The 144179-nt window shown below is 35.8% G+C and overlaps 1 protein-coding gene across 1 annotated transcript; it reads right to left on the reverse strand.

Annotated features, from left to right (window-relative positions):
- Positions 1–5222: 5222 nt before the first annotated feature.
- Positions 5223–63083, reverse strand: MAP3K21 (mitogen-activated protein kinase kinase kinase 21). The gene is made up of 12 exons (XM_044677184.1): positions 62244–63083; positions 62024–62174; positions 42136–42316; positions 33192–33340; positions 32420–32595; positions 25809–26049; positions 17944–18066; positions 11198–11348; positions 10751–10866; positions 9501–10266; positions 9135–9145; positions 5223–8062 (listed from the first exon to the last, which is right to left on the reverse strand). Exons 1-12 carry the CDS (start codon positions 62997–62999, stop codon positions 7644–7646), a joined length of 3240 nt encoding a protein of 1079 aa, XP_044533119.1. The 5' UTR covers positions 63000–63083; the 3' UTR covers positions 5223–7643.
- Positions 63084–144179: the final 81096 nt, after the last annotated feature.

Consider the following 144179-nt stretch of genomic DNA (forward strand, 5'->3'; position numbering starts at 1 on the left):
TTTAAGAAACTTGAAACAGGAACTCTGATTCTGCAAAAGATTCTTGCAGCTTCCCTAAATAATGCCTGGAAAAAAGGACCCAAAATGAAGTTAGGGAAGTAGAGTGATGTAACCAAGAGCTTAACAATATGGAAGTCTCTTGAGTATAAACGACCTTTCGCTTGGAAAAGGTCCAATTAGCTTCAGTTTATGCTTGCCTCCTGTTGGGTTCTTCTGAGACTAAAGTGTTTAGGAAGGATAAGAAGGAGATCTGAATATCTCTTCATCACTTTTCTGTAAAAAGTGACTATAGGCAGACTTGCATTCTTAAAGGTATGAATTGCTCTTAGCAATATATCCCTTTCTGATGACTAGAGTTAGAGGGAGGGATTCAAGAATGAAGTGACCCTGGTGATTTTGGATACAGGACTAAGATCGCTCAATAATACTCCCATAAATTTCACCTGTGTTTGTTATTTTCCTTGGAGGGCTAACAAATAAAACCTTTTAAAAATCTAAAGTTTGATGGGCTCTTTCCAAGATAGCTGAAATGTAGTAGAAAACACAGCAGATTGAAGAGTATGAAGAATGTTGTCCTATCTCTACCAGTTATTAGCTATATGACCTCAGATAAATCACTTAATCCCTTTTGGTCTGCTTCCTTATCTGTAACATGGAGATCCATCCTTTGATTTATAGACTAGCTAACCTGCCCTCTTAATCATCCCCACTATTTCCTAATCTTCAAACTCTACCTATATACTAGTTTCTTTTTTTACTGCCTTCAAACATGACCATCTCCTCCTTAAAAAAAAAAAAAGGCGTTCCTTTCTAGGACTAGAAAAAATAACAATGGAATTTCTATAAAAAAACAAATTCGCAAAAATATGAGATACTTTGTGGTGTCAAAAGCTGTTAGATAAAGTGGAAACTTGCTTTTCTAGACCTTGAAACATGAAAAAAATCATTTTCATTTGGAATATAGATATACCTGACTTTAGGCAATAAATAAATATGCTCCTGGAAAGGAGTACAAATCAAATTTGGTGAACAATATTTCATTTGCTCATGAATTTTCAAGATAATTTCAGAATCATTTTTCCTTATGATGTACTTAAAAGTGACTCTGAACACTTCAGCTTTACCTTTTTCTTTTCTGGCTTCTTTCCTGCCTCTCTTCCCTAAGCTTTCTTTTCATAGAGCATTACCTACTGGGCAAACACACAATTTTATTTTGCAAGTTGCTATGGATCCAGGAGTGTACTCATTCAATAGCCCAATTGTTTTTCTCCAATAAGCCCAAAGACTTGGCTTGGTGAGGTCTGATTCCCTCCTTGTCAAATGTTCCATTTCCTTCTAGCTTTTGGCTGCTGCCATCTCTTTTTTGGCCATGATCTCTCTAGACTACATTCATTTGGGAGAGAACAGAAGCACATGGGAAAGGGGCTGGAGGAGAGAACCCATTCCTTCTGGATCACCTGGTGGTCTTCAGTCCAGTTCAACAAAAGATGTATGGTTTACAAGGCACTATGCTGAATGGTTTATTAAATGCTCTAGATAAAAAGAAAAAAGAAATGCACTTAAGGCACAAGTTGCTACTGGAGGGCTATGATATGATCTGAGCCTTGAAAGAAACTGATGATTCAGAGAGGGGGAGGTGAAGAGGGAGTGAATTCCAGGCATGGGGAGAACCTGTGCAGACAGAAGTGGAAGAGAGAATGCAGAGTTCAATAATAGTAAGAGGGGTCAATTTTGGCTGGAGCATAGTATGTGATATGAAACAAGCCTACAACAACATCTTGTGCTTATCGGGCATTTAAATGCTTATTGAGTGAATAAAGATTTAATCTTTGCCTCTTGAGTTCTACCTGAAGAGCAGGGCTACAAAGACATCAGACTTTAGTAGTGGAGAATACTTGCTCAGAGTATACTGGTTTGTCTTTCTAATCCATTCTCAGTAGATTGAGACTGAGAAAAGACCAACCTTTTTGGCAATTAAAGAGACATTTATTTACTTTTTTAGAAAACAATTTCAGTTGAGCGATGAGGTCAAAAGCCGGATTGCAAAAGATTGAGGACTAAGTGAAAGGAAAAGTGAAGGCAGAGTACAGATAGCTTTACTGGAAAGATTGGTGGTGAAAGGAACGTGAGATCGGGAACAAACATTTGAAAGACTAGTGAAGGTTTTTTTCCAGTTATCATGAGGCTGATCATATTCTTTATCAGTTCTCTGGAATCATGATTGACTTATCAAGTTCATTAGAGTTCTTAAGTCTTTCAAAATTATCAACTTATATTATGGCATTATCCTTTGAATCATTCTTTATGTTTCCTTTTCCAACATAATCTAGGCATCTGGGGTAGTTGTGTTTAAACATAATGATAAAGTGAAACCTCTGGGGATCTCTTTCACAACTGTTATGGAGTCATGGGGGCTCTGCCTTATACCTTAATGGGAGAGAATGGTACAGAAAAGGAACCATCTGCCTTGCTCATTCCTGCCAGCTGGCAGATGCAGTGACCTCTCTGGATTATGCTGTAAGGCTGGTATTCTTCTTTAGGCAGGATGTATAGACTTGGTGACTTAATAGCACTCCTCCTCCCCAACCCCCCCCCCCCCCCATACACTGAAACTTAAGGCGGAAGGAAGACGAATACTGCCAACTGACACTGGAAAAGCCTGTATGAGCTTGTCTATGCCAAGATTTTTGTTTAGGCAGAGGCTAAGGAGTTTTTCATCCAACTCAGAAGTCACTAAGTAGGATACTTTCTTCTTTCCAAAAGACTGTGAATGGAAGGCAATGAAACACTGTGAAACAACTCTAGTAAAAAAAAAAAATCTTGAAATTCAGCTCTGGATTAGTGATAATTTGGTTCATGCTTGGCACCTGAAAGGATTGGCTGTTTTGTTTCTTAAGAGACAAAGATGCCATAGTGTAACTAGTAATAAGAGCTTGCTTTGCTTCTGACTTTTCATCATTATTAGTTTTTTTAAACTTATTTGGTATCTTTCTAGATATTTTAAGATGATGAGGGGGTTATTGGACTTACATACAACTTTTCACTGAGCCATTCCAAGGTCTCTAGAACTATATGAGTAGAAAGCACAAATATATTAGGATCTACAACACTGGATAGGCTTCTGAAAAACAGATCTAGCAAGAGGCTATGCTGAGGACCAACCTACCTGAGTAGAGAAAGAACTTGGGCAAAAATTTCTATTTTCTTTTGTAAAACCACAGTTGATGATAACGTTCCCTATTAACCACACAAAAAGATCCTGATTTTCCTTCAAGTAAAATCCTGACTGCAGAAATATATGTTCCTTTTTCTTTTCTACAAATAAAAACTACCTAATGTTTCCCTGTCAGCTGTCAGAATCCTGCTGATTTGGGAACTCCTCTGTAGCATCTTGGTCAGTGATGGCTCCTGGATTCCTTGGAGCTTCCAGGTCAAGGCACTGAAGCCTTCAGGCACCATTGTAACGGCTCTGGTCGCTTCTCTGGTGGAATCCTTGTTTTTTTGTTTTTTTTTTTAAATCATTATTCAATCTGGTGCCATTTAGATCTTCATTGGAGTGCACATAAGAGAACTTGGTTTCTCTAATCTTTTATAAGACTATCTTAACTGGAAGTCCTTGAGATATCCTTTCTATTTCAGATATAATTAACTCCAATCAGGGTTCCTATCTCTGTTCATTGGAACTATTATGATAACCTTCCAGGTGATCATTTTTTGATTCCAGTCTTATCTTACCAAGAGTTCTAATGCTCTACTCCCCATGTCACTGTTATACTTAAACATCCAATGTCTTTGCCATGACTTACCAAAAAAGGCATAAATTCACAATCCTGATATCTAAAACCAAAGCTAAATTTACTACTTCCCTTTCATATGATGTTATTTGTCTGAACATGGAAAGATCGCACTCTCAAGACCTGTTTCCTCATCTGTAAAGAGGGTAGGATTTGATTATCCTTAAAGTTCTTTAAAATTCTAAAGCTATGATCGTATGTATACCAGCTTTCAGCCAGTTGAAATGACTGTCCATCTCATCCTTGCCTTGATCCTTAGGGCAGGGCATTCTAACATTTTATGAATTTAAAGTAGGATATGAGGCAATATACTAATTATACAGAATATATCTGTAAAATCATTTCTTAAGATATGTATTTCCTTCTAGTTTCTATGACTTTAATTATTAATCAAGCTGCCAGGCAGGTAGTGCAGGCTTGGTTTTTCCATCTATCCCAAGATTTTCCTTATGAATGGTTAAAGGTATTTAGTATAATTTTCTATTCTATAACTAAAATTACCAAAAAAAACCTTTCAAATAAGCATAAATATTTAATAATGAAGCGTGTGGTCTAAAGACAAGGTGAACTAAGTTTAAGTACAATTTGGTACCAGTAATCTAAATAGCTATACCCAAATAGCAGTAAAATGAACTTTCTGAACTTCTTAATTTACAAATTACTCAGTCCTTTCATACAGGTAGCCCTAGATCTTAAGTGGGGAATGCTCCCTCCTCTCCGCAAACAAATGAACTGTCTTTTTTAGCCACTTTATGCTTTACCCTTTTAACAAAGATTAAACAGCTGCTGGGTATTATTTAAATGTTTAGGTGCACTCATTAAGTAGGCACTTTATCAGCTTCAATTTGGCCTTGAGAGAAAAATTGTTATTTTTTGCTGTAAGTCACCTTCCAGAAGAACTCAAAAGATGCAACAATTTTGGCCCATATCAAAATATGAAGCTATTTAAAGCATATTTAAGCAAAATCTAACAAGATTTCAAGAGTCCAGAGTCAAGAACAGCTTAAATGAGTTGTAGCCAAAAGCAAAAAATACAAACAAAAATACCATCTAACCCACTCCTCTCTACACTTGGTTCAGCTGGTCCTCAGGTCCAGGAAGTGCCTGGCTAAGAATTTTAGTTTGAAAGGACTTGCCAGAGCTTGTGTTCTGGTTGCAAAGCCCTCTCAGGACTGGCATTAAAGCTGTTTGGTCAGTCAGTCAACAAGCATTTATTAAGCACCAACTATATGCCAGGCAGAGAGTGAAAATATTTATTCTACTTCTATATGCACTTTGAGGCATGTTGCTTATCAAACATTAGTGATCTTTATCCTTTCAAAATTCTTTTTATCACTGACTACAAAATAAAACATCACAGAACTCTTGGTCTAAGCATTAAGGTAGAAAGCCAAAGTCATTGAGCAGAAGACAGGCTATTTTAAAAAGTTTATTTTTTAAAAAAATACAACATATGTAAACATCTTTCAGTCACAAGGCTTTGTAAAACAGCATATCAAATAGATATCTTAAATTTCTGCAGTGTAAGCACCTTAAATTGTTTACTAACCGTGATTGCCTTAATTTCTCTTTTACTCTAGTAAGACTATTCAATCTACATGAAAATAAATACAATCATTATGCTACAGATAGCAACACATGAAATCACACATTTACAACAGATCCTAATCATCTCCCTCGCCTCCCCACTCCAATATCTGTAGTGGCATGTAAGATTGAATCCATATTTTGAGAAGTAATTGTCTTTATTTGTATTTTCATATTTCAGTTCATCAGAATGCCAACTGGCCTAGAATTACGCTACTAAGGGATCTAACAGATATATGGTTAGAAAAGAAGCATTATAAGGGTGTAAAATGCAAACATATGTTGTTTCTTTAGAAATAAAATTATAGTTAGGTAACAGTTTTTTTTTTTTGCACAAATTCTTTATGTTAGGATAATTACACTCCTGCAATTTAGTCTGTAGGTTATATATGTCAATGGTTGAAAACTAAGTGGCCAACAAAGTGTTGGTATGTATGATGTATTCATGAAGATTAAAATCTAGCTATCATAATTTAATGAATTACCAAAAAGTGAAACTAAAGTAGAGTGGACAATAATTTAATAAAATAATAATGAATACCTGAGATTTTACTGCAACCTAGAGATTGTTTCTCTCAGAATAAAATGTATGTCTCAATATAAGAACCCTTTCATATTCTATTCATAGTACAAAAAGCAATTAGAAAAATGTACTCAAAAGATTTTGCTTTATAATTTAAGCCATCATGATTTTTTGGAATTTTTTTCTAGGTACTTCAAATCTGAAATTTTAATTTTCAACCACTAAAATTTCAGCTTAGTAAAATGTGACTATTTAAAAAACTATGCAACATTACTTAAAAAAATTTATAGCAATTAAAAAAATAAGTGTGCTTCTGAACTGATAAGAGTAAACAGAGGTGACAGTCCACAAAACAGATTTTCTAGAAAGAAACCCACAATTTAACAAGAGCACCATTATCCAAATAGAATTACAATTTTAAACAACTCTGTAATCTATGAAATTCTTAGCTTCACTCAGGGATATATTTTATATTGCCATTCCCGAATAATATCTTTTTGTCTTTGTCTTTTAACAATTGTTCAAGGTTACCTGAAATGTCAAATTACCTGGTAAAATGGTGATTTAAATTTTAATTAGTTAATTAAATAAATTAATAAATTAAATTTAAATAATAAATTCTATTTGGTTTATGGTGCTAGGAAATTTTGTCATCATTAAAATTGTATTATCTTTTAAATAACAAACCTTCATTTAAATTCAGCTTATCTATTACCAAAAATATTTCTAGAGAACAAGAGTTGTGCATTTTCAGGTAACAAAGAGATGGTTACTTATAGTTTAGGAGAAAATTTTAGTGTTCTCTCACCAAGAGAAGAGCCAACTGAAAAAAGGTTTCTTCAATGTGCATGAGATAATCATTCAGATATCATTAAGAAAAATTAGGTTTCTCATAAATTCTAATGGAATCAGCATTTATAAAGCATATGCAGTGAGATTTACTCAAACAGGCTTAAGTCACTGCATAACCTGTCTGACAATCCTAATGCTGAGGTTAGGTAGTTTAATAGAATATCACATTAATTTCAGTTATCAGTTTTCAAAATTATGCAACATTAATTAGCAAGGCAGTGTGGAGATATGGATAGGAAGTCCACTTTAGAGCCTAGAAGACTTGGTTTCAAATCCCACTCCTATGTGATCCCCTCTCAGTGCTCTAAGCAACTCTCTAAGCCTAGAAACTGCTGGGGCAAGCTTAGAGGGAACTTTCTCATCTGAGAGCTCTGAATCCCTTTCCTTATCCTAGTGTTTTTGGTATCATATCATTCACAATGAACAAATTTATAGCATTTTCTTGATTTCTTTTTTTTTTTTTTAAGAAATGGGAAAAATAGTTCAAAGCATCACTGATTGATTTTTAGAAAGCTTGTCTTTCTTTTTTATGACTGCAGGTGAAGAGGAAAAGGGAGAGAGGGAGGGAAAAGAAAACAAACCTAAAAGTTAAGACTGCTCAAGAAAGACTCTATCCAACATATAGCTTTACATTATTGTGCATTTCTAGATTTACACCTTTGTGCATTTCAAGTTACTAGGTGTGGTTCCAGTGAAAAGACAATATAGGCAAGCCAACAACGATGGTTATATTTTTCCAAAAGTTTAACACATCTACTACTGTTTTGGTAACATGGCCACAGCTTTTGAAAATACAGCAGCATGAAATATTAGAAGGTAGACACATGATTTTAAGATGTTCTCATTAAAAACGGTAATGCTTTTTTAAAAGCATAAGGCACTTAAAATTAAGACAGAAATTCTTTCTCCAGTTCATAGATAGAAGGCCGGCTAGTTTTGCTCTTCATTCTGCATAAAGGCACAGTGTAGTCCCTGTTCTGACCTTCTACATCGATGTCCAGCAGTGAGGGTATATGGAATTTAGTTCTTTCCTTGGTACTAAGTACACAGTTAGTATTTGGTTCTGGGTTACCCTCCAAACAGTCTGTGTGAGCAGGACTATGATTTGCACTTTCCGGAAGACCGTGCTGAGGATTTAATCGACTTCTCAGAGAAGAAGGGCGAGGTCTGGGTATGATACTGACAGCACTTTGTTTTTCTAAGAGGGCCTCATTTGGCAGATTTCTCCGATGAATAGATGGGAAGTGCAGCATCCCAGAAACTTGAAAAATTGGCAGTTCAGAGACTCCATTGTTAGAGCAAGTAACTCCATTAGCTGAAAGAGAATGCAAAGACAAGATGTAATTAGAGGAATTTTAGTTTCTATAAGAAAATCACTATAATGACTAAATCAATTAAGTAATCATCTGGAAGTGAGAATCGAATGAAAAAAATGACAAAGCCTGGAGAGCTACCGTATCGTATCATGAACACTGGGACACAATGAATATTTGCTTTTTGCACATTAAGACCATATTGGTGATAGCTGCTCCATGCACAGGATTGGAAAATGGAGTGATACTTAACCAAAAGTTTTTTTCAAAATATTGGTCTGACTGTAAATTAGAACTTTTTAAAGTAAATTTAAAAAATTCAGTTTGGAATGAAGGTTGGATAGTTTTTTAGAAATAATTACCAAAAAAAAGTAAATTTGTTTAAAATTACTCTGAAATAAAACAAAATTTAAAAACAGTTACGATTATACAAACTGAAAATGAACAACTTTTTTTTTCTCTGATTGATTCTGAACTAGTCATAGCTTTCAAACACTGACATCACTTGAACTTATTGCTATTTTTCATTGCTTTATACTCAGCTGGCAAATGTTGATTAGTTTACCAACAAAAGAAAAGTAGTCTGGTTCCCTATGATTGAGGGCTCCATATAACTTGCACATAATATGTACTCTGTTGAAATGAATTTTTTCATGAATGGTCATTCTTCTACTCAAATCTATAAAATGTTTTAAACTATTCTATTAATGCTAAGAGAATTTTACTAACTTTTCAAAAGAACCTGATATGAACCCATTTAGTGCTCTGAAAAAAAGTCAATTTGGAGATCGGAGTACTCCCTATTAGCAGAAGGAGGAGAGTCTTGGTTTTGAACAGTACTGAGCCACCACACTTCTCTAATTTTCAGAGTATCACTTTGCCAATCAATAACACAGAAGGATACCATCACCTCGCTATTATAGTCCAATTATTAGTTATTAATGAAATTAATCTGATAAAATTGCTATTTGGTCCACATAATCTATTGAACTGCTAGCTCTCAAGTATGTTGACACAAATGGTATAGGGAATTCTTGATGAGGGATTCCCTCTACCAATGAAGACTGACAATTGTTCTGCAACTTTTAGTCTTTTGGAATTGTTTGTGCTCGAGAGGTAATGCTGTTACCAGGGTCACAGAACCAAGACATAGGAGAGGTGAGAATTGAACCCAGGAATTCCTATCTTTACAGACAATTCTCCAATTGCTGTTTCCACAGCTTTCATCATCATATGTTATTTCTGGGTAAATTAGCTCTCACTTGAAACATAACAATAGCAATATATTTTAGGGAGAAAAAGGCCTGGATCAGCTGTAAGAAACTTGAGCTCTAAGTCTTAGCTAGATAAGGCAGTAGAATGTCACTGAACAATACATATTTTGCCATCTAATGTAGGTTCAGTTTTGTATCTTTGTATACTTTAAACAACCTACCTGTCTGAAAAGCATTTCCATCAGATACAGTTCGTCTGTGACATGATACCCTCGTTTTTGATGGTGCGTTATTTGGCACATTTCCAGATACCTGCTTTGTGAAAGGAGAGGAAGGCACATTCTTCAACAAGCTGTGATCAGTCACAAGTCCTGAAATCGCAGCAGGCTCACAGTTATTTCCCTGATTTACAGGGGAAACTCTTAAAATAGGAATGTCTGTATCACAGGTACCCACAAATGTGTCTTCATTGTCTGAGTGTAGCAAACATTTTGTGGAGATGGAAGGCATGGACAGGAGGTTCACAGTGTTTGATGATGGACTTATTGATGGAATATTAACATCTTCTCTTTTAGACTGTAATCTGGTTGGAGGACTGGAACTTCTTCGTAATTTAGAAGCACGATGAAATATTCCCTCACGTTTCTTCTTATCCTCTTTGGGCAACAATTCATCAGGAGACTGTACCTTATTTAGTTCTCTAATATCCAATCCCAAAGCCACAGAAGCCAATAATGCAGCACACCCATATAATGCAGATTCAGTTTTCTTTTTGGGGGGTGTTCTACTAAGACTATTTGTGGGAGTCATTTGGGGAGTGCTAGCTGCAGAACTAGCAGAAGTTCCCTCTTCAAAGCTTTCAGGTTCTACAGTATTATCTCCCTGATCATCTTTCCAAAGAGGTAGATCAACATAGGCCTGATTTGGCAATTTTATTTGCTTTGGTCTTTTGTTGTCCAGTCCATCAGGGAAAAGTTTCAGCTCTGGAGAGATAATTAAATCAGAGGCATAGATACAAATGTAGTAGTATCTTTTAATAAAAAATAAAGTATTATGATTCTTTTTTTTTTTACATCACCTACATTTCCCAAAATAGTCTCCTCTATTACCTTTTAAAAATTGGTTCTGAGTTACCTTGGAAAATTCGAAGTTACACCCTCAATAAAATAAATGGACCCCCAACAAAATAATGTAAGGATACAGATACTCTTAATTGTATTACTGAATCCTAACCTAGCCAAACAATAAATCATAAGAAATATATAGCATGAGGTCAGTTTCTTCCCAGGAAGACTAACAGTGGGGGAAAACAATGGGAAGCAGACTGCTTTTATTTACTCTCTAGAGATAGAAGAGATTACATAGTACTGCCTATTAGGTATGTTCTCCTCAACACAAAAATTAAAAAATTTAAGAGTTTGGATTTCAAATCTAATGCAAACAAATCCCAAATTCTGAGTCTATAACTATCAAAAGCACACTTACCTTGTTGGTCCACAAATAATGAAGCTAAAGGCACTGTTTTCTGGTTTTTCATTAAGATAGTTGACCAAGGATTACTACCATCTGAAAGAGGTCTTACTCTGAAAAAGAAATGTTTTTTCTGACATGACAGAATCATAAAAATTATAGCTTAGTGGCAGAGTAAAATCCAATTAGGTCATGGGGAAAGTGACTAAATGACAATGATAATAAATGACAATGATAAGTTTTAATTTTGACGATTAAAATAATAAACTCTTATCAGGCTATCATTTTTTAAATGGCTAATAAAGAATGATCAGTGCAATAATGCATATAAAACACTTGGGGAAAAACAAGACTGGTTAGCTGAGATAATGGATATGATACATGCTAAAAGCAATGACAATGGTGATTTTGCAAGAAGTAAAAATCAGTAGTAAACTGCTATACCTTTCTTTGCAGTCAGTACGATCTTTTGTTTGAACTGAACTTGGTCCCCATGTACAACCTTTCTTTTTGAAGTTTCTCTTCACATCTTCAAATTCTTCTTGACGATAGGCTGTGCTTTTGCCCCAGGTTCTATTACTTTCTTCTGAGGTGACTATATACAGAGACAAATCAGTCAGAGATCCTTTCACAGCTTTGTTATAGATAATCAAATTAATTTGAGTAATTAAATCACCAGTAGCATTCCTTTTACTTAGATACCTATCCAAAGGACTTAAATACCTGAGGAAGAAATGATTTATTTCACCCAAAGCTACCACAAATTGCTCTTTTCAATCAATAAAAGCAGAGAGAGTGGACAAAATAATTAGGAAAGATAAAAATTAAGAAGATAGCAGAAATGATCTGGTCTTATCTTCACATGCTGTGACATTCATGATTTTCCATTTTTGTTTGAAAAAAGAAAACCCAACTGAGCATTTAATTTTTATTTTATTTAGCAGAATAATTTCAAAGAAATAATTGAGTAGAATAATTTCAATGAAAAAACTTGTGGCATTAAAGTTTAAGAGTTGAATAAGAGAACTTCACATTGATATTTTATACTTAAATGCTCAGTCTTCACCCAATAGTTTAATTATGATAAAAAAAATTAAATCACAAAAGTCCCAATACCCTTTACAATTTAATTATGTCTTGCCTTTTTTCATTCCCTGACAGGGAGGTACATATTCACTTGTGATATCTACATCTTGCTGGTATACATATATACTGTTTCTCCGGTCATGAGAAGTACTTACATCTGATTTTGAAATCACTAGAGAAAAATTGTTTCTATTATTATATAGTTAGTGAAAACTATCAATAAGATAAATGATATAAAAAACAAACAAACAAAAGTTACAGGGCTTAGTCATGATCACTGTTTAACATAGATGTGTCAAAATCAGGCCAGCACTAAGGCCAGAACCAGATTAAAATGTAATTCAAAAATGTTTAAAAATAAACACATAAAATAGGATAAAACAGAAATAATGTTAATTTGTGGTTTTCTAAATTAACATGCAGGGATCCATTTTGATATGACACCACACTGGTTTAGCATACCATATTATATAAGATGAAATAAAGGACAAGATTATTTCACTTAAAAAAATTACATTTAAGAAAATAAGGAGATTTTAAACAAACATATATGAATTTTGTTCAAGTTCAACCACATTTTTGGTAAGTGACCATGAACTTGTATAACACAAATTTGTCCTTAAATGTTTAATCACCTTTATCATTCTTTAACATCTTTCTTAATCATATATGTATATATAAAATCTAACTTTCATGTATCTTTATTTGACAAACTTTAATCCCAATCATCTGATTTTAGCTCAAACAGTAAATGCATAAGATTCATTTTGGAATTCTTACTAAATAGATCTCCATATGCACCTTGTATGTGGCTATGTTGTCTCCCTATTAGACTGTAATGCCCTTGAGGGAAAGGATTACTTTTTTCCTCCTTCTTTTGTATCTCAAGTGCTTGGCATAGTGCCTTGCAGATAATAAACTGCTTGATACTTTCAGATATATATACATACATATGTAAGTATACATATATATATACACACTTACTATATATTTGTGTGTATATGTATATATATGCTTACTATATATTTGTGTATATATATATGCTTACCATGTATGCACGAAATAGTACATATGTGTATATGTATTTATAAATAGATATAGATATAGATATAGATGATATAGATATATATCATGTACACGTGAAACCCCTGGTCTTCCAGAAAACTTTGAGGCAAGTAAAAAAATTACAGAGACAAAATTCAAACTTGTCTAACTACCTCATTTAACTTTCATTCTACTACTTTTTTCCATAAATAGATATAGCACTTCTGGCTTCCAACAATCTATCCTCCATGAGTAAAGAATGGACAACAGACAAGAATGGCCTGAGTTCTTACTATGTTCAGACTTCTAGGGAAGTGACTACCGGCCCCATGAAACATAGAGCCTCATAAAAAAAAATCACCATATGATATTACCATCAAACATTGAATGTCAGAATTAGAAGAAGGGAAACTAGAAATATGAAGTCCATATCTGATACTTAATGTGTAAATGAAGGCAAGTCATTTAACTTTTAAGAGCCATAGTTTTCTCATAAATGGGGATAATAATCCTAGTAGCATCATAGGATGGTGATGAGAATCCAATGAGAGGATACATAGAAAATTACATTAAAGATATGTGTGTGCCTTTGTGCATGTGTGTATGCATGTGCATGCATGTGTATGTGAATATTTCATGAAGTCCATAGGAAAAGATATAATTGGAGTTTGGGACCTAGAAAGAGAAATCAAGAAATCATCATGTTAAGAACGTGACAAATGGGTTAGGTATGAAGGGTACCTAGTAAATTTAGTAGGGGAAACATGGAAAAAAGACTACGTTAGGTATAGGTATCAGCATAAGTAAAAGCACTACAGGAAGGCTCAGAGCATGCTTGGGGGTAAGCACTATAGTCTGACTTAAGTACAACATGTAAAGATGAGGCTGGAAATGTAGAGTGATGTCATATTGTGGAGGGTCTTGAATGCCAAACAAAGGAAGACGAACTTTATTTAGAACCACTGGAGATTACTGAGCATGCAACTATAGGTGTTCCAATCCAAAGGCTAGATGAATGAAACCAGCAAAGTCCAGTAAGCTGCACATTATCTTATCCTTACTTTTTCATTCTTTAACAAATAATTAGCAACCTATCATTAAAAAAAACTCTTAATGAATTTTAGGTGACTAAAGTGTTCTCACAAACTCAAATTCATAATATATGACAATATGTGATGCTAAAGTCAGTAAGGCAGCCTCTGCTGCTCCCAACCCTTAGTACTTCCCCAGATCATTTTGTATTTATACAATTATGAATCTACAAAGGTTGCCCCAAAAGTCTAGTTCAGTTTAAGTTTATGAAAGCCACATAAATACACACATCTTGAATGTATATATCTGTATACCTACTGTATCTTCTCCTACTCTCCCTCCCTGTCGCCCCAGGAGAACACAAAGTCTGTCAGGGCATAGACTGTCTCTTGTCTTTATATTCTCATGCAGGAGATGCTTAATAAATGTTTGTTTTTGATGACGGTTATTCCAAATGGTAATAGTTGTTTGATGTATAATTATGAGGAATTAATAAGGTTGATTCAGTATTGCCAGTTTTAAAGGCAAACCTGCATAGACTAAGAGTTAACATGCAAGTTCAACAGGCAATGCCAAATTGTAGTAGTCACTAAATTGTCAATATTCAAGAAAGTCTAGACACAACTCTTCAGTGTCAGAAGCAAATTAGAGAAAGATAACAAGAGTCAAATTACAACAAGGAGAACCCTGCCCTTGATAACTTGTCCTCTAGAGTTGATGAAGACTTCCAAGCATGAGAAGCAAAATACAGAAAGTAAGACTATATAAGGCCAATATATACTGAAATGAGATAACCAACCATAAAAAAGATTATTCTGGCAGCAGTATGAAGGGTTAATTGCAAAGCCAAGACACTAGAGTAGAAGTAGGAAGAAAGTTTAAGTGGATATTGCATTAGTCCAAAAAGGTATAAATGAGGGCCTCTAGTATACTAGGGTGGTGGCAAAGGAAACAGAGGGGTGGCAACAGATGTAAGAGATTTGTTACATCATAAGTAGTAAGAAGGGCAGAGCCAGAATCTGAAGTCAGGTATTTAAAATCCAATTTCAGTGCACTTTTCTACTATGCCACATGGTCTAATTTATTATAATAATAACCTTAAGGAAGAATTCAATTTCAGTTACAGCAGAGAGGTGGAAGAAATATTAGTTGTAAAGCCAAAGGAGGCAGAAACATTTATTTAAGAAAAGGCATTGTGGAAACATTGGGAAACTGGCAGACCAATATGAAATGGGTCTAAGGATCATCCTTAAAGTATTTGTGAGTATTGTGAGAGGGAGGAGTCAAAGATGACATTGAGGATGTGGGACCTGGTGACTGGAATTAGGACAGTGGCCTTGACAGTGACAAGGAAATATGGAAGAAGTGAAAGTTAGGGGGTTAAAGTTAATGAATTCAGTTTTGGACAAGCTAATATTGAGATGCTTATGAGACATCCACTTTGAGATGTCCAAGCTCGTGATGTAGGACTGAGCTCAGGACAGAGACTAGTGCTGGATAGGTAGAGCTGGGAATACTTTTCACACAGATGATAACTGAAGCCATGGGAACTGATAAGGTCACCAAGGGAGATAGTAGAGAGGGATGACAGAAGACGTGAGGGTCACAAGTAATGGGTATCAGATGAATAAAGATCAAACAATGAAGGATGAAAAGGAGCATTTAGAAGAATCAAATGGGAAGTATGCATTAACCTTTTAAGTAGAGAGCAACTGAAAAACAGAATCTCTGTTAGCAGAGCAAGAAGGCCTGTGAAGAGGAGCTTCTGGGACCTAAGGACATTGTAAGTCAACACAAGAGAGTGAAGCAGAAATGGGAGAGATGTTTCTCTTGGATACTGCCCGAGAATATGTGCCAAAAAGAGAAGTCAAGGAAGTTACTGGTATTAGGCATTCAAGGAGTTAGGAGTGACCCAGTGTGAAGGAATAAAGTTTGGATTTTCAAACAGGAAAGATTGTTTCTGAAAAACCTCAAATTTCAGAGGACTAATGACAAAGAATTAGACTATTTCCTGCCTGAAAGGTGATGAATTACATATGCAATATGAGAAACATGTTTTGGGGTATATTGTTTTGCTCAACTATAAATAATTATTATAAAGGTTTTGCTCTTTATTTTTCCCCCAAATATGGGATGAAGGGAGAGAAAACACATACTTATTAATCAAAAAGGAAAACAAGCCTATCAGGTTTATTTTCTTAATGTCTAAAGAGGTCAGCAGAAAGGCTTTATCTTAAACTGGAGTGGTTAGTAGTATAAAGAAAAAAAAAAAAGGAAAGATAGCAGAAGGTTTGTATTAATGACCAAGATCGAATTATGCTCTTTGCAGGTGAAGCTGACACTTGCCAAGCTTATGGTGGACATTATTTGAGGTGAAGTATGGAGAGCTTTCTGATTAGGGGTACCTCAAAAAGGTTTTTATCATATATCCCCCTTGAATGGTTGAATCATGTTGTTAATACAGCTATAAATGTCCCTTAGCTAAACTTCCTTAATAAGCACATAGTACATTCAACGTGTATCAATTAAAGGACTGACAATCTAGAGCAGGCTTAAAAGTTAAGACCATTAAGGTTGATTCATTCTTCTTTTCCCTACTTTAGCAACTGCTAGTAAAATAGCATTTATTGTTATTTTAGCTTACTCAAGCAAAAACAAAGTAAAAGTGTTTTGTTGAATGTAAACACAAACACACACACACACACACTAATAAAAGTATAGTTATGGAGAAGCAAAAAGGACTGAAATCTTTTTTACATATATGTATATATAAGTATATACTTAAGTGATTTTTCTATAGTTACAAAACTATTAGGCATCAGAAATGGGACTAGAACTCAAGACCTGATTCAGAGTTTACTGCTCTCTATTATACAGAGCTGCTTTCTGTGAAAATTACTCAATTGTTCAAATTTTCCAAGTTTCTGATGTCAGGCCTTGCTTCCTGTTTCAATCTAAGCCAATACCTTCCTCAAAGCCCACAAAAAAAGCAAATATTTGGCAATTATTTAGAGAAAATACTTTTCCTGTCAATGAGGATGCAGGAACATAAATCACTGCCCAAAATGTCTTATTAAATGATAACTACTAGATGCATCTATAGGCAGACACATGAAACAGATTTTACCAAGATTTAAATTATTTTTCTGCCTTGAAGTCAATCACCTTTGGAAGGAACATTAGCTTTAAAAAAATTCCAGTGGGCTTTTACTTAGCACCTAATTTGAAACTCATATTAGCACAGGCAATAGAAAAATTGGATGAATGTTAATTTCTTTTTAGATAAATAGTTCTTTCTATAAGAATCATAAAGATTTCTAAGGAGAGAGAAAAGAAAGGGGAGAAAAGATAAAGAGGGAGAAGGGGAGAGGAAAGAGGTAACTACAGGAAAACAGCAAAAGAAAGATTCTAAATACTACCTAAATCCATTTGTTAATCTTGAGGTAAAAGAAAGTTAAAGATCTTAAGAGATAATGACAAAATTATAAAATAGTTTTTCAAATTCTTAACTCTACTTTAAAATCTTCCTCTTCCCAGTAAGACAATCTTAATTTTGTAGCATTCTAAATATCTAAAGCTGTCTTTGTTTTATTATTTTTTTTCCTCTTGGTATTTAAGAACCTAGATTGAATCTGAATATATTAACTTTGAATCTAAGAAATGTGACAGCTATCCCCAAAAAGGACAGCTTGCCTGAAGTAGTAGGAAATTCCCCTATGCTAGAGGTCTTCAAATAAAGGTCAGATGGACACTTGTTAAGAGTGTTATAAAGAGGATTCTTTTTCAGATGCAAGTTGGAGACTAGATGGCCTCTATGTTCCCTGCCAGCTCCTCGATTCTGTGGTTCTTAAGAATCTAAGACCAAATTTTATTTTCCAAAAGAGCTTAAGAACACTAAAGAATATTTGCTTCCAATTTGCTATTTAAACATCTTTTCATTGTTATTGATTCAAAATAATTATTAGATTAGATTTATGTCATGGTGAGAAGAGGAGTAGGACTGAGGGGAGAAGAAATCTACAACTTACGTTGTATAGCTCGAAGCCGAGGAATTATTGTTGGACTACTTGGAGGGCTAGAACTGTTACTGTTTAAACTTCTTCGTTTATCCAAATTTGGAGAAGCTTGCACTGTTATTTTGTGCTGGAAATCTGTTGGATAAAAAAGTAATATTGAATTTCTACTGCAGATAAATAAACTAAGTCTTGTACACCTATTTCTTTGGCACATAAATAAAGAAAAAAAAAATACCAAGACAGTATAGAATAGTGTGTCTAACATCCCATGGCTTTTTCATCAAAAGAATACATCTTTTTAACTTAATTTATATCACTGGAATCTTGACTATAAATTTGTTGTAAGTAAAATGAAGGAATTCATAAAACTAATATGCAAGATGACTGACCCAGTAATATGTTGGTGTAAATATGTAAATTATACAGGGTAAAATGAGAAGAAAAAATCGTAAGTTCTTTCTTCAACAGAAGAGGGAAAGAATGTTGTTATATGCTATTGCACAAGCAGGAGAATTTGTTTCTTTGGGAGTATGAAATGTAAATCAGGTAAAACAGAAGGACATAATTAATGAGAGGATGTCTAATTTCTAGTAGAAGTAGAGTACCTTTCTTCCAAAGAGTTCCAAGTGCTTTTGTTGAAAAACTAAATGAGTAATATTACTATTACATGTGTGTGCATACATATATGTATATATATATATATATTACTATTATAACTTCTCTCAAGTGGTTTATTCTTTAGAATCAAAACGTTTAAGTCTATGGATTGAAATTCTTCCCTTCAGATGGCATATAGATTGACCTTTTCTAATAAAGAGCATTGGTGCTCTAGAGTTCTAGTATCTGGTTCAGATCATGGCTTTTACTAAATACCTGTGTAATCTTGGGCAATTTACTTAATCTCTATGCCTCAATTTCTCCATCTGCATTATGAGTAGACTCAAAGACCTCTAACATCCCTTCCAGTTCCAGATCTATGACTTAAACTAAGAGAATATATATGCTTAACATTTCAGAAGCAGAGTAATAAAGAATGTATTTTCTTCTTAAAAAACATTTCTTCATTTGTGCCTTATAAAAAGCTATGCATCACAATAATCCCACACACAGGCAAATCCTACACAAAGATGCAAAAGCTTCCAGTGAAAGTTGAGAGATGGTCTCTGCCTCTTAGAGTCCCTAGATTTATTCAAGTTCCAGTTCAAATGCCACCTCCTATATAAGAAGCCTTTCCTGATCTCCCATCCTCCACCCCCCCCCATTTGCTAGTTCTGTCCCCCTGGAGTTAACCTCTATTTTATATAAAGGATAACATTGGCTCATAAATTTTAGAGCTTAAAAGGAATTCAGAGGTATTGTTTAATTGATGTCCTTCCAACTGATGATAAGGAACTGAAGCCTAGAGAGGTTAAATAACTTTCCATAGTTCACACAAATACAAAGTACAGAGCCAAGATTCAAACTTAGATCATCTGACTATAAATCCAGGATACTTAGCAATGTGCCATGTTGGTGTTTCCTTGGAGAGACTGGAAACACCTTGAAGGTAAGAATTGTTTCACTTTTGTCTTTGCATCCTCAGTACCTAACACTGGCACAGAATAGGAACTTAACGTGTGTTTACTGACTCTTAAATTTTCTGACCAAGGACTAGCCTAAGTTCAGGAAGGCTCATTACCATCAGCTTGCCATTAAGTGAGGATAATCTTTGATAGCAAACTCTTGAAGAATGTTTACTGAAGTGTAGAGGTGTTGTGACCTGCATCAGAGGGAAACTGTACCCTAAATAACAAAATCATGGATGTTTTGAAGTGTATTATCTTGCTATTTGTCCTTAAGAGTACTGAAATAAGAATCTCATCTATAAATAATCTATCTTAAAAATGTGCATGCTTGAGATCTGCCTCCCCCTTTTAGCATTAAACCTTCAAAAGAGAAAATTCACCTTAGTATTTGCCAATTATAACTTTTTCAGGCATTCTACACAAATGGCTATCATCTATTATATTTGTAGGGAAATAGGAGGGAAGAGAGTAGCCAAAGACAAATGAGGATGATGGTTTATATAATAACCCAGCACCATCTTGTGGACCGACAAGTAAATAGCAATGTTGGACTTTATATAAAACACTGAAAAACTTACTCTTTACTTCAGAGGAAAAAGGAAGCATTGAGAACGAGAAGGAACCATGGAAATCATCCAGTCCATCCCTCTTCATTTACAAATACAGAACAAAAGCCCAGAGAGGGAAAGTCACTTGCTCATGATCAAAAAAGGAGTCAGGGACAGAGGCAAGATTTGAATCTAGGCTCCCTGCCTCCAAATTCATTCTTTACTGAATATTATTTTTTGACTAAAAATGTCCTCTTCTTTCCTCATTTAAAAAAGGAAAAAAAAAGAAAGTGGAGGTAAGATGGTGGAGTAGAGGCAGGGAAGCTCAAAACCACCATGAGAATTTTCTCCAACCAATCTCAAAATAACACCAGAAAAATAATATAGGAGTGAAAGAACAAACAAGGAGACAGAGTGAATCAACTTTCATGCAGAGAGTGGCTGGGTCCCTGTGGTAAGAAGGAAACACAGCAAGCAAGAAACTACAACAAGGAGTAAAGAGCAAGCCAACAGCAAGAACCCTCACCCCATGTCTACTGGTCTAGGTTCCGAACTTGGTCCCAGGCCAACATCTGGACCCTGAGATCCTGCCTAAGCCAACAGTAGTCCAACCCAATGCAGACCCTGTAAAGTTCCAAGCAAACCTGCAGGTCCAGAATTCCAGTGTGAGGCAAGCTGTGCTATGCACCTGGATCTGTGTAAACCCAGAGTGAAGCCAGGAGCCCCAGCCCAAGCTTAAAGTGAGCACCTGAATCCTAGTTTGAAGGAGTCTGTGTGGTACTCCTGATCAGTGGTAAACCCAGAGCTAGGCCCCTGAGTCCCCAACTGTGGGAGCCCAGACCTAGCTAGTCGAGGGCAAGGTAGTACAAAGTGTGCTTGACCTGATTAAGCCCAGAGTGAGACCAAAAGTCCCTGCTCAAGCCTGATGCTAGACTTTGGGTCGTGAACAGGCTCAGAGGCTGATTGAATCAGCAGTGGGAGGTGGCTTACAGAGCTCCCAACCCAGAGACCATCATACCACGTTAAAAGAACTGAAACCTGTGAAACCCATTAATAAGGCTAAGGGGAACATCAAGGAAGAACTTAAGTTTAAGAGAGTGTCCTATCCTCCTTGAGAACAGAGCCTCTCTTTAAAAGGAAAGTGAAAATCAAGAAAAAGGCTGGGAAAATGAGCAAACATTGGGCAAAAAATCCTAACATAGAAAAATTTTATGGAGACAAAGAGCAAGGCACAGACTCAGAAGGGGAAGGTGAAAACAAAGCAAACACATGCAAAGCTTCAAAGAAAAATATGAATCCATCTCAGATACTGGAAGAAGTCAAAAAGCATTTCAAAAATCAATTAGGAGAGGCTGAGAAAAAAATGAGGAAGAGAAATGAAAGCAATGCAAGAAGAAATGAGTCAAATGAAAAGAGATTCAAAAGCTTGAAGAAAATCATTCCTTAAAAACTGGAATTGGGCTGATGTCTTCCTGAGACATCAAGAAACAATAAAACAAAATCAAAAGAATGAAAAAACAGAAGAAAACATGAAATATCTCACTGAAAATACAATTGACCTGGAAAATAGATCCAGGAGAGACAATTTAAGAATTATTGGACTACCTCAAAGTCATGACTTTAAAAAAAAAAGAAAAAAAAGGCCTGGACATCTAATACAAAAAATTATCAAACAAAACTAAAAAAGAAAAGACCCAAGAAGTATGATTCCAGAATGAAATAAATATTGTATGCACTTGTCTATTTTTATCTTCTATGGATGTAAGCTGAGGAGCACTTTAAGAAGAAAACAAGTATACTGAGTTATATTTCATTACTCTACGAAATGATTACAGATTTCTGTTGATACATTTTCACCTTTTTAAAAAAATACCTTTTTCATAATATTTCTCAAACATTCCACAAAGGGAAACACTAGGATAACAGAATTATAGATTTAGCATTGAAAGGGACCTCAGAGGCCATCTAATTCAATCCCCTAATTTTCCAAGAGAGTTTAGGTGACTTGTTCAGGGTTACTGGGATAGTAAGTGAAAGATAGAGGATTTGAACCAAGGCCTTTGGACTTCAAATCCACTACACCAATCTGCATTTGTGATAAAGTAAACATGTTTGCTTGGTGAAGGTATCCCTGCTGAATGCTTTTAGACACATTACAGACAGCTCCCAGGATCAGAAGATAAAAGACCAGTCAATCAGCCAACAAATATTTAGTATGTACTTATTAGCCAAGCACTATTCAAACCACTGAGGATACAAAGAAAGGTAAAAATAGTTTATATTCTAATGGGGGAGACAACATATAACTATGTACATATAAAACACATAAGTAAATGGCAGATAATTTGAATTGTGAAGTCACTTAAAACTAAGAGGAGGTCAGCGAAAGCCTCCTGCAGAAGGTGGGATTTGAGCCATGTCTTATAGGAAGCCAGAGAAACTAAGAAGCAGAAGTAAGGCAGAGCATTCTATGCTTAGGGGAACAGTCAAGTACAGAGTTATAAATGAACTGTCAGGTCTGAAAAACAGCAAAGTAGGCGAGGTACATTGGACCACTGAGTACATGGAAGAGAGTAAAGTCTGAGAAGACTGGGGAGGCAGAAAAGGGTCAGACTAGGAAGAACTTTAATTACTAAGCAAAGGGTTTTATATTTTATACTAGAGGTAAAGAGGTAACTGGAAACTTATTAAGCAAAGGGATGACATGATAAGACCTATGCTTTAGAAAAATCATCTAGACAGCTCAGTAAAAGATGAATTAGAGTAAGGAGAGATTTGAAGCAGGGGAACTGGAAGGATTTTTTTCTACATTCCAGGTGAAAGATGATGAGTGCCTAAACCAGGGTGGCCACACTGTAAATGGAAAGAACTGGACATATACGAAAGCAGTTGTGAAGGCAATGGACTAGACAGATGTAGCAGAGGTGAGTTAACAGTCAATGATGATGCCAAGGTTATAAGTCTGAGTGATTAGATGATTGCTTTGACAGTAATAGAAAGCTTGGGAGGAGGGGAGGGTTTGGGGGAAATGTCTTTTGGTTTAGATATGTTGTGATTGCCATGTCTAGGATAGACAATTAAATTGAATGGACATTTATTTCAAGATATCAAAAAGACAAGTTAACAATGTGTGACTGAGCACAAGAAAGAGACTAAAGCTGGATATATAGATCTGGGAACTAACACAGATGATAAATGAACCCATAGGAGTTGATGGGATCACCAAGTAAGTCAGAAGAGAGGGAAAAGAGAAGAAGGTCTAGAGCACAGCCTCAAGGAACACCAATAGCTAGAAAGGGTTACAGTGATAAAGAATAGACAAGAAAAAAAACTGAGGAGCAGTCAGACAGATAGAAAGAGAACTAAGAAAAAGTTACAAATAACCAAGAAAAGAAAGAAATATCCAGAGGAGAAAGTGATCAATAGCGTCATATACTATGGAGAAATCAAGAATGATAATTGAGAAAAGACTACTAGATTTGGCAACTATAAAATAATTAATGACTTAGAAGAGGTCATATAGTTAGGTAATAAGGTCAAAAGCCAGATTAGAAGTTTTACAAGAGAGTGAAAGAAAATACCATGGGAAACTTGAGGAGACAAGGTTTGGAATAGGTATTGTGGAGAATGGAATAGTAATTAGGGAGGAATAGAAGGTCTGCTTGAAGTAATGAAGGCCTCATTAGATATTATACATTTATAGAGGATCCAAGCAGTACAGTTTATAGATTCTCTCTAGCTCCATTCAAGAGCAAGTTTTTAAGAGTGAAATAGAAAAGGGCAGCCAAGTGGCTCAGTGGATTGAGAGTCAAGTCTAGAGATAGGAAGCCCAGGATTCAAATCTAGCCTCAGACAGTTTCTAGCTGTGTGACCTTGGGCAAATCACTTAATTTCCCCTGCCTAGTCCTTTCTACTCTTTTGCCTTGGAACAAATACACAGTACTGATTTTAAGTTAAGGGTTATTTAAAAAAAAGAGTAAAGAAGAGAGATGACTAGAGTGATTCAGGGTTAGGATTTGGCATGGCATGATTGACTGGACAAGGGGAAAAGAAATCTGAGAGCACAGAGTTGCAGAGATTAACTGGTTCAACAAGGGATACAAAGGACAAGAGTATAAAAATGCAACAGTGATAACCAAGAAAAGATTAGAGTGGAATGAATGGAGACCACAGTGAGGATAAAGATGTAGGAGTATAAAACATAAGGAAAGATGAAGTAATAAAAGACAAGGGACAAAAAAGTGGAATATTTATGGAGATGACAAGATTAGGGAGCATGACCTTCTTTGTGTATAGTTAAGGAACTATACACAAAGTGGAAAAGTCAAGAGAACTGAAGAAACTGGGAAGTTAGGGTATGTGAGGGAGCATCAATATATGTTGGTGACCCTTAGAATAACTGATGGAGATGAGAAGAAAAAGACTATGAAGCAAGCACTGAACTCACTGAGGAAGGAAGGTGTTGATAAATAATTGCTATCCAGCCACAGGAATATAAAATCTACATTTGGATAGCATGCACCTTAAAAGAAGGGAAGTTCCTTACTGATTGAAGGAGATGGAGAATCTGGAAGTAGAAATGGAGAGCAAACAATATTCTTACTCTCCCACCATGAACAGAGAGTCAGGAGTATGAGAGAAAGTCTAGTCACTACTAGAAAAGAGTGGTGAGGGAAGATGGGTCTTTGAAAGGGAGTCATGTCCCAATGAGGGCTAAAAGCTGAAGGTATGAGAAAGAAAGATGTTTAAGAAGAAAGAAATTTTAGCTACGTAGTAGGAGCTCCAGAGGGTACAGTGGAAAGGGCAGGCAATGGAAGGTTAGGGTTGATAGACTTGAAACAGCAGCAAAACAATCATGAGACTAGAGTTTGCACATCAGTCACCAGGGATTCAGGATAACTATAATGGGGAGACTATTCTAAACAAAGAGCAGTGAGATCTGAGAGAATATCAGTAGACAAACAGAAGTTTATTGAGTGAGACAAAAGAATGGAAATGTTCAAAATTTTCCCTTGGGGTTCAGCTTCCTAGCAAATGGAAATATGCTCTGTGAGACCCAAGAGTCTCAAAAGAAGGCAGGAGCAGGAAAAGTGCTTATAAAGGTCATCTTGAGGCAGTCATTTGCATGTTTTCCCCACCCTTCTTAACGGAACAAGAGAAAGTTTAGGAATCTGGTGTGCTATGGCTGAGGAATGGCAAGAGTGAGGGATCCAATATTCAAACCTAAGTCCTCTCTCCAAAGTCATCAATCTACTGTACCATATAGTGCATCCTGCCAAAAGAATTCACCTTAAAATACTACAGTCTTTCTGTAGTATTTTAATAATTCGAGAGGCAGCAAACAATCAATAAGCAACTGCTGAATAATTACTGGCTAGGATGCTGAACATGTCTAAACTGGATGAGATGGTCTGTGTGATCTTTTCCAAGTCTGGGGTACCAGTCAACTACACAAAAAGAAAGAAAACATAATTCCACATTTATGCTGTCTCTTATGTGACTATAATTAGTTCATTAAAATCAGAAGAAAGACAATATATCCAACTTTAATAAGATTCAAAGTTATCTTTTCCCCTTTTCCCTCTTGTGTAATAATTTTTTAAAGAAATTGATTCACAAAGGTTGTTTGAAATGGCTTAAATTTGTTAAAACTGGGCCAAAGGGTGTATGGGCCAACACAGGAAAAATTTCATATAGACTTGTTTTTTAAAAACCCTTTATATATATACTTAAAAATCTACAAAAAATCAAATCAAAATCACACCTGAGGGTAAACTAATCCGATGTCCATCTTTCAGTTTTAAACGGCTTCTCTTAAATTTCCCTTTCCTCTTTTTAACATTAGGCTTCTCTTGATTTAATTGAAATATCAAAATATTAAGTTCTCGCTCCAAAACATCAATCTCTCGTTCTGCTAGTTGTTGCTCACGCCTCTTCAACAATTCTTCCTGAGACTTTTGCTGAAGAGCTGCTCTAGTTAACTCCTCCTCACGGGATCGAAGCTCCTAAAGCAAGAGAAAAACATGTCTATATGTATATGCATATGTATATATATATATAAACATACATAGTAACTTGAATTAATGAAGGTATGAAAAAAATCCCATTTCTGGTCTTTTAGTTATCCAAATGGGGTACTATTTCTCCCCAAGAAGCCTTATCCCCTGCAAAACTGTGATGTTGAAATAGCCCTTCCCTCCCCCCTTAACTACAAAGTAATTCAAGTCTTCAAAGGGCAGATCTCTTTGTAGGTAAGAAAATCAGTGCTAAGACTTTTTCAGTACATAATTATTAACTTAGCCTAAACCCAAATGCCTCTTCACAGGCTCAGTCTTGCTCTCTGCATTTCTCTAATATGTAGAAACTCTCTTGACCTGGCCCTTTTCGTGCAAGTGATAAATACCAATATCGTTTACTGAGTTCTATTTTAAATAAACCCAATAAGCAAAAATCCAAATTTATAAAATAGATAAATTTGGGAAATTATTCACATTACAAAAGGATACTTTACAGATAGACTGTATCCAAAAGTATTTCCTTAACTATTAGCAATTTAAATTTATATTTATAGATCTGCTCAAAGAAAAGGGAAATTTAAAACTAAGGTATAATAAGCCAGATTAATAAAACATTATAGTACATAACCTCAGAATAACATATATAAGACTTAAGAGAGAACACTTATGTGAGAAGTTCATATTTACTTTAAAATATTTGGGGTTAATAATCAACAATAAAATTCCATTTAAAAACTTTAATCTTCGTCATTAATTTAATTTATTAAAATTACTGATTTTTTTAAAAAAAGGAAACATGTGAACTAAAGAAAATCCAAAGAGCTTTTCATCTCATTAATTCAAAATTAGATCTTAGTAATTCTATAATTTTAAGCAATATTCCCTCTCTTCACTTATGTGCTATGTTTAGGTGTTTAGTTAGGACATTAATACTCGCTTTAGAACTAGACTATTTTACTTTATTTTCTAGATTACTCCACTAATAAATCAAGTACTGGCAGAGAAAGCAAGAAGTTTATAAGCTTCTATGTACACAGATGCAGCCACATCTCATCTTAGAACAGTCTAATAAGAGTGTCTTTGTAAAGAACCACAGATATCTTTTCGGATGAAATGTTAGTCATAAATGTAGCTTATATGCTTTGTATCATAGCTTTTCATATTACATAAATAAGTCATGCTTCAAATATGCTCACTTGTTTAAGGAATGTAATTTATAGATAACCACATCATTTAAAATAAGATTCACAAAAGGCATGAGGCTGGAAGAACTCAAATGACATTAATGTCCCCTAAATCCCTTGTCTAGGGAGTATTTGTAAATGGATTCAAATGGAAATCTATTTCCAAATCTTCACAGAAAACAATCTCATAAAAAAAGTAAACACTATTATAATAGAGGTAACAAATCATTACAAAAAATTTCCTGATTTTAGATCCAGCTAACTTTACCCTAACTAGAAGTTTACCTTTTCAATACCATAGGGCAGAGATGGTGAACATATGACACAGGTGACAAAGATGGCACACAAAATACTCTCTGTTGGCACTTGGTTACCCTCTCTCCCCCCTCTACCACCTCCCAAAGTTCATTACTAGAAAGGCGGAGGGACTCAGGCAGAGCTGCTCTATTCCCTTTCTCCACCATGACTGAGGACATATTTTTCACTTCACTGGCCCCTCTGCCCAGTAGCCTAATGTGAGCATTTTATCCCTCCCCTGTGTGGGGTAAAGAGGGGGTGGGGTGTACCCAGCATGTGGGGGGGGGAGGGGCATGGCACACAGTCTCTTGGGGAGTGGGTGGGCACGGTACTCAGTCAGGGGGGTGGGAGCAGGGCCTGGCACTCCATCACTAAAGGGTTCGCCATCACTGCCATAGGGGAAGATATATGGAAGGAGATTTCTAAACATACAAAAATATAAATAAGATTGCAGGTCAGAGGGGCAAATTTACTTAAAAGGCATTGAAGGATTCTAGCTTTATTCAAATGATTTCTGGATACAAAATACCATTCATCTTTTAACAATTTATTAAAATTAAGTCAGGACCTCTACTTAATAAAATTTTGGTAAATGTTATTTCCTGTTTCTGAATTAAATATATTTCTTTTAAAATATTCTATAATTCAGCCACTTCATTTTTTTCAACAAGGACATTCCCCAATTATTGCAAATTAGTTTTATTATATCTTAGTTATATTTTGATGGTTTTTATTCAGTTTCCTAATTCAATTCAGGATTATCACTCCTTAAGAGGTGGTGTATTGGTGGACAGAAAACTGGCCCTGGAGCCGGGAAGATCCAAGCTCAGTCCTGCCTCTGACACCTAATGGTTATGTATTCCAGAGCAAATCACTTAACCTCTTCAGGATTCTAAACAACTCCCTAAGAATACAAATTACAGAGAAGGTTCCATTCTATATTGATGGAGGGATTTTCTTCATCTGTATGTTCTCTATGCCAGTGAAATAACTGGTCCAATCTCTACCTCCATCCCTACAGTATCTTCCATAGTTATTATATAGCAATGTTTTTATCAATACAAGATGATGTTAAGTTAGATAGATGCAGTATGGTAGAGCTAAATACATAAAAGAATAAATTTGCACTTTTTGGATCATAGTTAGTTGGTGACTGAAAAAGCAATAATTTTTTAAAGTCCTGAGCAGAGAATATGTTCTCTCTAAAGTGTGATTCTGTTATGAGAAAGACTAGATAGGTAAGAGGAAATAGAAAAAATTTCCCCTCTCCCTAAAATGAAAGGCTTTATGAGAAAAAGTTGCTTTTTAAAAACTGTATTAAAGAAAAAAGATCAAAAGGCAAAGCAACCAGGGCAGAGGGGAGAGGGGCAGATTTTTCTTCCAAGAAGATTTTAACATTCAAAAAGAAATTTTAAAAATTTCTGAAGGTATTAGGGTCTTTTTGAATACTTTCAAATTATGAAGCACACAGAGAATCAATTCTTTTAGTTAGTGAGATTACCAGTAGTAATATTTATTTAACTGCTTGGCACTGGTCATTCTAGTAATGGAAAATCCAAGTTCCTGGCAACAGATGTTAATCATTAACAGTAACATTATTTCTCACAGTGGTTCAAAGACAGGTGCATGCTTGCATGCACAAAGACAGACACACACAGATAAGAAGCCAAGAATCCCAGGAGAAACCAGTACTATGGAAGCCAAGAGTTTACTGAATAACACCCAGACAAGAGCCAAGTTACTTGACTATTAGTTGTCTTATATATCTCCTACCTTAAGAAATAAATGAACATGAAAGGGAGATAGGGCACATACATGCTGATTATTATACTACCCACCAAAAAAAATGTAATTTACAAACTGGAAAACAACTATACATGCTTAAATACAAATAAATTCAGAAACTTGAGAAAAACTGGATTTTTATCTCATATAATATAGCTCAAAAACCAGCAAAAATAAATTAAATGATCAAAAATCTAAAAAAATGAGACATATCTAAATTTGGATGCTTTAATTTTTTTCTCAAAAGCTATGCCCAGTCACTATTTTCACGACCAAATTCTTAGGAAAAGCTGTTTAAATACATTGTTTCTACTTCGTCATCTACCACTTAACTTCTACACCACTTGTAATCTTGTTTCTGACACCATCACAATTGAAACCAATCATTCTCTCCAATGTTACTATGATGTCTTTATTGCTAAATCCAATGGGTTTTAAAAAATAAGTTCTCATTATTTCTTGCACAATTTATAGCTTCTGATACCATTGATCACTCTCTTCTGAATCTATCCTGAGTTTTTGTGACACTGCCTTCTCCCAGGTCCCCACCTGTCAGGCTACTTTTTCTGAGTTTCCCTTCAAAGATTATCTTCCATCTTCTACCCTTAATACTTATATGTTAATGCAGAGCTTGGTCCAAGGCCCCTTGGTCCCAGGTCCCAGTCCTCTTTCTTTGAGCCTTCTCTATTCTCAGTGATTTCATCACTAAATAATTGGATTCAATAACACTGATGTAAAGAGGATTCTCAGATCTACACATTCAGTCCTCATCTCTGTCCTGAGTTTCTGTCCCAAATCTCCAACTGACTAATGGACATCTATCTTCACCTAGATCAATGATAGAGAACCTTTTAGAAAATGAGTGCCCAAACTGCAACTCTCATACCACATGTGATCCCTCCCTGCAGGGGAGGGAGGAAGCATTCTCTTTGGGCTGCTGGGCAGAGGACTGGGTCATGTTGAGAAATGTCTTCAGGCATGGTGGAGAAGGGGAGGGAGCTGCTGCCTCCAGCACATGAGCTTCTTAAATTCAACATGTCTAAAGCCAAATTCATCATCTTTCCCCAAACCTTTTTCCTTCTTCCAATTCCTCAGTCTCATGAGGAGGCCATCACCTAGTCAGGCTCCCACATCTGATTCTTCTGTCTTTCTTACCTCTACCTATTAGAACTTACAGTTGACTCTTGGTTTCATTGGGTCACTATGTGACTGAAATTAAATTCACAAAAAGAAAAAGAACTACAGGCTTAGCCTAAGAGGGATCCACAATATCATCAATGTTTCCTCCAAGGAGAATGACAGGGGATGCGGTATAGAGAAGGTGAGCAAACCACTAATATTCTGAAGTAATTAGAAGAAATAGCTGGAGTTCAGTAAATAACATCAACAAGGATGAGAGAGGTGGTATAAACAAAACTTCAAGGAGCTCAAAAGAAGAAAGATCATTAAGAGATGGAGGCATGTTCTGGAAGCAGCAATGGAACACATGGCATAGTTTACTACTTTCTCCCTCCTTACCCCCTAGGTTTCAGGGTGGGTGGGAAGATTTAGGGACTCTAAGGAATAGAGATAAGGGGATGAGGTCCTTAAAATAAAACCTGGTTTTAGTTATAGATAAGTAAAAAGAATATTAGTTTAAAAGTTCAAGGAAATTGGGAAGATTTTTGAGATTAGAGAAGGGTTTCAAGGAGCCCAGTAGCATAGCTTATTCAATTGTTTCTTCTACTCAGCTTAGAACAGGTCTGAGAACAAGTAGGATCTGCTAGGAGAAAGGGCTCAAGAAGATATATTATAAGTATGTTGTTTGCACGAAAATTCTTTAAGAGTATTACATTGCGGGGGCAGCTGGGTAGCTCAGTGGATTGAGAGCCAAGCCTAGAGACGGGAGGTCCTAGGTTCAAATCCGGCCTCAGACACTTCCCAGCTGTGTGACCCTGGGCAAGTCACTTGACCCCCGTTGCCTACCCTTACCACTCTTCCACCTATAAGTCAATACACAGAAGTTAAGGGTTTAAAATAAAAAAAAAAAAAAAAAAAAAAAAAAAAGAGTATTACATTGCAGAAGAGTTGAAAATATACATTGGCAAAAATGCTTCCTCATCAGAATTCCCTACACTGAAGAAATCACAACATTGAACAAATAAAAAGGTTTTTAAAATCACAAGATGATGTTAATTTCTTACTGCTCTTTAACCCAGATATTTTATTGTAATTGGCATACAGTGACTTCTTAATGCAGTACTTTTTTTTTTAAATACAGGGTCTCTCAATTTCACCCAAGATGGAAATGCAGGGGCCATTCATGGGCTTAGTCCCATTCCATTATCATGGAAACATTGACCTACTATATTTCCAAGCTAGGCTAATTTGTCTCTTGCTAGGAAACTCTGTACAAATACTTCCACCACCACCTCCTCTTTTACATATTAATGCCAAATTTAGTGCAGATATCATACATCTTATCCCATTGAAGTTCAAAAGTCCTAAGCTCAAGAACCCTAGATTTGCTAGTAGCAGGGACCATATTGTGTGGGACACTATGCTTGGCTTAAATAGACCTTTGAACTCACTTAACTAGAGTCATAACAAATAAATATTGATTCATAGAATGCACAAATATTGTGAAAATACCATTTGTTTTCTTGCTTTTATAAAAATCTACGCCTAGAATGCTTAATATAGTATAAAAAGAATAGGCAACTACTTTACTGGTTTTTTTGCAGAAGAGAGGGGGAAGAAGATATTTTGGGACATGAAAGTGATGCAAAAGACATCTGTTTTGACTCAGAAATAAGGCTATGTAAACAAAGCCAACTTCCCCAATATCTTTCTATTTTTAATTTTCTATTTTTCCTTGTATTTTATGACAACTGTTATTAGCCTAAAATTTTTTCTTCTGTGCCACATATTGATAAATTTACCATCGTACTCCACTTTTAAAACTTATATATTCTGAGTAAAAAAGTTTTATATCAAAGCAATGGTCAATAAAACTGGGATTATTATGGGTTAAAATTAACAAAATTTAATAGCTCAGAATTTTCTTAGAGATTTAAACATATACATTCCATGGTAAAACTGATTTTACTTGCCTTTTCTTTAGTTCTCAATTCATCAAACATTTGCTGAATTTCTAGTTTCCAGTCATCTTGCATAGAATGGAAGGATTCTTGAGGCATTTCAGTCATAACTGCTCCTTCAATGGCAGTTAGCTGTTCAAGGATTAAAGCAAATGATGGCCGAATGTGAGGATCTTGCTCCCAGCATTCTATAATAAATCAAAATTACATCAGTTCCAGAACTTAGAAAATTTAAGTTTATTTAATAAGGTTATTTATTCCCTTATTTCAAAATAGAAGGTATAAACCACTTATTTAACTAAAATGTTTTATATTTACTAACCCATGTTGATAAATTTCCTGTCTAAAACAATAAAATAATTTATTTTGCACAGTGCCCAAGCAGTGCCATACATAATTATTATTTGATAATATAGTGATGTCATTATAAATAGTTCATTTAATTTAAGGATATAAGACTTTCATGCCATAAAATTAATTTCAGGAATTTGACCACCTAAGTCACCATGATTATAACTGATGAATAATTTACCTAGAATTGTCAATAAAATATTCTAATATAACTGAATCAATGATATGGCTATATTTTTTAAAGAAGTAGTTCCCTAAAGATATATCTTGTATCAAAGAGTAGGAACTGCACTAAACTAGTTTAGGTAATTGCTTCTTACTTACTACCATTAAAATAAATCTAAATCATAAGCTTAATTTCCCTAACAACACAACGATCTAATAAACTATTTCAATATTCCCCACAAATAAGACACAGAAGCTGCAAAGATACCTTTCATTAGCTTAGCAAATGGCTCAGGACAGGTAGACGGAATGGGTAAAGTGAGCTTATTGACAGCTACTCCATAAGCCACAGCAAGACCATCAATGCCACGATAGGGAACTTCTCCTGTAAGTAGTTCCCACAGCAACACTCCATAACTACAAAGCAAATTTTAACACTTAGATTAAAAAAATTAAAAATGAAACAATTAAATGGTATCTGAATAAATTGGCAGCCATCTTCATTCTTTGGCTAATCTCCATCTGTTCTTGTCCATTGGCATTTTCATAGTTGCTTATAAACACATTCAAGCTTCCTGCATCTTAAAATAAACCAACAAAAAACCTCCTAAATCTTTCCTTGATCCTACTATTTCCTTATTCCAGGATGTCTCCATCTTTTTATAGCCAAATTTATATAAAAAATCTATCTGTACTTCTTATCGCCACATTCTTGACTCTCACTCACTCTTCAACCCCTTATGATATGAATTACAATCTGGAATAAGTCTCTTCAAAAGGCTTCTGTGGCTCCCTATTGCCTTATGGCTTTGCCTGGCAGCTATAACCCTCCATGCACTGTGTCTGGCCTACTTTCCCAAATTCGTTATAAATTACTCTCCTTCACAAACTATGCTTCAGCCAAATGGCTCTACTTAATGTTCCTCAGGCAAAGTGTTGTATCTCTGTCTTTTTGCCTTTGCACAGGCTGTTTCTCATGTCTGGAATGCCTTTCTTCCTCACTTCTACCTCTTGTGATTTCAGAATATTAATGCAAGTGTCTCTTCCAAGATGAAATCCTCTCCTGATCTCTTCAGCCTTATTAATTTTTTTTTAAATTTTAAACCCTTGACTTCTGTGTATTGACTTATAGGTGGAAGATTGGTAAGGGTAGGCAATGGGGGTCAAGTGACTTGCCCAGGGTCACACAGCTGGGAAGTATCTGAGGCCGGATTTGAACCTAGGACCTCCTGTCTCTAGGCCTGGCTCTCAATCCACTGAGCTACCCAGCTGCCCCAGCCTTATTAATTTTGTATGTATTTTGTATATAAAGTGAAAAGTAATGTGGCGTCATGAGCTGGTCTGAGTCAGAAGATTAAGCTTGAATCCCAACTCCAACACACACTGGCTGTGTGATCACAGTCAAATCATTTAAACTTCAGTAGTCTAGGCTAGTGGTCTGAAACTCAAATAGAAATATGGGTCACTAAACTATAAAACAGGATCCACACAGGCCTCAAAATGACTTAGAAAAACTACATGTTTACACATTTCTTTTTTTTTTTTTATTACTTCATCAATATATTAAAATCAGTTGGGAACTACATTCTAGTCTGATTCAGGACACACTTGGGAGTGTTGTGGGCCACATGTCGCCCTTGTGCCATGTGTTTTATGCCTCTTTCTGATCTAGGCAACTCTCTAAGATTATATAATATTGCTGACCTGACAGAAAGTATTCCCTTACCTGGGAATTCTCTACACCAATGAAATCACAAGTTGTCTTTATCCTTGTCCCTATTTTTTGTATTTACTTATATTGTGCTTCCTCTAATAGTATATAAGCTCCTTGAAGGGAGAGGCTATTTCATTTTTATCTTTGTATCTCCATTACCGAACATGGTAACTAGCCTAAAGTAGGCTTAATACTTATTTACTAATTCATTGATTAGACAGAATGGAGAAGGCTTATGGGGGTAAACTGCAAAGCTAAGTGAGAAATAGGGAAATTAGAGAAGGGATAGGTTTAAGGGAGGGAAATGAGCTCCATTTGGAACAAGTTATGTCTTGAGGTATGATAGAACATCTAGGCAATTGGCAGTGTGGAAAAGAATTCAGGAGAGAAACTAGATCTGGATATAAAGATTTGGGGACCATCTATATAAAGACAGTGACTATTTCCATAGGTGATAAGATCACCATGAGAGAAGCTGAAATGAGAAAAGAAGAATGCTCAAGACACAGTCTTTTGGCTATACAAGGTTAAGGGCAGCATGACAGATGATGATTAAACAAAAGAGAATAAGAAGGAATAGACAGAGGAAGAAAACCAGGTGAAAAGAATTATACAATTTTTAAAAGAACTACAGAAAGATCAATAAGGATGAGGAGTGAACTGAGATAATCATATTTAATTTGACAATCAAAGAAATCAAAAGAATTCATAGAAAGGATAGGTAGTATCTCATGAACTAAAATTGTACAAGGGAATGGTCCTAGAAGGGATAAAAAACTTTTCAAGAATTAAATGCTAAAGACAAAAAAGAGAAGCAATTCCAATAAAAAGGAGAAGGAGACACTGTCCAAAGAGACTGCTGTGGTTGTGAATGAACAGGGAAAGTATCAACCAACTTATATTTCAAAAGGACACACGTAAAAAGATATTCACAAGGGTGAGTCTATATATGAGCACAAGGTTCCATAAGAATAGTGGCAGGAATCCTAAATTTCAAAATAAGTTAAGGTTGGTGAAGAAAAATAAGGAGAACAAAAGATTTATTTTACCTTCTACAGTTACAGTGGGGAAAAGAAAAGCTTGGGACCATCACTTGGGGATAGATGGGATGATAAATGAAACTGAAGAGAAAGACAAAGCTATGCAATTATGCTTATTTTTTCTCTTCTAAGATCAGGTTTTTTTGATTAGAAAAATAGACTGAAGATGTCTAAGAGGAAAGTGATGCTGAAGACAAGTAAGGAGGGAGTAAGAGAACATCTTAGCTACTTTTGAAGAGTTCAGGTCCAAGTGGCCCATTTGAGGGTAATAAAAACAACTCTCGGATTTACATTCCCTTCTCTCTTTGACTCAAAGATCTTTAAAAGGGTGGAGTGCAGGTGGAAGTGAGAGAAAATAAACTATCATATTTTTAAACAACTTTTTAAAACAAAGTTTCTTTTACAATAGAAATAAGTAAGCATAATTTTATATATACACACATATCTTTTTTGTCATATGATGCTTTATCTAATGAATGGAGGGGAAGGAGTGAGTTAATAAGTATTTTAATGTAACAAACAAATAAATTTAAATAAAAAAGAGAGATCAAGAAAGATGCTACAGTTGTGGAACACTGCTGCATGTACTTTTAGAAGAGATCATTATTACTAGCTTTGTTTAGTAGTTTTACTTTGGTGCAAGAGAGTTATCACTGAGGAGGGATAATATAGAAATGTTTGTAATATAAAAACAAAACACATCAATAAAACTTTTAAGAAAGAGAGAGACAGTATAGAACAGCCTTGAGTGAGTTTTTTTTAAGGAAAGGAATCTACAAGCTCTAAGTATGGACTTAGTCTTGATTCTTATCAAAATTCTACAACATATGATTTAAGAGGTGGCAAAGGATTATATCAGAAAAGAAAGAAGTGATCACAAAGAGCCAGAATGACTTCATCAAGAACAAGCCAAGTCAGACTAACTTATTTCCTTTTTTTTTTAACAAAGTTAATAAACTGGTAAATTATGGAAATGATGCAAATATACTTTACCTAGATTTTAGAAAAATATTTAACAAAGTCTGTTATGCTATTCTTTTAAGAAAGGTAAGAGATGTGGGCTGAGTTCAGAACTAGCTGAATGGTCAAATCCAAGGAGATATCATTAATGGCTCAATATAAATTTGGAAGGAAGTCTGATGGCAAGACCAAGGGCTTGGCCTTTTACTGTTTTTAAAAGTTGTTAACAGTGAATTAAATAAGATATTGACAGCATACTTATCAAATCTGCAGATGACACAAATATTGAAGGAATTGCCAACAGGTTAGATGACAGTCAATCCAAAGAGGCCTCAAAAGATTAGCATTTATTAAGTGTATAATACTTACTAGATGTTATAGATACAAAACTAAAAATGGAGATCATAATCTAGTGAGGGGAGAAAGCATACATACATACACACACACACACACACACACACACACACACACACATAAAATTGAAACCAGATAATTTTGTAGGAGAGGATCTAGCAAGTGAGAGGAATCTGAAAGGTTTCATGTAAAAAACTGCATCTAAGTGAAACCTTGAAGAAAATTAGGGATTTAACACAGATAAATGTATATAAAGATTAACAATTATATTTTTTCAAATCACCTTTACAAGCACTAGTTGGGGGTTATATTATGCCACAAGATCAATGAGTCAACAGTGTGATATGGCAGCCAAGAAAATGAATGCAATCAAACTTCATTATGAGGAACACAGTTTCCAAGACTAGAGAAGGTAAACCTATCCACTGGACTCTGCTCTAGTCAGATCACATCTGGAATAATATGTTTGACTCTCTGTGTAATATTTTAGGAAGGATATTGATAAGCTGAAGAATATGTAAGGAGGGCAAGCAAGATAGTAAAGGGCCTTGAGCTCATACTATACAAGCACTGCTGATCCTTATCCTGGAGAAAATGAAATTCGACCCACGCTATCTGTTTTCAAGTATTTAAAAGTCTGTCATAAGGAAGGGAGATTTTACTTGTTCTGCCTGGCTACTAGGGACAAAAACAAATATTAGGGACCAGAAGTAATGAGTAGAAGTTGCAAAGAAACATATTAAGACTTGATATGTGGGAAAATCTTCCTAATAAATGGATCTATATAAAAGAAGAATGGACTTTCTTCTGAGGTGAACTTAATCATTTCAATAAACAAAGAATAGCAATCAATTACTGCTGTTAATGTTTTAAATGTAGTATAAAATTGAACAAGGTAGCAATAAAATGGCTATTTGTGTCTCCTGAATTTTTTTTGTTTTCTTCTGTATATACTGTAATTCTTGACATTTCCTTCTCCCTTTTTTTTTTGCATTTCCTAATTCACTTTCCTTTTCTCCTCTTCCAGAACCCTTCTTTTAATACAAATAAGGACACTGAAAGAAAATACACCAACACACTGACCACATGTGAAAACCTCTCTCAAACAAAAGATATGCTGGATACACAAGATTCTCTTTTATGTATAAGTTATATTAAATGTTTTAATAGGGGGCAGCTGGGTGGATCAGTGGATTGAGAGCCAGGCCTAGAGATGGGAGGTCCTAGGTTCAAATCTGGTCCTAGGTTCAAATCGAATCTCAGACACTTCCTAGCTGTGTGACCCTGGGCAAGTCACTTGACCCCCACTGCCTAGCCTTTACTGCCTTAGAACATGTACTTTGAGGAACTTATTTTTTGTTAAGATGCATTTTTGCTTATTTCCTGATCTTGGTTCTTTGATAAAGCTTGAAGATAACCAAGTTACAGAAAGATAATCTGTTACTATAAATTTCTTACATAATATAAATGCTTCTAACATCTTCACATCAACATGAGCTGAGATTTTTTACCAGATCCCTGGCACCAAAGTTATTTAAATGTTTTTTCTAGTTTTTAGAGAATCATTTTATTAAATTGCTTAAAAAACTAACAAATTTTACCCAAATATCAGATATTACAACAAATCTAGCAAACAGTTTAATTAAAACTTTGTAGGGATAGCTAGGTGACTCAGTGGATTGAGAGCCAGGCCTAGAGATAGGAGGTCCAAGGTTCAAATGTGTCCTCAGACATGTCGTAGTTGTGTGACCTTGGGCAAGTCACTTAACCACAAATGCCTAACCCTTAGCACTCTTTTGCCTTAGAGCCAAGACCTAGTATTGATTCCAAGATGAAAGGTATGAGTTAAAAAAAAAAAAGAAAAAACTTTATATTCCCATAACACTTTTGATTTAGAAATTGTAAGGCACTATAAAATTGTTTACTAGTTACCTATTAATCCTCATTGTACCTCCTTGGTAGAAGATTCAGCTATAAGAATCACTATATTCATTAATAACTACATTTTATACACTAAATCCATAACTAACAGTATAGTCTCAAATTTTACTTATCTCAGCCTACTCTTCTGTCCCAATAGTTTTAAACAAATTGACTTTTAAAATTAATGGTAATTTAAACAAAAAAGTGCTATCTAAATCTTTCTTTTTTAAACAAAATAATGATTAATACTTTGAGCCTTGCACAGCAGGCTTTATAAATAGAATATAAAAAATATAAAACCCCTTTTGAGATCCCTGCTTTAAATTGTTCATTATGGTTCAGAGCAACCTTATCAATATTCTACCTTAAATAACTCTCCTAAATTTAAAAATTCTCACATAGAAATATTATGTCTCTTATAACCACACAATTAACTTATGATTAGATAAGGAGATTGTTTCTTTATTCTTTAAAACTACTTCTTCAAAACTGAACTGTTATCAATTATAATGTATCTATACCTAAGAATATCTAATCCTGCAGAAATACCTTGCTTTACAAATGCAGCATTTTCTTAAATGTATGCAAACTCTGAGGTACCACCTCACATCTCTCAGATTAGCAAATATGATAGAAAAGTAAAATGATACATGTTGGGGGAGACACAGGAAAACTGGGACACTAATGCATTGTTATTAGAGTTGTGTCTAATTCCAACCATTCTAAAGGGCAATTTGGAACTCTGTCGTAAAGGGGTCTAAAACTGTGGATATCCAAAGCTGCTACTAGGTCAGTATCCCAATACTGAATTGGGGATTGAACCTATCTGTACAAAAACAACTTACTTACTGCAGCTCTTTTTGTGGTAGCAAAGAATTGGAAAGTAAGGGGTTATCCATTAATTGGGGAATGACTGTACAAGTTTGGTATGTGATTGTAATGGAATACTATTGTGCTATATGACAATAAGATGCTTTCAAAAAAACCTGGAAAGATTTACAGGAGGTGATGCAAAGTGAAATGAGAAGAACCAGAATAACATTGTACACAGTGATGGCAATATTTTTTGATAAACTGAATGACCCAGTTATTCTCAGCAATATACTGATGTAAGATAATCCCAGAGACTCATGATGAAAAATGCCATCTGCCTCCAGAGAAAGAATTGATGGAGTCTGAATGGAGACCAAAACCATACTATATTTCACTTTCTTCTTATTAATAATTTTTGTTTGAGATCTCTTCCACAAACTGACTAATATGGAAAAATGTTTTACATGACTGCACATGTAAAATCTATATAGGATTGCTTATAATTTCAGAGGGTAGGGTATAGTGGCTAGGAGAGAGAATTTGGAACTCAAATTTTTTAAAAGAATATTAAAATTGTTTTTAGATGTTAATTGGGCAAAAATAAAATATTTAAAAATGTCCTATGTATTTCACACATATGCAACTTAAAAGAATTGTTAAAAACCTTTTGTGAAGTGAATAATCATCCCCTTGTAAATTCTAATTTGCTTAAAGTAAACTGCTATTCTCCACCTTTTAAAGTACCATCAGAATCTCAAATTCCAAATGTACAAAACTGAACTCATGATCTTACTTCCTAAATCTACTTTTACATCTGATATCACTATTTATCTCTGGGGTACCATTTCTCCTTTTCCCCAAATCCAAAGCCTCTGACTCTTTTCTCCCAAATCTCTTTTCTAATCCATTACAAATTTCTGCTGACAAAGGGCAGTGTCTATAGATTTACTGATCAATTCACAATATGCTAAGTCTCTCCTATTTCTCCTCTATTCTTATTGTTTTTATTCAAATACAAGTTCCCTAGACTATAGCAATAGCCTATTAATAGGTCTCCAACCTTTACTCTCCCTTTTCCAATAATAAATATCTGATATTTATATTGCAATTTAAGGTCTACAAAGTATTATGGGGTAGTATTGGCATATCTAATTTATAGACGAGGAAACTGAGTCTATAAAGAAATTAAGTGACTTGCCCAATCATCACAAAACTAGTAAATCTCAAAGGCAAAATTTGGAAATTTTTACTCCAAGTCAAAGGCTCTAATTCCTATGTCATGCTGCCTTTATTTTTTATACAATTGTCAGATTAATATTCCTTGTAACTAGCCAGAGTGTATTATCACTTGCTTTGTTATTATATCCTAGAGACCACGAGATTTTTCCATCTGACTTGTAGCTCTCCCATGTTAGAACATGAACTCCTTGAGAGAAGGGATTGCCTTACTTTTCCATTTGTATTCCCAGTGTTTACCACAATATTTTGTGCATAGTAAGTACCTAATAATTGCTTAGTTCATTCATTCTTCTCTGCTTAAACATCTCCAATGATTCCCTTCTGTTGTCTAGCAAGTTGTACTCAACTTGCCTTGTCTAAAACTTAAGGCCCACCAAAATATGACATCATTCTACCATATGGCTTTTACAGTATGCTACTCCTGTACTCCTTTCCATATACTCTATTTTCTAAACTGGACTTTTTGCTCCAGTCACATATATCACATACTTGGTTACTTTGTGTTTTTGGTCACACAAATATTTCCAAATAGTGTTTATAAAAATAAAGAGTTCAGGATCAGTTCAAAGACTACTCCTTTGAGAAAACCTTATCTGATTCTCCTAGTAAGTAATGGTCTTTTTCCTTGTATTTTTCATAGAATTTTCTCTAAGATATATAGGTATCTTTTTGTAATATAGTTATTTGTAGATATTATATAGTCCCCTTACTAAACAAATCTCCATGAGGTATGATCTCATCTGAACTTTGCACCTTCCCCAACACAGAATTTTGTACAGAGTAGATGCTTAGTATTTACTGAACTAAACTGAATTCTATCTAGAAACTTGCACTTTATGATGAAACAGCCTCTCAATCATCATGAGCAAACCTGCAATTTGGAAAAATTGTACTAAAATTATACTAAAAAAGTGTACTAAACAATAAGACTGAACCAACAAGTGGAGATTTTTTGGGGAAAAAAACCTCCAAGTTATTTATTCTGGCCTGTTTTTAAATTAGCTTAAAAGTTTACATGGAAACATCATAAACAAAAATATTCCTAGAAAATAACTTGTTTTTGAGCTTAAAGCTAAATATTTAGATAATTAATATCTTTCTTTCAAGAAGCACAGGAAAAAACTTCTATGGAGATGTTTGTAAAAGCCAAAATGTACATGGGTACTTACCTCCAGATATCACTTCCTTTAGAAAATAAAGATGATTTGATAACTTCAGGTGCCATCCATGCATATGTACCAGCTGCACTCATTTTGGTTGTTCTGTGCCATTCTCTAGCCAGACCAAAATCTGTAATCTTCAATGTTTTATTGCAGATGTCATCATGCTCTATCTTCTCAAGTAGTAAAACTATAATGAACATACAAATTGGGAGATTTCAATATTCCAACAAAATTGTCAAATATGCTTTGACATTTTAAATCTCTCTATTGGCTACTTCCCATTTGCTTAGGTTTTAGAAATCCCAATTAAAAAAAAATCTTCCTTCTTTAGCTCCTGATGGTACTATCCCTCTCATTTCACTCTTCCTTTCAAAGACAAACAACATCCTTTAGATGCCCCCTCCCCTATAATGTCCATAGCATACTAATAAGATTTATCCTTAAGCAACTTATCTACCAGGGCCAGAGGATAAATACTACTACAAGTCACACCTTGGGGAAAGGTTTGTGTTTTTTTTTGGGGGGGGGACATTAAATTGTTTTTTTTAATTGTTAACTATAGGTTCTAGCATGCTAGAATACCATGCTTCCACTCCCTGAAACAATTAACCCACTCACCTTTGGAACTCTCATCCTGAGACTGAGCTGTCTTGATTGAAATTTGCTAACTCAATTAATCTACTCTATCAAGCTAGTCTCAGAGTAAACCATGCTTCACATCCCACCCAAAAATTCACTCTATCTTGCCATTAGCTCAGTTGCCACTTGATCCCACCCTTGGCTTTCTGTCTTTTTTCTACTTTTTGCTTTGGGAATAGTAATAAATTCAATATTTTCATCGCTCCAGTGTTATCTTACATTATTAAAATGCAAGCTCCCTAAGGAAAGGAATTAGGTTTCTTTTATATTTGTATTTCTAGCACTAGCACAGTACTTGATACATTGTAAAGCTTAATAAATGCCCTTTCATTTATTCTTTGATCATTCTATTTTTTGTCCTTGCCCTTCCTGTATATCTCTTCTGGTAGCTTGCCTTTTTAATCACCACTTCTTTCTAATTTTAAGTCTTTCTTTCCCTACTGTCTTCTTCCTTACTGACTACAAAGACGTACACTCCAAACACTTCTCTTCACAACAAACTGTGAAACAATTTTATAACAAAATTTTCTGACTAAGGTCTAATTTTTTAAATGTACAAAAAACTAAGTCAAATTTATAAGAAATCAAATCATTCCACAATTGACAAATGGTCAAGGGATATAAATAGGCAGTTTTTAGATGAAGAAATTAAAGCTATCAATAAGCACATGAAAAAGTGTTTGAAATCTCTTATAATTAGAGAAATGCAAATCAAAACAACTCTGAGGTACTACCTTGCACCTAGCAGAATGGCCAATATGACAGTAAAGGAAAATAATAAATGTTGGAGGGGATGTGGCAAAATTGGGACACTAATGCACTGCTGGTGGAGTTGTGAATTGATCCAACCATTCTGGAAGGTCATTTGGAATTATGCACAAAGGACTTCAAAAGACTGCCTGCCCTTTGATCCAGCAATACCACTACTAGGTTTGCATCCCAAAGAGATAAAAAAAAAGGGAAAGGATTTATTTGTGGTGGCAAAAAATTGGAAAATGAGGGGATGTCCCTCAACTGAGGAATGGCTGAACAAATTTTGGTATATGATGGTGATGGATACTATCATGCTATAAGGAATGATGAATCGATGGATTTCTATAAGAACTGGAATGACCTACATGAACTCATGCAGAGTGAAATAAGCAGAACCAGGAGAACATTATATATAGTAAATGAAGCATCCTGGGATGATCAAATGTGATTGATTTTGCTACTATTATTAATGGGTGTATGATTTGGGGTTTTGGTTTTAAAAGATTACTCTATAACAAAAATAAATAATATGGAAATGGATTTTGAGTGATAATAGATATATAACCCAGTGGAATTGCTTGTCAACTCTGGGAGGGGGGAAGGAAAAGGAGAGGGAGACAACAAGAATCATGTAACGATGGGGAAAAATTTTTTTAATGGCCAGGAAAAAAATTAGATAAAATGTTCCCTTCATCCTGCCGTCTACTTAAGCTATCATCATATAGCTCTCTTCCTTTTTACAACTAAATTCTTAAAAATTTTTTAAAAAGTTCCTTCTTCCAGTTTCTCAAAGCCCACTTATTCATCAATCCTTTGCAATCCAATTTTTGATTATTTTACTCTATTAAATCTGCTTTGTCCAAGGTTACAAAGGATGAAATACAATGGTCATTTCTTAGCCCTCAACTTTCTTGACCTGTCTGAAACTTTTGACAATATTAGGCATATACACTCTTCCTGAATACTGGATGTTTCTGACATCACTTTCTCCTGCTTTTCTTCCTATGTAACTTACTGCTCCCTCTCAGGGTTTGAAATGGAATATCATACATATTCTAATTTCTTTATGTGAATGTACTTCAGGGCTCTGTTCTCAGCCCTATCCCCCATCCTCTCTTTACTTTTTCTCTTTATGACTTCATGAGATCTCATGAATTCAACTAACTTTTCCTTGCAGATAAATCTCAAATCTGTTTATCCAGATCTAATCCCTCTCTTGGGCTCCAGTTCTCCATTTCTAGCTGCCTGTTGAACATCTCCATTTCAATGAATCTAAAATATAATTCCTTATCCCTCATTTGAGATGTTGACAATGAAAGCATCCACTACTTCCACTATATTCCCATTATTTCTCCTTTTGCATAAGCTGTTCCTCAGACTTTTTCAAAAGCCTATCCGGTCTTTCCTCTTCTATTCCAGTCCTGTTCGTTAAAAGAAAAAAGAATCATTAATTAGCAACAAGTCTCCCTTGCCTTTACCCTGACACCAAGGTAGCAAAATGTACAAGAACAAGTTCATTGGGTATGTTCATGATTTAGAAAATAGAGTCTGAAAAGGCAATCTATTTCCATTCTTTAAGGATGTAGTCATGACCCCCTATATTTGCTCCCCTTTATGCACTCAAAATTATAGCCACATTGGTCTACTTGTTCTTCTTTGAAATGACATTCCATTTTCTCATCTATATCTCTGCATGGTGTGTTCCCCATGGAAGAAGTACTTTCTTCACCTCTAACTTTAAGGATACCTGGTGCTCTCTCCAACTCAGCTCCTTTACTGATTTCCAAAGTAGTGAGTTAGTGCTCACTCCTCCCACAAATTATCTTGTAATTTAGTCATCTATCCCAATAGAATGTAAGATATGTAGTACAGGAACTTTTAAAATAACTTATCTTTATATCTCTGGTACTTAATAAATTTTTTTCTTAATTGTCAAGTATAGTTCAATGTCAGTTCCTTGCTCAGAAGTCTTCATTAGTTTCCTGTTGCAAACTGAGTAAAGTTAATATCTCTTTGCCTACATGATTTGGTTCACTATATCTTTCTAGTCTTATTATATACTGCTTTTATTTGTGGACTCTTTCCTTTGCCTAAACTAGACATTCCTTATCTCCTGAATATGTTCATCCCTTTGTATTATTCCCAGAGCCTGGAATACCATCCTTTACTTTTTTATTTAACCCATTGAAATTCTTGTCATCTTTTAGTTTAAAGCCCAAATCAAATGGTTAAGGTGGCACTTGCACATCTTGCCACTTTAGAAGCAGGTAAAAGGGGGGTGTGGGTCTCCCCTTTCTTAATCATTTATTCATTTGTGATCTCACAATCACTATTCTCTTACTATCATTCTTATTAAAATTTTACTCACTAAGTCTCAGTCTTTATGTCAGTTCTTATTCTAACTGCTCTCTCTTTTCTTGATACCTTCTTTTCCCTTTATGAAATTCCTTATTCCTACCTTCCATGACATTAGACTATCCTGCTTCTTCTATTAAGAAAATTATTAATAAAGACAGATAGTTCCTATTGACTGCCCTGTCTCCTTGACTGCATTTCTTCTTTACCTATAAATGCAGATGCTTCTCTATCAATTGCTTTTCTCCCTCACATTTGTTTTGCTCAGACCTCACTTCTTGTGTGAATGATTCTAAAGTATTAATAAGTAGCCAACCCTAATCTCCCTTTCCAAGCTTCAAGCCCTTGTCTCTAACATATCTCTATCAACCATTTCCACTTGTATATTCCACCATCATCTTAAACTAAATAGGTCTAAAACTGAAATCATTTTACCCCTGAAACCAGTCCTCCCTTACCTTCCTATTCTCACTAATGACACAATTCTTCCTAGTTATTCAGATATGAAATTTGTCTTAACTACTCCCTTGCTCTTATATTCATTTCTTCTATATCACTTTTATTGCCACCATTGTAGTTTAAGCCCTTATCTTACATCTGAATTACAACTATCTTTTATTTCCCAGTCTTAGGTCTTTCAACTGTCCTAATCCTTCCTGCAGATTGTTGTCCAATTAGTCTTAAAACAGTCTTCATTATGTTACCTCCTTATGTGGAAATCTTCAGTAGATTCCCACTTTCTAGAAAAAAAAATGCATTAACTCCTTAGTCTAGAAATTAAGGGTTTTCACATTTTCACCCCAATCAACTTTTCCCACTTCATCTCCTACTATTCCCACGACACAAACATTCCATTCAAGCTAGTATTACAGAATCTTAACAACCTACTCTCCCTTGTCCAAACCTACCCATTCAATCCTTAGGAAACTCTTCCCTCTTGCTTCTATAAAGCCTATCTATTTTTCAAAGTTAGGCTTAAGTTCTACTTCTCCATTAAAGGTTCCCTGACTACATCAGTTCCTGACCTTTCCCAGCTTTGAATATCTATCACACACACAGTTTATGAATACCCTGCTTCTAATTGTTAGTAATCTTTTCTTTTGATTTTGTTTTGCTTCTTTGCCTAGACTAATAGCTCCTTGACCTCAGAAAAGATATGGAGAATATCTACTTCTTTGTATCCCCCACAGAACCTAGTATAACACCTTGTACATAAAAACATTCAGTATAAGAAGCTAGATAGCACCAGGCTAAAGTCAGGCAGACCTGGCTTCAAATGTGTAGCTGTGTGACCCTAGGCAAGACACACTTGGCCTCATTTGCCTAGCCTTTACCCTTCTATATTAGGGTTGTTACTAAGATGGAAAGTGGGGAGAAAAAAAAGATACTCAATAATTATTTAGTAATCAGTGAGAAGTAAGAGATAACAAAAGGACAATCTATGTCTTCCACTGCTACTCATACAAAGTCAACAGAGTAGAACAGATATACTAAGTAACATTTATGGGAGGACATGGGCAAGAGTTACACAGGATGAAAAGGCAGAGAAGAGCTGGAATGAATACCCAGAAAGATGAGATCACAGATCCATTAAAGAAAGAAGAAATGATGATGATAACTTTAAACCTACTAATATAATATCTTTATAACAAATACAACTTCCAAAAACACAGGATTTAAAGTTTGTAGATAATGTACTTTCTAATACCTATCCCTTATAAACAAAATTATCTATAAAAAAAGAGTTAGCCCTAATACTCCATGTAATTAGATCCTATTTGTGACCTAATTTTAAAAAAAAGGAATTAAATGGAATGCAGTAAGACATTCTTGGTAGTTAAAACACACTGGACCTTTCATTAATTATACATTTTCCTTCTTTCTCTATTTTAATATCTCTCAAATATTGAAATTATAAGAAAGAATGTGTAATATTATTGATTCAGGAGTTCCCACTAATGATACAGAACACAATCTATCAATCCTGCCCATTCTGTGAAACTCTCATTCTTTCAAAAGTTCATAATAGGTGAACTATCCAACATCCAATGTTCAATCTTACTCTGATAAACTCCTTCCTGCCAAACAAAACTAAATCCAAACTGATATCTTGGGGGTTTTTTTGCACAGGACTTAACATTTTCAAACCATTATCTCATTTCATTCTAAGTCAACAAGCATGTATTAAGTACTGACTGTGTGGCAGGCAAAGAGCTAATTTTTTAAGGAAATTTTTTAAAAAGGACAAAAAGTAGTTCCTGCCCATAAAGAGCTTACATTCCAGTGGGAGAAACACTGTGCAAAGAGGGACAGCGAGGTAGCTCAGTGGACAGCAGCAAGAATGGAATCAGGGAGACCTAAATTGAAATAGGGTCTCAGACAAACTAGCTATATGATCCTGGGCAAGTCATTTAACCCTCTTTGCCTTAGTTCCTCATCTGTAAAATGAGATGGAGAAGGAAATGGCAAACTATTCCAGTATCTTTTCCAAGAAAACCCCAAATGGAGTCACAAAGTATCAGACACATCTGAAACCACTGAACAACAAATGTGCAAATAACTATGTACGTTGAAGGTACAGTATAAAGGAAAAGGTATAGAAGGTCAAATTGAGCTGAATGTTGAAGGAAGCCAATGAAAGTAGGAAGTAAAAGTGAAGAAAAAAAACATTCATTCCATGAACACAAGATAGTCAGTGCAGTGCAGAAGCATGTTGAGACAGAGAATAATATCAAATAAAGCTGTAAACTAGTATAATATAATTGAAAGTACATTGGATTTGGGGTCAGAGAGTGTGAATACTATTGTATGATGTTGATCAGTTCATTAAACCTGTTTGAGCATATTTCCTCATTTGTAAAACAAGGGACTACCATGGTGTTCTCTAATGTCCTTCCAGTTCAAAATCCAATAATCTATTATTTATTGCATTATCCCCTCACCTGGAAATCCAATGAGGATTTTGCAGTACTGCATATTCTGCAATATATTTCAGTATTACTCCTCACCCCTTAACCACATGGAATAGCAACGAATCAGATAGAATAAAAACCATTGAAGAATTAGGGACTGGGAAAAAGAGGAAGCAAAAAAACAGAAAAAATGATATGAACATTAAAGGCAAGTTTTATTTCTGATCAAAAATTGGTAGAAGAGTATAAACAAAGCAGAAACAATGTTTTTAAATATCTCTAAATGACCTATTGTTTTAAAACATACCTTTTTCTACTGATACAAAGTTTGCAGACAGGGTGGACTTCAATATTTTATACTATCCCTGTTTCTCTGAAAAGTTAAAATAACAAATTACTGTTATGCCTTTAGAATAGCATGAAAGGGCTATTGTTTTGGATTCCATAGTAAATGTGTTGAAAATTCCTGACATTCCTTATCTTTCAGGTCATGTGACTGAAACCAAAAAATAGCCAATCTTACAACAGGTAATGCAATTTGGGCATCCTTCCAGGTTTCAATTGGTGAACAAATATAAGGTTACAGCAAACTTCCACTTCCTGTCATTAAAGCAGGAAAAACTACAGAATATTAGTTATCCAGCAGAAACTGTAATGCACTAACTAGTCAAATGAGTTTGTTGCTCCCAGAGACTGGAAATTCTTCTGAGTTAGTAACCTAGCAACTCCTGCTTGAACATCCTTTTGTGCTGACTTCTGCTAAGATTTTTAACCCTCATTAGGTTCATTCTTTAACAATTGGTCTTTATAATCTTGTACTTAGTCTACTTATTCAGCCATGGGCCACTAAATACCTTTAGTCTTTTAGAAGCCAAATAATTTGCAGCAGGTACATTAAAAAATTTCAACTTATCAGACCACTTTATTAACACCTAAGTTTTTTTAATTAAAAAGATAAAATTAGTATAAATTAATAATTAACTAGAACAGTCTTATCTAAATATCCGAAGAAAAATGCAGAACAAAAACTTGAAGAAAAGCAACAAGGATAAGTATATTCACAGATAGCCTCTTGTTCCAGGGGATTTTGAACTTCTAAAATAAACCATAAGATACAGTGATTATACTGCTTCTCCATATACAGAGGGCTTTAATTTTCTAATAATTTTATCCACTGATATAGAATGTATCCTATATATTCTTTCTGACCACTTCCACTTCAACCATCATAAATTCAGGTCTTCCATCATCTCATTCCAAGATAACTACAACAGCTTGCTAACTTGCAAACTTCATACATCATTCATTCATCCACATAACAGTCACCTGATTAATCTTCAAAAAGTACCACTTTGAAGATGCTACCCCCCCACTAAAAACTTGAAATTATTTCTTCCTACCTACTATATAAAGTCCAAACTTCTTAGCTTAGTATTAAAGTTCCTCTTGATCTGGCTTGTAATATACATTTTCAAGCTTAAACTTCCATTGCTCCTCAAAAACAAAGCAAAACAAATAAACAAAAACACCTATTTATAACCCACTTTGTTGTTGTTCATACACGATTTCACTTTCTCATTAAAAACATGTTCATGCTCTTTCCTCCACTTAAAATGATTCCTCTTCCCACACCTTCCTTCATCTATTTCATTAAATTTTATCCCTCCTTCAAGGTCCAGTTGAAATACTATTTTCTCCAAGAAACCTTCCCCCTAGTTTGGCTAGAAGTGATCCTTCTGTATGCTGCTTCAATAGCACACAATAATAATAATAAATAGGTAGCATTTATGTAGAACATTAAGGTTTTAAAAGTGTTTTACACATTTTTCCAATATAATCCTCAAAACCTTTTATATGGAGTAGTAGCTAATATAGCAAGGCTAGTTACTTTGTCTGCCAGAGATGATTTTGTTTCAAATTTTATACAATATTACAAAATGTATCCTATCGATTTTTCCTGATTATTCCCACTTCAACCATAATTTTACAGTTGAGGAAACTGAGGCAGATAAAAGGTAAATAAATAACTAGCCTAAGATTGCAAAGCTAAGTACCTGAGGTTAGATTTGAAATCAGATTTTCTGTCTTCAGGTTTTGTGTTCTTATTCTGTATGTTACCTAGATGTCTTGAAAACTTAGTTTTTATCTCTTATATGGTATTTATCACATTTTGGCTAGTATCCTAGATACATGGGGACAAGTTTCTTCTCTACTATGATATATAAACTTGAAGTTAAGGATCAGATCTTTCTATAACTTTGTATTCCATATAGCACCCAACAATAATATGTATATGTATATATAGTTATATACACATCATATACACAATATATGCCATATATATTATAGATGTGTGTATACATATGCATACCACATATTAAATATGATATACATAATGTAATTACCATGCAGATGCCATGTATATGTATATTCAGTACTTAGTAAATATTTGTGAAATAAGTGAACCAACAACTAGGAGTTTGAAAATCTTATGGAGAACAGAGGCAATGTATATTTATTTAAAATACTTTAATTGCATGTAAGTAGAAAAGCATTTGGAAATGAAAAATAAATGTATTGACATAGGTGAGACTAAACAGAATAAAAAGCATTCCAGAAATAAGTTAAATATTTGCATTGCTTAGCTTTCATGATAAATTCTCTCTACAGGAATTTCAGAGTTGCCTTACTGAGACAACTCAGTACTTTTAAGATTCAAACATTCAAGTACAAGTACAGAAGAACTCTTCTACAATCCTAAACCCAACACATCAATAGTAAATTAAAGGGTAGATATGTCCTACAGCTTTTAATCACAGAAAACTTTAGCACAGTAACATTTAACCTGATGATCAAGTAACATACTCAGATGTAAAAATCAGTAAATAAAGTCTTTTTACCCAGTAATCTTTTTTGAAAACACGTCTAAAATGAATTGCAGTAGTGAAACAGTTACCAAAGCAATTTACAATATATACCTCTTCCCCTTAACTTATCAGTCAAAAGTTAAAAGTAAACTTGCCAAGCATACAGAACCTAGCAGCCATGCAGAGAACAAAGCACAATATTGTATTGCTAACAATCTTGGCTGGACAGAATCAATTCAAGGTATGTTCCTTAATCAAAAGCAGCCTTTTTATAAGGACATGGCAAAGTAGAAGTGGCAGCAGGTTAAATGTATGTATGATAAGAGAAAGAGTATAATTGAAAGGGTTTATTAATACTAGTTTTTCACTAAATTGATTTACAGGAACTGAGTTTTGATATGTTCAACAAAAATAAATGAAGAAAAGTGTAAAGTTTTTTCTTATTTTTGCACAATGTAACAATATAGGAACAATTCCTAAGAAATTTTAAAAAATCAGTGAGGTGAGAGAACATCCAGAGAAGAGTTTTTCTATTTGCAAAACTCACTGTCTCAGGAAGGATTTGAGTTTCACACTTCCTTTCATTCTCATACTTAGCCCTCCTTCTTCCAAGGTACTATATTGGCCAAAGAGGGAGTAAAAGGGAGAGAGGAAAGGCAAAGAATCTAGGAATGAATCATAAATCTTTAAGTTTTGAAGAAATCTCAGAGGTGATCAAGCTCAAATATCAATTTAAACAAGTTCCTGTTACAATATTTCTTGACAAATGGATGTCCAGCCTCTTCCTTAACACTTCCAGTGACAATTAACTCATTCTCTCCTGAGGTAGCTCAGATTTTATGGGATCTTAGATTTAGAGTGCGTTCTTTCCCTATGTCAAATCACCCTCACTAAACTTTCATCTATCAATTCCATTTTCACCCTCCAGTGCCAAGTAGAATAAGTCTAGTTCTTGTTTCTACATGCCAACTCTTCAAAATTTTTAATATAAGAAATCATGACTTTCTTCTCCTCTCTCATCAAAAATTTTCTTTTTTTCCCTTTTACTTCATAATGCTCATATGGCATCACTTTAAGCCCCCTCAACAACCTGATCATTCTTCCCTAGAGGCATTCTAGGTTGTTAATTAGTCCTTACTAAAATGTGGCACCCAGAAATGGACTCCAGATATGGTCTGACTAGGGGAGAATGCATTGGAACTAGGTTCTGGACACTATACTAAAAGTACTACTATATAAATAACCATATATTTAGCATATCATTGACAAAAATGTTAAACAGAAAAGGATCAAAGGATCTCAACAGAGGACTCCCAATAAACTACAATTAGCCATCGCTCTTTGGGTCCTATTCCAGTTATGGTCCCCCGCTCCTCCATCCACATCTTTTAAGCTGCTGTTTTTCATTACCTCTAAGGAACTACTACTTTGGTTTACCTTGATGCTGCCAAAATAGAACTTAACTTTCCATTCAAAACTGTGTTCTTGGGAGCAGCTGGATAGCTCAGTGGATTAAGGGCCAGGCCTAGAGACAGAAGGTTCTAGGTTCAAATCTGACCTCAGACACTACCCAGCTGTGTGACCCTGGGCAAGTCACTTAACCCCCATTGCCTACCTTTACCACTCTTCTGCCTTGTATTCAATACACAGTATTGTCTCCAAGACGGAAGGTAAGGGTTTTAAAAACAAAACAAAACTGTGTTCTTTCCTCCACTTGAAATGTTCTCTTCCCACTTCCCCTCCCAAATATTCATCTAGCAAAATCCTTCAAAGCCCAACTGACCTAGTTTTTACCAGTTGTTTAAAGTAAAATGTTCATTATTACTATGACTAAAGTTTAATTTGTGACTATAATTTACAGAATGGGTTAACTATGTAAAACAGTGTTGGAAGTGGGAAATGGTAAAGAGCAACTTCAAAAATAAAAATTTTTTGTTCACCTAAAAGACTATATACTCCACCAACACTTCTATCACCATGGAATAGGCCCTCATCACTTCATACCTGGGCTAATGCAACAGCCTGTTGGTCTCCCCGACAAATTCTCTACTGATTCCATAGGATCTTTCACTCAGCTTCCTAATACTTCAGGCCTGACCATGCCATCTCCTAATTCCTGGCATTTTCAGAGGTTTTCCCAATGTGTAGAATGCTCTCCCTCCTCATCTCAACCTCCTGACTTCTCTGGTTTTCTTCAAGTCCTAGCTAAAATCCTACCTTCTAGAGAGGCATCTATAAAGGCTTATGAACCAAAAATCTTCTAGCCTGCCTAGAGTTAAACATGGTTTTTACATTTGCTATTTAAGTTTTATCCTACTTAAAGGACCCTGTTCTATAGGAAGTCTTCCCTCACCCCTTTGATTCCACTGCCTTCATTCTGTTTATTATTTCCAATTCATAATCTATTTTGTTTGTAGAGTAGCTTACATGTTTTTTTCTTTATTAGATTGTGAGTTCCTTGACAGCAGGAATTGTCTTCAGCCTTTCTTTGTATCCTCATTAGTTAGAAGAATGGACACTTAATAAATATTTATTGATTAAATGTTTCAGAACTGTGTGCTACTGGCCAAAAAAGGTGTGGTCCAGGAAAGAAAAGAGGTAGAACACCACTGGCAAATTCAAGAATAAAAGAATCACTAGACTTTGGAGACATAAAACCTGAGAATAATTTTTTTAAGTTTTAGCCCTAGTCTCTCTCCTGAATTCTAGTCACACAGTACTAAAAAGTGCATATTTCAAAATGGATGTCCCACAGGCATCTCAAACTCAACAGATCTAAAAAGGAAAACTCATCTTTCCCTAAAAACTCATTTCTCTAACTTAATATCCCTATTTCTCTATGAAGGGCACCAGCATCATATACCAGTCACACAGTTTCATAACTTGGGTGTTATTCTTGACTCCTTCTCTCTCACTCCACATAGCTAATCAGCTGCCAAACTCTTTCATTTCTATCTTTACAACTTCTTACATCTGATCTATTCACTGCTCCCATCACCTCTTCCTTGGACTATTTATTGCCTTCAAAATGATCTCCCACCTTAAGTCTCTACTCCACTCCAATTCATTCTCCATAAGGATGCTGAAAAGATATCCCTAAACCTCAGATCTAATCATGTAATTCCTGTAACTCAATAAACTCTAGAAGCACCTATTGCAGTGATTTTTGAGCTTGGTGTGTCAAAATTTGCCCAAAAAGTAAGCATAACTCAGGTGGTGTGTCACTTTGAGAAAAAAAAACCATAATTTTGCAATATTTATAGTTTAAACAACAAAAATGTATAATTGTAATATATAATTGTATTTAATAAACCAAAAGAGGTAAATTAATATAGGTAGAATTGTCATATATAGTGCACAGAGCATCTACACTACACTAAAGTAAATGTTTCATCCTTGGCATGCAGCCCCATACTTCTTTGTATGCAGCCACATGCCGCCATGTGTCATTGAAAATGGCTACATGTGTCAGTGTTGACATGCGTGTCATAGGTTTGCCATTACTGACTTATTGTCTTTAGGCTCAAATATAAATTCATTTATTTGTTATTGTTAAATATTACTCTTCCTCCCACTCTCTATGGTCTAGCCAAATTGACTTCTTTTTGTTCCTCACACAACATTTCTATCCATTCCTTTGCACTAACTGACCCCATGCCTACAGTGCACTCCCTCAGGACCCCTTAGAATCCCAGTTCTTTCAAAACCCAGCTCAAACTCCATCTTCCACATGAAGCCTTTCCTGATTCCTCCCTCACCTACTAGTGTCCTCTCTACAAATTAATATATCTATTTTGTATATATACATAGATATTTACATGGTGTCTTGCCATATTGAATGTCAATTCCTGGAGGAAAACTACTGTTCCATTTTTGTCTTTGGAGCCTAGCATGCTGCCTAGAACATAATAGGTACTTAATTAATGCTTGCTGACTATTTTATATTAGCTTTAAAAATACTATGTTGCAAATTACAAACTTAAAAATGAAAGTAAAATCACAATTATTTTACATTACACATAAATGCTCAAAAATCTGGGTATCACATTTTAAGAAGAGAGTTCTGATAATCTAGAGAATGCATCAAAGAACAACAAATTGGTGAAATTCCTTAAGATCAAAATTAATGTAAATTGGTAGAAAGAACTAGAGAAAAGAAAACTTACGTGGAAAAGGAGACATTACAAGCCATGTTCAAGTAGTTGGGGGGCTATGAGGTAGAAGAATGGTTAAATCTGTTCTGCTTGGTCCCATAGGCTAAGCTGTGGAAGGAATGGAAACTTCCTAACACTGAAAACTAAAAAGATATAATAAAATGGTCTTCATTAGTACATAGTGATTCCCCCTTCAATATAGGTTTTCAATTAATTACTAAACAATAATTTTTAGATGAATAAAGGAATAAAAAAGTATTTAAGCATTACTTACTATGTATAAAAGACTATTCTAAGTGCTGAATGCGTTGCTGATGGACATTTTACTTACAAGTTAGATGTCCTCTATAGTACCTTCCAACATAAGATTATGGGATCCTAAGTCTTTACTGCAGATTCTCTTCAGTCTTTATCCTATACCTGAATTCATCATTCCCCCTAAACACTCTCCCCCACCTTCCAAACATCCCTATTACTATATGCTATCTCCTTCCTTACCTCAGTCCTGAAACCTAGGTGTTATCCTCAACTCACTATATCTCATTATTTTCTCCCATATCCAATCTGTTACTACAGCCTGTCGGTTTCATCTTTGCAAAATCAAACATAACTCTAGGTTATAGAAGGCCTCCCACACATTAAGGATGGCTGTGTATCAAAAATCTGTGAAATCACAGAGAAAAGACTTGCACTAAAAGAGATGTGGATAGGCTACAGTTTGTATCAAGGGAATCAATATACATAAATTAAATTAAATCTGTAGGGGGGATGTAGGTAAGGTAGAGAGTCAGGCCTAGGGTGTAAAGGACCTGGGTTCAAATTTGGCCTCAGACACTTTCTAGTTGTGTGATCCTGGCCAAGTTACTTAAACCCAATTGCCTAACCTTTGCTGCTCTTCTCTCTAAGAATTGATACTAAGACAGAAAGTAACAGATTAAAACAAACAAACAAAAAAACAAAAAAAACAAATATATAGAAAACAATTTGAATTAATTTTTTCTAGGTTTGTTTTGCTAGTGTTATTGTTGCTTAATGATGACTATTTTGTAATATGTTTAGAAGAATAACAATGTTTAGCTATTATCAGAAATTTATAAGAAAGAAGGCTGTCATGGTACAATGGAAAAAGTATAGGAATGCAAGTCAGCTAACTAAATTTGAGGACTTCTGTGACCTTGTAAAAGTCATATCTTCTGTGGTAGAGAAGCTTGAAGGTATCTTATAGCTAAAAACCCTTTGATTCTATATTAGACATTTAAAAAAACATATCCATTGATTTAACCCTGATTCAGCTGCCATTAGAATATTTCAAATGTTCCTATTATACCTCTTTGAATGGGAAAAAGCTTCTGCATGAGACAACATGCCTTAAATGGGAAAGGAAAAGAATAAAGCAGAGAAGGAATGTTGATTTTAATTAAAAATAAGTAATTAGTCATTTTCCAAGACAAATCTCTCAATCTGTTTAAGAAACTTATCTAGAAGTGTTAATTCCTATAATTTATTAAATTAAGTGATTTCTTCATACTTAAATATTCAAATAGCAAAATTAACCAGTGATTTCATTGACGTGGTTATTCCCTGTGATGTTACAAATATATTATCTATTTATGCTTGTTATTTATGACCGTCCATAAGTTTACCAAAAAATGTCCATTTGATTTGGTAACAACCCAAGGGAGCCAAAAGAGTATGTGGGCTAGCCAGTAATTATTCCTTGATCTTGACATATGACTAGCTCATCTTTTGACAGACTTATTCTGATCACAAATTTTTTTAATCATTATCTTTTACAACAATGATGTCGAATTCCAAGCCTACACAATGGCCAGACTAAAATATAACTGCTAAACATTTAACAAAATTTGGATAATGCTCATTTTTGGTTTTCTAAGTCAATATGCAGCTAATGGGATCCATTTCTATTTGAGTTTGACATCTCTCGTTATACTGCTTTTCCACCTCCATCTTCTACTACCACTACCACAACCACCACAGGTGCCTCAAGGGTGGGGAGCCTTCCCTTCTTTTATTAAAGGTCATTGATGGCAAACCTATGGCATGGGTGCCAAAGATGGCATGCAGAGAGCTCTCTGTGGGCAGGAGTGCTGCCCTCCCCACCCATACCCTAGAGTTTGTTACTATAAAGACAGAGGGACAGCTGCTCTCTTCTCCCTCTCCACCATGCCCAATGACCACCCTTCCATCCAGCAGCCCAATGGGAGTGCCTGGGGGTAAGATAGATAGTTCATAGGTGGCAAAGCTAGAAGGGAGCAAAGCACTGGGGCCACCCCTCTCCCCCTTTCTACACTCGCTGAGGACATTCCTTACTTCACCCACCCACCCCACTATCCAACAGCCCAATGGGAGCGCTTTCTCCCTCCCCTGTGTGGGATAAAGGGGGGGGCTTTGCCTTGCCTAGTACTCAGTGGGGGGGATGGGCATGGCACTTGGTCTGGGGGGGGGGGTAAGGAGGGTAGGGCCCAGCATTCCATCTCTAAAAGGTTTGCCATCTTTGTCTTAAGTGGTACAATACCACCTGCCTCCACTGGAGGAAGTGTTCCCTTCCCCAACCCAATATGCCATGTCCTCAAATCTAACACAGGGAGATTCAGGTAGGGACTTTGCTTCCTATCTCATTAAAAAAACCGAGGACATCCACTATCTCTTTTCCCCTGTTCCTCATCACTCAGATGCTTTGTGCCACTATTTTCTTCACCCATTTCACATAGAAAGATGGTTCCTATCCTTTTTGAAGACAAACTCTGCTACATGCACAAGTAATCCATTTTGTCTTGTCCAACAGACTGCCCCTCTATTATCCCCATTCTCTCACTAAGATTCAATTGCTCCCAGTTGATAAATTACTTCCCTATTGCCTATGAACATGCTCATGTCTCCCTCATTCTCAAAAACCTCACTTGAATCATCAATTCCCACTAGCTATCATTCTATAACTCTCCTCTTTTAAGGGCAAACACCTAAAGAAGGTCCTCCACTTACTTTATTCTCAATCTCTTAACTCTGCCATCTGATTTCTGACTTCATCAGCCAACCAAAATTGCTCCTTCCAAAGTTACTAATGATAAATAACCTTTTCTCAATTTTCAACCTTCTTGATAAGTCTGTAAACACTGTCAATTACCTTCTTCTTGATATTCTCTTCTTTCCAGGTTTTCATGACATTGCTATCTCCTATCTCTCATACTACCTATCTGACAGCTCCTCCTCTGTTTTTTTTGATGGATTTCCATGGAACCACTTCATTTCCCTAATCATGGAGATTGGCTCCTTTCTGACTTTTCTTTTATGCTACTCTATTTCACTTAATGATCTCATCAGTACCTATGGTTTCAATTATCATCTTGAATCAGGCAACTCTAAGATCTACTTGTTTATCTTGGACCTCCAGTCTTGCATCTCTGAAGACCTATTCAATATCTCAAATTGGATGTTCTGTAGACATCTTAAATTGAAAAATTAATTCAAACTTGTTACCTTTCACCAACACTTTTCCCTCTTCTTAACTTCCTCATTACAATCAAGTATATCACAATCTTCCCAGTCATTCAGGGTCACAACCTAAGTACTATCCTCAACTTCTCCCTTGATCACCCTGAACATCTAATTAGTGTTATTTTTATCTTCCTAACCTCTCTCCAATACATCTTTTTCTCTCTTCTGACACTGCTATATTATTCCGGCATGAGTTCTCATTCCTAAACGATTGAAATAACCTTCTGGTTGATTACCTTACATCAAGTCTCTCCCCACTCCAATACATCCTCCTCTTAGCTTTCAAACTGATCTTCCTAAAATGCAGGTCTGACCATATCACCTCCCTCCCCCCAGGTAATAGATCCCAGTAGCTCCCCATTACCTCCAGGATCAAATATAAAGTTCTCTGGCTTTCAAAGCCTTTAAAAATCTACCCCTTCATCCCTTTCCATTCTTCTTACACCTTAAACATCTCCACAAATCCTGTGATCCAATCCCAATGACCTTTTTGCTTTTCCTCACAAATAATATTCCACTTCCCTTTATGAGAATTTTCACTAGCTTTGTTTTCCCCAAGCCTGCAGAGTCCTCTCTCCTTATTTCTGCCTACTAACTTATCTGGCTTCATTCAAGTCTCAAGTCAGAAGTCCCACCTTCTGCAAGAAACCTTTCCTAAGCCTTAAAAGTATCCCTCACATAGTAGCTACTTAACAGATGCTAGATGATTAAATGGTTCTCTTTTTGAAAAAGGATGGCGAAATTTGTACTGATGATGTCTTTACTATATGTGGTTAATGAGTAAATAAATGCTAGTGTCCTTTATGTGCTGTTTAATCAGGAACTGAACTACTCTAAGGTCATTTCCTGCTCAGATGCTATTATTTTATGATTTGAGGATTTCTGCATGAGAAATAGGAGTAAAGGAGTTAACAGTCAACTTTTAGTGAGGAATTCTCTCTTGAAATAAAAAGTTAATAAATATAGTATTCACTTTTTGTAATAAAACTAGCTTTCAAAGGTCAACTCTAACTCCAATGATGAGGCAGTTCAAAAACATCCTGACAAAAAAACCCCAAAGGACAGACAGAACAGACTCACTCACTCACTCTCTCTGTCTCTGCCTCTGTCTCTGTCTCTCTCTCTCTATCTATCTATCTTAGAAAAGGTTAACTGTCCAGGCTAAGTTATAGCTTATTCTAGCAGGTCTTCCTAAGTTCTGAGGCCTTAAAGCTCTGGAGTAGGTTAGTGGTAGTTTTGGTGTTAAATCTTCATATAGCTTTAATGAGATTGCTTAATTTGAGATTTTTAAAACAAATATTTTTTTTATTATTAAAATAACTTTAAGTAGCATTTCTCTTTTCTACCCAATGATACCTAATAAGATATGTATTTAAATTATTTCCCCATCTTTTACTGAAAATCTAGAAAATTAGCCATAATTTATAAATAATTAAACTTCATCATACTGAGCAAATCTTTAAAACATAGAAGTGCTCATGCACAGAAATAGCTCTCAATATAAGTTTCTTATCTATTACCAGGAATATTCTCAGCTAGGGATCTAAGAATGTCTCCACTTGTGATCATTTTGCTTCAATGCCCCATGCACTGAGTAGGTCTCAAAAAAGTTACTTATCTACTAGTACCAAGAACCCTCCTGAGCTGGGGAACTAACGATGCCTCACTTACCTTTTTTCTTTTTTTTTTAAACCCTTACCTTCTGTCTTGGAGTAAATACTGTGTATTGGCTCCAAGGAAGAAGAGTGATAAGGGCTAGGCAACGGGGGTTAAGTGACTTGCCCAGGTCACACAGCTGGGAAGTGTCTGAGGCCAGATTTGAATGAGGACCTCCAGGGTCTCTAGGCCTACTCTCAATTTGCTGAGCTACCCACCTGCCCCCTCCCCTTATCTTTTTGATGAAGAGTGCTTTTTATAGAAAAAAAAAAAAAGGTAGGGGGAACTTTTGTGAAACCATCTTCAAAATGGGAAGAAAAAGTTACTCATGCAGTACAACTAAAACTGGTTAAGGGGAATAAAGAGTGGGGGTGGAGGGTGAAATATTTGAAGTCACTGAGAAAGTCAACCCCCATCTTCACACAAGTTCTATAACTCAGTAACTGGAGAAAGCCTTGGATGTTAAGGACCCATCCCAACAAAACCACTCTTCTCGTGGTTTTCAACCTGTGCTTGAATGAAAAGGACCTCTTGCCCCACTGTGAACCTCTTCACTTGGATTTTATACAGTGGCTAAGTGCCCCTAGAACCATAGAATCATTGAGTTTTCTTCAAAGGAAGTGTATTACGAGCTCCAAAGCTGGTTACGGGGGTCCCAAGAAACAGAGGAGGCTGGATTAGGATTCAAGATGTTTTTAGGTAAGCAGTCCCCTAATTCCAGGAGTTACAACTCTCAAGCTATGTGGAACTTTAGCAACTTTGGTAAACAAACCCCTCAACCCTCAAGCTGTGCTGACTCTAAGCAACTTTTAGATCCCTCAATTCCAGATTTAGTAAATTCCAGACTAGTTAACCCCAAGCAACATAGATAAGGAGACCTCTCAATTCCAAAAGAAGGAACTCTCAAGCTGACTGACCATAAGCAACATAAGTAAACAGATCTCTCAATTCCTGGAGTAGCAACTCCAGGTTGGTTGACCCTAAAACATCTTCGGTGAACTCTGGACCCTGGAAATCCTTGCCAAGTGATCCTCCTACTTACTGTTGCTAGATTTGAGGTCCCGATGTAGGATGGGTACTATGGCCTCCTCGTGCAGGTAGAGCATTCCTCGAGCGATCTGCACGGCCCAATTGACCAGGATGTGGGGAGGGATGCGGCGGGCTGGGCGCGCGCTGGGCGCAGCGCCCGATGGCTCTGGGGTCCCTGTGGCTGAGGGGAGCATCGGAGAGGAGGAGGAAGCAGCAGCATTGGTGGTGGGAGCGGCGGCCGCAGCTGCTGCCAGGGCCCGGTTGAGAGCCCCTCCACGGGCGAACTCAAGGACGAGGCAGAGGTTGGGCTGCTGCAGGCAGACGCCGCGCAGCTGGATGATGTTGGGGTGCCGCAGCATGGAGAAGAGCTTCGCCTCTCGCAGCACGCTGTCGGCCGCAGCCGCGGGGTCCTGCTCAGGATCCCGCCGCGCCGCCTTCACTGCCACCTCTTGGCCCGCCCAGGTGGCGCGGTACACCTGCCCAAAACCGCCAGCGCCGATCAGCTCTTTTAGCTCCAGCCACTCGAATTCGATCTGCATAGGAGAGCCAGGCCGCGGGACATCAGGTGGAGAAGGCGGCGGCGGCGGCGGGGGCACGGGCGGCGGCGGAGGAGGAGGAGGCTGGCGGGGCCGCTGGCGGGCGGGTTCCGGCGGCCGTGGCGGGTAGCAGGGAGCCACGTAGTTGGCGGGGAAGATGCCCAGGCGTCGCTGCACCTGGCCCGTCCACCAGCCCTCATCGCCCGACACTGCAGCGTCCTGAGACAGCACCTCTACCAGCTGGCCCCGCCGCAAGCTCAGCTCGTCTTCGCCGCTCGCCTCATAGTCGTAGAGGGCGGTCCAGAGTCGGCTGCCCCCTGCTAAACAAGAGGAGGATGAGCAGCAGGAGGAAGCTGAGGAAGACGAGGACGAGCCGCCTGCGCCCGCTGCAGGCGCTTCCCGGGCAGGGCCGGCAGGCCCCTCGGCCGCTCCTTCGGCGCCCGGGAAGGCCATGGTAGGGGTAATGGGAGGGAAAGGACGAGGAAGAAGAGGGCTAGATGAGAGAGGGAAACCCCGAGTTCAACCACCGGGCAGGCGCATCGTCCTCCCCCAACTTCTCCCCTCCGGGCCTCTCTCGCTTGGCCTTATGGCCACAGAGTTCGCTACAGCTGCAGCCGCCGCTGCGGGGGAGCTCCACGGCGACCTGAGGGAGACGAGAGAGCCAGTAGCGTGGAGGGGATAGGACGGACGTGAGCTGCAGGCAGTTGGAGTTGGGGGGCTCACAGCGTGCCCGGGGGGCAGCGGGCCCAAGCGGCGTGGACCCCCAGCTCTTCCTCAGTTGCCCCCGCCGCCGCCGCCGCCTCCACCGCAGCAGCGGCGGTCGCCAGCGCGGGCGCTGTCACCACCATGGTCGACTTCGGCCTGTCTCCAAGCTCACTTCCCGGCCTCTGCAGCGGTAGCAGCTCGGGCCACCGGGTCCCCTCCAATCGCCTCCCCTCATTGGAGCACCCTCCTCACGTGACCGGAGGAACGGGGAGGGGTGGGAGGAGGAAGCGGGGAACCCAGATAAGTTTTCAGGAAAGTTTAAACTGAATCTAGTGGAGCGCTCTGGAGTAGACCATCTCGGATACAGGTGAAGATCTCCCCAGAGTTCTTAATGTTTTTAGACTTACTTTCTATTTGGGGGGAATGGGTGGGGAAGTAAACGGTTCCAGAGCAAGAATGCTGTAGGTTCATTATCTCCGAGCAGAGCAGATCACATTACAGGTCGGAGTGCGGTTCCGAGCCAGGGAGTTTCACCTCACCAGATCACCAAGCCCAGAGCATTTCAGCTCCAAAGTGCATTGCGAGGCTGAGGTTACGAATCACAGGACAGAGTGCATGGCAGATCATTTTTGTCCAAGAACCGCCCCTCTCCAAGACAGTAAATCTCCTGTTTGCCCTCTTTCCCTGTGCTTGAATGGAAAAGGACCTCCTGTCCTCCTATGAACCCACTGACTTGGATTTATGTGACAGTGGCAGTGATTGTGTTACTAGTTTCTGGCCTTTTACAGTATTGTCCTCTCCCAACCTTAGACACTCCCACGCCCAAGGAAGGAGGTTAGACTAAGATAGTCATTATATTCTGCTATGGTGTACATATGATCAACATGAGATGTTCTGTAATCCACAAGGGACCAATAGGTGATGAATATATGTTCTACATCTTTTACATGCATCTGACATACTTAACTTCACATTCTGTATATTTATATAAATCAATGGCAATCAACAATGATTGATACATGATCAATATATGATACATACACTGACCAAATGCAATATACACATGTTAACACATGCAAGTAATCAGGTTGTAATACTCATTTAATCAGTATGTGTTGTACTCCAAGTGATATACACTTACTGATGTATATATACACATGATCAGTAAGCATGGGTGGATACAAAAACAAAGTTTAGTATTCAAGAATTGTTTTTTTCAGAAACATTCATCATAATACAAACATAGTACAAACAAAAATCAGGAGCTTACATTCAGTCCTATATTTGAAGTTTTGAATAGGATAGGCATATCCCCCACATGCATTGCAGAACAAGGGGAATGAATAATTGGGTATTGGACATCCAGCCTTGTGGGGCTTTTCACAAAAAGTAGCAAGACAGTATCAGGCAGCAAGACCTCTCCTTTCTCTTCAGAAGGGGCCTCACACCTGCAGATATTTAGGGTGGGTTCTTTTTGTCCTTTGACAAGATGATGAAAAATCATATAACTGACTTTTTTGTGCAGTCCAGCAAGGTCCCAATCAATATTCACTTGCTTCAGCTCAAGATAACAAGAGCATATACTAATTTAAGACCTTTTCTAATGGCTTGCTGCCAAACTAGTGTAGACTTGCAGCTAGTTCTAGGGCACACACCTCCATGCAGTCCCACCAGGTTAGAAGGCTGCAAGATGGCCTTATCTGGCTCCAAATACTAGTACACTAATTTTCAGGTCTGGCCCTACTGCAGCAGAGGCATCAGCCACACTTAACTGGTGCCATAGCTTGTAGTCTGCTGGTCAGAACCAGGAGAGGAATGAAGGCACTGGTATCACAATACTTAACTCTGAAGAATGTTCCCATATGGAATTCTGAAGCCCAGGAATGGCAACTGGCACAGGTCTTAGTACTTAGTAGCAAGACAGTTCAGGCTACCGCTGCTTTGTACCAAGATGCAGTTCCTTTCCCTATGCTTGAGGGAGAAGGAGACCTAACTAGGATATGCATCTGATGCACAGGAACATTTTCCCAAAGCACCTAAACTTTCAATGCTCTAGGCTGCCCTCCAAGACTAAACTTCAGAGAAGATACCAACCCTCGTGCATTAATAAATTGTTTTCTCACATATAACAATGAAAACACAGGCCTAATCTCCATCTCTTATAATAATAATTATGGTGGTTCACATATAGTACTTTAATGTTTACAAAATTCTTTACTCAAAACAACTCTGTGACATATAAAAGGTGTTTAATATTGATATAGGCATTATAAATATTATTAACGTCTGATTTATTGATGAACAAAGTGAGTCCCTGAGAGATCTGTTCAACATTACTCAGCTAGTGCCAGAATCTGGACTTAGCTCCACGTCCTATAATTTTGAATCTCATATCATTCTCTTTTGCTTACCAAGGCTAACCCCTTTAGCTGTTCAAGTGATTCCAGGGAATGCTATCTATACCAATAGGATCCACTCTGTTGGATCCTCTCTGACTTATTTTCAAGTAGTCCCTGTCGACTAGTTTATTCTCTACTGCCTACAAATATGTCCATGTCTTGCCCATCAAAAAACCCTCATCTGATCCTTCCATCCCTGCTATCATCATATATCTCTTTTCCCCTTAATGGTTACACTCCTTGCAAAGGTCATCTACAATATCTCCACTTTTCTCTCCTTTTATTCTTTTCTTACCTCTTATAATTCAGTTCTCAACCTCATCATTCCAAAAAACTGCTCTTTCCAAAGTTACAAAATTGTCTTAATTGCTAGATACAATGATCTTTTTTACATTTCTCATTCCAACTTCTTTGTAGTCCTTGACACTGATGATCACCACCTTCTTGATATCCTCTCTTTTCTAGATTATTAGAATACCACTCTCTCCTGGTTTTCTCAACTTTCTAACTACTCCTTTCTCAGTTCTTCCTTGCTTTATTCACATTCAATTCATATTTGTTTTCAGACCATACCTTTTCACCATCAGTGTCCCATAGGGTTGTTTTCTAGACTTGCTTCTCTTCTCCCCTTACACTGCTTACCTTGTTTCAATAACTGCCATGGATTTAATTACCATCTCTAGGCTGATGACTTTCAGATCTACCTATCCTTTCCTAACTTGTCTTACTGACCTCCAATTTCGCATCTCCAAATGCCTTTTAGATGTCTTGAACTAGATCTTCAGTACACAACTTAACTCAGTATGTCTAAAACCAAACTTTCCCCCTAAACTTTTCCTACTTCCTACCTTCCCTATTACTGTAGAGGGCAACACCATCCTCTCAGTCCCTCAGACTCCAAACCTAGGTGTCATCCTTGACTCCCTTCTCTTATCCCTCCCCTCATATCCAATCCAAGATTTGTTGATTTTGCCTTTGTAAAATATCTCAAATATGTCTCCTCTCTCCTCTGATAGTGCCACCACTCTGATGAAGGTCACCTCATCAGTAGCCTGTTGGTGAGTCTGTTTGCCTCAAGTCTCTGCCCAATCCAATCTATAATCTAGTCAGCCACCAAAGTGATTTTCTCAGAGCTCAAGCCTGACCCTTTTACTCTGACATTTTCACTCCCTTGCTCAATAAACTCCAGTCGTTCTCCATTGTTTCTAGAATCAATTACAAAATCCTCTGTTTTGTTTTCAAAACTCTTTATAACTTAGTCCCTTACTACCTTTGCAGCTTTCTTATACCTTTCTCTGCCATATACTCTTTGATTCAGTGATGCTGGCCCCTGACTGTTCTGTGAAGAAGATACTCCACCTCTTATCTCTGGGCATTTCTCTGGCTGTCCTCCATGCCTGGAATATTTTTCCTTCCTTGTCTCTGCTTACTGACTTCACTGATTTCCTTTATGTCCCAACTAAATTCCACCTGAAAGTAACCACTAATAAAAAAGGTGGACAAGCAATTTTAAAAAGGAAGCCATTGAAGCATTTTAAAAGAGAAAATCAGAGATAAAAAAATTATTTGCTTTCCAAACACCTCAGACAACAGAAATACAAATATATCAACCAAGGACAAAATATAAAAATAACAGAGAAAGAGAAACAAGGGCGAAATATAAGGCAAATAGGATTCATAGTGAAAAAAAGAAGCCTAAAACATTATGAACTAATTTTCACAATACACCTCCTACAGCTGAATTAGTGGGAGTTTTTTGTAGTACTAAATTACAGCATGGGGAGATTTGTAAAAGGTGGGATGGTAAGAAGAAAATGAGGAAAACATGTAATGTATGCTAATCAAGTCAAAAGCTGACAATGAAGGGAAAATAATTCCTAGAACCTCTCAAAAAGGATGGTCTAAATGAGAGGAAAGAGAGGAAAAACAGTTACCTGTTGGTCCAATTGAAGAATATGCCCATGAGGAAGAGAGATATTCTACAAAAGATAGAAACATTAAAATGGGCACAATTTGCAGACTTGGTTCTTAAACAATCCACTCATTTTCTCCCAGGAGTAGGGCAATCAGAATTCCTAGGGCATAAACTGACACTCAGAAGAATTGGAGGATATGGTTACAAATAGGAAAATTCATAGTAAATGAAAAAAATATAATGAGAGCAAAGGGCAAAATGAACCGCACAATCAGAAATATAGGAAGATTCCTATCATGGAACATTACTTCTATCCTTCTTTTCATATGCAGGAATTGGTTATTTCTAAGAGCTGGGCACAAGAGAAAAATGGAACTTGGAAAATATCTACAAGACAATAATATGGAAACAATTTAGAAGAGGGATTTTTTCAGTTTCTTTGAAAAAGAATTCTATAAAGAATATAAGGAATTAAGGACTAAATAAATGTAAAGGTCATGAATCGAAGAATAAAAATCTAGACTGACAGAAAGGGAATATAAATAATTGAGAAAAAGAGGGAAAGATCCTTTTTAGAAAAAGTAAAGAAATTAAACTTAAAAACTAACCAATGAGTTAATGTCCAGGAATTGTATTGTTTGTGGTGCTTGTGTTGATCATTTTCACTGTTACAAAATGAATTTCCTGTTTTTCCTCTAATATTGTGCTGAAGTATTTTCAATAAAATTGTGTTGCAAATTGAAAACAAACAAAAAAAAACTAACCAATGAAACAAGTCAAAAGTAAGGTTAATGCATGGGATTTCCCATGACTACTTAACTGAGAGGAGAAAAAAGAGGTGAAGAATTAGATAGCTAAATAAAAGGAAGAATGATAAAAGTAATATTAAGTTAGGCAAAGATTCGCAAATAGGGGAAGGAGTAACAAATGTGAGGTGGGATAGGACTTACAGGTGAGAGGAAGAGATCTAGTGGGCATAGTATTGCCTTTGTAACCAAGGCTCAAAGCCTATTTGCAGAATACTTTCCTCATTTGGTGGAGATTATTCAGGCAGAAGTGGAGTTCAGAGTTTGGGGGGATAGAAATCTTTGCTCTATGACCCTGAACAAGTCATCTAACCCCCAATGCCTAACCTTTACCACTCTTCTGCCTTAGAATCAATAGAACACTAAAAGCAATAACCATTTTCTCCTTGGATGAGATCTAGGACCTTTTCTCATGATTAAACTAAGATATCTCTCCTCTATTTAATGACTCTGATTTCTGTTTGCTAACAGCTTATAAAAATGGGTTTATTTGCTATTCATCATCTGTGATCTTTGTGTAACTGGAATTTTGTCAGAAAAAAGTCAAGTCTTGGAGCTATTTATATAGATTGGGGCATGTTTCCCTATTAAGAGATAGCAACTAGAAGCCTAGCTTGAACCTTAATTTTTTTCCCCTTTACACTAACATTATTTGGGAAGGGAGAGACAAACATATGATTTTATTCCAGTATCCTTACTCTGAAGAGACCCGAGTGGCCAGCCTCTGGAAACAATCTTCTACTCCTCCTGACAGGAATCAACGTCTCCCTTATAGAAGAAATGGGAAGAGGAGAGACTATAGGAATATTTGTTCTCGTATCACTTTAAGCCACATCTAGACAGACCCATGTGCATACCCATAAGCTACATTAACCACACAGACACACCATCACCATCATCTTCACCACCACCCTTAAGTAGATTAAGATAAAATAACTGGAGACAAAATACTGTCTTTATAGAAGGGAGAGAATCCTAATTCAGAGAACCAAAAACCATATGTATACCTAGACCTCATAACTTTACATGAGAATGGATTAAACAATCTAATACAACACAAAAGTTGCAATTTAGATGACAAAACAAAACATTTGTTGATTACAAAAACCTATCCCCTTAATAAAAATGAGAGAACAAAATTTGCTATGAATTGTGTAAATGTAAAACATAGGTGTTATAATCATGCCATCTAAGGAAAACCAAAAATTCACAACATAAAAAGAAATAAACATAGAAATTAAATTATACTGAAGGAACCATAGGCAAAAAAGCAATATTAGTATTCAATGTATGTGCTTCAAATGCTTTGACATTTAAATACATAAAGGAAAAATTAACGGAATTATAAGAAGACAGGGACAAAATAGATGCTAACAGGAGATTTTATTATTCCTCTCTGTTTTGTATAAATCTAACAAAAAGGATAAACAGAAGGAAAAATACAGAACTAAGCAAAATGCTAAAGAACTATAGCAAAAAGACATTTTCAAAATAGGAATGCTAAAGAATACATATTTTTCAGTACTTTATTGAACTTTTATAAAAATTTACTATGAATTAGGGCACAGAGATCACAAAGAAATGTAAACAGGTAGAAATAGTAAACCCATCCTTTCCTTACTCTGATACATTAAAAATAGTAATCAACTCATGGAATGCATACACATAAACATATACATACATACAGATACACTCATTCCACATAAGGGCAGTGGATCTGGTTTGTTGCTGGATTTATGTTTGACTTCTAATACATTCCCATTTCTTACCAATACATCAAGACCTTTGATTTAATAAAGCAGATGATTTGCCAAAATAACAATTATTTCATTTCAATTATCTCTTCAAAATCTTTATTGGTTCAGGTTGAGAAGGAATATAGGCTGTATCTGAATGCAATAACCACAAATGGAAAACTCAGTTTCTACTATCTTAATGTTTGGTATGAATGTGTTTATGCATGTGCATGTGCATATGTGTACACACAAACCCAAAAGTCATTCCTCAGTAGGAATGTGATTGAAGAATATGAATGATTCTCAAAAAAACTACAAATTACTAACAACTATCTGAAAGAATGTTCCAAATCTCTAATTGTAAGAGAAATGAAAATCAATACATCCTTGAGGTTTCATCTCAAGCCCTACAAATTGACAAAGACCATCAAAGATAGGAATAAGTAACAAAGTAGGGGTTATGGGAATGCAGAAACACCAGTGTTTTGTTTTGAATCTACACATCAATATATCCATTTTGGAAAGCAATTTGTTTGGTATTATACAAAAGTAGGAAGTCCATTGGTATGGCACAAGGCATATATTTTCAGAGTTTTTCAAAGTATTGATCAGTAATGCTGTTTTTTAATCTCTTTTTTTCCTGTAAAGACCAGAAATCCTTTCCAAATGCCAGTCAACTGCCATACACTGGGAAGGCAAACTAACCTAGCTAAAGTAGCAAGGAACTCTGAGGCAGGATGTGCCAGGCAAGTCAGAACACCATCACAAACACAAACACCTTGTCTACCATCTCCTTTATGATCCCGATGGAGATAACCCAGGACTCTTGAATCCAACAGTTTTGAAAATAACAAAATTTCCAGCCACTGCCCTCAGCCATCATCCTGGAAAGCATGGTAGAGATTCAACATGGCAGCTACAGCTGCAGGTACTTGTCACAGTTACTGAAGACCAGCAAAAGAAAGTTCTTGCCACTAAGGCCTTTGGCACTATCAAACAGTTCTACATCAGAAAGTGATAATGTTTTATCAATGGAAATGATATTAAAGAAGAGGTATCAACATCTGCTTTGCTACTGTTCCTTAAGAACCATGGGACTTTCCCTCTCACTGACTGATTTTCCATATATGTTATGTCCTTCTTTAAAATGTTAGCTCCTTAAAAATAGGTATAGTTTAACTTTGCTATTTGTACACCCACGGCTTTGCACATATTAAACACTTCATTAGTGCCTTATTCATTCATTCATTCATTCATTTGCTGTCTTTTTTTGTCTATAAAATATTATTTGGTATTTGGTATGATTCTCTGGGAGGGGGAATGATAATCTGAAGGGAATAGATGGTGATTCAAATAAAAACTATCAATTAAAACACAGTTTAAAAAAAGCAAAATTTCAAAGTAGGATATTTGCACCATGTAGGGGGAGATTCTTTCATTTGTTATCTTTGTATTGGGCGCCCAGCTCAGTTTACTGCACATAGCATATATTTAATAAATATCAGTTTTATCTAATTGATTCAAAAGTCAATTCACCATAGATATAAATGATTGAATATACTTTAGGTTTTACATTTAGAAATTAGAAACAGTACCAAATTGAAGCAAAAAATCTAACTGAAAAGATGGGTATCTGATGAGGTGTTTATGAGTAGATTTGTGCTACCACCACAAAAGTGTCTCCCTGAAAATTAACCACATAATTTGCCCTGCTCCTTGTTACCTCAATTTCTAGACCGGTAGTGGTAAAATCCAAAGACCTTCAAACGATTTCTATAATGCATAAATAGAGGCCAAACAACAGTCTTCAAAGACTTTTTTTTGAAACCACGTTACAATTTATGCAAACTCAATAATGCCTTGAATAATTGAGCTGTGATTCACTGGCATTTTTAAATTTGTTGTCTTTGAGAATACTGTATAAAGTAAACTAAAGACTATATGCCCTTGATTTCTTATGGCAATAAGATAAATAAACATGCAAAAGACGACCAAAAAGATTAGACAGGTATTCTAACAGGTAAGTTCATAATAGATTTTCCTTTTATCTACTTAAGTTTTAAAACTAAAAAGGAAGTAAACATTTAGATTGAGGTCAGACTGCCAGCACAGTTGGGTATATATATGAAAATATGGATAAAAACATTATTTCAAATTATATCTGCATATCTTCTAATATCCCATCATAAGAGTCTTGGCTACATCTACTTCTCTGGCATTCTTTGGATGAGTTAATATAATTAGAGTTCAATTTATCAAATGTGTCTATAAATCTGAAAATAGGTCTGCACACTGTTAGTAATGTTTAATTCTCTGTCTTTCTAAGTGGTTATATCCAAACTTTTCTGAAGCTTTAGACAAAGAATGTGGTTTCAAAACCCTCCACTCATTTTAATCACTAAAACAAGTCTGGACTATTGTCTTCCTGTTAGTGGGTAAAGTTACAGATTTCAGCCAGTAACTAACAGAACTGCCAATTCAAACAATGAAAGACTTTACTAAATACTGCAACTATGTGAAAACTAAAGGGGATTTAGAAAGCCAAGGTCTTAGAATCTTGACCATATCTAGGCTGAAATAGCCATATAAAGCTAATGACCCTGAGTGTAAGATAGGAAGACTGCTTTGCCCCTCTGAATTGTACATTTTTTATCACTATTTAAAAAAATAGCACTTACCAAACCGTTTGAAAATATAATGGCATTACTCATGAATTATTAGAAAGGTTGGATTACGTAATTATTTTTTCTTTCCAGATTAGAAAATCAAGGTAGAGATGTGCTATGTCATCTGCCCAAGGTCAGGGTGAGTCAACTGTAGTAATAGGTTTTCAGTTATTTCTATTTATTGAATTCCCACAACACGGTAATTGTATTAAAGAATATATAATAAGTTGCTTTCGGCTTCTCTTGTATTCATCCTTAAAATTCCTAACTAAAGAACATGATACCTCTTTATTTTTTAGGTGACTTTTCTTGCCTGGACAAATTAATCGGCTACCTTTTCTCCCACACCTTTTTTCCTTATAGTATTTTCTTACATGTCAGTTTTATTTTTGGCTTCTTATTAAGTCATATTTTTGCAACATCATACTTTAGAAGGAGGACTTTAAGGATAGAGATCAAAAGGTTTTGGTTCTAAGCTATTATTGCTGAGTTAACCTTGAGCTAGTAATTTTAATTCTCCTGGCCTCAGTTTCCTCATTCACAAAAATAGGATTAATACCACATATTTACTTTATAATGATGAATAAAATAAGCATTAATGAGATTAGCATAATAAAATAATGCCCATTTTTAAGGACCATGAGGGGGGGAAGTCACCATATAATATTATTCTAATTACTAAACAAAAATATATGCTATTTCAGCTTTTTTAGTTCCAGGTTTCTTCCTTAAAGCAATCTCTTTTTCTTTTTTCATTCTTGCTCAGTGTCTTGCTTGATTTCTCAAATTCACCTTGCTGACCTGTGTTTCTTTTTCACTCAGTTATAGTATGTACCAGTTCTGACTACTCTGATTTAGTTCATTCCTGTTCTTGCCTCCATTTCTCTAACATCAATGTTAGCTTTATTCTCTGCAAAAATTTCCATTGCCAAAAAGCATGTGTCATGATGACTTCTTCCTGATTGGCATTATTTTCTGGGTACTTCCTTGCCAGATTTTCTTCTTGTTCACTTTCATTTAATGTCTGTCCTATGTACCATTTAGGGTTGTTTAGTGGACCCAAAAAAGATGATTGATGTGAAAAGGTTTACAAAATGACAAAGTGCTATGCAAATATACAGCACTATTATTATTATTATTATTACTTAATTGTAGGAATATTTAAAGTCTTCATGGTATTTCAGATGCTACTGCCCATTTTTGGTTTGGGTCTCTTTTGGCTTCTGTCTCTTATTGACCCTTCTACATTTGTCTACTATATCTTATCTACTTTTCTCTTTCTTTGTAGCAAATCAGATTTCTTTGGAGTAAGTAAGTTTGAATTATTCAATGCATTACATGTTTTCATAGTATCAGTCTGCTCCCCCCTTCTTACTTCCAATGTACAGAATTAAACATTAAGGAAGAAAATAAATCTAGAAAATTAGAAGTTGCATGTTAAGTAACTAGGTGGCATAGTTGATAATGTGCAGGATTTGGAATCAGGAAGACCTGAGTTTGAATTCTGCCCCAGTCACTTGTTAGCTTTGTGTACCTGAGCGAATCTCTTAAAGTTTCTCAGTCTTATTTTCCTCATCTGTAAAATGGAGATTATAATAGTACCTGTCTGATTCTTGTGAGAATCAAGTGAGATCAATTTAAACTTTAACCTGTAACTTAAAACTCACAAACTCTAAGGTGCTGTATAAATGTTATTTTCCTCCTCCTCCTTGCTAAATTTCTATTACTTTATATTCTAGTTTGATACATTGTGTTGCTAGATTTATTCTAAGACAATCATTTCAAGGAATTTTTTATATTCTTGCATGTTTTCAAGTTTCAAATTAGTTTTTATATATTTACCCATTACTTATCTTAAAAGAACTGGAAAAACCTTCATTTTCCTTATATTAAGAAGAGAATTCTCTTATCTAAGGCAAGCAGCTATGCCACCTAGTAATGCACTCCTAACACTTATTTTTTTATTCAGTAATCCTCATTATTCTTAGGGGAGCAGTAATAGGCTAGAGCAGTGATGGGCAAACTATGCCCCTCCGACCAGATGCTGCCCCCTGAAATGTTCTATCCCCTGGGCAACATTATTACTAATCTGATGAATACAATGAGTAGAATATAATACAATGAAACTTCAAAAGAGTTGCCTTAGAAACAGACTGACAGATGAGCATTTCCTTTCCTTTGGCCCCCTCTTTAAAAAGTTTGCCCATCACTAGAGAAGAAATAACTCTTTTCCCTACAACTCAGGAAAAACACAGCAGTTTTCTGTGTATTTATACTACATTATTTTTTTGAAAGTTAGAACTCTAAGGGACTTTTATGCCTATCATGTATAAAAAGGAGTATGATTCAAGGCATGGTAGAAATAAAGACTAAGACCATCTTTGAGGGGACATTGATATATATATATATATATATATATATATACACATATATATGTATATATATAAATGTAGATATACATGTATATATTTATATACACACAATGAATAGATCATATATACATACACTGCATAGAAAATAGTGTCTATATGAAGTGCATAGATTATTCTTGAGGACTTCAATATACATGCTAATGTCCAATCAAATACTTGGCTTCATCAATTTCCTCAACTCCCATGATCTATTCCTTTACCTAAGCCACACACAAAGTTCTAGTCTTAATTCTTCATCAAAATAATTCTATGAAATTCTTCCAACTATAACTTTATATCCTTTAATCTTTCTCTATGGATCACCTCTACCAGACCAATTATTTGTTCACGTCATGACTTTTGTTCACCCCAGAAATCTGCTCTCCTTGGCCAGCACTTTCTTTCTTCCCTTCCCAATTCTGACCCTAAAGTATACTAGTTTAAAGATACCCTTTCTTCACCTTCATAATCCCTTCAAGAACTTTTTAATTTGTTATACTTTCTTCATTTATACTTTGCTGAATCTCAATCTTCAGAGTAAAATTAGTATCTGTTCTCTCTGATCTTTGACTGTTCTTAATTAGCCCTAGAGGAAGTCAAACAACCTTGCTGATTGGGTCCACTACAAAATTATATTATTTAATCTCAACCAGGCCCTCAACTGAACACCAATTCTTTTTCTCCTCTTTTACTCATAATCACATCATACTGGCTGTTACAAACATTCTCTAATTTCCTTTTGCCTTCCAAACTTCTTCCCACTGCTATCTTAGCAGAGGATCTCACTGTATGGCTTAAAGCAGAAGATAGAAGTTATCTGTCATGAGCTCACTTTTTTCCATTCTATGATGAAGAGATCCTCCTTCCAAGACCAACACCTCCCCTTGCGTCCTTGACCCTAACTGGTCTCTGGCAACTTGTCTCTTCTTCGTTCAACTTCCTACTCTCTAATCTTCACTGTCTGCCCAATTACTGAGTTTTTCACTGGTGTTTAAAAATATCTCATCATTAAGAAGCTGTTGCTTGACACTATCAATCTCCCAAGCACTTTTTCTATATCCTTCCTCCAATTCGTTGCTGAACTCAGAAAAGTTATCCATATTCACAGCCTCTCTTTCTCTTTATTTCACATGACTTTCAAGCTCTTAAATCTGATTTCTATTCTCATCTTTCAAGTGTACAATTGGATCTTCTAATTATGCTCTTTTTCTATCCTTATCCTTCCTGACCTCTTTATCACATTTAACACTGCTGACCTCTCCTCTTGAGTAATCTTTTTCTCCCTGGATTTTGATGGCAATTTTCTTCTATTACTACTATCATTCTGGCTCCTATCTGTCAGTCTTCTTCTCTGGATCATGCCATAATTTTAGGTATCTCTAGAATCTTACCTTGAGTTTTATTTACTTCTCTATTAGAATCTATTAGCTTCCATGGGTTTAATTATTATTTCTATGTAGATGACCTTCAAATCTAATATATACGCAAATCCACAGGTTTTCCCCTTGAACTTCTCTCCCATATTACCAACTCCTCTTGGACTTCTTTCTCCATCTGGATACCTGTTCTTCCTGGCTATACAACCCAGACCTACACGTCTGAAATATATCTGTCTTCCCCAATAAATTTAGTCTTCTTCCAAACTTTGTCATTCCTATGGGAAGTGCTACCATCTTTCCTCTCATTAAACTTTGCAACATTTGACTCATAAACTCCTTGAGAGCAAGATTACTTCATTTTTTGTTTGTTTGTTTTTAAACTCCCAGAGCCTAGTACAGTGCCTGGCTTAAAGTAAGTGCAGAATAAATGCTTGTTGAATGATTGATTGATAATATGCTCAGTATCTAATTAGTTGCCAAATCTTGTGGAACCTACTTCATTAACATATATCACATATGTCTCCTCCTCTCCACTCATACAACTTCTGCTCTGGTAGAATTTACCCTTCTTCAATTTGTCATCTTAGAATCTTTCATTTCCTCTAAGGTTCAGCTCATGAACAATCTCCTTTGAGAAACTGTTCTTATCTTTTTAATCATTAATGCTCAATTATAATCCTCCTCAAATTATCATCTATATATTTATCTATCTACATGCTATATCTCTTCCCATCCATACCCCCAATCAAATATAAGCTCTTTAAGGGAAGAGACTAATTTTAATTTTTAACTTTGTATTTCCCATGGCCTATACACAGTGGCCTACACATAGTAAGTGCTTAATATATCCTTGTGGGATTGGACACCTAACCACGCTTAAAAATTATCCACTTTCAGACTTCCAGAGACAAAGTCAAGATGGCAGTGTAGAAGCAAGGAAAGATTGAATCACTATGAGAACCCTATCCAGCCACTTAAGATAATGCTTCAAAACTAATACTGGAGTGAAAGAACCAATAAGGAGACGGAGTGAAGCAACAAGGAATATTGGAATGTTAAAAATTAAAATTAATCTGGAGACATTATGAGATTTATAAGCATTTATTAGTAAAGAAAGAAATAGGTTTCAGTCTTCCTACCTTTAGGAAAAACTCCAATCCTCCACTGCAATGGGCACTCCAAGCTGCAGCTAGTCAGAGATCAGAAGTCCTATAAGAGTGAGAGTCACCCCAGAGACAATTAGTTCAGAGACTGGTCTAGAGAAAGAGAGCTCCTTAGCTTCCCAGTGCTCACTTTTCAAAATGTTCAACTCCTCCCTCTTTGGTGACCTTGCAAAGGGTTGCTGATGCTGATGCCCCAGATGCTGGGGATGCTTGGGGACTCTGGCCTCAGACACATAACTGATTCCTACTATGCTGAATCACTATGGTGCCCAGGATCAAGTTCTCCTAAATATTTTACTTCACATGGGAGCAAGCCAACAATAAGCACCCAACCCCCTCATCCCCTGCCCACATCAGGTTCTGAACCTAGATCCAAGTCAATGTGGAGATTCTGAGACCCTGCCTAAGCCAAGGGCAGTGCAAACCCTCTCCCAATACCATACCTAAAGTTCCAAGCCCTAGCCCATGCCTGCAGTGAGATCCTGAATCCCAGCACAAGGCTGTACATGTTACCCTGTATAAGCTCAGGGTAATGCCAGGACCCCCAGCCCAAGTCTACAAAACCCCAATGCAAGGCAATCCAGGGCAACCCTGGCCTGTGTAAGCCCAGACCTAGGTCCAGAGCTCCCTCCTATCCAGGCTAGACTCTGAGCACTTGCACATGGTAGCTCATAGTGCCCTGAGTTCTGAAAGCCATCAGCAATCTCAGTGGGTGACTGAATCAGCAGTGGGAGGTGGCTTTCAGAGCCCCAGATCCACAGTCAATAATAATACCTTGGAAGATTGGAAACTTGAAGAAACCTAGAAATAGAGCTAAGAGTAGCAGCAAAGAAAAAAACTAAAGTTTAAGAAAGTGTGTTTACCCTAAAAACAGAGCCCTCCTTTAAAAGTGAAAGTCAAGTTAAAGGGCTGGGAATATAAGCAAACATCAAAAAGGCACACCTAACCATAAAAAAAATTATGAAGGCAAAGAAGAACAAGGCACAGAATAGGAGGCAGTGAAAGTAAAACAAACACTCAAAACTTAAAAAAATATGAATTGGTTTTAGGCTCTGGAAGAGCTCAAAAATGACTTCAAAATACTTGTGGGGAGGGACAGAGTGAAAGGAGAGAAAAAGTAAAAACAGAAATGGAAAATAAGATAGTGGGGAATACATAATTAGTAATTATAACTATGAATGTGAATGGGATGAACTCACCCATAAAATGGATGATTAGAAGCAGATAGCAGAGAGAATTAAAAATCAATATCCTGGGGGCAGCTGGGTAGCTCAGTGGATTGAGAGCCAGGCCTAGAGACGGGAGGTCCTAGGTTCAAATCTGGCCTCAGCCACTTCCCAGCTGTGTGACCCTGGGCAAGTCACTTGACCCCCATTGCCTACCCTTACCACTCTTCTGCCTTGGAGCCAATACACAGTATTGACTCCAAGACGGAAGGTAAGGGTTTAAATAAAAAAAAAAAATCAATATCCTGTGATATGTTATTTATGAGAAAAACACTTAAGCTTTATTTTATTTTTAAATTTTTTCCTGTGGTTATATGATTCTGATTGTCTCCCTTCCCTTTTCCCTTTCCCCTCCCAGAGTTGACAAGCAATTTCACTGGGTTTTACTTATATTATCAGTCAAAACCTATTTCCATATTATTCATTTTTGTAATAAAGTAATCTTTTAAAACCAAAGCCCCAAATGATATACTCATGTGAACAAGTGATAAATCATATGTTTTCTTCTGCGTTTCTACTCCCACAGTTCTTTCTCTAGATGTGGATAGCATTCTTTCTCATAAGTCCCTCAGAATTGTCCTGGATCATTGCATTGCTTTTAGTAGCAAAGTCAATTATATCTGATCTTCCCACAATGAAGAAATGTACTTAAAGAAGGGAAACACACACAGAGTAAGGGGCTGGAACAGAGTTTATTGTGCATCAAATGACATAAAAAAATGCAGATATAGCAATCATGATCTCAGACAAACCTAAAGGCAAAATAGATTAATTTTAAAAGATAAGGAAGGAAATTACATCTTGTTAAAAGATACTTATAGACATTGAAGTAATATCAATACTAAACATATATGCACCAAATGCTATAGCATTCAAAATTTTAAAGGAAAATATAAACAGGTTATAGGTGGAAATAGCAAAACTATAATAGTGGAGGATTTCAAATTTTGTCCCTCAAATCTAAGCAAAAAATAAATAAGAAAAAAGTTAAACAAATAGATTTTTAGATAAGTTGGATATGATAGACATATGAAAATAATTTAATAGGAATAGAAAGAAATATAACTTAATAAAATTAACAACTTATCAGGCCATTAAAACTTTATAGTTAAATGGGGGAAAGTAGAAATATTAAATTAATCTTTTTATGATTATAATGCAATACAAATTACATTTTATAAATAGCCATGGAAACACTTTTTCAGCAGTGACTGTGGGGAAGGAAGAGAGCAGAGAGTTGTACATGAGGGTCCTGTTCTCCAATAGCATGGGCATCACTAAACAAGATAGATTTGATAATTAAGGGATCTATTTTGTTTATTATATTCAGTTGTAAGCACAAGTGGTAGAGTCCCAAGGACTCAAGCTATGATGGCATTGGAGGCAATATTCTAAGAAAATATTGCTGCCAAACCCTTATGAGAAGCCCTGAGAAGTAAAGGTGTCAGGACATGAGCTCAAGGGAACTTTGGACTTTGAACTTGCTGAGACAATGCTATATAGAAACTAAGTTAAAGGGGCAGCTAGAGATTTGATGGGATAGAGAGCTAGGCCAGCAGATGGGAGGTTCTGAGTTCAATTCAGACCTCAAACCCTTTCTAGTTATGTGACTCTGGGCAAGTCTTTTAACTCCAATTTCCTAGCCCTTCCTATTACCTAGTAAAATCCAATTCCATTATTAAGTGGCTAAATTTAACTTGGGTGTCAAGGACCCAAAAATTGAGGGTAGAAAAGTAATGGGGACTTGAGCTAATGGTAGAGACACCCCAAAAATATCCTTGAGGGTACTGGAGAAATCTAATTTTTAGGTTAAATTGCAGAAGGAGATACTGGATGGAACCCAGTTAGGAGGGTCAAGCAATAATTATACATGACACATTGAATCCCTTTACTAAGGCAGTAGCAGTGGGAAAGAGAAAAAAAAAACCAGATGAATGTGAGAAACATTTTGAAGGAAGAATTAACAGAACTTGGTGATTTGATTGTATATTGGGACATGAATGAGAGGAATAATATAAAGATGACTTTAAGGTTTCAGGTAGTGATGACCAGGAAAATGTGGGCATCATTAAAAAGCCTAGACAAGAAAATAGTCATAGAGGACTTCCGTTTAAGATGGCGGCAGAGTAAGGAGCAGCTGCTCTATCTCTCCTGACCGAAGCATACAGGACTCCTCAAGGGGACATAAAAACGAACACAGACGAACGAAGGAACCCCACAACAGGGTGCAGTATTGAAGGTACGCAGAATCGGGGCATTTCTACGCTATAAAGAGGTGAAGCAGTCCTCACTAAAATGTGAGAGGAAGACTTCACTCCCCCAACCCCCACACCACACACCTAGCACAGAGCCAAGGCCAACTCATAAGAGTGAAAACACTAGCAGTAAATCACTAGCAGCCCCAGGGCTTGTACCTGTGTGCTGCAAGACAAGGGACCCCAAGTGGCTGGGGGGCACGCACCTACTTTCCCCAGCGTCTGCGAAGATCTCTAACACAGGGGCTTTCCCTCCCATCTGCATGGGTGAAGGCAGTGCCCTAGATATGAATAAAGATCTCCAGCACAAGCTAGGACATCCAGTGAGGACCCGGTGCAGACAGGAGTGGGAGCGTGGCTGTGGAAGCAGCCCCTGAGACTGCTGAAGCAATTAGAGAAGAAAAAGAAATTGAAGGTATCAAAATAGGCAATCAGGAGACTAAGCTATCACTCTTTGCAGATGATATGATGATCTACTTAAAAAATCCTAGAGAACCAACTAAGAAGCTGGTAGAAATAATCAACAACTTTAGCAAAGTTGCAGGATACAAAATAAATGCACATAAATCATCAGCATTTCTATACATTTCCAACACATTAGAGCAGCAAGAGGTAGAAAGAGAAACACCATTTAAAATCACCCTAGACAATATAAAATACTTGGGAATCTATCTACCAAAACAAACACAGCTACTATACGAAAACAACTACAAAACACTTTCCAAAAAAATAAAACTGGATCTCAACAATTGGAAAACCATTAATTGTTCATGGGTAGGAAAAGCTAACATAACAAAAATGAACATTCTACCCAAATTAATTTACCTATTTAGCGCCATAACTATCAAATTATCAAAAAACTTCTTTACTGAATTAGGAAAAACTATAACAAAGTTCATTTGGAATAACAAAAGATCAAGAATATCAAGGGAAATAATGAAAAAAAAAATGTGAAGGAAGGGGGCCTAGCAGTACCAGATATTAAACTATACTATAAAGCAGCAGTCATCAAAACAATATGGTACTGGCTAAGAGATAGAAGGGAGGATCAGTGGAATAGACTTGGGGTTAATGACGTCAGCAAGACAGTGTAAGATTAAACCCAAAGAGCCCAACTTTTGGGACATGAATCCACTATTTGACAAAAACTGCTGGGAAATTTGGAAAACAATATGGGAGAGATTAGGTTTAGATCAACATCTCACACCCTACACCAAGATAAATTCAGAATGGGTGAATGACCTGAATATAAAGAGGGAAACTATAAATAAGTTAAGTGAACACAAAATAATATACCTGTCAGATCTCTGGGAAAGGAAAGATTTTAAAACCAAGCAAGAGTTAGAAAAAATTACAAAATGTAAATTAAATGGTTTTGATTATATTAAGCTAAAAAGCTTTTGTACAAACAAAAACAATGTAGTCAAAATCAGAAGGGAAACAACAAATTGGGAAAAAATCTTTATAACAAAAAACTCTGGCAGGGGTCTAATTACTCAAATATACAAGGAGTTAAATCAATTGTCTAAAAAATCAAGCCATTCCCCAATTGAAAAATGGGCAAGAGATATGAATAGGCAATTCTCAGGTAAAGAAATCAAAAGTATCAATAAGCACATGAGAAAGTGTTCTAAATCTCTAATAATTAGAGAAATGCAAATCAAAACAACTCTGAGGTATCACCTCACACCTAGCAGATTGGCTAAAATGACAACAGGGGAGAGTAATGAATGCTGGAGGAGATGTGGCAAAATTGGGACATTAATGCATTGCTGGTGGAGTTGTGAAATGATACAATCACTCTGGCTGGCAATTTGGAACTATGCTCAAAGGGCTATAAAAGAATGCCTGTCCTTTGATCCAGCCATACCATTGTTGGGTTTGTACCCCAAAGAGATCATAAATAAACAGACTTGTACGAAAATATTTATAGCTACGCTTTTTGTAGTGGCAAAGAACTGGAAAAGGAGGGTATGTCCTTCAATTGGGGAATGGCTGAACGAACTGTGGTATATGCTGGTGATGGAATACTATTGTACTAAAAGGAATAATAAACTGGAGGAGTTCCAGGTGAACTGGAAAGACCTCCAGGAACTGATGCAGAGTGAAAGGAGCAGAGCCAGAAGAACATTGAACAAAGAGACTGATATACTATGGTAAAATCGAATTTAATGGACCTCTGTACCAGCAGAAAGCAATGACACAAGACAGCTCTGAGGGATATATGGTAAAGAACACTACCCACATTCAGAGGAAGGACTGCAGGAGAGGAAACATGGAAGATAAACAATTGCGCATGGGTTGAGGCGGACATGATTGGGGATGTAGACTCGAAACTACCACACCAATCCAACTAACAACAATATGGAAATAGGCCCTGAACAAGGACACATGTTACAACCAGTGGAAATGTGCGTCTGCCATGGGTGGGGGGACAGCGGGGGGGGGGTGAAGGGGAAAGTAGGGGCATAAAGTATGTAAACAGGTTAAAAATGAATATTAATAAATGTTTTTTAAAAAAAGCCTAGACAATCAAGAGAGAAAGGTGCAATAGGTTTGTCTGGAATCTAGGGAGAGCATATAGGCAAAACTATGAAGAACCTTGCTAGATTCTGGACAATGAGTGTGATGCTGCTTGAACAATAAAAATTTTATTTTACACCAATATTATTGCTTCCATCCCAGATTTCTTACCCCTTTGCTTAGAAAAGTAACCAATCCCCAAATATGTTTGACTTAGACGTTTCAGGGGGAGGTAAACAGGTGTACATAGCTGTAATATGGAGAGTGATGGGAGGCAGGAAAAAGATGGATCGCAAGTGATAAGCAGGACCTGACACTGATCAATCCTAATTCTCACAGAGCAGTTCCTGTCATTGTGTGATTCTAGGCGACTGAACCATGCTTAGATCTTTTAATGGATTAAATCTCATTTCAATAGCTTCAAATCAAAACTGTTAATCTGCTGTCATCTAAACTATGCAACTCCTTTATGCTTTCTTTAACATAAAAAAAAGATGAGAACACTTAACATAAAGTCTACTCTGTTCCCTTCAGATAACTTTTATAAACTCATTGTACATCCCAACCCAATTATATATTTTGTTTCATTGAGTAGAAACTGTATATATAATAAGGTAAGTGTATTTATTCAACATCTTGCTTCTGTACAATGATTTCCTTTTTAAAAATTACTACAACTGACCAATGTGAAATTTTTTTTGAGTAATTGAATTTAATGTGCATTGTTTAAAGATAAAATTATCCTGATGTTAAAATGCATCAGATGCAATGTCAGTTGGTGTTGAGGCTTGGAATTTCATAAGTTATCATATTTTCCAAGTTCATTTATGCATTGGGAGAACTTAAGAACATTAATAACATAATAAGAGCTCTGATGAGGTGAATTTATGACTTCCATTAGCATGATAACACCTTTAACCTGTCAGAAATTTAAGACACTGAGAAATGTATCTGAGTTCCATAAATAGTAATTGTAATGAAATGCAGCATGTATATGTGAAAGTTTAGCCTTATTATGTTTTATATTCATACAATTACAGATGATATTATCATTACTTATTTTTATTGTATATATGATACTTCATTGCAAATTAGGAATAATTTTTATTTAATAATAATGATTGTTATTCATAACCCTGTCAACATGTAATCTTTTATAGTAGTAAATAAGGGTTATAAACTTTCAAACCCACTTCAAAATCACTGCAGTTTTGTAGAAGGTAAGTGCATGGGGTATATTGTAGAAACACCATGCTTACTTTAAATGTACTTACTGATTAGGTGAAACTCTTCCTTCTATTTATATTTACAAATTGCAATTTTTTAATCCTCTATTATAATGACTTCTAACCTAAAAGTCAATGAAAAGCCAAGGTTATTTCCCTGTGGAAATTTAGCCCTTGCCTGTACCCCTTTTTTTGTACTCTAAGACAACCTTTTGATTTTAAAGCAAAGCTCTTACTTCTGAACCTCTGAATCATATCTGTCTAAGGCTATGGGTGAAGTCCTCCCTATGCTATGAGACGCTGTACCAGTGCTGTGTGATCATTGTAAGTTCCACATGATGACTCGTGGCATCTGAAAGACACACTTGTTATCTGGAATGAGGTCAAAGTCCTAAAAAAGAGAGACGCTCAGGAAAGGAACATCAGAAGGACCATAAATTGGAGTGGGGGAAGGAAGTAGGGTTTTCTTGCCTCAGAATCACAGAAAGTGGGAGGGGTTAAAAGCATACTGATGTGTATGGGAGTGGGGGGCCAGTGTTGACTGAGCAGCAGGCTTGAGGGAAGGCTGATTGGGAGAGGGCCAGTGCAAGTAGTCTGACTTGAGACTGTCTAGAGGAGGAGACTGATAAGGGAACAGCTGACTACAGGTAGCTGTTGTCTTTTTTTCCTCTGACCTGCTTTTTGTTATTTAATAAATAATTGTAAATTAAGATACAGTCTCCAAAGAATTTTAATGATCACTCTTGTCATCAAGAATACCCTTGGTGCATGTATGGATTATTCTAACAATTTTTTTGTACAGATGAGAAATTAAGCTTATAGGTTGGTAGTTATTAATTGTATTTCTATTACTTTTTTTAGTTGTTTTGCCTGAGATTTCTTTTATATCATTGAGATCTTTCCTTCTTTCAGAAACTTTGAGAACTTAGTTTAACCACTGCCCAAAATTCTGTTGCTTCTGGCACAAAATTTCTCTCTGTACACTTGGTCAATTCTAGCTATTTTCTTCTTTTTATCTCTTCAAAGACATTTACATCTCCTCTAGAAACATCTAAAAGTGGGGTGCTAGAATCTAAATGTAGTAATTATATTGCCTTTTACAGTAAAAAAGAGTTTTTTAAAAATAAAATCTCTGCAGTTCTTTTCTATCATCTTTTTAATCTTATCTTTCCAGTTTGGTTATTAGCCACCCTTGGGGTGACTTGGCTTAGTTAGATCTCTTGCCAACCTTTCTTCGAATTGGTTTCATCCTTTATTTCTCACTGCTTTATGAAGTAATGCTTCTCATAATCTTTCACTATTCTCATCAGAGACGTTTTATAAATGAATTTACATTCTAAACCAAGGTTGTATTTGGATATCTTTTTTCTCTGCTTGAAAAATAAGTCAAGTGTTTAATAATTCAAACAGCTTTTAGTTTTACCTCGTTGTGGGCTTTGTTTTATATTTCTAAAGAAAATTATTAGTTAGTATACACATCTTTTCTGCCACATGTTATCCATATTTTTTAGCATTAATAACTTACTTCATTAGGTCAAGACAGAGTTAGTTTAATTGTACACCATACATTTTCTCATTTTTATTCTAGTTTTCTTATTAATTTTATTCTAACAAAATAGTAATCAGACTATGCAAAAATAACTGATATAGTAATGAATTTATAAGAATTTATGTGAGTAATGAATAATTTACTGTCTACAAAATACAGTCAATTTCACTTATTAAAAGCTTATTCTGGGGCAGGGTGCAGCTGGGTAGCTCAGTGGATTAAGAGCCACGCCTAGAGATGGAAGGTCCTAGGTTCAAATCTTGTCTCAGACACTTACTATCTGTGTGACCCTGGGAAAGTCACTTAACCTCCATTGCCTAGCCCTTACCACTCTTTTGCCTTGGAGCCAATACATAGTATTGTCTCCAAGATGGAAGGTAAGGGTTTTTAAAAAAAGAAAGCTTATTCTGTTCTTATCATGACAGGTGCCTACTGTTGTTTTCTTAAAAGAAAATATTTGTGACATAAAGACAAGAAAGCTTCTGTATATTATGAAAGTCTTTGTCCTTTCTTCTATTCCTAAACCATATTTTCCAAAATATTTTACTGTCTTCCACTATTCAGTCCTTTGTATTTGATAATAAAGCTTTATAGTTTGAATGTAATTTGAAGATCTTATCAAGTTTCAAGAATTTTTTTCATCCTCTGCAAGAGATGTTGCTATATACACACTACACTTATTTTCATTTTGGTCATTTAGAAAATGATTACCATTAGCACTGAAGTATCAAATAACCAAATGTCCCCATAAAATAATGTTTCTTGTTGCCTTTTGTTGCACAATAAAACAAACTCTTGTCAGTTTCACTTTCCTTTCCAAGAAGCACTTGCTAGTATTATTTCATTTAGCTACAACTTATTTCTGTCTTGTAGAAAATATATTATGAGAGTGTTGACTAATACAAGTCAGGTTTTTTAGTATCAAATTTGTTTAGTCAATGGGCAAGGGGCTCACATTTTTATTATCAAGACTATCATTGGGGTTTATTGTCAACAAGCATTTATTATATGCCAGACACTATGATAAACAGTCTAAAAACTGTGTGAGTCTTAGCATTTTATTATACTTTTATGGATCTCAGTTATAGATAAATCATAAGGGAAAGGAAGGCATCACAGAGGACTGAGGACCAATTTGTATTCAATAGTTTGCCATAGCAAAGAATTCTTGACCAAATGATGAAGCTAATTGTAGTCAGCTGCTCCATCCTTAACTAAATTTTTGAGGAAGTAGATATGATCTGTTTTCATGACTGTACTTGAAGCCTTTTTAGAATATAGGATTTGAAAATGGTGACCTAGTAGCAGCAAAAATTGAAACCACTCTGAGAATCCTCTCAAACCAACCTTAAAATAGCACCTAAAATGATAGGGGTCAAAAAACTAACAATCAGATGAAGTAAGTGGTCTCTCTTATGGAAAACAACTTGAAAGGTAGATAGAGAAAGATGATTTTCATGAGATAAAGGGCAATAGGAAGTAAAACTGCAGACAGAAATATACTGGCTGACCACCACCTGTCTACTATGTCAGGTTCCAAGCACAGATATAGGTCAAATTCAGGATCTCAGGATCCTGCTTAAATCAACAGCACGCACACCACACCAATTCCTCGAAGTTTCAAGCTCTGGCACCAGGCCATAGTGAGGCCCAGAAGTCCATAGGTTTTGGCCTTTCAAGCCTGCAGTGAGGCCACTAGTCCTAGGATAAAATAACAGATATTGCTGAGTCCTATAAGCCAGCAGCAGAGGAGACAGAATTAACAGCTTTCAGAACTCCCAATCCACAGACAAAAAAAGGCTGGGAAAATGAGCAAATAGCAAAAGAAACACTTAACCAGAGAAAATTTAGAAAATTTATATGGAGACATAGAGCAAGGTACAGATTCAGCAGGAGACAGAACCAAGTAATGTGCAAAAATTTAAAGAAAAATCGAATTAGTCTCAGGTGCTGGAAGAACTCAAAAAGTAATTCAAAAATCAAACAAGAGAGGTGGAAGGAAAATGAGGAAAGGAAATGAAAGTAATGCAAAAAAGAAAATAGTGGCTTAAAAAGTAAAATTGGACAACTAGAAAAAAGAGGTAAAAAATTCAATGAAGAAAAGTCATATAAAAAGTAAAATGGACCAAATGGAAAAAGAGGATCAAAAGGTCAATGAAAAAAATCATTTTTTAAAAATTAGAATTGGGCAAATAGAAGTTAATTTAATGACTTCATGACACATTAAGAAACAATAAAACAAAACAAAAAGAATGAAAAAATAGAAGAAAATATGAAATACCTCATTGAACAAACAAGTGACCTGGAAAATAGAACCAGGAGAGACAATCTAAGAATTGTTGAACCATCTGAAAGTCATGATAAAAAAGTCCAGACATCATATTACAAGAAATTATCAAAGAAAGTTTCCCTCATATTCTTGAATAAGAGGATAAATAGAAATTGAAAGAATCCCCAAATGACAACTCCCAAGAATGTTATAGCCATGTTCAAGGCTCCCAGGCCAAGAAGAAAATACTTCAAAAAGTCAAAAAGAAACAAATATCATGGACCAAAAACAGAGAAAGAAAATTACAGACCAATTTCCTTAATCCACTTTGAAGCAAAAATCTTAAATAAAATACTAGAAAAGAGACTACAGTAGTATATAATAAGGATTATTCATTGTTACTAGGTGGGATTTATACCAGGAATGCAAGGCTGGTTTAATATTAGGAAAACTCTTAGCCTAATTGACCATATCAATAACCAAACTAACAGAAATTACAATAGATGCAGAAAAAAGCCTTTGGCAAAATATAACAGCCATTCTTATTTAAAACAATAGAAAGCATAGGGATTAATGATCCTTTCCTTAAAATAGTAAGTAGTATCTACTTAAAACCATCAGCAAGTATCATCTACAATGGGGATAATTCAGAAACCTTCCCAGGAAGTTAAAGAGTAAAGCAAGGATGCCCATTATCACTGCTATTATTTAATAATGTATTAGAAATGCTAACTTTAGCAATAAGAGAAGAAAAAGAAATAGAAGGAATCAAAGTAGGCAAGGAGAAACCTAAACTATCACTCTGTGGGGATAACATGATGGTAGACTCAGAGAATCCTAGAGAATCAACCAAAAAAATAATGAAATAATTAATAACTTTAACAAAGTTGTAGGACACAAAATAGACCCATATAAATCATCAGCACTTTTATGTTTCCAACAAAGCCCAGCAGCAAGAATTAGAAAGAGAATTTCCATTTAAAATCACTCTAAACCATATAAAATACTTGGGAATCTATTTGCCAAGTCAAATGCAAGAATTATATGAACAATTACAAAACACTTTTCACTCAAATAAAATTAGATTCAAACAATTAGAAAAACATTAATAGCTTATGGGTAGGCTGAACTAATATCATAATAATGACAATCTTACCCAAATTAATTTACCTATTCAATAACATACCAGAAACTATTTTATCAACTAGAAAAAAATAACAAAATTAATGTGGAAGAACAAAAGATCAAGACTATCAAGGGAAATAATGAAAAAAATGTAAAGGATGGTGGCCTACTGCTATCAGATCTTAAACTATACTATAAAGCACTAATCATCAAAACGATCTGGTACTTGCTAAGAAATAGAAGAGCAGATCAATGGAATAGATTACAGTAAATGACCTCAGCAATCTAGCATGTGAAAAACCTCAGTTTTTGTGATGAGGACTTACTATTTGACAAAACCTGCTGGGGAAAACTGGAAAACAGTATGGCAAAAATTTGGTTTAGATCAATATCTCACACCATACCAAGATACCAAGATACCAAGATAAGATCAAAATGGGCATATGATTTAAACATAAAGAGTGATATTATAAGTTAATTGGGGGAACATAGAATAGTTTACCTATCAGATCTTGGGAGAAGGAAGAATTTATGACCAAATAAGAAACAGAGAATATTACAAGATGTAAAATGAATAATTTTGTGTGTATCAAATTAAAAAGGTTTTATACAAACAAAACCAATCCATCCAAGATTAGAAGAGAAATAGCAAACTGGGAAAAAAATTTCCAACAAATTTCTCTGAAAAGGTCTCATTTCTCAAATATTTAAAGAATGAAATCGAATTTAGAAGAATCCAAATCATTCCCTAATTGACAAATAGTTAAAGGATATGAATAGGCAGTTTTTAGATGAAGAAATAAAAACTATCAATAATCACATGAAAAAATGTTCTAAATCCCTGAAAATTAAAATAACTCTGAGGTACCACCTTACACCTATGAGATTAGCCAATATGGCAGTAAAAAAAAAGGTAAATGTTGCAGAGGATCTGGCAAAATTGGGACACTAAATGCATTGTTGGTGGAGTTGTGAACTGATCCAACCATGCTGGAAGGCAATTTGTAATTATGTCCAAAGAGCTATAAAACAGTGCATACCCTTTGATCCAGTAATACAACTAATAGGTCTAAATCCAAAAGAGATGAAAAAAATGGGAAAGGACCAGCTTAGAAAACATTTATAGCTGTTCTTTTTGGGGTGGCAAAGACTTGGAAACTAAAGGGATGTCCCTCAATTGGCAGAACAAATTGTCATATATGTGATGGTGATGGGATAATATTGTAAAGTAAGGAATGAGAACAGGATGATTACAGAAAAAGTTGGAAAAATTTACATGAACTGAGGCAGAGTCAAATAAGCAGAACCAGAAAAATATTGTACACAGTAAACAGCAATATTGTAGAATGATTAAATGTGATAAACTTAGCTACTGCCAGCAATGTAATGATCCAGAACAATTCTCAGGGACTTACGAAAAAGAATGCTATCCATCTCCAGAGAAAGAACTGTTGGAGAAGGAATGAAGATGAAAGCATATGATTTTTCACTTCTTTATTTGGGTATATGTTTTGGGGTTTTAGTTTCATAAGATTATTCACTTACAAAGATGAATAATATAGACATATGTTTTGTGTGATAATATACATATAACCCAGACTGAATTGCTTGCCAGCTCTGGGAGCAGGGAAGGAAGAAGGAAGGGAGACATTTTGGACTATATAACTTCAGAAAATTTATTATTATTATTATTATTATTATTATTATTATTATTATTATTATTATTCCTGTTGACTCATTAGGAGCATAGGGCCGCAACCATCTCACGCCAGCGGACTCTGTTCTGGGCAACTTCCCCCAGCTGGGCCCGTGTCATTCCGACTGTTTTTGTTTCATTTTCGGCAGATCTTTGCCAGGTCTGTTTTGGTCTTCCGACTTTCCTCCTCCCTGAAGGGTTCCAGCACAATGCTTGTCTGGCTACATTGTCTTCCGGTTTTTGCAGCATATGTCCTATCCATCTCCACTTATGTTTCTTTATGTCCTGACTAATGGGATACTGGATTGTTCTTTCCCAGAGACTAGCATTGGAGATCTTTTCAGGCCATCTGATGTTCAAGATGTAGCGTAGACATCTGTTAACAAAGACTTGGAGTTTGTTGGTGTTGACTTTCGTCACTCTCCAGCTTTCTGATCCATATAGGAGGACGGCCTTTACGTTGGTATTGAAGATTCGGAGCTTAGTGACGAGGGACAGTGCTTTGGAGATCCAGACAGACCGTAAGGTGTTAAATGCCTGTCTGGCTTTGTTGATTCGGTTTCTGATGTCCTCATCTACTCCACCATCCTTGCTGACTATGCTACCCAAATAGGTGAAGTGGTCCATCTCCTTGATGTTTTCTCCCTGTAGTTGGATTGGCAGGTCCTGTCTGTTGTTGACTGTGATCACCTGGTCTTCCTCTTGTTGATCTTCAGACCTGTCTTCTCCGCTTCTTCAGAGAGTCGTGCAAATAGAATAAATAAATAAATAAATAAAATTTATTTGGAGATTTGTTATTACAAGTAATTGGCAAAAAAAAGTAACCTAAAAATAGAATGTAGCATCTGATAGTTTGGTTTTAAGAACACAAAGATTAATTTCATGATAAACTGTTATAGTGAGATTTTTTATAGATTGTGAAATACTAATGATAATGTAGATTTGGCATTTACATGTTTTAATTGCTTGTACATGTGACATCTTCCCAGTAAGTCATGTCTTCCAATGCTTCTCTGTATTCATTACAAAAATTATTTCTTATAGCCCATATAAGACATTTATGTACTAAAATTTATTTCACCACTCCCAATTCAACAAGCATATTTTTCCACTTTCTTGCTACTACCAAAAGTGCTGTTATAAATATTTTAGCTTATTACCTCAAGAACCAGATATAAAATCCTCTGTGGAAGGGTTGCAAGGTTGGAAAGAAGGTAAATTTATACTGATTGAAAATATATTCATCCACCAACTTTCTTGTTACATCCTAGCTGCTTTGAAAAAAAATGAATACAATTGTTCTTGGAGAGGGAATTAAGCTCACATGACATCAATACAAACAGGAAATCTATATATGTATATAGTGATCACAACCTCAATATGTTGGATCACAGCCAAGATGAAAAAGTTTAACACCTGCTCCTCCACCAAAAACAAATTCCTCCAAATGAGTCTAAAAAATAGACAAGTCTAAATCCTGGTAGAGAAATATAAGGGAAAAGTCACAGAAATAGTTTTCCAGACCAGGTTTGCATCAGAAAATATTCAGAGAATCTGTCAACATTGGGGATGGTGTCTGGTCAGGAGCACATTGGAACATTCTAGTACTCCAATCTGAAAAAGGACCCACACTGTGCACCAGAGAATGACAAGATCCAAACCAATTCTAGAGTGCTATAACAAGTATCAAATGGAAGCTTTGTTTCTCTCTACACCATTTTGGGTCAGATCCAGAATGATCTGAAATGGAAACCTAAACTAAAGGGTGGCATTCTTGGGAAAAGAACAATTGCAGGCCCATGGCTGTTTACTGAGTAAAGAACAAGGTCGCAAACAAACAGTAGTTGTATGACTTGGATCCAAAGAGTGGAGGTGGGATCTTAGTTCTAGTTTCCAATCTTGTATCAAGCCTGCAGAAAAGTAATCAGTGCAAGAATCTCAGACCAAAGGGAAGTCCTCGGTTCTAATCTCTCCAAGACCAACAAAAATTTCTAGCTGTTGAGCTGAGCAATTGTCTGTTGAAACTTCCAACAAGACAAGTTCATATTCTTGTTTTTCAGACCTACACCCAGGTTGGGAACTTACAAAGCTCAGGCCAAAAGGCAGAGATCTGTTTTGCTCTGAATCAGGCCATTTAGGGAGCACTGAAAACTTGCAAGTTCCTAGTCTGTTGTCACTGAGGTCCTGGAATACTATAACACTAAATAACAACAAGAAATTAGCACAGGGCAGTCCAAATATTTCTCCCAGAAATGTGCAGAGCACAGAGACGAAAAGTCCAAAAGGGACCTTGAATTCTAAGCTAAGGAATTTGGACTTTACCCTACTGGCTTTGGGGAAACAATAAGTTCGTATGCAAGGGAGGGAGATCATGATTGATGCAATGTTTTAAGGTTAATTTACAAAAATTAATCTGACCTGGGTATAGGATAATTTACAGGAGGAACAGATTATAGGCTGTCCAATTAGATTATTTCACTTGAAATATCAGGCAATTAGGATCCAAATTCAGTACCTAAGATAGTGCATTGATAAAACATGGTATAAAGTCTAGGGTGCTGAGTTTGTAGTAAAGAAATCTGGATTCAGATCCTATCCTTTGCCACTAGTCCTATGATCATAGGCAAGTCATTTAATCCCCTTGAGTTTCAGTTTCTACATCTGTAAAATCAAGATAATAATAACTATAGTATTTACCTCACAGAATTATGAGGCTCATATGACATTAGGTAATTACATAATTTACATAAAAATTCTGCAAACTTTAAAAATGCTAGCTATTGTTATTATTGATATTTACCAACCTATACCTGAATTAATATGAGGAACTCCCAGTGTGAGATTCCCTCTACTAATTCAAATGAACAACTCATCTATAACTTAGAAAGTTGCCTGGTGTTAGTTTTTGAGTTTAGCATTTCTGATCTACAGTAGGCTAACTCAGTTAGGTGTCCACCCTAAATTCAGTATGACCATGGAGGACTGTATCTGATCACCAGTTGTCAACCTGTGATATCTTCAGCTTCTTTAGGTAGTCATCTTCTGCTAGCACAATTTTGTGAAGGATAGGAAGGAAATTAAGGAGTAGTTTGAGTGGAATGGAAAACTTAAAGATTGGGAGCTATAGCAGAACTCTTAGAAGGATAGGAAGATGAACTAATTTTCCTGTTTAGAGGAGCTATAATAACAGAATTTTTGCTAAATAGGGTAAATAGGCTATTCCATATTCCTGAGATTCTTTCCCTTCTTGTCTCTAACTCTTGGCTTCCTTCGAGTTTCAGACAAAATCCCCTCTTGCTAGACAGTGCCTTCAGTCTATGTTTTTCTAAAAAGATTTATGTTGATTGTATATAGTTTCAGTGTTGTCACTCTCATTAGATTGTCTTCCTAGAGAAAGGAATTTCTTGGTATTCCCAGTACTTATCAAAGTGTCTGACACTTAAATACTTATTGATAACTTGATTAGATCGCATTATCTCTATGGTATTATTGAAATAAAGAAGTTTGAGAAAGGTAATTTTATTGTATTTGTTATTGTTGTTGAGTCTTGTTCAGTCATGCCCAATTCTTCATAACCCCATGGACCACAGCACATGGACCAAGTCCTTCCTTCTTCCATTATTTCTTGAAGTTCTGTCCAACTTTCTATTTGCTGTTTTCATAACATTATATACTCACCTTATCCTTTGCTGTCCCCTTTTCCTTTTGCCTTCAATCTTTCCCAACATCATGGTCTTTTCAAATGCGTTCCGTCTTCTTGGGGCACTTAAGATTCAGCTTTAGTATTTTACTTTCTGGTGATACTTTCTGGTGAAAAGTCTGAATTAATTTCTTTAAGTATTTTACATATATTTTTACACACACACACACACACACACACACACACACACACACACACACATATATATATCTTGACATTTCACCTACACAGTTTGTCACTGTTTCCTCTAAGTAAACTTCTTCTAGTTACCCTATTGATAATAATAATTTTTAATATTTACCAGTATCTTCTTTTCTTCTAGGGATACAAATCGATTGAACTTATTGGGTCCCTTAAAGAAAATATTTTTTTTCTTCCTCCCCCCTTAATTACCTTTTGGTGATTCTCTTGAGTTCTGTGTTTGGGCAGCAAACTCTCTGTTTAAGTTTGTTTTTTTCTTTATGAATGCTTGAAAGTCTTTGATTTTATTGAATGACCATACTTTCCCCTGCAAAAATATAGTCAGTTTTGCTGGATAGTTGATTCTTGGTTGTAGACCCAGTTCTCTTGCTTTTCTGAATATTGTATTCCATGCCTTCTGGTCCTTCGATGTAGATGCAGCCAGTTCCTCTATTATCCTAACTGTGGATCCCAGGTATCTGAATGACTTCTCAGTAGCTTGTAATATTTCTTCCTTGGTCTGGTAGTTTTTGAATTTGGTTATAATATTCCTGGAAGTTGTCAGTTGTGGATTAAATGTAGAAAGTGATCTGTGGACTCTTTCAATTTCTACTTTTCCCTCTTGTTTAAGACTGTCAGGGCAGTTTTCTTGAGTAATTTCCTGTAGGATGATGTCCAAACTTTTTCTTTTGTCATGATGTCCTAGTAAACCAATAATTCTTAAATTGTTTCTTCGAGATCTGTTTTCCAGATCTTTGGTTGTATCAATGAGGTGTTTCATATTCTCCTCAAATTTTTCATTTTTTAAATTTTGTTTTATATATTCTTGCTGCCTTGTGAAGTCATTTACTTCTAGTTGTTGAATTCTATTTTTTAAAGACTGAATTTCATCCCTGGTTTCTTGGTCAGCCTCCTTCTAGTCTGATTTTCTTTGTAGATCACCTTTTACCTTCTTTGCTTCATTTTCAAGCTGGTCAATTTTAGCTCTTAGGACTTTATTTTCTTGTTTTATTTCATGTATTTGCTTTTTCAAATTGTCTTCAGCCTCTCTTGATTGCTTTTTGAGTTCCTGAAGTTCTTGAGTTAATTGAATTTTGAGATCTCCCAAAGCCTGTGCCCAATTCGCTGGAGTTTCCTCCTCTTCTTCTATTTCATTTGTTCTTTTTTTGCTTCCTGGAAAGAAGCTGTCAATTGTAATTTCTTTTCTCTTTTTCTGTTGTTTACTCATATTTTTCCTTCTCTGTTTTCCTAGTTTAATAAGATGGATTTAATGAGCTTTGATTAAAGATCTTCCCCCCAGCTGGTAATGGAGGCTTGTAGTTAAGTTCTCTTCAGTCTATGGGGGAGGGGTGTTGGAGTTTCCCTGCCCTCCGAAGACTTCTAGTCTGTCCATTTGATGGGATGAAGCCTGGATTAGTTTGTATTGCTTAATGTATCCCAAGGCTAAAACCTCAAGAGAAGAAAAAAAAGTGGGGGGGACAAGATGGAGTGTTTTTGCTGAGCTGCCAAGCAGTAGGGTCCCTCTACTCTGTCCTGCTGTTAGACTTGGTTTCCTCTGGAAGCCCTTTGTTCTCTAACTGGGTGTGGAGGTTTTAAGATTTGCTCCATCTAAGCCACCATCTTCCCAGAATGTCTAAAAACCCCCTTTTTCTATCTTAAACTAATTAGTTCTTCCATGTTCAATTTTAGCTATTGTTTGTTGGCTCACATATAAGTGCCTAAGGAGACACATAAGATGATATGGTATTCTCATGTCTTTAAGAACTTGCCAGAGTTTGTTGTGAATTGCATAGTCAAAATCTTTAGTGTAGTCAATGAAGCAGAATGACATGTTTTCTGGGACTCTTATTTTATTCATAATCCAGTGAATGTTGGCAATTTGGTCTTTAGATCCTATGTCTCATAGAAAACCAATTTGACCTATTGCTGAAGTACAGCTTGAAGAATCTTAAACATAACCTTGCTGGCAGGTGAAATAAGCACACTCATTTGGTAATTTGAAGATTCTTTGGCATTATCCTTTAAGAAGAGAACATAAACTGATTTTGTTTCCAATCCAGTAGTCACTGTAGAGTTTTCCAAATTTGCTGACATATCAAGTGCAGCATTTTAACAACATTGTCTTTTAGGATTTTAAATAGCTCAGCTGGAATTCCATCAGGTTCATTAATGTTATTGATAGCAATGCTTCTTCCTAAGGACCATTTTACTTCATTCTCCAGAACATCTTTTTTCTAGATCAGTAACCACATTATTATGGCTATCAGTGATATTAAGATATTTTTGTATAGTTCTTCTTTGAGTCTTGTCCTCTCAGCTTAATCTCTTCAATTTCTGGTAAGTCCCTACAATTTTTGTCTTTTATCATACCTATTTTTATATGAAAGCTTACCTTGATATCTCAAATTTTCTTGAAGAGATTTCTTGTCTTTTCCATTCTATTGTTTTTTCTATTTCTTTGCATTACTCTTTTAAAAAAACCTTATTTCTCCTTGTTATCCCCTGGATTTCTGCATTAAGTACATATTTCCCTTTCACCTTCTTCCTCAACTATTTGTAAAGTCTTGACAAACAGCCATTTTGCTGTCTTGATTTTCTTTTTCTTTGTAATATTTTTATTGCTTCCTCCTGTACAATATTATGAATTTTTGTTCACAGTTCTTCAAGAACTTTATTTACCAGATCTACTCCCTCAAGTCTACTCATCATATTAATAATAATAAGGAATGTTATTTAGTTCATACATATTGTTATAAAGAAAGGAGAGAATGGGTGTAAACAGGTAAGATAGAGATTTTGCACAGAGAGCAGTGTGCAAGACATTGTTGCATGCCCTGGAACCATACTCTATGTTCTAAGAATGAGGAGACATTATAAAAAAGGACACATAGCTGCCAAGGGACTTTTTGGACTTCCTTTTGGGGGTATAGCCTGAAGTTGACAACTTCCTTTTGCTTGGAATCTCTACAAGCCTACAAGGGAGTTTGTTTCCTATTCCCTGGAAGACAAACCTTCAGATCCTGCTGTCCTGTTTTGGATATGTCCTGCATACCTGTGATCTACTCATGTTCCAGTGTCCTGAGAGAGTTCTCTTCACAGTGTTCCCAACTACTGTGAAGATCTCTGCTGGTCAGCCAGTAGAACTGTCTGTGAGAAGGTCTGAAGCCATCTTGGGCATAACCCAAAGAGGGTTGGTCTCTGAAATAAAGGGATCAGTCTAACTGATCTGAAAGACTATAAATCTAACCAAAATGTTATCTGGGAGGATTGTTAGCTCAAGTAATTAGTTAGATGGGATTTTTCTAGACAGATAGTGTAGAAGTAGGCAGCTAGAAGACCAGAAGACACTCCTTTGCAAGAGTCTTAGAAAGGGGTTGGTTTAGCTAGAAACTCTGAGAATAGGACATTCTATTCCTAATCCTCCCTTCCAATTTATCTTGCTTTTAAATAAACTTTGAATTGTTTTGTAAACTGCCTGAGAGTTTGAAAAGCATGCTGAGGCCTGTGAAGGTCTGTCTGGGCCTCCTCATTGTGGGATACTCTCAATCTTGGTATCTCACCTCTAGGGACACAACCATACAAACTATAAACCTATTTCATTATACGATTTGATGGTTTTCCCTACTTACTCTATTTAACTCTGAATTTTGCAATAATAAACTAATAATATGAACCACAGTCAACTTGTTTTAAATGGCTGTAGAGAGTCTCTCCCCCTTTCATTGTAAAGTATATATGCAATTTGATTTTTTTTAAACCCTTATACTTCGGTGTATTGTCTCATAGGTGGAAGATTGGTAAGGGTGGGCAATGGGGGTCAAGTGGCTTGCCCAGGGTCACACAGCTGGGAAGTGGCTGAGGCCGGGTTTGAACCTAGGACCTCCTGTCTCTAGGCCTGACTCTCACTCCACTGAGCTACCCAGCTGCCCCCCAATTTGATTTTGATATTGATCATCTGGTGATGCTCATGTGTAGCATCTTTTCAATAACCTTTTGGATTATTGAAAAGGAGTGTTTACTATGACCATCAAGTTATCTTGACAAAACTCTGTTAGTCTGCCCTGCTTCATTTTGTATTCCAAGGCCAAACTTGCCTGTTATTCCAATTATCTTTTGATTTCCTTATTTAGCACGCCAATCCCCATGATGAATGTAGTGATCACCTGAATTAAATTCATCCATTTCCATTCATTTAAATTCATTGACACCCAAGATGTCAATGTTTAATCTTTCTATATCCAGTTTGGTTCAGAGATTTTATATACCAAGTTCCTATGCAACATTGTTCTTTATGGCACTGGACTTTCATCACCAGGTGCATTCACAGCTGAGTTTCCTTTTTGTTTTTGCCTATCAATTTGTTAGTACTGGAGCTATTTGTGGTTGTCCTCTGCTCTTCTCTAGTGTATTGGACACCTTCCAACCTGAGGGGCTCATCTTCTGATGTCATCTCTTTTATCTCTTCAATATTATCCATGATATTTTCTTGGCAAAGATCCTGGAGTGACTTGTAATTTCCTTCTCCTGTAGACCACCTTTTGTCAGAAATTTCCATTTTAATGTGTCCATCTTGGGCAATCGTGCAGAGCATAGCTCATACTTTCATTAAATTACACAAACCCTTCATGACAAGGGAGTGATCCAGGAGAGGAGGTGATTTTGTAATATGTCCAAATTCACAGAACTAAGGAGAGGTGGAGCTAAGGCAAGAACCCAGGTATGACAACAAAATATATCTTTTCCTTAGATGGTAGAGCTGTGTAGGCTGTTAGAGTTGGAAAGAACATTGGAAAAGAAGTCATTTAGTCCAACATATACAAGCTAGGCGGAGCAGTGAACAGAGTCTTGGACTTTGGGTTAGGAAGGCCTGAGTTTTAATCTTATTATAGTTGTTTGATCCTGGTCAAGTCTCAGAACTCATTTCATCCTATTTACTCATCTATAAAATGAGTATAATAATAGTAAATGCAATAAGACCATACTTTTTATCAGCTTTCATGCAACTTCTGAGTCATTGCTTATTTGTATTGTATTATAGTGTCTTCCTATCCACTCTGTGTCTCTCCAATGACCTTTGGATGATCCTCGACTTGAATTAATCATAGATTGTAATGTTCTATGACTCATAGTCAATAAACATCACCAGAAACATATTGGTATTGAAAATATGAGAAAGTAAGGTTGGGGTCATTGAAAACTCTGCACAGTTTGCCAAAAGAAATTTAGTCCATCCTATTCCTTTTATTCAGTGTAGGCTTAGATTTTGGGTTTTTATTTGACTCTAGCATCTGCCCAAGATGTAAGTACCAATGGGCCAACTCTATAAGGTCTTCATCCAAATACATATCATAATGTGGACAAGAGGCATTTTTCATCCAAATATGTGTGTACATATATATATATATGTGTGTGTGTATATATGCATTATGTATATATATGTGTGTGTATCAATGTATATTTATTTATATCTATATGTATCTACATCTATCTATTCTGTGTGAATACTTGTGTTAATCTCTGTTGAGAGATTATATATCTCATTTGAGATGATAGAAATTCTTGATCTTAAAGAGTAGTAAATAGGGATATCCACAACTACGACAGATTCATAGTCCCAATCTGACATGATTTGTGGTATAAGGACATGAAGCCAGACTTTCTTAAGGAATAAGTTATATAATATCTTCTAGAATTGGGGAGAAAGTATGGGAGAGGGTATTGGCATGTTTATGAACATACCATACTCCCCAGAAGAGTCATTCCTTTGGGATATCAGCAGTTCAATGAAATCCATCATTAGAGCTACCCAGGAATTTTGTGGTATTTTAGGGGTCCATGGCTAGGGGACCTCTTTCTCCTCTTTCTCCCTGCTCCTGCCCTCAAGGTCATAATTCTATATCCTCCCACTTCCCCCTCAGTACATTCCCCAAAGAAAAGCCTCACAAAACCTTGTGATCATGGAAGCAAACGAGATCACCACTAGGAGGAGATTTCCAAAGCTTCTAGTCCTTTCTTGGTCAGATTCCAGAGCTTTTGGTTGACTTTGGATAATTGAAATCTCAGAAAGCAAAAACTCAGATAAGGGGGGCCCTAACTGTATTCTGTTGAAGATAGCCATACCCTTTGCCTTGACTTGCTACTGGTACTAGAATGATTCTGCAATCTTAGCCTCCTCTTTTCAGATAGTTTCCAATTCTCATCATCTTTCACTTCCTCCTTTCAAAATATACACTATTAGGTAACAGATATGCACTAAGCACTCGCTGTGGGGAGATAGCTTTCAAAATTCGATGGAGATAGGGGCAGCTAGGTGACTCAGTGGATAGAGAGCCAGAGCTAGAGACTAAAGATCCTAGGTTCAAATCTGACCTCAGACACTTCCTAGCTGTATGACCATTGGCATGCCACTTAACCACAATTTCCTAGCCTTTACTGGTCTTCTACCTTGAAAATGATATTTAATATGGATTTAAAAACCCTTACCTTTTATACATTGTTTCCAAGGCAGAAGACCAGTAAGGACTAGGCAATGGGGAGTCAAGTGACTTACTCAGAGCCACACAGCTAGGAAGTGTCTGAAGTTAGATTTGAACCCAGAGTCTCATGTCTCTAGGCCTGGTTCTCAATCCACTGAGCTACCCAGCTGCCTCCTTTAGTATAGATTTTAAGGCAGAAGGCAAAGGGTTTTTTTAATTGCATTGAGATCATAGGGAATATCTCCTTGTAGAACAGGATTTACTAACCTGTTTAATGCCATAGTCTCCTTTGGCAGTCCATCAAAGCCTATAGAACCCTTTTCAAAATAATATTTTTAAATACAGAAAATTGAATACATAGGATGACACGGGACACAAATTACATTGAAATAGAACTATCAAAATGTATATTTTTAAAGTTCACAGACCCTAATGTAAGAACCTCCGTCTTATAGGAAGGCATTCAAAGCATTGGGTTTATCCTCTATGATATATTTAAGGGACAGTAGAATTTAGTGTTTGAAGGGATCTCGGAAGTCATTTATTATAAACTCTTCATTTAACATATGAGGAATCTGAGGTCCAGAGTAGATGAGTGGCTTAACCAAAGTAGCAGAGTGTACTAAGTAGCAGAATCAGGATTCAAACCCAGAACCTCTGATCTCAAATCCAGTGCTCGCCCCTTCCTTTCCATAGCTTTCAGGCTCCTGGCATGTTTAGGTCAAGGAGAATAATTAGGACAACAAATAGCATAGAGATAAGGTAGAATAGAAAAGCTGAATATCTTTGGAGGATATTAAAGCAAGATCCACTAAAAGGTATCCGGCTAACCCCACCTACCAGGTTTCTTCTTGCCATTTCTCTGTTTTATTGTCATCTGTTCTGTCCACTTCCATTGTTATAGTTGGTCAGTGTATCAATAAGAATACTTCTCTCTAAATTTCTTTTCAGCCAATACTTCCACATTTATTTTTCTTTCAGTTAATATTCCTTCTTCCCCTTAATCTTATTCTTCTTCAGCTTTCTTTTCCATATCCACTCCATATTAAAGTACTGTTGATACTTATCCTATGTCATTGCATTTCCCTTTATCTTTGATTTAACACAGTTTTTTGTTCTCTTGCAATTGGTTACTTGAAAGACTTTGTGTGGAGTGGAAATGGATGAGTCACCTGAGAATATGCTTCCTACAAGCAATACTCTCTTGCTTTACTATATGGATTTTGAGTTGAGGGACTTGTAATGCCACAATGCTAAATGAATGGGACAGGTGGAAATTCTTATTGGGAAGTTCTCTAAAAGCAGTATAGTTTTACCAGATTATACATGCATTTCCCCTCCCCCACTCTGTTTAAGATTCATTATTTATTTATTTTAACATTATTGTTTTTTAATTTTGAGTTCCAAATTCTCTTCTTCCATCCTTTCTCTCCCTGATCCATTAAGAAAACAGGTATTATGATATTAAGTATACAACACACATATGTATACTTCTACTCTCTGAACCTGAGTTTAAAAATGATATCTTTCATCTTCTTTCCTCTCCCATCAGGATCCTTGCTGGTTTATCAACAATAGCTATATTACCCTGGGCAAATTTAACTTCTGTTTGCCTCCATTTCTTGATCACTAAAATAATGATAATAATGGCACCTATATTACAGGGAAATAGTGAGGATCAAATGAGATAATAATTGTCAAGTGCTTAGCACAATGTTTGGCAAGTGGTCAAAGCTGTATAAATGTCAGTTATTATGATCCCTATTTTGCATATGAATGTCATAGAATTTAAGTGACTTGTCCATGGTCATATGGCTAGCAAGTGTTGGAAGCGAGATTTTAATCTGTTTTCCTGCTTCTCAAATCTAGCACTTTAATACAACATTTTATTAACCCTATTCAATTATTGCCAAAAAAATCAAATCATCATGTTTTGCAAATGGCCTTTGGTACCTTGAAGAACATTTCATAACAGCTGTATTATCAATACAAATATGTACTATATGACCATTGAATTAGATAAGGCTTTAACTTATCTATGTGCCAGGTTCTAAAAGATAAAATACTGTCTGGCTACCTGACTTTTCCCCTGGATAACTTGAGAGGGTGTGGTCTCACATGTTCTAGGAAACCCTGGCACCTGGAAATGTATATCAGCCTTTCCTTGTACTTAAGAAATTAAATACCCTCACTAGTCAGAAGTAATATGTAGTTACTCTCAAAGCAATTAAGTCTTCCTTGAGAGCACATCAGTTTCCTATATGGTCTAGTTGAGACTAACAGTAATTTTATGAAATTCTTCAATTTGTAAAAAAAAGATTTTGGTGGGAAATCAAGGAAAGTTCTGCCAATTCAGTTATTTGTTTATATATATATACTCCCTGTCTTGTTTAGTAATATAAATCACAGCAGGAGAATCATAGTCATTAAAATGGCAAAGATCTGCTTATCTAGACTCCTCTCCTGGATACCAGAGATAGCAGTTAAAGCAATGCCATCTGCTCTATTCATGCTCAGGAGAAATGCTAAAGTTCCATGCAAAACCAGATGCTCTTCTGGAATTTCATCTGCTCTGTGGCTTTTGATTCTGAATATTTTAATAGACCTGATCTTCTTTCTCCCTAGGCTCCTTGGATTAGAAAGCTGTGCCACATGTCTTTTGGAGGCTAATTTCCTTAGATTTGCCATAAACTCTGGATTTTTGCATAGTATTACAATGATACAATGTTCTATAAATTCTTAAAGAGATGGCAGAAAAAATACAATATAAACCTATTTTAAAATATAGGAAAATTTTACATTACTCATTTTCTGTGTTGACCAAGTCCTATGATACTACTGCTTTGCTGGTGTGTTAAACTGGACTCTTTCCACAGAAATGGGGAATTATGTTAGAAAAGCAATCATCCACTTCCTATCTATGTGAATCTGGTCAAGTCACTTAACCACAATTGCCTACCCCTTACCATTCTTTGGCCTTGGAACACATACTTAGTATTGATTCTAATAGAGAAGCTAGAAGTTAAAAAAAAACACAGAAGCCACCATTTGGTGTAGAGTACTTAATAAAAGGATGTTATAAACTGGCATGAGAACCTGCTAGGGTTGTTGTTTCCTCTGTTAAGCTGTATGTAAGAGTAGGGATTTAAAAATTCTTTCTATTTGTATTCCAAGTGCTTAATAAGTACCTTGTTTGTTCATTGTTAGTTCTTTTTCAGTCTTGTCCACCTCTTCAAAACCCTATTTATGGTTTTCTTAGCAAAGATACAGGACTAGTTTGTTATTTCCTTCTCCAGCTCATTTTGCAGATGAGGAAACTGAAGCAAACACAGTTAATAAACTTGCCCAGGGTCACATCACTAGTGTGTGAGGCCAAATTTGAATTCATGAAGATGAGTCTTCCTGATTCCAGGTCAGGCACTCTACCTACTGTGTCATTTAGCTGTCCAAAAACTGATTCAAGGCTCTACTTCCTGCCTGCCCCAGGCATGTTTTTTACTTCTTGTTCCCATTGCATATGCTGTTCGTTATGATTTTGATTGCTATCATCATCATCATTTTTATTTTTGTTCAGTCATCAATCATGTCCAATTCTTTGCGACCCCATTTTGGGGTTTTCTTAGCAAAGATCTGAGAATGGTTTGCCATTTCCTTCTCTAGTTCATTTTCCAGATGAGGAATTGAGGCAAACAGGATTAAGTGACTTGCAAAGGGTCACACATCTAGTTTCTGAGACCAGATTTGAACTCATGAAGTAGAGTCTTCCTGATTCTAATTCTAATGCTGTATCCTCTAGACCACCTACCTGCTTACCTTGTATATATAGATACTTAATAAATTTGTTGCTATAACATCAAAATGACAATTTTGCTAATAGGTAAGTGATTAAAGGATATGAATAGTTTTCAAAAGAATAATTATAATTATTATTACAATGCAATTATTAACAACCACACTAAAGAATGCTCCAAATTAAAAAAAGTAGTGTGTGTGTATGTGTGTGTGCACATGCATGTGTGTGTGTAGTGACAAAGAACTAGAAACAAAATAGATGCCCATCAATTAAAGCATGGCTAAACAAATTAAGATACATTAATATGATGGAATTCTATTGTTTTATAAAAAATTAAGAAAGGGACAGATTCAGAGAAATCTGGGAAGACATAAGAAATGTGGCAGAGTGAAGCAAACAAAAATAGGAAAAACATTATAGAAAAATAATAAGAAAAACAACTCTGAAATCCTTCAGATAGAACATAATGCAATAAAAATGATACTCAATAAAGAGTAGCAGAAAGACAGACTAAAAATTAATTAGAAACTAAACAACCTTATCCTAAAAACAAATGGGTCAAAGAACAAATCATAGAAACAACCAACAATTTCATTAAAGAAAATGACAATGAGACAACATATCAAAATTTATGGGGGTACAGCAAAAGTGGTATTTAGAGGGCAATTCATATCTCTTAATGATTCCTTCAATATATTAGAGAAAGAACAGGTCAGTGACTTGGGCACACAACTAGAAAAGCTAGGAAAACAAATTAAAAATCCCTAATTAAAAACTAAATTATAAATCCTGAAAATCAATGGGGAGATTAATGGAAATGAATGAAACCAATGAAACAATAAGTAAGACAAACAGTTTATTTTATGAAAAATAAATTAAATAGATAAACCATTGGTTAACTTGAGTAAAAAAAAAGAAAGAAGAAAACCATTTTTCCAGTATTAAAAATAGGAGCAAAGTCAATTACATTTGATTGTCTCACAATGTTCAGTTACTGTGCATAATGTTCTCCTCATTCTGCTTATTTCTCTCTACATCAGTTCACATAGGTCTTTCCAGTTCTTATAGAAATTAAGCAGTTCATCATTCCTTATAACATAATAGTATTCCATCAACATCATATACCACAATTAGTTCAGCCATTCCCCAATTGAGGGACATTCCCATCGTTTTCCAATTTTTTGACAACAAAAGTGAAGCTACAAATATTTTTGTATAAATAGATCATTTCTCTCTACAAACCTAGGAGTGATATTGACAAATGAAAGGACATGCATTCTTTTAAAGCCTTTTGGGCACAATTCCAAATTGTCTCCCAGAATGGTTGGATCACTTCACAACTCCAGCAGCAATGTCTTAGTGTCCCCATTTTGCCACATCCCCAACAACATTGATTATTTTCCTGTACTGTCATATTGGCCACTCTGCTAGGTATAAACTGGTACCTCAGAGTTGTTTTGATATGCATTTCTTTAATCAGGAGGGATTTAGAACATTTTTATATGATTATTGATAATTTTGATTTCTTCATCTGAAAACTGCCTATTGGCATTGAAAAATTTGAAAAATTGACCATTTGTCAGTTGGGGAATGATTTGATTTCTTATAAATTTGACTTAGTTATTTGTATATTTGAGAAATTAGACCTTTATCAGAGAATTTTGTTATAATTTTTCCCCAGTTTATTGCTTCCCTTCTAATTTTTGTTGCTTTGGTTTTGTTTGCACAAAATCTTTTAAATTTAATATAATCAAAATTATTCATTTTACATCTTGTAATGTTCTCTATCTTTTGGTCTTAAATTCTTTCATTTTCCATATATCAGACAGGTATATTATTCCATGTTCACCTAAGTTACTTATGATATCCCTCTTTATGTTTAAGGCACATACCCATTTTGAACTTATCTTGGTATAGGGTGTGAAATATCGATCCAAACCCAATTTCCACCATACTATTTTCCAGTTTTCCCAGCAGTTTTTGTCAAATAGTGGGTTCTTAACCCAAAATTTGGGATCTTTCGGTATATTGAACACAATATTGCTGAGGTCATTTATCCCTAGTCTATTTCAGAGATCCCCCCCTCTATTTTTTAGCCAGTGCCAGATTGTTTTGATGATCATTACCTTATAGTACAGTTTAGATGTGGTATTGCTAGGTTACCATCCTTCACATTTTTTTCATTATTTCCCTTGATTTTATTGATCTTTTGTTCTTCTAGATTAATTTTGTTATTATATTTCCTAATTCTCGAAAATAATTTTTTGGCAGTTGGATAGGTATGACACTGAATAAGTAAATTATTTAGGTAGGATTACCATTTTTATTATTTTAGCTTATGCTACCCATGAGCAATTAATGTTTTTCCAATTGTTTAGATCAGCAAACATTATTTGTAATAAGGACAAACTTAAGACTCTTCCCAATAAGATCAGGGATAAAGTAAGGATGACTATTATCAACACTATCATTTAATATTGTATTAGAAATGCTTCCTATAGAAATAAAATCAGAAAAAGAAATTCAGGTAATTAGAATAGGTAATGAAGAAAGAAAGGTATTACTCTTTGCAAACAATATGATGATATGTCTAGAGAACTTTAGAGAATCAACCAAAAAACTAATTGAAATGATTAACAGCTTCAGCACAATCACAGGGTATATAATAAACTCACATAAATCATCAGCATTTCTATTTGCCATTAACAAAATCCAACAGCAAAAAAAAAATAGAATAAGAAATTCCATACAAAATAACGCTGGACAATATAAAATCCCTGGGGGTATACATATCAAAACAAAGGTAGAAACTGTATGAACACAATTATAAAACACCCTTCACACAAATAAAATCATACCAAAACAATTGGAAAAAACATTAATTGCTCATGAATAGACCAACTCAATATAGTGAAAATGATAATCCTACCTAAATTAATTTTCTTATTCAGTCCCATACCAATCAAATTACCCAAAAATTACTTCACAGAATTAGAAAATACCAATAAAATTCATCGGGAAGAACAAAAGGCCAAGAATATCAAGGGAATTAATGAAGAAAAAATGAAGGAAGGAGCCAGACTGTACCAGTTACTAAACTAGTATAAAGTGGTAATCATCAAAATAATCTAGTACTAGCTAAGAAGCAGAGTGGTGGATCAGTGTAATCAAAACATGGCAGTTAATATCCATAGCAACTTAGTATTTGATAAACCCAAAGATCCAAGCTTTGGTGGAAGGAATTCTCTATTTGATGAAAACTGCTGGTATAACAGTATGGCAGAAATTAGTCATGGACCAACATCTCATACAATATAATGAGAAAAAGTAAAAATGAATATGTGATCTAGAAACAGAGTGACTCTATATACAAATTAGAATGACATGGAAAGTTTTACCTCTCAGACTTATGGATAAAGGAAGAATTTATGACCAAACAACACAGAGATAACATTATAAAAAATGAAACAGATAATTGTGATTACCTTAAATTACATGATTTACATAAATGACAAAATAAATTTGCACAAATAAGACCAATATAACTAAGATTAGAAGAGAATTAAAAAATTTGGAAAAAATCAAGTATCTCTGACAAAAATTTCATTTCTAATATACATTGAGAACTGAGTCAAATTTATCATTAAACACAAATTAATTACAAAAAAATACAAAATATTCCCCCATTAAGAAAAGTCCAAAGGATATGAACAGGCATTTATTAGAGAAAGAAATTTAAATTATCCAAAATAATATGAAAAAATGACCCATGTCACTATTAATTAGAGAAATGCACATTAAAACAACTCTGAATTGCCACCTCATTTCTACTAGATTGCCTAGCATGAATAAAAAGGAAAATGATCAATATTGGAGAGGATGTGGGAAAACTGGGTCACAAATACACTGTTGGTGGAACTGTGAACTGATACAATCATTCTAGAGAGCAATATTGAACCAGGCTCAAAGGGCCCCAAAACTATGTAAACCCTTTGGCCTAGCAATACCACTACTTCCCACAGAGATCAGAGATAAAGGAAAAGACATATCTGTAACAAAATATTTTTAGTAAGTCTTTGTGTAGTGGCAAAGAATTGGAAACTGAGGGGGCACCCAGCACTTGGGTATTGGATAAACAAGTTGTGATATTTGGTTGTAATGGAATACTATTTTGTCATAAGGAACAATGAATGGAATTTCAAAAAAACTTGGAAAGACTTATATTTACTAATGCAAAGTAAAGGGAGCAGAACCAATAGAACAATGTATATGGTAACACGAAATATTATAAAATGATAGGACTAAACTATTAACAGCAAAACAAATCTCCAAGAAAATCATAAGGGACTCATGAAGAAAATGCTATCCATAGCCAAAGAAGGAACTATAGAAATCTGAGAGCCTCAAAATATACTATCTTCCACTATATTTCCTTCGTGAGATTTCTATAATATGTATGATATGTCTTTTATTATGACATGAGCAAAATGGAAATATGTATTACATGAAAGTATTGATACAATCTATATGAGACTATTCACTCCTTCAGGGTTGTGGAGGGAAGAAGGGGAGCTGAATTTTAAATTGTTAAAAAACATTTGTCAAAAATTGTTTCTAAATGTCACTGGAAAAAATTAACATGCACATACACACACACACAACTGTGATCAGCACAATGATCAACTGTATTTTCAAAGGACCAGTGAAAAAGCATGCTACCCACTTCTGGACAGAGTGGTTATGGACTCAGAAAAGTCAAGCAGTTTTTGGACATGTTTAACATGGGAATTTGTTTTCTTTGTGTATATGTTACACAGGTTTAAAAAATTTTAATGGGAAAGGTAGAAAGCTAAAAACATAGTATATTTATTCACTGAAAAATGAAATATAATAAAAATATTTGAAATACCCCAAACAACTAACAATAAGGGAAATATAACACAAAACAACTGTGAAATTTTAGGTCACACACAACACATTTTCAAAGAAAAAAGATGAAACCATTCAACTTTACAGGAGTGAGGGAGTTGGAAAATCAAGCCTACTGAAGTATTGTTTGTGGAGCTATGAAATGCTACAACTATTCAGGAAAACAATTTTTAATCAATTAAAGTAACTAAAATGTACATATATTTGGTTCCAGAGATTCCACTTGAGAATATGTAACAAATTGATTACTGGAAAAAGAAAAGTCTCCATAAACACCAATTGATGTATAACAACATGTCTTGTGGCAACAAAGGACTAGAAATAAAAGAGATGCCTATCAATTGGGGAAATGGTTAAATAATGTGCCACATGAATATGATACAATATTACTATACTGTATAAAATAATGAAAATTATCAGAACAGAAGCAAAAGTAAAGTAAGCAGAGCCCCTAAAAACCCTAATGTGCACAATGACCCCAGCAATATAATGGAACCAACAAGAACAACACAATCAACTCTGAATATTGTCAAATTATAAAGATAACCTTGGCTTCAAAGAAGAGATATGAAAAGATGTTTTTCTGCTCCTTTGAAGAGTAGGTAACATTTCATATGATGATATTTTTTTCAAAGTTTTGATTGATATTACTGAACCCTCACCACCTTTTCTGCTACCTTCTTTATTCTTGTTATAAGTGATGTCTCTCTGGGAGTGGATTCAGGAGAAATGTAGAGAGGTACATACATGATATAGAAACAGAAGATAACAAAAATCTATATCAATAGAAAGACATTATTTTGTGCTCCAAGAATATCTCTCTTACAGACAGGGATGTCAAGATACATCTTCTCTGATTCTCTAAGATAGGCACCCTAATGGCATTTTCATTTCTTAGTTTAAATACTGAGGACGTACATATTGTATCAGAACAATCAACTACGATAATATTAACTGGGCGTATACCTACAGCAAAGAGGAATTCAGTATAATTTCAAGAAGATAGAATGGGCCAGTCTGTGGAAGGCCTTGAAGTGCTGCTTGAAGAATTTGAAGTTTATCGAGTTAATTATGGAAATAAGTCATTGAAAAGTATTGAGTAGGAAATGGACATGCTTAATCTTTCTTTTGCAAATTCATTATTATGGTTCATGACTGTCTTGATAGTGAGTATAGGATAAACGGCTTTATGGTAGAACTCTTGACCATAAGGTATCACCCACCTCCTTTTACTGGTAAGAACATTTTAAGTGACTATCTAAAATTATTCATCATGAAACCAGAAATCACAGATTTTGGCACACACAGTTGAGTGCTCTATGAAGGAAGTGGGTCCATACATTAGAGTCAGAGATTGTTTATGATCTTTGATTTCAGTTGTGTGTTAATCATGGCAGTTATGCCTTATGGACCAAAGACACAGACTCAATTTTACATGTGCTTTAAATCAGCCTTGGTCAATAAAAAACAACTTTGTTTATGTGAGCCACTTTATTAGAGTTCAAATAGTCGTAAATTATTTGTACAGTGATTGTGCATTGTACTTTACCATCCTAGCATCAACAACATCATCTGGGTAAGTGCTTTAATGTGATGTTTCTGGTTTTTATGCCATCAAATTCTGACTTCCCTCTAACATTGTAAACTGAGACTTTGACTTTGTACTTGTAGGGAAATTCTAGCCAAGGCCATTTATAAGCAATTCAACACTGGATGCTATCACAAAAGCTGTGTCTCCTCTGTAAGGTGAATTAAATGACTGGGATAGCCTCCAGCTATGCCATTAAGCTTCTGATCCTTAATATGGGTGAACAGACTAGTCTTCTTTCCCATTGTTAAAACTTTGTTGCCATGTGACAGCTTCTTGCCTATGACTCCCAAACATGAATAGAGAGGATTGTATGAAATGGAATTTCTATTGACTCTTTGGGGATTTATGAAGGAAACCAGGAGAGCAAACAAACCTTCCCTCACTACCCCATTGTCATTGTGAGAGCAAATATATAATTTCACTGACTGACAAACAAATATAAGAAACATTTTCTGGTCTTATGATAGCTGTCCTTAAAGCCAGGTACCTCTAGTAACATTATCGAATGCAATTCTCCTTTCCTCCCTGTGCTGAAAGTGAAGGAAGTATACCTTGGATTGCAACAATTAGAATCCTGACTTCCCTGCTTCTGAGAGCTTTCCTTGAATATATATGCTCTAGTGTTTGGATGCACAGTTCATTGTGGTGCTTGTCATGTCACCAAGAAGCTTCCTAGATGGAGCATCTTCAGAGATTCTGCTCTGTTCAATAGGTTATTACCAACTGTAATTAATAGAGAAGGGAAGATTATTTTTCACATTACGCTGGCTTTATAGTGAGTTGTATTTAATCCTTCTATAGGCACTGCAGTAGAATAGAAGGGTTTCAGTGGTTCAGTCTGCAGGAGACTGAGATTGTATTTCTTGAGCCAGGAAACCCCTTTAAGAAATATAACAATAACTATCAATTATATAGCACTTTAAGGTTTCTATAATACTTTTCACATATTATCTCAGACAGGAGTCACAATTATCCTGAGGTTTACTTATGTAGTTACATATACATATTTATATGTGTGTATGTATGTATGTATGTATGTATGTATGTATGTATGAGGTATTGCTCAAGGAGGACAAGCACTAAGGGATGCTCATCTACTTCTTAAAATTTTTTTAAATTTTTTTAGAAAAATTTTCCATGGTTACATGATTCATGTTCTTACTTTCCCCTTCACACTCCCCCAAAACTCCCTCCATAGTTGACGCACATTTCCACTGGTTTTAATGTGTGTCATCAATCAAGACTTATTTACATATTATTGATAGTTACATTGGTGTAGTCATTTCAAGTCTATATCCCCAATCATGTCCGCCCCAAACCATGTGTTCAAGCAGTTGTTTTCCTTCTGTTTCCACTTCTGTAGTTCTTCCTCTGAATGTGGGTAGCATTCTTTTCCATAAATCCCTCAGAATTGTCCTGGGTCATTGCATTGCTGCTAGTACAGATGTCCATTACATTCTATTTTACCACAGCATATCAGTCTCTGTTTACAATGTTCTTTTGGCTCTGCTCCTTTCACTCTGCATCAATTCCTGGAGGTCTTTCCAGTTCACATGGAATTCCTCCAGTTTATTATTCCTTTGAGTGCAATAGTATTCCATCACCAGCATATACAACAATTTACTTAGCCAGTCCCCAATTGAAGGGCATATCCTCATTTTCCAGTTTTTTGCTACCACAAAGAGCGTGGCTATAAATATTTTTGTACACGTCTTTTCCCCTATGATCTCTTTGGGGTACAAACCCAGCAATGGTGCTCATCTTCTTTTGATGTCTACTTTTTTCCAACTCTCACCAATGGCTCCAAGAAGCTGTAGCACGTACAATGGCCAAAAGCATAGCATATTGGCAGACAGGATAAATCAGGTTGAAGGTAACTGACAGGTCTCAAACCTGTTGGTGAGTTAAAGAAATGTCTCTCCCAAACATGTGAAGTGTCCCCCTGGCAAAATAGGTGGGTGAGAACAATTTGTTCTGATGGTCATGAAAGTGACTGAGACAAGTACTGTGGAGTTCTTAAGAGTTTGGTCAGATATTGAATATACCAAAGTCATCCACATCCAGGCCTTTCCTTTCCTTTTCTCTTTTGCTTTGCTTTTGTATTTCAGTGCCTCTGGAAGAGAGTCTGAAGTTAATGACTCTGTGCAGCTCTGCCTTATTTAAATCCAATTCACAGGCAAGTCAAGTCGGTGATGTTGTTCTCTTCATAAACAAAGAACCAACAACAATAATGATTTTGTGTGTATACATGTAATGAGAAGATACTATACCATGTAGTATTTATATGATTGGGTCAGATAATTATTTTACATAGTCAATAAAGTGCCACAGTTGGAGTCAGGAAGACCTGAGATCAAATCCTGGTTCAGAAACTTACTAGATGTGTAACCCTGGGCAAATCATTTAAGCTCTCGGTGGCTCAGCAAACATAATTAGATGGCACAGTATCCTCTTTTTACATGTATACAATATGATACATATCATACATGTGAATGCATAAATATAGGTACATATATGTATATACACACATTATTTATATTGTATCTTCATAATTCAGAAAAAAAAACAGGTGCAACGGGGGTCACAAGCAATCTAATGGAAACTCAAGTGAACTGAATGCATTGGATTCTCCAATGAAATGAGAGTAAGATACACACAATTAATTCCATGACGAAGACCTATTCTCCAAAAAGGGAGGTCCTTACCAATATAAATTAAATGTTTATATTTTTTCAAATAAAATTTTTAGTGATGGTTTTTATTTGTATACCACAGTCATTTGGGGGTGTTATTCTTTCCCTTTCCAAATTCTATCTAATAAGACTCTCCTTGTAACAAAGAAACACAATGTGGCAAAACCAACCTTGTAACAAAGAAACACAATGTGGCAAAACCAACCAGTCCAGCAACTATTTTGGACAGGACAAGCAAAATCCTGTGCCCATGATCCCCCACCTCTTCAAATGAACAAAAAGCATTTATGAAGTGGCTACTATATATTAGGCATTGTCTTAGACGCAAGGAATACAAAGACAAAATGAAACTGCCTGCTCTCAAAAATATTTAGTTCTATCAAAGAAGATAAATTAGTATAAAAAACTATATACAAATATTCAAAGAATAAAGACAAAGTAATTTTTGAAGGGAGGTACTAATAGTTGGACCACAAATCAGCCTCATAGTCCTTATGAGTGTAGACAATTTTTTTCATTGCATTTGTATCTTCAGCGTCTAACATCACATCTCATGCTTGGGTGGTTCTTGTTGATTGATTTATTCTTAGAGGAAGTGGTCTGGATGCTGCTTTTAAGAAAACTAGGGTGTATAATAGTAGCAGAGAGGAGAGAGTTCTTATAGTCCTGTGAGACAGTCTGCAAAGTCATGCAGATGAGAAATAGAATGGTCTGTGTGAGGAAAAGTCTATTTCACTGGATTTGTCATTAATGGTAAAGGAAACGAGTTGAAGAGGCAAAATAATGTCTGAGAATCTTAGAATAGGAAGATATGATCTAGCCAAGACTCTTCTCTTGCATATAAAGAAATTAAATTCAGAAAATCCAAATTACTAATCCAAGGTCATGCAGTTTGGGGACCAGAACTAGAATGTTGGCTTTCCAAATCTAGTTCCACTTTTCTTGTATAGTATTAGACTTTCATTATTCTGTTTTAACCTACTAATAATTAAATAAAATTAAATATCGACTACAAAAGCCTCAAATATACTTTGAAAACATTCTAGTTACTTGTAATCAATTATGATTAGTAGTAGAGTAATAATAATAATAATAATAATAATAATTCTCATTAACTTAGCACTTTTCAGCTTAGGAACTACTTTCCTCTCAAAAGCCATGTGAGGTTGGTGCAGAAAATTATTTTCTCCATATTACAAGTAAAGAAATGGAAGTCTATTGTAGTCACATTATTTAATGGGATGTTATTCAAAGCAGCTAGTTCTTTACTGTATGCACCTTAGCGTGTCAGTGTTTCCTTTCTGGTGGGAGAAAAATTATATTTTGCTTTGCTAGAATTAGAATTAGCTTTAGGATCTGATAATATTTGATGGGGCCATCTCAAAAGGCTCTTCACTTTTTCTTTCTTTTCATTCCAGCCATTCTATCTTCTTCTCATTTCTTTTCCCCACGTGAAATAAATTTGAGAATAGATCTTCATTCAGGGGTAGTGGCATTATGGTGGAGGGGTTCCCTGGTCATCTTCACCTAAAAGCGCCTCTCTCTTCAGTCATGACAAAACCTCTTTTAGATAATCAACACCAAGGGATTTGGCTGAGTCTGGGAAAAGCCTTTCCATTTAAGAAGAGTTGGGAAAATTAAAGCTTCTTCTGGCCACAAGATGGCAGTCATAGTTCAAACAGGAGGAACTATAGAGCTCTCCAGTTCTTACTATTTTATGAAAATATGGTAAGACTGTAACCACATGTTTGGAGGCTTTAAGCATGAGGAACCCGCCTGAAATTCCCTCAAATGAAACTGGGTGAAGCCAAGATAGAAGAATAAATACAGAGATTGCCAGACCATTCTCAAACTTTCCTCCAAACAACTTTAAAATAATGCTTGGGAATGAATTCCAAACTGGTAGAACCAATAAAATGTCAGGATGAAAAAATTTTTCCAGCAAAGACTACTTAGAAAGTATGTAGGAAAGATCTATTTTATTAGTGTCAGAGTATAATGCAGTTCTGCATAGGCTGCCAAGGTGCAAGACAGCAGCAATCTTTGAGAATGACTGATTCCAGAGTCCTGAGCCCATAGATTGTAAAGGTGTTGGACAGTTGGTTAGAAGGTTACGGGAAACTGTTGACCTTGGATTCAGGACTCTGCTATTGACCGTATTCTGTTCTGGATGGTAGTCCCAGGGTGAGGAAGAGCAGAAGCAGAAGGGGGGCCCGTGATTATAGTTCCAGAGTGGAAAAGAGTCCTTATGATCACTCAAAGAGCAGAGCGCAAGCCAGGAGAGCAACAAACATACTCTTTCTTAGACCATACCTTCTTGGAAGAACTGAAAATTTTCACATCACACCTCTAGAACTAGCATTGAAAACAGGACCACAAAAAACCTGAAACCTGAAGTTTAGAACAGTGACCCCTCTACCTTGGGAGCAGAGCCCAATGTTAACATGAAGCTAACAATTTAGAGATTGTAAAAATGAGCAAACAAAAAAAACCCCATAAAAGTTAATATGGTGGCAAAGAAGATCAAAACACAAATTCAGAAGAAGATAACAAAGAAAACAACTACATTCCAAGCTTCCAAGAAAAATGTGAATTGGTTTCAGACTCAATAAGAATTCTTGGAAGAGTTCAAAAAGGATTTTAAAAATCAAGTAAGAGAAGTAGAGAAAAAACTGGGAAAAGAAATGAGAACAATATAAGATAATCACACAAAAAAGAACTAAACAGTAAAGGAGGCTTGAAAAATACTGATGAAAATAATATCTCAAAAATACAGTAGACCACATGATAAAAGAGGCACAACAATTCACTGAACAGAAGAACTACTTAAAAAAAGTAGAATTGGCCAAATGGAAAAGGAGATACAAGATTTCATTAAAGAAAATAATCCATTAAAATTCGAATTGGACCATTGGAAGCTAGCAAGACATCAAGAAATAAGAGGAGGTAGAGGTGCATTTAGGGGGCTGTGTGGATTGAGAGCCAGGCCTGGAAATGGGACATCCTGGGTTCAAATATGGACTCAGACAGTCCCTGGCTGTGTGACTCTGGGCAAGTCACTTAAACCCCATTGCCTAGCCTCTTCTGCCTTAGAATCAATAAACAATATTGATTCTAAGATAGAAGGTGAGGGTTTAAAAAAGAAAAGGAGGTGGATCCAAGATGGCAGAATCAAAGCAGATACTCATGTGAACTTTAGCAAATTCCCTTTCAAAGAACCTTAAAATAATGCTTCAAAATGAATTCTGGAGTGGCAGCATCAATGAAAGGGAAGTGTAAAACAATTTTCCAGGTCAAGACAATTTAGAAAGTAAACAGGAAAGATTTATCTGTTGAAAGCACAGTGAAACAAGTTACCTGGTCATAGTTCTAGGGCAGAAAAGAATACTTATAGTCATTCTTAGACATGAATTAAATGTTTGTATTTTTAAAATTAAAATAAGTAAACTACTTTAACCTCAGAATAATTTAAATTCAGATAACCTTTTGATCTGGACTTGAGATTTCAGTGACATAAAGAACTTTAAGTGAGAAAAGTTTCTTTCAAGTCAAACATCATTATTGTTTTGGAGCCTTAAAATCTTAAGTCTTGTCTAAGGTCACAAAGACTGTACATGTCAGAAATGAGACTTTAATTTGGCTTCAAGGTCTGACTTTTAAATTTGAATCAAACTAATTTCAAATAACCCAGGGAGTGAACAAATGTGAATAACATGTTATTTGCTACTGTTATATTGTGCTTGGTATTTTTCTGGATTCACTACAGTTACAGAGGGGGAAAAATCCACTTAAACTTGGCACTTCTGTTTTAAGTTTTACACCAACTAGCAACTGATAGAAAAAAAAATTAGCCATGAAGGTTTTTTTCTATTGTTGTTCTTGAATTTTGTAAGAAACCTATGATTTCATTGGTATAGGCATGCTGCTTCCATCAAAATATTTAGTGTGGTCTTATTAAATATTGTTACTAAATATACTTTTACATGTCAATGCAATTTTAATAATAATGCCTTGCTATTAAATATTTATGAACTATTATTATTTGCAGGCAATTATGGACAACAGCATAGTCTGTGATAATGGTCTGGTCAAATTTTAGTTCTATATTTGTAGTTTAGAAATTTATTGTCATATCTTGCTAGAAATTTGGACATTGCTAAATTTTTACATCATTCAGTTATATGTTGTGCCATTTCTACCATTGTCTGCATAATATTTTTGAACACAAAGTCCAGTCTTCTTATGTTTAATTCTTCTATAGTTTCTGCTGACAATGATATGACCCTGAATTATTATCATAAACTCAATTTCTGAAAATAAAGCAATATGACTCAACCATGTGTTCAATAGTTTTGTTAACATGTTGTTAGCTTCGCTCATGAAGATATAACACATTTCCACTCTTAGATATTAGCCATGTCTCAAGCTGCATCTATGGGTAAACAACTGTCAGTTACATTTGACAAATCCAGTGTCATATACCTATTAACCATTTCTATTATTGCTTGGTGAGATAATGCCTACTTGTTTAAAAAATCTGTTTATCAAATATTCAAAGAATATCTCTCAATTTTCTTCCTTCTTTTTGCAAGGAAATATTCATTATTCTACAGCTCTCTTAGGATGAAACTGTGAGCCCTGAGTTTCATTAATATTTTACAAATTTTTATTAGGATATTTTACAAATTTGTTGTGGTTTATTGCATAGGTCTTAATGTATACATTGAGATTGGTATTGTATATGTCTGAATTGCTTTAAATGTATTTTTCCCATCTGACTTTGATTTCAGGATGCCAGAAAGCCTCTTCATGTATTTAACTACATTTTTTTCTTTTATATCTTTAGGGTCATTGTGTCATACTTAGAGGAAACTAAATTGTTTGTAGGTATTACTTTCAGTCAATGGTTCATATAAACTCCAGATTCAAGTTTGAAGCTTTCAGTCTTTATGTAGAATACATTAGAATTTTACACTTACTGAATTTAAATTATATTCAGAGATCTTTGAGAACAATTCCATAAGATAAAGGAAGCATTTGATTTCTTTTTCAGTGGAGCTCTGTTTTGTGATATAATACATGTAGATAAAATAATTATTAGGATGTGTTGATTTACTTCCCTATTTACTTTTTATTTTTTATTATTATGTCCTCCTTCTTTCTATTCTTCTCAGCTGGGGTTTCAATACTGTGTAGAATTCTCATTCTAGAAACTTCCTTCATTCAATGCAGAATATCATCTTGCATATAATTCACAGTCTTAGAGAGTTTCCTGAGACAATGAGAGATTAAGTTGATTTACTTAGAGTCACACACCAAGTAAGTATGAGAAGAAGGAATTAAACCAATCCTTCTTGACCCCAGGTCAGTTTTATGTCTACCACAACATGACTTTCTTCCAATATTATCTTTATCATTTGGCCCTATGGTCTGTGCTGTCAAAACCTATAGCCTTCTTCCAAGTGATTTTCTCACTCTGGAAAATCAATTTCTCTGTCATCTGGAAAATCTGCCATATCAGAACTATTAAAAACATTTTATGAGATCTGCATCACTAACAAATAGATCCACAGGCACCTGCTTCTAAACTTGCACCCACACTTTTATCTCATTTACATTATTTATTCATGGAGTGTGAACAAATCTCTCCTAGCAGTTTAAGATTCTGTGCCAGGCTATTTGGGGGAAGGCTTCCTCTGACAACTATAAATCATTAGAACATAACAGTTCTACTGATGTTATTATATCTCTGCCTTTGAAAAAAATTCATTTATCAACCAATGATAAAAATCACATCTTTAATGTTATATCATTGAAAGTCCTTTATGGTTTCTGGATAATGGATTAACTCTACAATAGGATCTCTTCCATAACAATATTTTACATTTTAACTAATTCTACAGTTTATAGGTTGAAGTAATCAGCAAAGTAAAATTGGGGTTCAGGAAGATTATTGGTTACAGAATCCCCCCCACCATGTCCATTAAGATACTAGTCCTATTTACTTGGGAAAACTGCTCTACTTGGGTAAATCTAGAGTTCTGGAATGATTCCCTCATTTAATATACTCGAAAAAAAGACATGACACTCAAGTTTCTTTTTTACATATGCGTATTTACTTGTACTATGCAAATGATATGTAAATGAGGAACTTCTTTGAAAGCTTTAGGACCACGTTGGGGAAGATGTGGGATGTGTGCCCGGGTAAGCAGGATTGGGCTGCTCCATTCCCCTTCTCCACCTTGCCTGAAGACAATTTTTGCATGATCCACCCCTCCACCCAGTCAGTCAATGCAAGCATTTCCTCCCCTCACTGTCTGGAATAATATGTGGGGCTCACAGGCAACTTGAAAGTGCAGTTTGGGAATGTGATATCTAAAAGGTTCACCAACACTGCTCTAGGATGACGAAAATTTCCAACTACCAAAGTCACCTGTAACAGAACATGAAAAGAAAATCAATAGCTCTGGCTTCTGCCGAAGTCCTAGCACTCTTATTTCACCACTAAGAGACTGATTTCTTTAGCATTATAAAACTGTTCAGATGATAATTTCATGAAAAAGCCACAAGATTCATTCAACTAATAATTTTGTGAACCTCTTTCACTAGTACAGCTACTGAAAATACATATAGCTCAGATACTTACTTTTACTCTTTAAAAAGTTTTCCCTTTAATAAATAATATATCATAGAAAGAAAAATTCTTAGCTGTTTTAATTAAGGATCATTTAGATAAAATGTAATCTAAAAAGCTTAATTTAGGGAGAAATCCACAATGTGGCCCTGGCCAGTTTTGACTGACATTATTGTTGAATAATTTCAGTTGTGTCTAACACTTTGTGACCCTATTTGGGGTTTTCTTGGTAAAGATATTGCAGTGGTTTGCCATTTTCTTCTCTAGCCCACTTTATAGAGGAACTAAGACAAACAAGGTCAACTGATTTGCCCAGGGTCACATGGTAATAAATGTCTGAAGACAGATTTGAATTAATGAAGATGAATTTTTCCTGATTTCAGGCCTGGCACTCTATCCATTGTACCACTAGCTGCCCCTTGGATTATACCCCAAAGAAATAACAAGTCTATTCCACTGATCTTCCCTTCTATCTTTTCGCCAGTATATATAGACTTGGGGTAAGTGACCTCAGCAAGACAGTCTATGATAAACCCAAAGAACCCAGCTTTTGGGACAAAACCCCACTATTTAACAAAAACTGCTGGGAAAATTGGAAAACAATATGGGAGAGATTGGGTCTAGATCAACATCCAATTGAAGGACATTCTCTCATTTTCCAATTTTTTGCCACCACAAAGAGCTTGGCTATAAATATTTTTGTACAAGTCTTTTTCCTTGTTATTTCTTTGGGGTATAATCCAAGTAGTGCTGGATCAAAAGGTAGATAGTCTTTTAAAGACCTTTGAGCATAGTTCCAAATTGCCATCCAGAATGGTTGGATCAGTTCACAACTCCACCAGCAATGCATTAATGTCCCAATTTTGCCACATCCCCTTCAACATTCATTACTCTCCCTTCAATTGGGGAATGGCTGAACAAATTGTGGCATCTGTTGGTGATGGAATACTATTGTGCTCAAAGGAATAATGAACTGGAAGAATTCCATGTGAACTGGAATGACCTCCAGGAATTGATGCAGAGTGAAAGAAGCAGTTCCTGGAGAATGTTGAATACAGAGACTGATACACTGTAGGACAAACGAACATAACAAACTTCTCTAGCAACAGCAATGTAAGGATCCAGAGCAATTCTGAGGGACTTATGAGAAAGAAAACTAACCACATTCAGAGAAAGAACTGTGGCAGTAGAAACACAGAGGAAAAACAACTGCTTAAACACATGGGCTGATGGGGATATTATTGGGGATGCAGACACTAAACAATAACTCTAGTCCAACTATCAATAATATGGAATTAGGTCTTAATCAAGTGATCTCTCTCTCTCTCTGATTCTATTAACTCCTCTGCAAAATGGGAATAATAAGGTTGATCTCTCAAGATCATTGTGAAGATAAAATCAGATAATATTTGTTAAGCATTTTGCAAACCCTAAAGTGCTATATAAATATTAGTTGCTATTTTTTAGCCAGTATTTACACTTTATATAACACATAAATATCTCGTTATCCTCGTTTTTCACTCTTTGATTTCTGTGATAAAATTAAGTAGGCTGGAGGCAAGGAATCCAACTGTTCTCTCCTTACACATACAAACACACACACGCACACACACACACGTGCGTGCACACACACGAACATATTTGAGGAATACCCTTGTAGACTTGTAGTAGAGCTTTATTTCCAAAATTAGACACTGTATTTGTCAAAGAGAAACTTATACAAGATACAGGGACAGGAAATAATCCAAAGGCTCATGACTACTGGTAGGAAAGTAGAGAAAAATGCATTCAACCTTTATACATTAATGAGCCTTTGTACTAGAGAATGGAGCTGAGGATAGAAACTAACCCAGTTGCCCAGATGAATGATTTGCTCAGCATAGACATTGAAAATAAAGGTGTACTGTGTGAGAATAGAAGGAAAATGAGGGCCCTAGAACTAGAGTCATATGATTAGTTGCCCACATATGTAGAATACTTGTATGCTACATTAACAATATGGTCTAAGTTTAAGCCCACTCTACCCTTTTATGTTGCTTGCAATCATAGGAAAGTTTGCTTCAAAGTTGGAGAAGAGAAAAAGAGTATTTTATTGTTACTATTCTTCCTATGTCATCTTAGGAAATGTTCCTCTTTTGAGTTAATTATATCTAATGGCTAGCCATTAAAAGCATGTGTGTATATGTCATATATGTGTATGTGTACATACCTGTACATGTGGATATGCCACCTATATCACCTAGGATGGACACACCCATATGGAAGACAACAGATACCTACTTCTTGGAGAAGATATTTTGTGGTCCTCCACCACATAGGATAGAGCAGTCTCTTTCCAGAGTTCTATGTAGCTGAAACTGGCTTCTTCCTTAAAATCTCCCTTATTTAAAGAATTGCTTCTTTTGAAGTGGAATTTAGGGCTGAAGGCCTTATTCATTCACTGAGAAGTATTACATATTCATTGAGGAAAGCCTAAAGTCCCTTCCCCTCAGGTCCTGTGACCCAAAGAAATGGGTTTAGGATTTTGGCCTTTTTTTGGGTCATTTTCAGTTCTAAGGTCAGAGAGTGAAGTTCCAAACCTTAGTGAACAAGCCATGGGGACCCGTGAATCACAATTCTAGGCTGGATGTTGCAACTAACTCGACAGGGCAGCCCTGAGAAGCCAGGGTGCTGAGAAGGAAGAGTAGGGAAAAGTGGTGACTTTACATTTAGAACTCATTAAGAAAAATACACTGTTAAGAACTGAGCTAAACTGTAATCTGAATCCCTCTTCTCCACTCCAGGGAATAATGGTGGAATCTTGGGGGGATTATGTACTACCTAGATGCTAGAGGAGAATTTTTATATATTTATTAATATTATATCTTTATGGCAAATATTTCTTTGTAAAAGCTAAGCTGATTATAAATTTCCTAAGTGGAACTGGGGTGCTGGGGACCATTAAAATTTGGGGAACATAATTAACAGGGGCTTGAGCCAATAAAAGACTAGAAAACAAACAGAGATGACTCTACCTGTCTAGGGTTCAGGAGAACATCGAGTGATGGGTGGAATTTAACAGATCTGTCTTTCAGGCTATGTGGGTTAGAAAATAGATGATAGAGAATGAGACAGGTAGAGACAGAGAGAGATGATAAGAAACCACCAGTCACACTGGGTCAGACCATTTCACTTAGCTCAATTACTTAAGACAAACACAAATTTTAATATGGTTTAATTTTGTTACAACCATGTATGTGCTTTTGCTAAGACTGGGTTGACTCAGTTTGCCCATGTAAAATCAGATTGAGCTAACTTTCCCACCATTAGTTAGTTCTTTGTTAGCTGACAAATTTGACAAATGAATTTTGAGCCCCAAGCAGGTTTCATTACTCTCTCATGTTGGTTTTTATATTCTGTGGTTTTCAAAATGGTTATTTCTCCAAGCAAACATGCTATTTAAAGAATGTATTTCTAATGACCATTAAAGATATTGCATCAGCTATTGATATGAGAAAGTCAGGCTTTTAAAAAATGAAAATGTATGCATAACATACTTGTAAATTTTATCTTTATTATTAAAAATTTCCCTCACATTCTTATGGCTAGACCATCAACAAAATAATCATCAAGTTCTGATTTGTAGCATTTGGTGATTTCCTATGTATAAGGATTTGGTGATTTCCTATGCTCACAATGAAAATTCAATAATCCACTCTTGAAACAATATGTTCCAACATATTGCTAAATAGGAAAAAAGTATAGTTGGAAAGGGAAAAAAACCCAAGAACTGATGGGCAATGCCATTAAATAACTTAATTTTCACCAAATGAGTGAAGATCTACAGATAGAACTGACAATTGAAGGTGTTATTATTAATTCTTCTAATGTACAGTTCAAATTACTTTTAAAAATAAATTAATTATTAATTTTATATAAATATGCCTAGTTCACTATCTCCCTTTCCTCCCCCCTAAGACAAGGGATCATTTGACAAAAATATATATGTATATATAAAGCTATGTCTTACATATTTCTATTTATCAATTCTTTCTCTGGAAGTGAACATATACAAGTAATTCTTCAAATAATATTTCTTTTACTATGCCCAAAGAGCGCTAAAAGATTGCCTGCCCTTTGATCCAGCCATACCATTGCTGGGTTTATACCCCCAAAGAGATCATAGGGAAAAACACATGTACAAAAATATTTATAGCTGAGCTCTTTGTGGTAGCAAAAAATTAGAAAAAAGGGTATGCCGGTCAATTGGGGAATGGCTGAACAAATTGTGGTATCTGTTGGTGATGGAATATACTGTGCTCAAAGGAATAATAAACTGGAGGAATTCCATGTTAACTGGAATGACCTCCAGGAATTGATGCAGAGTGAAAGGAGCAGAGCCAGAAGAACATTGTACAAAGAGACTGATACACTGTGGTAAAATTGAATGTAATGGACTTCTGTACTAGCAGCAATGCAATGACCCAGGACAATTCTGAGGGATTTATGGAAAAGAATGCTACCCACATTCAGAGGAAAAACTACAGGGGTGGAAACACAGAAGAAAAACAACTGCTTGAACACATAGGTTAATGCAGACATGATTTGGGAAGTAAACTCTAAATGACCACCCTAGTACAACTATCAATAATATGGAAATAGGTCTTGATCAATGAAACATGAAGAAACCAGTGGAAATGCACATCTGCTAAGGGAAGAGGCTGTTGGGGGGAGGGAGAGTAAGAACATGAATCATGTAACCATGGAAAACATTTTTTAAAAAAAAATAAAATAAAAAAATAATATTTCTTTTGCTGCTTATATAATGTTCTCTTGGTCATGGAAGGAGAGACAAATTGTATAGTGGATAGAGAAATAAATTTTATGTCAAGAAGTCCTGATTTTAAATTCTGTCCCAGAAATTCACTATTTGTGTGATACTGGGCAAGTTATTTAATCTCAGTCTCAGCTTTCTTATCTGTAAAATGGGGATAATAATAATATTAATTAATAATAATAATATATCACAGGGTTGTTGTTGGATCAAATAAGATACTATAGACAAAGTGCCTTGCAAACCTTTCAGTTCTATTTAAATATTATCTCTTATTAGTATTAAGAATGGGCATGCCATTAAAAACTAACTCTTAATTCTACAAAACCTAAAGTACCAAAATTTGGAAAAAGTAACTTTTTTCTGAGTAAATATTTTATTCTATATGCCAATAAGTTTACAATTTCCCAAGTACCTTGTACATGATACCAAACTCACACACACCCCTTCTTTCTAGAATGAAGAATTTTAGTATTTTTCTGCCTATATTTGGGCAGAAAATTTAATTAGTCTATGGAATTCTCCATTTCTATAATGTGTTTCCAGATCTGTAACTACCATAACTGCACATTATAATCAAATGTATAAAAGGCATGGTTTTGTAAGATGAGGTGTTTTTTGGTTTGTTTCCAATAACTTTCTAGATAATGCTTAGTATCTTATTTTTGTTTTTGTTTACAAAGGAATAAATGAAGTCTTCAAGGGAGTCATAAACTCTGAGTGTGCATAGAGCAAAAAAGCTGGGTATACTGGTACTGAGCATACACCTTGAGCAACAATAAGTTTGGTCCCCACATCAAGGGAGGTTGAAGAGCTGATGGTGGGCAGTTCTGATCCTTGCTCTAACTATGCCTATGTTAACTAAATAATAAAACTGTTTATCATCTTACACATCTTACAGCTGTGCAGCTAGGTGGCACAATTAATAGAGTGTGAAACTTGGAATCAAGAAATCCTGATTTCAAATCACACCTTAAACACTTATTAGTTCTGTAACTCTAAACATTTTAGCCTCTCTCTGACTCAGTTTCTTCATCTATAAAGTAAAGATAGTAACATCCACTTTCCTATGGCCATTGTGATGATAAAATGAAATAATATGTAAAGTGCTTTATAATATTAGCTATTATTATTTTTGACATTTGTTATAAAAATAATAAGATGTACTAGTTTTCCAGAACTTCCCTTAGTGTTTCCATTCCAAATATCAGGTTATCATTTTCCAATAGTTTTTCTTTTTGTTTCTGTCTGAGGACCTTATCATCTTTTATTTCATTTTCTACCAGTGTCTGGCTTTAAAGTGAAATTCTGAAATTAGTAGTTTCCAAAATTATATGAATTATACCTCGTAGATTAATTATTCAGATTGTTAATCTTTGACTTGATGGCCTTTTGTAAGCTCAGGTTTGGGTTTGGCTTGGAGCAATTTTGTTTTTTATTTTGATCAAAAGATATTACATTCTTGATTTCTGCCATGCAAGTGTGAACTTTAAAAAAAGTATCTACTTAAGCAAAAATGTATTTTTAAAATTCAATTTCTTTTCAGGTCTGTATTCTTTCCCTTCTAGGGCTCTCTCTATCCCATTCATAAATCAAGAAAAATAAAACTTCTCATAAAAATATATATAGTGAAGCAAATGTTGGCTCTGTGTGTTTCTGTGTGTGTGTGTGTGTGTGTGTGTGTGTATGTATGTGTTTCTTCCCCAATCCTATTATTTCTTTCTGGAAGTAGATAGCACGTTTCATCAGGAGATCTCTGGAATTGTGGTTGGTCATTACTAAAGTTGCTAAATCATTAAAATTTTCATATTTCAAAAGTTTCAAAATCTTTTCATATGTAATAGTGTTGCAAAAATTGCCTCCTGGCTATATTCATTTCCCCCTGTATATACATGTCTCCCCTGCATTAGTTCATACATGTCTTCTTAGGTTTTTCTGAAACAATACTCTTCATCATTTCTTTGGACCAATAATATTTTATCAAAATCATATATCATAACTTGTTCAACCATCCTCAAATGATGATCATACCCTCAATTTCTAGTTCTTTGTCACCACAAAAAGACTTGCTATACATATTTTTGTATAGATTGGTTTTTTTCTCTCTTTGATCTCTTTTGGCTATAGCTCTGGTAGCAGTCTTGCTGGATCAAAGGGTATGCATACTTTATTAGATTTTGGGACATAGTTTTAAGAGCTTTTTAAGACTAGGACCAGTTCACATCAGGAGTGCATTAATATACCTCTTTCCCTCTAGCCCCTCTTGCTTTGCCATTTTCTTTTTTTTATGGTCAAATTTGCCAATCTGAAGAATATGAGACAGACCCTCAGAGATATTATAATTTGCATTTCTCTGATTATAAGTGATTATTAGAGCATTTTATATGGTTATCAATAGCTTCGGTTTCTTTTTTTGAAAACTGCCTGTTCATATCCTTTGACCACTTATCAATTAGGAAATGTCTTTTATTCTTTAAATTTTGAATCAATTTCTTATATATCTTAGAATGAGCCTTTCCCCATGTAAGGGGGGGAAAGGGGCTTTATGGGTTCAATATATTAAAAGATGGTCACCAGGTGATTGAACTACTATCAATCCTCAATTAAGAATAATCTCAAGTCAAAATTGACTTTTGTGGAAGTTTATTTACAATTAAGAAGAGAGAGAGGAAATGAGGAAACAAGAATCTAACCTAGTAGGTAATTTACTATGATCCTCTAATTAATCCTGGTAGATCTAATTAACCCTCAGCAGAGAGTCAGAGGGCCAGAGGCCCAGAGGTGAATGAAGCAAAGATATTGAAGCAGTCTCACCAAGGTCTCAGTGTTTCAGCCAGCACTCCTCCATGGACCAGAAGAGCTACTTCATTAGCAGAGCCCTTCACCAGAAGACCCCTGCTGACTGAGGACCTTCTCCTTTTAAAGGGGTCACTTAGACATCACTTCCTGTACCTCCCTCCTAATTTGCATGTCCAATCACAATAGACGATTCTCATAGTACTGCCTAGGGGGCAGTCAGTTGATTCTGATTCATCACCCACTCTAACACATGTGGGTTATGGACCTCCCATAATTAGAGGTGCTCTCACCTTTGGTGATTAAATCTAAAGATGGGCAGTGTAGACAATCTAATTATCAAACCCAGGAAACTTGTTGCAAATGATTTTTCCCTATTTACCCATTTCTCTCTTAACTTTAGATGTTTTGGTTTTGTTTGTGCAAACCTTTTGAATTATTTGTAATTAAAATTACCCATTTTGCCTTCTGTGATCCTTTCTTGTTTGGTCATGAACTTTCCCCTTATCCATAGATCTGACATATGAGTTTCAATGCATATTGAGACGTACTATTCTTCACTTTATTTCCTCCACAAATTTTTCTCTAATGTATATAATATGTGACACATTTCACAACATGATGAACAGGGAAATATATATTATGTGATAATATATGTACAACATTTATCACATTACCTGCCCTCTTGGGGAGAGCAGGAGGGTATGAGAGGGAAAGAACATGGATTTCAAAATGTCAGGAAACAAATATTAAAAATTGTATTGATATTATATCTGGAAAAATAAAATTATGCAGTTACCTTTTATTTGTAAATCATTTCAAGCTCATCTTAGTAAATATATTATAAAATTGATTGATATTTAATTTCTGCCAGACTGATTTCCAGTTTTTCCAACAGTTTTTGTCAGTTCTTGACCCACTAGCTAGGATCTTTGGATTTATAAAACATGATTTATTGTTATCATTTGATTTTTTTATATTGGATATCTGAAGTATTCCATTGATCAAGTTCTCCTATTTCTTACTTAATAATAAATTGTTTTGATGATAATTTCTATGTAGTATAGTTTCATATTTAATACTGGTAGACTACCTTCCTTCCCATTTTTTAATTACTTCTCTTGATATGTTTATTTTTTCCCACATAATGATTTTTTTTAATTTTATATAATTCTTTAGTACTTTGATGATGTGGTACTAAATAAGCAATTAATTTAGGAAGCACAGTGATCCTTCACCTATCAGGGGAGTTACATTCCAGAGACTCCACACAAGGTGAAAATTGGGAAGTAGTAGGAGAGCAAATAGACTGATGCTACAAGTCACTGAGCCAATCAGCACCCAGGATACAGAACACAGCCCTGTGGTTGGTCATCTATGTGCAAGCAGAAGTAGCATACTGCATTTCCATTGTGTACAGCCTGGTATTCTGTAAAATCCTGTGATGTATTGAAAACTGCAAAATCCTGTGATATACTGAAAACTCTGCAATTTAGGATTATATATATAATTACATATATATATATATATATATATTTTAAAAACCCATGATACAGAGAAGCTATGATAAGTGAACCATGATATAGTGAGAGACAACTGTACTGTCATTTTAACAGACTGATTCTGCCTACCTGGAGCAATTAACTTTTCTTTTATTACTTAAGTTCCTATTTGTGTCAAAAATATTTTGTTATTGTGTCCATATAGTTCCTGTGTGTCTTGAGTAGATCTCTAAATATTTCTAACTTCCCATAATAATTTTAAATAAAATTTATTTTCCTATCTTGTCCTGCTGGATTTTATTTTATATCTTGAAGTTTAGTTTTTAACTAATTCTCTAGAGTTTTCTAAGTAAAACATCATATAATCCGCAAAAAAATGGTAATTTTGTTTCCTTATTGCCTATGATAAGTAGAAACATATTATGGCAATTGAACTCAGAGAAAGACCATTATAATTTAAGGGAAGAAGAGTCTGTAAAAATATGGTAAGGAGCATGGGGCCAGTTCTCGAATAGAGGAGAGATGTGAAGAAGTAGAAATCTGCCTTAGTTGTCCCATCTATATATTGTCCCAACACCAGAATAATGCTTCCTTTTTTCTCCTTAGGAGCTCTTCTTTTTTCTTCCAATCCTGGCTCCCAGGTGAGTACTAAAATTCATTCATACTTGAATGAAAATGGTAGAAAATCTTAAACTAAAGAATGAAAACTCCAACATTGGAATTTCAGATATCAGAAATCACTTTGAATTATTTTACCAGAGCAATGGGATCTTTCTGATGTCCCTAAAAATATAACAAGTCATTAACTACTGAGCAGATTCAAGGAAAGCAGTCCCTAAGTGAGCAACTGAGAAAATTAATAATATTTATATGACAACAATAATAACAACAAAAATAATGACAATACAGCACAAATATAACATTTAAAGTCAATATGTCAACAGTCACTAAGTACTTACAAAATTCTACGCATTGTGCTAAGACCTGGGAATACAAAAGGGGGAGAGGAGGTGGTCCTTGTTCTTTAGAGCTTCACTTTCAAAAAAGAGAGAGGACCAGCAAAAATAATTTAAGGTTTGCAAAGTACATTACTTATATTATCTCGTTTGATATGATGGAAACAACCAGGGCCAAGAGGATGTAGAGCAGAAACGAATTTGGGGAGAGAGATGTTTCGGTGAGTCAGGGCCATGCTGTGAATTGAGGAAGACAAGCATCCCAAGGATAGAAGAAATTGAACTGGGAGGTATGCTGCAGAATCTCACGACCAGGAAGCTTTGGGATCCTAGGAGCAAGGAAATGAACCCAGGACAATGTGTCCTCAGCTATCATTGCTATAGGAGAGCAACTCTTTCAGTTTAATTGATTCGAGCTTGGGGAGGAGGGAGAGGAGTGTGGTAGATGAGGAAATGACAGGAAGGGACTGGAAGGAACCTGGACATGACTCCCTCCCCCTCCAGCTGCCGCGGTACTGGGAGGAGTCCCGGCAGAGGGCAAGAGGGGAGGAGCCTTCTGAGCATCTGCAGCCGCCTCTGAGCACGATGGGAAAATCCTTCCTTCCTCGGACATGGCGCCCACCTGCCCGGCGGCAGCAGCCGGCGCCGGCGCCCCCGTCTGCGGGTCCCGGCATAAGGACTGTCCCAGCTCCAGTCGAGGGGGAGTAAGAGGACGTGGCGGAGGAGGAGGCGGTGGAGGTGGGGGGACAACGTGTGACACACTGTACTAAGACAGGGGGACTGGGGGGGGGAGTCCGGTGAGCAGCGCAGGAGTGCCCAGAGGGGAAACTGAGGGCCCTGGGCCATCGGGCTACAGCAGGCATGGTGTCCCAGGTGCTACAATTACTCCGGCAGGGAGTATGGGCTGCGCTCACGGGAGGTTGGTACCACGATCCAGAGCAAAGCAAGTTCACCAATAGCTGTCACCTCTACCTGTGGCTGTTCCTGTTCCTTTTGCCCCTGACACTGCACCTGGTAAGTGAGGAGGACTTTGAGAAGGAGAGTGGAAGGAGAAAGGGCAGGGGACAGACAAGTTTAGCAGTGACATTTACTGAGAAATAGGTCTGGAGGGAAAACTAGGAAAGAGAAAACTAGTGTGGGAGAAGAGATTACAGGAAATGGGACTGGAGAGGCAGGAAAGAGAGAGGGGAAAGAGACAGAGACAAAGAAACAGAGACAGAGAGACCTACAGAGAGAGGGAGGGAGGGAGGAAGGAAGGGAAGAAGGAAAGCAGAAAAGACTTCTGGGGCTTTGAAACTCATTAACATTTGATGCAGAATGTAAGGATGAGTCACCAACCTGCATGTTGCTTTTTCCACTGAGTTTGATTGGCTTGTACATGATGTGGACCCTATTTAATGGGTGGGTAATTTTTAGTATCCTCAATATTTAGTGTGGAAGAATATTAAGCATAGGTATAAATAGCCCAAATGATGAATGAAATTTCAAAAGAACAAGTGCATCTTTGTTGATGTTCTTTTTTGAAGTGATGACCAAATTCTTAATTATCTAGTTTGCATTTTTTCTTGACCATTCTTTCTAAGGCAGTAAAAAAAGACCCCCGCAAGGAAGTATAATATTAGATATAATTAGAAATTCTCTGTTTAAGCATTTGGATGACCTACTTAGGAAGACTAAATATAAAAACTGATAGTATTCATAGCTAATAGAATCAGTTTTAAAAATGAACAGAAGTCATTTTTCCAAAATGAAACCTTCTATCATTTCATAATTAAATTTTATCTATCCAATTAAATTCATACTTTCTGCCCTAATTTTTGTCAGTGACACTCAACCAGTGTTCATTGTGGTAAACATAAGATTGATATGTATTAGTCTCTTCACTCAACACTAAGATATCTGTTATTTTGTTGTCAGGAGATCTGCCTGTAATCATGGGAATGGAAAATATTTAAATTTTCTTCTGCCCTATAATCTTCATAATTCTACTTTGGGTGAATATGTAATTTTGTTGGATATCTGTAAATGAAAATGATCTTTAACTAGTATTTTCCCTTGCATCTTTTTTGATCATTGTTTTTGCTGATCATTATTTTAGAAAATACAAAATCTGATAATTACTTGCTGATTTTAATCTTACATTAAGCTCTTTGGTTGATGAAAATATAGCATTTGAGAGCATTTTGCCTTTATAAAAAGCATCTTATATTCAGTAGGAACATTGTTGCCTTTTCTTGTCATGTTTCGATCTTTTGGCCTCTGTGGGTGACCTTAGAAATAAAAGATGGTGCTGCAACTCAATACTCTGCCCTTTAAGTCTGATTAGGAACTTTTATATCTGAATTGAGCAGTTGTGATAACTAATGCCTTTTAAAATTTCATTGCTATGTTCTTCACCTGTTATTGAGAGGATCATAGATTTGTGTTTGTCAGGGACCTCAGAAATCTTTTATCTCAGCTTCCTCATTTTGTAGGTGAGGATATCTTGGCCTTGAGAGGCTATATGATTTGTCTAAGAGTGGAAAAGTTGAGAATTGAACTCTAGGCTTCTGATTTCTATATTCAATCTGCTTTGAACCCTGCTATCTTTCAGTACATTGTGATTCAGTGAATAGCAGGCCCCATTTAAAGTCAAATTATCTAGAACCTATTCTAAATGGGCTACTTCAAATTTAGGTATGGGGGCCAGTTTAAGAAAAAGTGCCAAATCACAATAACTCAACTTCATAAATCTATTTTACAGTCTAGTACAGTGATGGTGAATTTTTTAGAGACCTTAGAGATGAAGTGCCCAAACTGCAACTTCACACCACATGTGAGCCCCCTGCCTTATCCTAGGCAGGGGAAGGAGAAAGTGCTTCCATTGGGCTGCTGGGCAGAGGCGTAGATCATGTAGGAAGTGTCCTTAGGTGCACATGGAGAGGAGGGAAGAGATCAGCCCCCTCCAACATGCTCCCTTGTGGGTGCCATGGTTTTTTCAGCATGGACCTAGTAGGTCAGATTTAACAAATGGATCATATTCTGAGGGTCTAAGTTAGAAAGACAAATAGTTTCTGTACAATTAATTTAGCACTGTACTCTATACAATTGAAGGAATTGTCATTTATTAATTAAAATTATGAGATAATTTAAATTATAATTATTACATATATTAAATTATCAAATCATTATATTAATTGAATAAATATATTAAATCAACCACTATAATATGTTATGATAATTGTGAATATGGGATTAATCCTATGACCACCCCTTTTAATATTCAGTCCAACCAAACAATAATTTTCCCCTTTACATAATAATACATAAAATAATAATATAATATAATAATCAATGTATTAAATCATTAGAATTATAAGATATACTTTAAAATACTAAGAATGTATATAAAATCAATTTGAATATTTTTATCAGTATCAGTTCCCTTTGGGAAAATCAAAATATAATAATAATTGCTTAGATTTCTACAGAGCTTTAAGACATATGAAATATTCTATTCATAATGATCCTATGAGGTGGACAGTGCAATTATTATTATCTATATTCCAAAATTTTTGAAAACGAAGCTTATTGAGATAAAGTAATTTGCACAAGGTCATATTGCTAGTAAGGAACAAAGCCTATACTCTAATCCAGGTCTCATGCTACCAAGACCAATGTTCTTCCCAGTCCTTCAGGATTCATTTGTTCTTAAAGAGGCCTAAGGTGTTTTTTTTTTCAGTACATGTACGAATTTACAGATACGCACAAACTACTTGTTTTCTGTTGTTGAGGAGACAGGCCAGAAATTAGACTGACATACTAAGTGATTGCTGTCTACAAAGAGTTTTATGTACCAAACCACATTATGAAGGGAATAGCATGGAATAGCATACATCTTCATTAAGAACTGAAGAGTGGCAAAGAAGAGAAGGAAATTTCAGATCAGAGGTCAGAACCCATTTTCTGAATCTACTGGCCCATTTTGTTTTGGCAGATGTTCTTAACAGATCTTAATGATATTTACAATACCACTTTTTTTTTAACCTTACAGTCTTTGGTTGGTAAGAACCTCTCCCTCCATAATTATAACCTATTTTACAGATAGAGAAACTAAGACCCTGTAGGGCTGATCCCAGAAACTAGTTAGTAAGCATCTAAGGCAGGATTCAAACTCAGGTATCTTGACTCCAAGTTGGGTGGTCTTTCGACCATGCCATAGTATGTATCTAATTGCTCTTTACCTAATTGGTGACTTTGCTTTTCAGATTTTTAGCCACGGTTATAAAATAGCCTGATGTTATGAGGAGCTAAAGCTGAGTGTGTGTAGGTAATATCTAAGTGTAACACTTAAATTGTGATAGTGAAACACAAAGGGCCCACAAATGTTGGTAATGAATCTGCTAAACTCAACTTCAGAATAACAGTGTCCCAGACTGGTCAGCTAAAATGAAGAATTGGTGGTTGGAATTATACAGACACTTCTAACTGAATAATCTGTCCCACTAAGGGATAACACTAGAGTTGACTGCAGATTAGATCTTGTTTGATTGATATCACTCTCCTTTCCCTCAAATCTCCCAAGGATATGCTTATTAAGCCTTAAGATAAAGCTGATACAAGTTTAGGTAAGTTTTAAAGATTTAATGCAACTAGGCTTAAGAGGGGATCAGGGAATTAATTGAGGAAGGAGGGAAACAGGAGATTCCCAATATAAACTGATGATGAAAGATGGTACTTGAAGAAGGATTGATGAGGCTTGTCAATAATCAATTGCTGGTAGCCAGCTGCCAGCCTGGCAGGGCCAGACAGAATTCAACCAAAATCAGGTTGTTTAGCTGAGAGATGTTGTTGCTTGCTGTTGGAGTATGAATCAGGAACGAGTTGTTTGGTATAAAGATATCACAGGATTTGAGACTAGAAGTTGCTTAGTGCAGGTTGCTGGCAATTCAAATTTATCTAAGGCCTACCCAAACCAAACCAATCTCCCACTCCCAAACCCAATCTTCAGATTGAGATGAAATTTCCAGTTCAAATCTTCCTTATATACCTGTGCATCAACTGAATTGGCACCTGATAGCCCCTGCCTTGCTCAGTTCATTCCATGTTCTAAACAGCTAACTGTCCTTCATTTTACTTTCCATATTGCTTTTGCAAAATGTCATTACACTACTCAATTACATCCTACAGTATTTGAAGTTGCTCACCAATTTGTCTTGCATGTATTAGAGATTGCCTACATTTTCTGAAATTTTGTGCTTTGTTGTTGTTGTTGTTATGCTCTCTAAAACTTTAGTTTCACCTTAAGAGATTCATAGATGATGTTCCTAAGGATGTTTTGATGAAAATTTTATTTCTGATATTAACTCCAATATTTCTTTCATTTAATACTCTTTCCTATAGCTCCTAGCCGTAACCTTTGTTGCTACACTTGGCTGTGTGTTTGCACGCACACACACAAACACACAGAATAATATATTTGTGTGTGTGTTTCCTCACAATCTTAGAATGCCAGATGTGTGCCTAATATTTAACCTGATACTTTCCCTTCCCACACAGATTATGCCCATTTAATAAACACTTATCAAGCATCTACTATGTTCCAGGTAATGTGCTAAGTGCTCAGGACACAAATAAGGAAAAAAGACAGGTACTTTCAATCTTTTAGAGGAATACAACACAGAAGAGGAAGCTAAAAAGTGTGTGTGAGTGTGAGGGGGTTAGATAAATTTGTACTAAGGTGGTACAGAGACATTTTGGTAAAGAGACATGATGTTTTGTGGAGTTGAAAACTATAAGAGCTTCTGATAGAAAATGGAAAGTCCTGGTTCTTTCACCTTACTGTTTTTTACTCTATGAACCACCATAATGTGATAAGAACTGAGAAGGGCAGGAACTTAGAGTAACTCTCGTGATACTTGTTCTGTAATATCCCTTGGGTCATGAGCAGAGCTGGATTAGAAGTACAAACTCAACCTGCCTAGTCTTGAGGTGAATGCCATCCCCTGAAGCTACCCTTCTAATTGTGCTGCTTCAAAGGTTGGCTTGGACTGCCTGTGCAGTCAGCTCTGTTGGGCGCTTACCCTCTTCTAATATCAGCAGATTCATGTTCATCCTTGAGGTGTTCCTAGGTTGAGTCAACTTGATTTGAGTCAGATCTGATTTCATTTTTTGCAAGTTAAACTGTCTTTTTTCCTTATGGATGATTATTGCCTTTCTACAAACACATTCTAATTTATATTCATACATATCCATTTTGGCTTATGAAATGTATGCATGCTATCTCAACAGAGTTTATGGAGAACTACCACTAACCAGTGCTATGATGTTCTTTTATATGCAAACCACAATTAGCATTATATGAGATTGATAATACAGGTCTAAATTAATTGTTCTTTTGATTTTTTTGCTAGAACTTTTCCAAGTTTATCTTATACCTATGCTGGAGGCTAATTTCAGGCAAATTTCTCCTTACATGCAATAGGGAAAATTGACTAATCTTTGTCAAATTTAAGAAATTTAAAATGCATTTACTGATCTTAGTGTGTCTAATGTCTTATACTCTCTTTTCTCCCTGTTATTATCTTTTCCCTATATTCCTATATTAATTTGATGTACCTGATTCTTTAGCATTATTTTACATGCATATAAAACATATAGTTTACTATCATTTGCTAATTTTAGTAATTCAGATGGATGTGGAGTTTTAGTGGCCTCTGTGTTCAAGTCCAACCTCTGATACATACTAGTTCTATGATGCTGGACAAGTCACTTAACTTCTCAGGGCCTTAGGCAACTCTAAAATTATCAATAACTACAGGGATGAACAACTATATCTTTAGAGGACAATCCCATTGTAAATGGATGATGAATTGGACCCAGAAGGAAACAGGACAAGTTCGTAGGCTTGGATCCTGCTTAATAAACTATGTGGTATTTAGAATGATTCTATGTTTCTTCTTGACACGAAAGTCTATCTGTTTTTAAATTTTTTTTCCAATCAGCAAAAATCTGCTTTTTCCCCTTTTCATCCTCCACTCCAAAAAATAAAGAAAGAAAAACAAAAACAAAAATCCCTATCATATACATGTATAGTCAAGCAAAATAAATCATCTTATTCTCTACTCTTAATCCATAACTTTTTTATCAGGAATTCGGTAGCATGTCTCTTCATGAGGCCTCTGGAATTGTGCTTTATCATTGTGTTGATTAGAATGCCCAAATCTTTGAAATTTGTTTACTTCTTAATAATATTACCATTATCCTATAAACTCTTCTCTTGATTCTGTTCACTTCTTTTTATACAAGTCTTTTCATACAAGTCTTTTCATACAAGTTTCTCTGAAATAATCCCCTTCATCACTGCTTACAGAATAATAATATTCTATCATATTTTGTTGTTCTTCATTCCTTTTAGTCATCTCTGAATCTTAGTTTTCCCATTTGGGATTTACTTGGCAAAGAAAAGTGAATAGATAGCAGATTCCAGATACCAGAGTGGTTTGGCATTACCTGTTCCGGCTCATTTTATAGATGAGCTACTGCAGCAAACAAGGTTAAATGACTTACCTAGGGTCACACAGCATCTAAGTTTCTGAGGTCAAGAATATGCGATTACCTAACACTCTATCTTCTACACCACCTAGCTGCCCTTTCTATCACATAATATGTCACACACATGCCATAACTTATTCAGTCTTCCATAATTGATGAACATGCCTCAATTTCCAATTTGTTGTCAACAAAAAAGGTTATATTTTTATATACCTTTAGCTAGTTTGTTTTGCTTAGAACAAAATTCTCCCTTAATCTATTTAGCTTCTTATTCCCCTTTAACTTTCCTTTTTTTCCCTAATAGTGAAATGTATTTCTGCCTCAAACTGCATGCAATCTTCCATCATTTGACCAGATTAGATTACAGTGTCACCCACTGTTCAATTGTCACCCACTCTCCCAACCCTTCCTTATTTTTTTCCATAGTCTTCTTCTTGCAGCAGCCAGTTATATGAGATAATGTTTCTTCATTGAGGTGTGCTGGTAAAATGTTTTAACAACTGGTTTTCTGAAAATATGTGACAATTCTTTAAGTATTTCATTGTTATCATTTTCTCCATCTCTTTGATAAGTCTAGATAATCAATACAATAGCAACTCAAGACCTAATTTGTAGTTTTTGCTGTTTCTAATGTATGAATACATACATTAAAAACTTTTTTGATGACATTATTAGCTGGTTCTAGCACACCCATCTCCCCTCCACAAAGAATATTCCTCTTCTCTTTCCTTTTCATTCTTACTTTAATATCATTAAGACATAACAAAATCACTCCCAAAGTATGTCTGGTTAGGCTTCCTCTTTGACTCTTGATAATGAAAAATTATGAGGTAATACATGTAATATATCCTCACCTAACAATGTAAAGGTCTTTGTCAAGTACCTTATAATTGCAAATGTTTATTTTTTATGTTTCTGTTGACTCAGTTGTTTGAATTTTAGAATATCATTGTGGCTCTAGTCTTTTTCTGAAAAATATTTTTAAGCCAAATTTTGATACCCACTATCTTTCTTTCCACTAAATTGATTTTTAAGCATTCTATGTGAAATAATTTACCACATCTTTCTCTCCATTTCTCTTTTCCAGGTGTTCTTGTTTTTCATGCCTTAATATATTTTGGATGTCATTGCATCTTATTCAATTTAGTTCCTGCTCTCTATGTATTCTGCAATAACCTGAAGTAATAGTGGTAAAGTTCTTAAGTATCTTCAGTACTTTTTTAGGTGTCTTATTTCCTCTTGCTATTTTTCTTCTACTCTTGTCACTTGTTTTGTAATCCTCTTTTGAAGCTCTTTCAGAAGTTCATTTTGTACCCGACATCCTTCCACATTTTCCTCTGAGGCTTCACACATTCTCTTTTTGCATTACTATCATCTTGTGAGCCTGCTTTTTAATCCTGGTGTTGATGAAATCATTTTCTATGGTTAGCCTTTTTCTTTGCTTCTGCTCATTTTGGAGGGCAGGGCAGGCTTTCTTTTTTGTAATCTTATTTAGATGTTGTACCTCAGTTCTGATCCTTGGAAAGAATGCTATCCTGAGCTTGTACTTTTATCTATTCTGGTGCCTAGAGAATGCATATTTACTTAAAATCTTTTCCACTAAAAGTCTCTCTAACTTTTTAACCAGTACTAAATTGTTTTGATAGTTTTTGCATTGTAGTTTAGTTTGGTATATGATCCTACTAGGTCACCTTTTCTCTCTTGATATTCTTGAACTTTCATTCCTCAGATGAATTTTCTTATTATTTTTCTACTTATATAAAGTAATTTTTGATAGTCTGATAGGCATGGCACTGCTTGAATTATTAATAATTTAAGTGGAGCATCTGGGTTAAGTGGCAGCAGAGTAAAAAGCAGCTGCTTAACCTCTTCTAACCCACACATACAGGATTCCTCAAGAGGACATAAAAACAAATCCAGACAAAAGAAGGGACCCCACAACAGGGCGCAGCATTGAAGGTATATGGGATCGGGGCATTTCATTGCTAAAAAGGGGTGAAATAGCTCTCACTAAAAAGTAAGCTGAGCAGCCCCCTCCTCCCTACACCACCTACAGTGCCAAAGCCAGAGCACAAGAGTTAGAGCAAGTTTGGGGAATTCATTAAGTTCTTGGCAGCTCACCAGGGCCTGTTCCTGTGAGCAGCAAGACTTAAGACCCTAAGAAGCTAAAGAACCAGACTTTGAACACAGACCTTGAGCTCAGGTGTGGACACAGGCGAGGACTCAGGCCAGGACTCAGCACAGATGTAGATCCTGAGCCCAGGTGTGGACCTTGAGTGGGCACCCAGTGCAGTGGTGTGCACGACTATGGAAGCAGCACCCTGAGACTGTTAGAGGAGCTTCAAGCAGAGGAACAAGCAAGGGGACCACCAGGAGGCTTGACACTGAGAACAACTAGACCTGAGACCTCAGGAACCTAAAGAGCTCAGACAGACTCTGGGTATGAGGATAAAGCTGAGAGGGCGCCATGCTAACAATGGCAAGCCAGTCACAAGAACCCCAAAAGAGAAAGATCAAGAAGAAATCTTTAACACTCGACAACTTTTACATGGAAAAAATTCAGACAACAGAGGAAACAGCAGAGGAGAACAAACAAGTAATCATATCCAAACCTTCCCAAAAAAATGAAAATTGGTCACAAGCTCTTGAAGAGTTCAAATCTGAGATCATGAGAAAGATGGAAGAAATTTGGTGAGAGAAGTGGGAAATAGCTCAAAAAGAAATTAACACAGGGGCCAGCTGGGTAGCTCAGTGGATTGAGAGTCAGGCCTAGAGACGGGAGGTCCTAGGTTCAAATCCGTCCTCAGACACTTCCCAGCTGTGTGACTCTGGACAAGTCACTTGACCCCCATTGCCCACCCTTACCACTCTTCCACCTAGGAGCCAATGCACAGAAATTAAGGCTTTAAAAAAATTTAAAGAAATTAAAAAGAAATAAATAAAAGAAACTAACAGGTTAAAAGACAGAAACTCCCAAATGGAGAAATATGCCCCCAAATCAAAAGAATTGATAAGCAAATTGGAGACCAAAATCAAACAGCTACACAACAGGATAGACCAAATTGAAAAGGAAAATCAGAAGGTTATAGCAGAAAACCAGTCTCTAAAGACCAGAATTAGGCAAGTAGAAGCCAATGATCTTTCAAGACAGCAAGAACAAATAAAGCAAAGTCAGAAGACTGATAAAATAGAAGGAAACATGAAATATCTCAATGAGAAAGTGACAGATCAAGAAAACAGGTCTAAAAGAAACAATTTGAGAATCACTGGTCTTCCTGAAAAAGCAGAAATAAATAGAAATTTGGACTCCATAATAAAAGAAATTATTCAGCAAACCTGCCCTGAAGTTCTACAACAAGAGGGCACTATACACATTGAAAGGATCCATAGATCACCCTCTACACTAAACCCTGAAAGACAACCCTCAGGAATATAATAGCCAAATTCAAGAGCTTCCAAGTAAAAGAAAAAAATTTTACAAGAAGCCAGAAAGAGACAATTCAGATATCAAGGAGCACCAATTAGGATCACACAGGATCTGGCAGCCTCCACACTAAGAGACCACAAGGCTTGGAATATGATATTCAGAAAGGCAAGAGAACTGGGTCCACAACCAAGGATCACCTACCCATCAAAACTAGATACTGCCAGGGGAAACTATGGGCATTCAACAAGATAGAAGATTTCCAAGTATTTGCACAGAAAAGACCAGGACTAAATGGAAAGTTTGATATCCAAACACAAAAAACAAGAGAAACATGAAAAGGTAAATAAGAAACAGAAGGGAAAGAAAGAAAACTCTTATGTTTAAATTTGCCTCCTCAAAGTCTTGAATGAGATCAAAATATTTGTATTTCTATATGGAGAAATGTTAGGTGTAATCTTTAAAAACTGTATTCATTATTATAGTAATTAGAAGAATTATTCACAGGGAGAGGTTGGAGCACTAAATGGTCTAAGATGAGATGGGTGAGGGGGAAAAAGTGGGGTGAATAGTAGATGGCACCAAGGGAAACGTGAATGAATAAGAAAAACAGGATATTCTATACCACACAAAGAGGGTATGGGAAGGGAAGGGGATGAATACTATTATAAGAATGAGAGGAAGACAACATTAATAGGTAATATTTAAACCTTACTCTCAGAGGAACTAACCCTGAGAGGGAAGAGTAGCTATATCCATTGGGATATGGAATTCTATCTAACCCTACTGAGAAAGTCAGAAGGGATTAACAAAGGAGGGCAGGGGAGTGAGGATGTAAAAAACGGGAAGGGAGGAGAGAGGGGAGGGAATTCATTAGGCCTTAAAAAATAAAAAGAGGTGAATAATAAGAGACAGGTTGGCAAGGGAAGTAAATCAAGGGAGGGGACAAAGGGGACTGGTCTAAAACAAACCACTGGTTTAAAAAGGAAATAGCATAAGAATAAGGGGTAGAACTAGGAGAGGATACCAAAATGTTGGGGAATACACAATTGATAATTATAACTTTGAATGTGAATGGGATGAACTCACTCATAAAACAGAAGCAAATAGCAGAGAGGATTAGAAACCAAAATCCTACCATATGTTGTCTATAAGAAACACATATGAGGTAGGTAGACATATACAAGTTTAAGGTCAAGGGCTAGAGAAAAATCTATTGGGCTTCAAATGAGAAAAAGAAAGCAGGAATGGAGATCATGATTTCTGACAAAGCCAAAGTAAAAATAGATATGATTAAAAGATACAGGGAAGATAATTACATCCTGATAAAAGACAGTATAAACAATGAGGAAATAACAGTACTCAATATGTATGCACCAAATGGTATAGCATCCAGATTCCTAAAGGAGAAATTGGCAGTGCTCAAGTAGGAAATAGATAGTAAAACCATACTAGTGGGAGATCTAAATATCCCTCTTTCAGATCTAGATAAATCAAACCAAAAAAATAGATAAGAAAGAGATAAGAGAGGTGAATGAAATCCTAGAAAAATTAGATTTAATAG

This window comes from Gracilinanus agilis, chromosome 4 (assembly GCF_016433145.1).
Source record: "Gracilinanus agilis isolate LMUSP501 chromosome 4, AgileGrace, whole genome shotgun sequence".
NCBI lineage: Eukaryota > Metazoa > Chordata > Mammalia > Didelphimorphia > Didelphidae > Gracilinanus > Gracilinanus agilis.

Coding starts and splice junctions, on each gene's coding strand:
- MAP3K21 (XM_044677184.1), bottom strand. CDS start 62,999: ATGGCCTTCCCGGGCGCCGAAGGAGCGGCCGAGGGGCCTGCCGGCCCT. Junction 62,175..62,243: donor TGGCAGCAGCTGCGGCCGCC/GCTCCCACCACC, acceptor GGGACCCCAGAG/CCATCGGGCGCTGCGCCCAG. Junction 11,349..17,943: donor TCGGCTTCGAGCTATACAAC/GTAAGTTGTAGA, acceptor CTCTGTATATAG/TCACCTCAGAAGAAAGTAAT.